The 144,179-nt window shown below is 40.1% G+C and overlaps 7 protein-coding genes across 14 annotated transcripts; 5 read left to right on the top strand and 2 right to left on the bottom strand.

Moving 5' to 3' along the window:
• The first annotated feature begins 27,167 nt into the window (after positions 1-27,167).
• On the top strand, positions 27,168-40,472 carry LOC119477107 (sine oculis-binding protein homolog). Of its 2 annotated transcripts, none has more exons than XM_037750979.1 (7): positions 27,168-27,494; positions 30,247-30,376; positions 30,670-30,864; positions 32,364-32,515; positions 33,941-34,036; positions 34,189-36,066; positions 38,171-40,472. In XM_037750979.1, the coding sequence occupies exons 1-6, from the start codon at positions 27,402-27,404 to the stop codon at positions 36,055-36,057; spliced, it is 2,535 nt and encodes an 844-aa protein (XP_037606907.1). In that variant the 5' UTR covers positions 27,168-27,401; the 3' UTR covers positions 36,058-36,066; positions 38,171-40,472. The 2 variants fall into 2 exon arrangements, with proteins under 2 accessions (XP_037606907.1, XP_037606906.1); XM_037750978.1 differs by having other exon boundaries at positions 34,168-36,066.
• Positions 40,473-42,927: 2,455 nt separating this feature from the next.
• LOC119477000 (rho-associated protein kinase 2-like) lies at positions 42,928-74,877 on the top strand. Of its 5 annotated transcripts, XM_037750748.1 has the most exons (34): positions 42,930-43,375; positions 48,773-48,854; positions 50,118-50,218; positions 50,872-51,009; positions 52,588-52,848; positions 53,479-53,623; positions 53,725-53,863; positions 55,909-56,000; positions 58,383-58,542; positions 60,032-60,116; positions 60,225-60,304; positions 60,796-60,844; positions 60,943-61,078; positions 61,437-61,528; positions 61,736-61,982; positions 62,922-63,028; positions 63,188-63,347; positions 64,088-64,248; positions 64,611-64,795; positions 64,970-65,039; positions 65,213-65,316; positions 66,394-66,580; positions 67,632-67,725; positions 68,018-68,112; positions 68,403-68,591; positions 69,054-69,225; positions 70,309-70,376; positions 70,489-70,577; positions 70,717-70,795; positions 70,939-71,206; positions 71,310-71,583; positions 72,657-72,740; positions 72,932-73,039; positions 74,228-74,877. In XM_037750748.1, the coding sequence occupies exons 1-32, from the start codon at positions 43,280-43,282 to the stop codon at positions 72,688-72,690; spliced, it is 4,239 nt and encodes a 1,412-aa protein (XP_037606676.1). In that variant the 5' UTR covers positions 42,930-43,279; the 3' UTR covers positions 72,691-72,740; positions 72,932-73,039; positions 74,228-74,877. The 5 variants fall into 5 exon arrangements, with proteins under 5 accessions (XP_037606678.1, XP_037606674.1, XP_037606676.1 ...); XM_037750746.1 differs by lacking the exon at positions 72,657-72,740 and having other exon boundaries at positions 42,929-43,375; XM_037750747.1 differs by lacking the exon at positions 72,932-73,039.
• A 1,781-nt stretch (positions 74,878-76,658) lies between these two features.
• LOC119476584 (leucine-rich alpha-2-glycoprotein-like) lies at positions 76,659-79,022 on the top strand. The gene is made up of 2 exons (XM_037749970.1): positions 76,659-76,808; positions 77,887-79,022. Exon 2 carries the CDS (start codon positions 77,889-77,891, stop codon positions 78,885-78,887), a length of 999 nt encoding a protein of 332 aa, XP_037605898.1. The 5' UTR covers positions 76,659-76,808; positions 77,887-77,888; the 3' UTR covers positions 78,888-79,022.
• A 613-nt stretch (positions 79,023-79,635) lies between these two features.
• On the top strand, positions 79,636-81,317 carry LOC119476657 (leucine-rich alpha-2-glycoprotein-like). Its single transcript, XM_037750072.1, has 2 exons — positions 79,636-80,071; positions 80,194-81,317. The coding sequence occupies exon 2, from the start codon at positions 80,204-80,206 to the stop codon at positions 81,194-81,196; it is 993 nt and encodes a 330-aa protein (XP_037606000.1). The 5' UTR covers positions 79,636-80,071; positions 80,194-80,203; the 3' UTR covers positions 81,197-81,317.
• Positions 81,318-102,224: 20,907 nt separating this feature from the next.
• On the bottom strand, positions 102,225-104,722 carry LOC119476529 (potassium voltage-gated channel subfamily F member 1-like). Its single transcript, XM_037749879.1, has one exon. The coding sequence runs from the start codon at positions 104,471-104,473 to the stop codon at positions 102,944-102,946; it is 1,530 nt and encodes a 509-aa protein (XP_037605807.1). The 5' UTR covers positions 104,474-104,722; the 3' UTR covers positions 102,225-102,943.
• A 3,875-nt stretch (positions 104,723-108,597) lies between these two features.
• pdia6 (protein disulfide isomerase family A, member 6) lies at positions 108,598-116,992 on the top strand. Of its 2 annotated transcripts, none has more exons than XM_037750988.1 (13): positions 108,598-108,757; positions 109,045-109,189; positions 110,702-110,759; positions 111,391-111,517; positions 111,707-111,813; positions 111,931-112,064; positions 112,533-112,647; positions 113,840-113,980; positions 114,383-114,467; positions 114,963-115,035; positions 115,120-115,278; positions 115,366-115,462; positions 116,250-116,992. In XM_037750988.1, the coding sequence occupies exons 1-13, from the start codon at positions 108,739-108,741 to the stop codon at positions 116,316-116,318; spliced, it is 1,329 nt and encodes a 442-aa protein (XP_037606916.1). In that variant the 5' UTR covers positions 108,598-108,738; the 3' UTR covers positions 116,319-116,992. The 2 variants fall into 2 exon arrangements, with proteins under 2 accessions (XP_037606916.1, XP_037606915.1); XM_037750987.1 differs by having other exon boundaries at positions 111,928-112,064.
• hpcal1 (hippocalcin-like 1) lies at positions 116,814-131,693 on the bottom strand. 2 transcript variants are annotated; one of them, XM_037750990.1, is made up of 4 exons: positions 131,427-131,693; positions 122,001-122,497; positions 120,228-120,333; positions 116,814-117,634 (listed from the first exon to the last, which is right to left on the bottom strand). In XM_037750990.1, exons 2-4 carry the CDS (start codon positions 122,376-122,378, stop codon positions 117,537-117,539), a joined length of 582 nt encoding a protein of 193 aa, XP_037606918.1. In that variant the 5' UTR covers positions 122,379-122,497; positions 131,427-131,693; the 3' UTR covers positions 116,814-117,536. The 2 variants fall into 2 exon arrangements, with proteins under 2 accessions (XP_037606918.1, XP_037606917.1); XM_037750989.1 differs by lacking the exon at positions 131,427-131,693 and adding an exon at positions 127,260-127,347 and having other exon boundaries at positions 117,497-117,634.
• Between the last annotated feature and the right edge of the window lie 12,486 nt (positions 131,694-144,179).

The following is a 144,179-nucleotide window of genomic DNA, read 5'->3' as shown; positions in this document are numbered from 1 at the left end:
ATTATCATAAAAATGCAAGTGTACATGAAAAAATTATAACCCAATAAGCTTGAGAGGTTCACTCAACAGTAAAGTGACTGCTGAGTGCTCCGCTGGCTGCAGACAAATGGGTGGAATACATGCCAGTGTAGCAAAGACTAATGGACGCAGCACAGATCAGCGAAGAAAACCATAAGCAAATGGGCAGAAATCATTGTATGTTTACGTCTGAGCAATACACAGGGGATGCATTGAGGTTTGTAAATGTTTACATGATGCTTCGCAGTTATGACATGGCATTAGCGTTATCATGTCTTTAAGATTCATTTGGGGAATGTGGTCACAAACAAGAAGCTGGACCACAGACTGACACACATAGCTTTATCTCTGTTGGCCTTTTAATGCTTAAACTGAGAGTTACGTCACTTCAAGCTGGTTAAAAGATACATGACTTCCCATCAGGAGTTCTCATGATGAAGCATGAAAAGTACCCGTATAGAAGCCATATATAAATAAATAAATAAATAAAGCAAATCACACTTGTCTCATGCAAATGACAATCTGCGAGCAGAATTGATGTTCTCTTTTTTTTTTTTCCAGAGACAAGAAGGGAGAGAGGTGATAAAAGAAAGAGAACGGGGGGGCTGTGTGGCTGTGTGATCGTGATTCAGCATGAAACCAAGCAACAAACAGCGCTGTCATTATGTTCACAACTCACAGGGGAAAGAGGGCACACTGGAAATTGGGTGCTTTGTCCATGCTGGCTCATTACAGTGGGTCTGTCTAATGAATTATACCCCTGGCTCTTGCTCCAAAAAACTTCAATTCCATGTTACTGAGAGTGGAGGTTGTCATCTTTCGTGCAGCACCCTGAAAATAAAAAATAACCACTAATTGAAAATGTCTTGATGACCAGCTACCCAGGAAACAAGAATGGGTCAGACTGTGAGAGCAGCATCTGTTTTATGATGGTTTTTTATGAGGGTCATTCTTTCCCAGAAACACCATGTGTATTTTTTTCTAGGCCTCCCTTCCACCGTGGGACCTGTGGCCCAAATCACATGGCTGCTCTAAAAAAAACACAGCTTTGATCTAATTTTATTCAGTGGTCTTGCAGAGAGGGCCGTCAATATCTGACTAAGGAGACTTTAACCCTCCCTCAAGTCACCTATCAGTGATATTTCTTTTGCATTTGCATCTTTCTCACCTGTTGTTCCATGTATTCATTTTTCTTTCATCCCTCTTTAAAGTTCCTCCTAGCGTCAAACAAACCAATTAGCAGACAAATCTCCTGTTGCTTGGCACACCATGCTTTAACAGTGAGCCTGCGGTGAGGTTTGGGCCTGAATGGCCACTCACTGCTTGGATAATGATCACACAAGCCTTGTTTAGTATATACAGCTTCTGCAGAGAGAAAGAGAGGAGGACTGTGTGCCTCTCACTCGCCGGGCTCTGAGATTATATTTTTAGAATGAACGATTGGTTTCTCTCCTTCGTGACTGCCCCATTTTTTCTTGAATAGGTCAGACACAAGTGCAGTGGATACTGGCTGTGGTGTAGAGAAATCTATGGCCTCTTTAGGCGTCTCTATATAAATCATAATAGCTCTTGGTTTTAACTTGATCTAAATGGTGTCAAATTTTGAATCCACAAAAATAATATTAGATTTTTTTTTATGGTCACTATGGAGACCATATGATGTGCAGTGTAATTGGATGTGCTTGTTGGTGTATCCCTCTGAGGCACATCAGTGAACATGCATTCACTGCGGGGGTGAGGACCAACACACCTGCCGGAACAAACAGGCTCATTATCACTGTGTAGGACATGGATGAATATACTTCTGTAAGTTTAAGTATACTCATAGGCCTACATAATTTATCATATTGATTTGTAAGTTTATAGGATTTATTATATCTGCCAGGAGATTATGTATTCGATTATGTGTGTGCATCTCTGTGTCTGTCTGTCTGTCCACAGCTAATCTTGCGTACTGTTGAACCCATCAGCCTAATATTTTTTTGTGGTCATTTATGACTGTATGCTCAAGGACCTCTCATGGTTGCAATGAAAACATATTTCATTGACTGTTTTATACCATCATCGACTGTTGACTGCTCTAAACCGGCCGGTGGAGGCCGCAAGTGATCAACAACTGCTTCAGTTTGGACTCTTGTTTCCGCTATGGATTACCGGTTGTGTCTGTCTTGATTTGCATGCCATATATGCATATGTAACTATCGCTAAATGACAAACTGAACTTAGTGTTGGCTTTGCACGGAGCCGTGCAGACAGCTGCATTAGATTAGATTGAGAGTGTATCTGTTGCGTGCGAGTGAAAAACACATCTTATATTCTTGTTGTCTAGACCGGGGATAATTGTGGTTTGTATTCATTCAATCAAACATTACAGTAGGCTAGCGGTCATTGCAGATGCACTCCACTGAGTGCACTTTTCTAGTTTTATAGAAGGCTATATGACCTTATATTTTAAAATGCACTCTCAGACAAAACTAGTTGTACTCTACTAACGTACATTATTACATTCTAATTGGATCTGTTATGCTTATTTGTACACGATCTTTATGAAAAAAACATATACTAAAACATCCATAATACAAGATTTGAACATGCATAATTTACATATAGCCTACCTACGTAGTACGCTATTGGTGTATTCATAATGTCCCTACCTTTTTATAATGACAGACAAATGATGGTGATGTAAATAAAATGAAAGAATGGAAACAATTAAGGAACGATAAAGACATTTTGATATGTTTCACACTCATCTTACAAAGACAGCACAGCTACAAGATGCATATGGAGTCTTGATTGATGTTCACTAATATGGAACCCTAAAGAGCTGAATATTAAATAAATAAAAGAATATATAAAAGAAACAATATATCGGGAAATATTTAATACATGTTTACACCTTTTATTCATGTGATTACATATTTCATGAACATTTTGGGGATCCATATATTATCAGGTCATAGGCTGCACGGTAAAAAAAATCCTCTGATACAACACATGACTATATCCTGTTGTATTCGTAGAGCAAACACACACACACACACACACACACACACAGACCATGCCCAGTCCACAACAGTGACACAGGAAACCAAATGTGCTCTGCTGTTCATCTCACAGATAGCATCTTATCTACATGCTTCCTCCATACTGCAAGGACAGCAGTGGAAATATAATGCACCGTTCAGTCTCCATTTATCCCGGGGATTAGGAGGAACTATACTGTATATGCTGACGTCAGAGTGATGGCTGTCAGTTTAAAACTTTAGCCCACACGCACACACACACACACAAAAGAAGATAAATAACTTGAAAAAGTTGCAGGAGGAACGTGATCTAAAATAAATATTTGCAGTAAAGATGTTTTAGATTTACTTAGAAACAAGTTCTTTAAATGTGTCAATGCCTTTGGCATAATGTTGACCTTAAACCTTGTTGTGGCTGCAAATACAGTTTAGCATGACTTTAAAGTCAGTTTGTTTTATTCTTGTAGAACACTGGCCAAAAATGCCTTAAAACTGTAGTGTCTGAAAATGTAAATTATATTAAATCTTAGCTCATGCCTGTGTAAAGTCAACAATTAGTAATATGTAACCAGATTAACACAATGCATTGCATTAATGTGAGTGCATGTAAAAATATTCTATCACACACAACAAACTCTACCACCACAAATGTAAGTACAGTTTAAGGTTTTATTTGCACGTGCATGTATGCACACACGACACCCAGACACAGAACACACACATTTGTATGCTATTGTTATGTAAGCCCACAATGACACTGACAGCCAGCCCTAATCTCACCCTATTTGTTGTTTTGAGGCTGAACATCTAAACATTGTTGTTGCTTTTTTACATCTAAAATTTCCTTGAGTCATGTAGATGAGAAAAAGCATCTACAGTAAAACAGTATGTTTTATGCTTTATGGCAAATATCTATAGATATCTATAGAGTCTAAACCTGCTCCTGCTTGCACCATGTTGTACTGTATATGCACCTTTATACACTCTGAATTGTTGAGAAAAAACTTGTACATTTATTCAGTCTGGTTCACAAATTCATTATTTTTCCAATATACATTACACCTGCAGGGATAATCCAAACAGCTCTCTTGCCAGATAACATTGCACTTACACAAATACAACTAAACTTTCTCCCCAGTCCGCGGTGTCTCACTCCTAATTGGGCAGTCGTCTGATAAATGAACCACATTCATTATACAAATGTCAGTGCCTGCTGGTGGAGTGTGGGAAGAAGAGAGGTCTGGGAGGAGGAGCGGCGGGGATGGCAGTCGAGCTGACAGGCTGCTAATGAGATATCATCAAGGAGAAAGGCTCCTCAGTCCATTTAAGAGCCACAATTTCTAACATAGTATCTGGGTGTATGATATAATGAGGCGCACTGTGGAATTATGGGTTGTCATCTTGTAGTGTTTTTGTAACCGTGAGCCATTTCCATCACTGTCGTTACATGTCTTCCCCAGGTTTTCACATGCTCAACCTCTTTTAAAGTCCACAAAAACAAAAAATGTTGTCATTGTCTGACATCCCTTTTGCAATTCAAATTCACTCATCACATTTTGCTGTTTACAGTGCAGCAGTATGTTGATGGAAACAGCAAGTAAGGCCTTATCTGATAAACATTTTAGGCTGAAAAAAGTTTGTTATTGGAAGAAAAGAATAGATCACTGGGGCTAAATGTTTTTCTGCGTAACAGCATTTACCTTTGGCTAAAAAGCTCGGCAGAGAATATCTCTATGTAAATATGACGGGTGACTCAAACATGTAAAGTGAGTGGAAAAACATTTGCTAAAGGCACAACACATTAGCCGCATGTCACACTATGCTTTTGTTTCCTAAGGATAGATAAACAGACTAAATACACCGAAACTGTGCAACAGCAGACGGTAAACACCAAGTTTATCCGCTGTAATCCCTGTGTAGAGGTTCAGACCATGACTCTTCTGAGAAATAGTTTGATATTTTGCAAATATACTTTCTTGCTGAGAGTTAAATTAGAAAGTCGATGCCACTCTCTATCTGTCCGCTTAATAAGACTGCAACCAGCATCCGGCTAGTTTACAGTAGGTTAGGATAAAGACTGTTAACAGGGGGAACAGCTGTCTCTGTCCAAAGGTAACAAAATCCACCTATTGTACCAGCACTTCTAAAGCTCTCTAATTAACATGGTTTGTGTAAAAGCGACAACTTGTGGTTTTGTGAAGGGTTATGTGCGGGACTATTTCTTGTGCCAGCGCGGTGACAACTGTGACAACAAGACTACTAAACACACAAGATATAATGTGCAATATCGAAACCCATCGGCTATCAGTCTGACGACAGAAAAGCCTCCAGCACTTTCTTTTTCCATGAGCTGCTCATTGTTTACAGTCCGATTAGTAACTTGAGATGTGAGACTGGAGTTGAGAGACTGTTTACCTGCATTCACCCAAAGCCTGCTCCAATGTTCGTTTTCCTACGAATGTCCAGCAACAGGTGTCAATTTCCGCTTGTTACATGCATACGGTCTTTTCAAAATAAACTTCCTTGTTCACAGGAAACAACTTATTTAGGTTTATGCAAGAAAGCTACTTAGTTAAGTTTAGTAAAAGATCAACTTGGTTAGGATCAGGCAACAAAACTACTTTGTTAGGTTTAGGCAACGGAAATACTTTGTTAAGTTTAAGAAAAGATTGTGGTTTGGATTAAAATAACTCCGGAAGTGACGTAACTTAAGTACGTAAGTTACATGACAAATACATCACTGTTGACTTCTGGTTTCACACTCAACACGAACGCCGGTCTCCTGGGCAAAAGTCGTATACTTTCAGACCCACCCATCCACCTTGACTTCCTTCCTACATGGCGTTTGACAGTCTTTATGTTTCCTGGTTCACGGTTACGTGAATTACACAAACTGATTTTGTGGGATATACATGTATTACAGTGCATTACTTTCGTAGGTACAGCTACAAACGGTGTATGAGAACAGCCTGCTGAAGTATGCATTCCCGGGTACACCAGACACAGGATGCATCCTGATTTGAGACATGGTTAAAAAAAATGATACGAAAGAGTTCACAGATGTTCAATATCAAATAAACAAGGTTTGTGGGAAGTGAAAATCATCACTCCATCCGACAGCAGCAGAGTCAGCAGCTCTTTTGTCAAAGTTTCCACTTTGCTTTGGAAACTAGTTGTGGAATAGTTTCCTTTTGTTTCCTGTACAAGGAGGGATGTTTCTCATAGCAGCACTGAGTGAAGGTGATGATAACTAATGAAGTTAAAGAAAAAGTAAATAACAGTACTCAGTGGATGTGCATATAGAATATATCAGAAATAACAGAATATCTGTCAGAGGATCTTGTAATTGTCACAAATAAATCATCAGTGGTGACTTTCATAAAATGACTCTGAGCTTTGGTCAAAATGTAATACTACAAGAGATGTTGGAATTGTTTTTTCTCAGCCACACAGCTGAAATTCAAATATATTTTTACAAAATTTGACTAATATTGAACAATCAAACACCTGAATTTCAGTCATTTTTAATGAGATCTCCCTCGGCGACTCCTATCAGGGAAAACCAGTTTTAAGCTTTCAGATTGTCAGATGTTTCTGACAGGCGAGCGCAGCTTGAAGAAAAAAGCATTGATCCTCTGTCGCCTCGCAGACCAGATGGTACTGAGGCTCTCTCTCACGCATCAATGTATTCAACAGGCATTGTGCGCAGGATTAGTGCATGTACGTTGTAGGTTTCTGTCTGGGGCTTCTTTCGACACCGAGTGGGTGGGAGCTATTCCCAGCAAACAGGTGCCATCATGTGGCATCAGGTGTCCTTCTAAAAGGTTAGACGGAGAAGGGAGACTGGTTTGTCCTAGATATGCAGTTAGTTAGATCAGAGCCGCTCTCGGAGGACAGTCTGAGTTTGGTAGCCACCGACAGCAGGGACAGTGTTGGCGCTGTGAATCTGGGATACAGCCTGATTTGCTTATGAAATCAGGTTAAGTCACTCGTGACATGTTAAACAGGTCACACAGGGCTCACAACACGATGAGACTATGCATGACAGCAGAGGGAATGTTTATTTGTGTCATCAGATGAGTGTTGTGACGTGTCTGATCACACGGCGTTGATAAAGCAAATAGAAATACTCTTCTTCTGGGTCTGACTAAGCAAGGACACATTTACCCAGCAGGACAGTTTTCCAGGATTGGTGTCAAACATCTTTCTAATGTTTGGTCTCCATGGCGACCGCAGCCTCTGGGCATGAATCACTGAGACCGCAGACAGGATCAGAGGATCCATTTATGCACCTAATTGACAAGCTACATGTGATTAGTGAAAATGAGAGAAACCAAACAGCTTTATAGAGGTCTGCCTCCATCTATGCTAATTGATCCACTTTAGCTGTCTGTTGATACAGCAAAGAGCCAGTCTGAGAAGCAACAAGCGTCCTAACAGGGCAGAAACAAGCTGACCATCTGGCAGGAAGGACCTTTCAGCTGATTTACAGCCTTTTCCTCTTTCCTTCCTCTATTCAAGTCATTAAGGGCATAATGTTACTGAAATGTTCCTGTAGCCCTTTTTAAGATTCACTTACAATTGATTTCATTTCACATATCAGAGGGAAAAAATGTGTTTTCTGCAGTTTAGTTTTTGACATTTCTATGTTGTGGTTTCCGCTTTAATCAGCTTTAGTCAAACAAATAACCTCCAGGCATCAATCAGTCAACACACAAACAGGGCATGTTATTTCTTTGAAAAATAAATTCTGGAGATGAAAGTGACGACCTTATTTCATTAGAGTTTTATACCGAATCAGTTTTTTCCCTCATGTTTGGCGGCTCGATCAATAAAGACAGAATTGAAGAGCTTGGTAAAAATAACAGCAGAAATCTTCGACAGATGTGCTGAAGAAGGAAGCAGCAGTTTTATGTCGTCCCTGGTCAGAGATGAGTCTGACCAACGCCCTCTTGGTGCCACAATAAATACAATTAAAATCTAATTTATGCCTCAGCACATGCTGTGTGTTTTGCAGTGATGAGATGAGTACTATTCTTCTCTCTTGAGCTATTAAATGCTTGTCTGGTCCATCAACTAGTGTTATACATATCCGTATTGGATTGTTTTTGCTGAATAATGTCTTTATTGTGTAACTTACAGAAGGTTGTTGTTTTTTGTGTCATTGATTGATCACCTCTGTCCTTCTGTATTTCTATCAACTGTATGTGTTTTTCAAGCCTCTCTCAAAATAGATAAAAAAAAATCCTACTATTCAAACATATCGACTATACAGCGAGAAAATCTCATTAAATATGGTTTATTTACTTTATGGTTAGGGACAGCTTAGTCAGCCTAACCTAGACATTTGAACAGGAATAACCCAATAATTAATCAGTAGGGGAGAGCGGGGTCAGTTGGGACACTTTTGTATCGACTCCAAATAACCTCCCATTATTCACAGATTACTTGAACAGTAATGACAGTGATTTGAACCCTGGGGGACGGCTGTAGCTCAGTGGGTAGACAGATCGTCCTTTAACTACAAGGTTGGCCGTTTGATCCCCAGGTCCTACAGCATCTGCATGTCAAAGTGTCCTTGCGCGAGACACTGAAACCCCAAATGCTCTCCGGACGCTTCACAGCAGCTCACTGCTTCTAAGGCTGGGTTATATGCAGAGGTCAAATTTCATGTCTGTTTGTTTTTTTCTTTAAGTTTAAGTTAAGTTTAAGAACAGATACAGGTGTCTGCTAACAATTTATCATGTTTTTTTGGAGCCCAACCCAAACGTGAAAGACACAATTTTGTTAAATGTACAAGGAGTGCATTTTCCCAAAAGTCGGCCTCCCCAGGACGGTTGGGACATATTGTTCTGGGATAAAAAAAAAAAATCACTTGAATGAAAAAAATGCAGTCTAAATTTGAACACCTTGTATTTACAATGTCACTTGTTCACTAAAATATTTGTAAAGTTATGGTATTTTCATTAAAAAAAGGGTCTTTGACTGGCTGCCACTTGAGTAAATATTCACTCAGTGACTTGTGTAACAAGGTAGGAATTATAAACAATACTGTCCTAACCACCCCGGAGTACTTTGGAACCCTAAAGCACTTCATGTCCTCCTTTGGACAAAACTTCAGACAGCTAACACTACCATCAACTGATAGGCCAGAAAATAAGCTTTCCAACAATATGTTTTTGTATGTGGCATAACTAAGTATGGTAGAAGAGAAATAACAAAAGTATGGACATGGTGAATAGTATTGTTTTACAACTTGCTAAAAACTACTACTACCCTACTGTCCCCCTGTCCCAACTGACCCCGTTCTCCCCTACTTGTTTAAACATTTTACTTGTAAGGACAAGAAATCAGAATCATATCATGTCTTTGGTCTCGCCGGCTGTAAATATAGTTCTTGCTGGCTGAAACTGTCTGTAGACAGATGAGGAAAATGTCCTCACGGAAGAGAACAACAACAGCTTGTTGCTGTCGTGAAAGTCAAATGCTGACGGGAACAGATGATTTGCATAAACAGGATAGAAGAGTGATAAACTGAGAGCGGATCAGGATAATCTAATCACCACTAAATATATTACAGCTACAGCCCTGAAAACAACAGAAGCATTTACATTAAAAGCTTTTCATATCGAATGAATGATTGATTGTTGGACAGTATATGTGGGTAGGCATGTTTAATGTCTAATATTTAAGTTAAATGATTTCCAGCTTTCACAGAATACTATTAATAAATGTGTTAGAGTGCCACATAATTTAATAATTATGTTTTAATATGCAGCTTTGTTTTCCATCATCATAACTAGAATGCATTTACTTTTGAAGTGTGCTTTACATAGAAGTGCATAGTAGCTGATGAGGGAAAACGCTTTTAGAATTACCATCTACTTTGAGTTTATTTGACAGCAAAGGTGAACTTTAAGTTATTAAAGTACATGTAAACTTTGCAAATCTGACAGAGAAGGTTTGCAAGAATGTAAATATGTGTAAATCGTTTTGGTCCTCGCGTAAACATCTACAGAAGGTCCTTTCTTGTGCATGCGACTGGTTTGTTGGTTGAAAACAAATTTGGTTCTTCAGCAGCAGGACTCACAGTGATTTGAATGGCTTTGGGTTTTTTGAAAAAACACCTGTAAAGGGCACTTCAGTTCTTCTTGTTGTGTGGATGTTTCCAGCTTGTACGATTCTTCAACACAATTCAATATTGTTTATTCAAATATTTGTTTGGTTGGCTTCAGTGTTAAATACTGTAGGTACCTTTTTCTAAAAGGGTTTGGAAGCAAGTCATGTAACTAATGTTTTTTATTAATTGTTAATAAGTGATTTAAATCCCATTAATAAAAATAACTTTGGGGTTGCCAGGTTGGGGTTCCCTTCTCCATGCACCTTGGAAGTAGATGAAGTTGTGCCAGAACACCCCCTCTGCTTTTAGATGATTCTCCTCAAGTAGGACACTTGTCTTGTCTAGGCCCACTAATGTACCGCTACACCTTCTGGGAAAAACCTGCAGAGAATCTGGACCAAGATCCATTTATTATCAGTGTACTCTGATGTCTCCTGTACAGACGCTATAGCTCCTATTTCAAATTAATATGTCCCCAATAACAGATTGTTTTGACTGCAGCTGCCACCTGTTGATTTATTTTTTTCTGTTCCAAAGCAAATTAAAGTTGTTTTTCTGTGGAAAAACCAGGAGCTGAACAGAACGTACTGAGAGAGCAGCGTGTGAGCAGCTGCTGCTATAGTTTCAGGCGCTGATTTGACTATTTGAGAAGTCAAACAATGTTTTACCTCAGTCATCTCCCGGTGGAGAGTGGAGGGTTTCCGGGCACCAGGCAACAAGCACAGGGGTCGGACAGGTGTGACACCGAGCCTCACGTTTGTCAGAGGTGTGAACTGGATTATTCATGAGCCCAAAACAATTCCTAGATAGAGTGAAAGCTATAAACTCTCCCCACACATCCGACGTTGAGGTACAAAAAGCTTAATAAGTGGATTTTAGAGCACCTAAGTAACAGATTTGTTATCTAAAAAGCTATTCCATTGTTCCTAGGCAACCCTGTAGTGAGTTGTCTTACTACAGACCTGAAACTTGACACAAGTCAGGGGGGCCCTTAGTGACAGAAACATGACTACTGTATCTCATATCAGTCACGTCATTGCCACGCAAACACACCAAAATGTACACTTTTACCAGAGCGATGGGGAATACGTGCACACACCTCTCCGATTTCTCAACACAATGAATAATAACCATGTGATCGCACCACTTGCTTTTATACAAAGAAATGTATGAAAGGCCCTGAAGAGAAGGGTGGGAGTAAAGCATGATATGTGTGTGTGTGTGTGTCATTGTCCCTGCAACACTGGTGGCCATCTGAATAATTCATAAAGCCAATCAATGATTAAAGGTCTGCTAGGTGTCACAGCTCACACCAGAAGAGAGGTCACTGTATGACATTCAGGGTTACGGAGATACTGTATAGTATGGATGTTGACGTAAACTGACAGTCAAGATAGGCTATAGTAGAGGAGAAGGGAGGTAAAACTTACAGGGAAATATGATAAGATTTAACTGAAGGTTTTTCTCTTATAACAAAAATTGATCACAGAATGTGGCAAAAAAATATCCCATTTATTGTTTGGAACACTTGTTCCATTTTAGGACTTTTATTGCCAGTTGGTGAAACATAATACATTGTGAAAGCTTACACGATTGCTGTCTCTAATGGGTCTTTCCAGGAAAAAAAACACACACACACACACACTGGCACACAGGAAGTACTGCTTACTGGAAGCAACAACTCTGGCTTATTCAGAATCACCATGAGGGACTAGACTCAATGGATAAACAGACAACAGGAAAAATACACCAACTCTCTGACTGACGGGAAGTGCTTCACATGAATGTTCCAGCCATCTGTGGTCAAAGCTAATAAACCAAGAATCTTGTGGAGAAAAGTTTTATAAGAGATGTTTTGCTTCATGTGGATCAATTACAGAGAGGAGAGGAGCAGAGATGGTGGAAAACGTGAGACACTTGAGACCCATCTCCATAGAAATGACTCAGCCATGCACTGTAGAGAGATGTGTACAAGTGTTACTGTGAATAATGCTACTAATATGAGCCAAAGTGCTACCCTAGCAAAGTTTTGGAAGAGTATTAAAACTAAAATGTTTATTTTTCCTGCGTATGTAAACAGTCTTCGCTGTTAAATAACAGGTCAAGATTGGAGACTGGTTCTTTCCGTGTGAGCAGATGGTCATGAGTTGAGTCCAAGTGATGATCCAGGAAATAATCTTTAGTAATTCCCCTAATTTCTATATTTAAATTTAGTGAAACATAAAATGCTAATGCTCACATGCAAATAGTCACAACAATGCTTGGTTCTACTTCAGCAGGTGTGTAAATGTGTTGACGGTAAATCCACGGCAGTAAGACTGCTAAGCAATAACTGACTTACATTATTATAATATGAATACAATAAATAAGTAAATTAGTAAATAAATTAGTAAATAAATAAATAAATAAATAAATAAATAAATAAATAAATAAATAAATAAATAAATAAATAAATAAATAAATAAATAATAAAATCAGTTATCTACTGACATAGTTTCTGGCAAATTTCTTATAAACCTGCAGTTTATCTTTAGTGTGTTTCAAGGAACTGTATTAGCTTTAAATTGAACTTTAAATTAAATGTATTGTTTGTTTGTTTGTTTGTTTGGTTTTTTTTGGGGGGGGGGTTACATTTTCTAGCTTTTGTGATGAAAATTAAATATAAAAAATAATAATAATGAAGGAAATTTTATGAACACATGTACAATGTGATCCAACACATTGCAACGATACAATACATAACAACCCCGCACAAATACTACCTTTGTGTTCAAAGTCGTTGTGTTTTTGTTGAGACTGTTGCATCTGTATTCTGTGACGGTGTATTGGATTGTATTACATACTGTAAGGTGTTGGTTGTATTTCGACCTCCTCTCATTTACAGGGAACCATGGACACCTGTGTAGTAGGGGAGAGCGGGGTCGGTTGAGACGGAGCCTTTATAGCTAATTATAAAGCAGCAACTATGCTATTCCTAACTATCACCATGCTCATACTTAGCCACAACCGCTTCACTTTCAACCTCAAAGTGGAGACCTTCTGACTATTACTCACATTTTATGCACAGTTTTTTTTAAATATACAGCTTGTAGGTACATTTTTGGCACTTTTGTTGTTTTTCTTCTACCATACTGTTTTTAGTTATGCCACAAACAAAAACATTTTGTTGGAAAGCTTATCATTATTTGATCAGTTGATGATATTGTGCCTGAAGTTTTGTTGGTAGCTATAGCACAGGAGTCCAAAGCGTGGCTCTCCCTGGGAAGCAGTTATCCGGGGGTGGTTGGGACGGTATTGTTTATAGTTCCTACCTTCAAATCAACAAAAAAGCAGACAAAAACAAGACCAAAGCTTTTCCTAATTGAATAACACCCACTGTGAAGTCACTGAATACATTTTTACTGGCAGTCAGTCAGAAACCCTTTCTTGCCAAATTCCATATCGCAGTAATTTATGAAAAAATTATAATTTTACAAATGTTTTCTTTTTCTCAAAGAAATTTGTGAACAAGAGACATTGTAAATGTAAGGTGTTCAAATGTACACTGCAATTTTTTTTCAAATTAAATGATTTTCTTTTTAGCCCAGAACGAGGTGTCCCAGCTGTCCCGGGTCATTCAGTCATTGTACATTTAACAAAATTGTGCTTTTCACTTTTGAGTTGGACTCTAAAATACTTGATAAAATGTTAGCAGACATATGTGTCTGTTCAGGGATCAAATTATTTGCATTACTGTTCAAGTAGTCTGTGAGTAATGGGAGGTAATTTGGTGTTGATACAAAAGTGTACTAACCGCCCCCGCTCTCCCCTACAAAGCAATCCAATAACAAAGACTGCAGCAGAGTCCAATCAAGAATCCTCTGATACAGCCTGCACGTGTAATATAATGTACAGTTCAGGTGTTACCACCTCCCATATAACTTCAAAGGACTCAGGTTACCTCTCTAAATGTCAGCTCCCAGCAAAAATCTCTGAGCAAACATGCTGTATTTACCCATTAGCAGATCCATTTACATGTAATTAAAGCAATCCTAGTACATTTTGTACACTGCGGGCTGAACAAAGAAGCCTTTCCTTCTGTTTTAGACCGTACCGATGTACCACCTACACACTTAAGCCCCTAGATGTCATGCTGTCTGTTTGGAGAGAATTACCAGAAATGCCTATTGCATTTGTCACTCCATTTGTATTCCAAAGAGTAAGTTTGCTTTCTATTTATGAAATATTAGTATAAAGAAAGGTTTTTTTTTTAGTGAAATAATTCCACAAAGAAAATTTAGTTTCTTTTTTAATAGATTTAAAGTTTACCAGATCTCTCCCAGGACTGGCCGGTGCTCCAGATTCATCCGGCTGGCAGTGATGCAGGAAAGATTGCTTTTAGATTGTGTGCTCTATATACCTATAAAGAGTAAATGGCATCATAAACCGAGGCATTGCCATGGCATAATGGTTGTAATTAGGGTTGTCAAAGTTAACGCAATTTTTTGCGTCACTAATTTCTTTAATGCATTAACGCAACTTGCGATTTTTAGGTTGTCGCGGGCTCAGTTTTAAAGTGAAAATACTGGTATCATAAGAAACTACAAACTATATCATACTAGCTTGTCACAAAGGAGGTTAAATAATGCACCAAACTTACACTAAATTTTGGCAAGGAAAAACTGTCATGGCCATTTTCAAAGGGGTCCCTTGACCTCTGACCTCAAGATATGTGGATGAAAATGGGTTCTATGGGTACCCACGAGTCTCCCCTTTACAGACATGCCCACTTTATGATAATCACATGCAGTTTGGGGCAAGTCATAGTCAAGTCAGCACACTGACACACTGACAGCTGTTGTTGCCTGTTGGGTTTGAGTTTGTCATGATTTGAGCATTTTTGTTATGCTAAATGCAGTACCTGTGAGGGTTTCTGGACAATATTTGTCATTGTTTTGTGTAATAATAATAAATATATATACATTTGCAAAAAAGCAAGCATATTTGCCCACACCCATGTTGATAAGAGTATTAAATCTCAAATCTTTAAACCTTTAAAGTACATTAATTTGCTATTAATCACGATTAACTATGGACAATCATGTTACTAATCGTGATTCAATATTTTCATATTAATATTTTAAGACAGCCCTAGTTGTGAATCATTATTTTGAATCGGTGATTGTAGAAAGTTTTCAGTTATGTAAGTGTTTCTCCTCTTTGTGTTTTTCTCAGACGGCCCTGATCCTCAGCGTGTATTAAAGGTTTTAATTAAACTAGCTAATCAGTAAATTGTTCTCTCACAGTAGAAGTGAAAATATTCCCATTGTAACAACACTCTTTTTTAACAGCATTTAGGAAAAAGAAAACCCTCAGTCATTTTTTGAGAACCCACATCTACAGTATACAGTCCCTGCAGACCAGACTGGCGGAGGACAGTAAATGGATGGATCCGGATGTTAAAAGGGAGGGGAGGTGGAGGGGAGATGGAGGGGAGACGGCGTTGTGTGGGGAGAGGTTAATAGTGCAGAGAGGATTGAGAGACAATAGGCTGGGCTAATGAGTCATGAGGCCGGCTTTACTGGTGCTGAGGCATTTCCGAGCTGCACGCTACTCACTCACTCTGCCATCACAGAGATCACACCAAAACACACGTACAGTACAGTAGTGTTTTGGGTAGTTTTGATAGTTCTGTTGATCAGTTTTAATGCTTTTATTTGACTGCTTGCAGTAAAAAAAACACAAATTAATGTTTTAAATATCCACAATAAGAAAGCAGATAAATGAAGGTTTAAATTGGAGATTTTGTTCCAACATGATACAAAATCCTCTGAATTATGTTCTGTTTGTTTTTTTTCATGCACTTATTTGTTTTTTATTGTGTATTTTGTTAATTATGTTAGCTTAATTTTCTTTTCTTTTGTTTTTCTCCTTATGTTGAGGGGAGTTGTATAAGCCTGTGGCTTCTTGACCTCTCCTGTCACACTTCTTACTATTTTTATATGGATTTTATGAAGTTTTATGTGTGTGCAAATAAATAAACATAAACAATGTACACATCTTAAAATAGCTCCTGGCTTTTTGTATTACATATTGTACTTTTATACTGGCAAATTACTACACGAAACTGTTCCCCAATAGTGCAAATTCCTGAAGATACACTCTTCTCCCATTTTGTATATTTCAAAGACACAATTTAATTTGAAATCCATATGAAACGTAATTGATATGAGTGTTTCTCTACAGCGATATGTTTCTGCAGCTGTTGGAGAATGAAGCACTGGGACATTGACAGGACTTGACAGTGTTGAGTAACAGCGAAAAGCCCAACTTGTTTGAACACCTAATCAAATATGACACTGCCTTCCCTTAGGGGCGCTTTAAAGTCATCTTTATCTCCTCTGGTAATTGGAAGATATAAATAATCATGTTCAAACATCTGACTGAAATAACAGGTTTCTGCATGCTGACAGCTTTTACATGGCTTCTCTGCCTCCTGGTTGGTGGAGGCAAAATGAAGAATCTAAATGTTGTACGTATGCAGGCTTGTTGTACAACACTAGAATACCATAGAGGCTGCATAATATGTTTCATATCCAGTCAGCGCTGCTCTGGCACTAATCCAGAGGAGATCAGTGGGGGCATCAGGGAATGCTGAGTCCATCACTGGCCTGCAGCTCAGCAGTCGCCCGTCTAGACTGCCCGGCAGCGCAGTATAGTGATGAACACAACATCACCACACCCTTTTCACATCAAGAACATCAGGGTGATTTTATGGACGGAGATCCGTGCACATTTGGAGGACGGAAGAACAAGACTATCAAACATTTTTAGCAAACAAAACTGAATCAAAGAAAGCATTAATTTTTCATAATTTATTGTACATTTCTTCCATTATCTTATACCCAAACTAATAAACAGTACAACATTTGCATTTATACAAAATATAAACTATAAGGGGTGGGGGGGGCAATATAAATCTAACATCAACCCTTCCCATATGGTTACACATACAGTCATTTCCTGGGTCTAACCCATGGATGAAGGGGGGGTGGGGGGTGGGAGGAGGTGTCAATCAAACCCTCATTGTAAAAGGCCACAACTCTTTACACGTCACAAGGCAAAAACTGACACAAGTCTCGTGGCAACTTATTCTGCTACATACATCTCTGAATAAAAAGACCCAAGAGCCAAATTATGAAAGAACCCAACTAAAAAAATGCCATCTGGCTCATACTATTTTTTTTAAATCTCCTACTGTATGTGCCAAACTTCACTTTAACAGACAATCTGATATTGATTGCCAGGTGGATTTAAAGCCCACAAAAAGAACCTCTGTACACTCAAGTGGTCCGCATTTCAATCAAGACATGATGTGACATGACAACCGCAGCCCTGAGCATCTCCAAAATGTGATGACGTGACTATGGAAACGCAAGCCAAAAGGGAAGCAGGGCGTGCCTACGCTGTTCCTTTTGATTCCATGCAGGGGGGTTAAAGGGGGTCTTGGTGGTCTCCATGGTGAAGGTTAGACCCCCCCTTTTATTGAAAGAAATGTCTTGAATTATACATATTTTTTTTTATCATTTACTTAAAGAGGACAAAAGAAGGTTTTGGGGTCCGTCCATGTTAGTCTTGTGGTCTCTGTGCAGTGCGGTGAAGAAGGTTGGACTGGGTGGGATGATGGGATTTTGAGGCAGAGAAGAGGAGAGGGGGGTCCAGGGCTTCAACAGTTGCGCTGCTGCAGGAGAGAGGCTGCCATGGCGACGGGGAGCAGGAAGGAGACGGCGCCTGCGTGCAGCGAGACGCCTGCTGAGGCAGGGTTGGTGGTGTTGGCCGAACTACTGTGGGTGTCTGTGGCCATGGTGGTGGCGTTGGGGTTGGAGGTGGAGTTGCCACCCGCTGTGGGGTTTGTCATGTTCTGGGAGACCACCTGTTGGGAGGAGGAAGAGGAGGAGGATGGAGGGATGAGGAGGGTTATCAAACTAGCCAACAAAGCCTCTGTTTCAATGCTAAACTTTCATACGTCTCATGAGGAAATACACTGATAATAAAGATCTGATGCTTTACATATAGACTGCAAACTTCCTGATACCTTCCACAGATAATAAACAAAGGCAATTATTCAAAACACTGGAAATCAATAAAAATATCAATCTTTACCAAATTATTTCCACAGTTATTTCTGACTTCTTACTACTACATCATTCCTAACAACATAGGAAAAGCTTAAAAAAAAAAAAAAAAAAAGACAAGAGGGACCCAAGTTTCTGCGCCTGCGTATCAGGTTTCCAAAAGAAACTTTAGATTCCCTCCCCACCTTTGCACAGGTAGAACATGAATCATTAATTCACTGGAGTAGGACGCTAATCAAGAGGTAAAGGTGAATAAATGTGAAAAATAATAATAGAATGACTGGGAATAATTAAAGACACACTTAGAAATCGACTGACTTGAATATCAGGATCATGTTAATTTCCCAAGAGAGCTCCAATAAGTCTACTAGTAATCCAGACCATCACATTATTAAACCCCCCGTCTAGAAACATTGTTAATAATCAGCACACAGTTAATTCCCATGCGTAATTAATAAAGATAACCCATGCACAATCAGATTCCAACCACTATCTAATGAATAAAATCAATTGCACAGCTTAAAAAACATACCTGTGTTGATAAACATATGGCGAACACAATCACTCCAAGCTGAACGATCGTCATTTTGGCCATTTTCTTTTTTCTTTTCTTTCCTTTTTTTGTTGTTTTTGCAGTAATTTGGCCAGGTGGAGGTGGAGGAGGTGGAGGAGGGCTACCCACAGACGCTGCTTCTCTCTAATGTGGACGCAGCATCAGACGCAGCGTTTTTATACTCAGCTACAGGTCTGTGACGTAGCCTATAGGATCCTGACAGAGACCCGGACATGGAGGAAATAACACAGAGTTACACAGAAATGTAACATAATAATGAAAAAGTGGTTTGACCACAGGGGACTCAAATTGAGGGAAATGATGCCACACTTTATTGCTATTTATAGGCTATTAAAACATTTAATTCAGCTAAAGTGCGCATGCTCCATGGAAGTCTTTTTTAATTCCCACTTTCCTACCATATGTTTTGCTCTATATGGCATGACTCCTTACAATATTAATACACTGAATGTGAATACATTTATCTGTGCAATACATCCTTGATGCAATATACACCTCATGTGCAACTTTGTTTACAATTTATTTATTACACATTTTATTTTACAAGTGCAATTACCTCTGTTTACATTACATATATTTTTATATTCTAGTGTAACACTTCTGTTTATATTTATTTATTACATCTACTGTTTTATTTGCTTTATAACAGTGTGTGTGTTTTTACTTGTTATATGTTTTATCTGCCTCGTTCAGTCTTGTCAAAGTATTTGTTTTAAAGCACTGACCAGAAGTGGCAACAGTGAATCTCGTTGTATTTAATACGATGACAATAAAGCTTTCTATTCTATTCTATTCTATTCTATTGAGAAAAATCCACTTTCATTAGTGACAAAGGAAGTCGAAATTGGGTACCATAATATACACCTGCACACTATCATCATTATCACCTGTTGCCATGGTGATAGTGATTCGCAGGGATGCTCTGTTCAGGCTATACCATTGAGTTTATTGAGATGTCAATAATACCTAATGTCAGCTTCACTTCGACTTGTATTGGCAAGAAAAAGTGACATAAATAGACTGAAAGGTAGAAAATGGCAAACTGAAAAAAGTTAACACAACCTGTTGAGCGAGCTCTCTCATGGTGAAGGCTGTATAAGTGTGGCAACAGCGACACCCAGTGTTCAGCTTTTGCACCAGTTATTCATACATCTTTTTAATTAAGTTTGATAGTTCCTATGTTTTTTATTAAATACTAGCTTTAGTTTCAAACTAGTGGTTTTACTAAAACATTTAAATGAAAACATTAAGTCCCTGAGGGTCATTAAGGACAACACACACCCCAACAACAGCCTGTTCACCCTCCTGCCCTCTGGTAGAAGATACAGGACCTCCAGGACTCTCTCCAGCAGACTGAGGAACAGTTTTTCCCCCAGGCCATCAGACTTTTAAATAGATAATTCATACGAAACCTTCTCACGCAAAAAATACCTCAATCATAGATCTTATACTGTATATACTGTATAAGTTCTTAATGTAGATATTCTTAACATGCCTGTATATATTCTTAACATGCCTTGTACAAAGTATTTCTTATATATGTTCATTCATACTTCCTGATATGTATGTGTTCTTAATATGCCTTGTACAAAGTATTTCCTTTTTCATAATTGTAATATAACTTATTATTTTTAATGGAGCTTCCCAGCAAAAAGCATTTCACATGATTGTACTTGTATAACCGGCGTGACAATAAACATCTTGAATCTTGAATTAAAATATAAGAAATATCTTAGTTGACTGAATTGAAAACAAATTATTATTATTATTATTTTTTTAATTGATTATATTTGTTTTTGTATGTGTATATGCTGCGTGTGTGTATATGTATGTATATGTGTATACAGTATATATATATGTATATATAAATAGATTTTATGTTATTTTTTTTTAAATGAAAACATTTTTTTTTACTTGTGTATATTCTTTTTACTTATTTATCTATTTTTTTGTATATAATATGTAATATGTATATACATATTTAATTTATTATTTATTTAATGAACAAAAAAACAATAAATATAATATTGAAAAAAAGATATATATAATATATATATATTATATATATTATTATTATTATTATTATTATTATATTATATATACATATATATATATTTATTTATATATATATATATATATATATATGTATATAGTTATAAGTGTCTGCATACATGGAGAAATATGTGTGTTCAAGGGTAAGTAGTCTTCATACAGTTTAGAATGACTCTGTAATGGAAATATCCCTTTTTATGCTAATCTAGCTGATGTTTACCCAGAAAGTCAAATGCTATTAGCATTAAGTTTCACGATTTGAGTTAGCCTATGTTGTGTTGTTTTTGTGAAACATAGCTGATTTAAAGATTAAAAATAAATGTTGACCGTATTTCACATTAACGTACCTAGGTTAACACTTCACCCTAAACAATTTAGATATTAGCAAACTAACATTAAAGGGACTGTTTGTAAGAATCAGAAATGCTTGTTAACAGCGACACCTGTGGCCGTTAAGTCAACAAAAGTCAGCGTCGGGCTCGCGCTTGCTCGCTCTAAATAAACATGAACGAGCATCTCTCAAAACAGCGAGGCGACACACGTCAGCTAAAACCACAATATCACTCTATATTTACGAAGGTCTCTCCATGAATCACTGCTGATCCTAGTGTTGGCTTTTCCTGCCTCAGCCTCCCGACCGCGGCAGGAGGGAGCAGGGGAGACACCGGCAACCGGTCGGAGACGATAACGTTTCTCGCTGCGAAGCCCCGTCACTTCACAAGACACGGAAAACCTCTGTTGGTCTGGAGGAGCTGCAGCAGTTATTTCTGCACAAATGTCCACTGTACATTCACTAGATATTCTCAGAGCGTGAAGTCTTCTGCAGTGTGGAGTGTGCGCGCATGAATGTCTAGAGGTGGAGCGAGCTGAGCGAGAACGAGCGCGGTGTGAGAGTGAAGCCAAGCAGGCAGGCAGAGGAGCAGAGGAGCAGAGTAGAGCAGAGTAGAGCAGAGACTCCGGCCCTGGAGACCAAAGCTACGGTCTACACCGCGTCATTTAGTAACAACCAATCTCCACGTATAAGAAGTCGCCTAGTTTGTGTGTTGTTGCTTATCCATTTGTCATAACAGGTTACCCTTTTTTTTATATCTATAGCCTACAGGATTATTAATAAAATAAAAAAAGTTTCATAAATACACTAATAAACTGCTGCAACACAAAATTAGGGAGGGGGGATGCAACTACAGTTCAGTAACATTTAGGCCTAAACATAATTAGTTTCTGTATGTTAGAGTATAGGCCTGCTGTTGAGGAAATGTCAAAGTTGTTAATCAGACGTGAAAACAAATTAGCAGTTAAAATACTTTGATATCCTACAGGTCAGTTTATTTCATAGACTAAGCTACTGGAGTTACCCTGCACTATACTCATTTTGAACAGTCTCCTCTGCATTATATTCACTTTTATTAATAGTCCTGTATCACAGCTGTTACCCTGCACTATATTCAGTTTTAATAGTTTTCTTCATCTCCTTGTATTTTTATATCTGGTATATTTTTTTGTACTTTGCACTACTAACTTTTTTACTGCCTTTTTATTAACATGTTTTGCACTATGGAACTGTGATGCTGGAAACTTGAATTTCCCTCGGGATCAATAAAGATACCATCTATCTATCTATTTGATCCCTGAGCCAGAAACACAAATGTCCTCATCATGACTGTATTTTGCATGTAATTGGATGCAGGGAAAACACCATGGGTGTTGTTTTTGCATGTTCATTGGCACGATTATGCAAAACCAAATGGGTAGACATCACCCCCTAATGGTGAAAATGCATCACAGTAGATCACACTATCAAACTGTACTCTGTGATGATCAGACTTCAACATCAATGATCTTCTAAATTGACAGGATATTTTCACTGTAATCGTGTATCCATGTAAACAAAAGTAATGATACACAAAGTGGCCTCTTTTTTTTTTGTGATTCGGTCCAGATGTTGGGGGATTGTAACTTTAGACCTCTCTATTCCTCTATCATTTGTGTAAGTGGATTTCTGGTGGAGGAATAGTGAGACTGTCTTATCCCCGCCTTCACCCCCCCAGAGGAACCTAAAGGGACAGCGCTCCCTGCAGAGGCACCAGATGTGCGGCTGTTATGGTGAGCCGGAGAGAGGGGCCTTTTGTGAGGCATCAGATAAGCCCTGTTCCCAAAGCCGGCCCGGATCGGGTATCATCAGCGGGTGTACGAGGGGGCGAAACCCAAGCCCTGCGCACTGGATCGGGTTTCTGTTTACACGAGCCGTGGTCCCTGGATTCCTCCAACCAGAGCAGACCGAGGACGGCTGGAGACGAGGAGGAGAGAGGCGCTGAAACAGCCCTCCTGTCTGTCTACCTGTCTGTCTGTCTGTCTCTCTGCATGGGGTTTAGTGACCATAAGTGAAAGTTCTGCAGGAGAGAGACATTTAAGGATGCAGCAGAGCATTCTAAGCCCACATAATTTGGTAATGACATGACCAACTTTATGTCTTAAAGCCATCTGAAATAACAGTTTGTTTAGGTTTGCTGAATGCAACTCAATCCTCTCCATGTGCATGGGGTTTAGTAACCAAATGAAAGTTCTGCAGGAGAGAGAGACATTTAAGGATGCAGCAGAGAATTATAAGCCCACATAATTTGGTAATGACGTGAATTTATTGAAAGGATAGGATAGCCCCTTGAGATCTCATTTTCGAGGGGGTCCTATAGACACAAATACCAAAACAGCATTACATAACAAACTGCAAATACACAGATACAGACAGCTTGCTCACCATCTCCCACCCAGACCCCTTCATCAGCCCTCTGCTGTTATACAAGAAAGATTTGATACAATGACTATATTTAAATCAATTACATCAACATAAAGAACAATTGCAAGAGTCTGTCTTCAGTTTATATGTAGCACAAATAAACTGAGGATCATAAAGTACACACAAATTAAAAAACATGAACAGGTTGTTTTAAGATGAGAAAATAAAGATGTCCTGAAGCAACGGAAAGAGGGAATAGGATCTCAGAAAAAGAGGAAGATTATTCCAGTCTAGATGGAGCTTTGTATTGGAATGACCTGCGTCCAACTTCTTTGAAAATGATTGGGACATCTAGGACAAAAAAGGGATGTTGCATATGTCCGAGTGAATATGAAGATCTACATGGAACCAAAAACTGTTTCAAATAGGAAGGACAATTAAAATAAACATATTTGAAATTGCCTGACATGACCAACTTTATGTCCTTAAAGTCATCTGAAATAACAGTTTTGTTTAGGTTTGCTGAATGCAACTCAATCCTCTCTCCATGTTTTCATCACTAGCTTAGAAACATGATATCGTATCTGGCCTTTACCATCAAGAATAACCATGGCACCAAATGTTTACGCACGCGTAAATCCTGCCCTCAGACATGAGGTACTTTTCCCTAAGGCAAGGGGTGGCTCAGGGGACAAATGTGAACATTTCAGGTGTTTTTTTGTAATGCATTGCACACACAATATGTCACTCACACAGTCACTGATCAAACAGATGCCATTTGAGAAAGCCCCATACATTCTAGCCATGGTATCATTTCACTCATGTCTTTATTTTAAGACAAGAGTATACAGACAGTGTTTGTACTGTGTCCCCCTCAGATAAAACACAGTCTTTGCATTCCTTATGAAATGTATCTGTTGAGATTTGGGAGGGGTGGGCGCCAGGTGTTGGGTTTCATCAAATCACAGGATCCCTCCCTTCTCCTATCCGGAGAGGGCGAGAGGGCAGTGGCAAGTTACACAGAGAGAGCACCAACCAGACAGGAAGATAGACAATTTTGATTTCATAATAAAAGCAGGAAAATGTATCGCTTCAAAAGAGCAGCAAACTTTATTTAGACACAAATAATGGAGCTAAACATCCCCCCTTTTACTTTAGAAGATGTGTAGTGTTTTCTTGTGTAGCTCACATTATGAACTTTTATGAACTCTTGTAGGCAATGAATGAATGAAAGATTTTATTTTGAACATAAAAATAAATAAAAACAGATACAAAATAATAACAAACAAAACAAGAGTAATAGTGTCCGAAAAGGAGTAGGTAGAAGTAAAACTTATATTTCCCTACCCCTTTCTCACTTTTCCTTTAATAACTCATATATCATAGAATGATAATATAATATATATTTAGTTATTTTCTTTTTTTCTTATAAAGTTATGACTTTATTCTCGTAATATAATGACTTTTTTCTCGTAAAGTTATGACTTTATTCTCGTAATATTACGACTTTTTTCTCGTAAAGTTATGACTATTCTGGAAATCTCAGATGTTTTTTCCCTTAATGTGACCATAATACTCCGTAGTACATTTGCACTTTGGCCCTCACTGCATTAGACTTATATACTATATACTTAGACTATAAACTGTTACCTTCATCACAATGCTCAAATGTTTTACGGCTCCAGACAGAATTTTTTTAATTTTTTTTGCCTAAAATGGCTCTTTTAAAGGGACTGTTTGTAACTTTTTACAGGTATAAATCTACCGGGTCGGGATCCCATGCTCGCTCGCATATGCGCGCTCGTGTGTGGCTGGAGTCTCGTCCCCATCTGCCTGCCTGCTTGCCTTCACTCACACACACCGCGCGCGTTCTCGCCGTCTCGCTCCACCTCTACTAGACGTGCATGCGCGCTCACTCCACACTGCAGAAGAGTTAGTTTAGCTCTGTAAATATCTAGTGAATGTACAGTGGACGTTTGTGCAGAAATAAATGCTGCAGCTCCTCCAGACCAACAGAGGTTTTCCGTGTCTTGTGAAGTGACGGGGCTCCGCAGCAAGTAACGTTATCATCTCTGACCGGGTGCCAGTGTCTCTCTGCGGGCGCTGTCGGGAGACGACAACGTTTCTCTTCCTGCTTCAGCCCCGGCACTGACTCGCTTTTGCTGAAGCAGGAAAAGCCAACACTAGGATCAGCAGTGATTCATGGAGAGACCTTCGTCTGGTCAGCTAACATTACTGCCAAGCAGCTGAAATATAGAGTGATATTGTGGTTTTAGCTGACGTGTTTCACCTCACTGTTTTGAGCGATCCTTGTTCATGTCTATTTAGAGCGAGCACAAGCACGAGCCCGACGCTGACTTTCGTTGACTTAACGGCCACAGGTGTCGCTGTTAACAAGCATTTCTGAGAGTTACAAATAGTCCCTTTACAGTTTTTCTCAATTGTTTACACACAAATACTGGTACTTGACACACAATGACCACAACATGTAACTCATGCACCAACCCCCTGAACCAATTCTGCTAAACTACAAGCACAATTCCTGCTTTACACTCAAATTGCAGTTCTAAAACACACTTTTTTCAAAACACTACACACAATTCTCTGCATTTGGCACAATTTTCATGAAGAAAATCTCGTTTTCACAAGGAACACACTGTCATTCAAAATTCTAAAGTCAATTGCCCTACTATGCACACTGACTCATCACATGGGCAAACACCTGTCACACAGTGTTACAATTAGCAATCAGTTGATGCTTTTCATGGCTGGATTTGACATGCTAAGCGATATTTCCCCCGCTGCCTGGCCAGGGAAAACATTGCTTGTGATGTGGATGAGGTGCTGTGGCCAGACCGAAACAGAAGAGAGGATGCAGCATAGTTTTTTTTTTTACAGTAACTGTATACAGTAAATTCTTCTGTTGTTTTGTATGTAGACCACTGTATGTGCAACTTTGTGTTGGTTGGGATGTACACTGTGTACATTGTTTTTGTGGGGAAAATAAAATATATTTGTTACCGTGTATTTGTGTGTCCTGAGTATAAAAACAATATTCTAAAATATTTTACAACACACTTATGTATGTACTGTCTGTAGTAAGTGTAACTGAACAAAAAAAAGGCCTAAGTCATTATGATGAATGGAGAAGAAGTGTTTTCCATTCATCATAGTGTTTTACATTGAGCACATCAGTGTTCAACTGGTTCTTATAAATGTCTATTCATATGATGGTGTGTGTGTGTCATTTGAAAACAAAATACCATTTTGAGAAGAAATAACATTGATTTGAATGTAAAGTTTCATTTTGCAGGAGAATTGAGGGGTTTTGCCCATTGTGTGTGTGTTTTTTGATTTGTGTGTAGAGTTCTGAGAGTATGAGGCATGCTTTCAGAAAATGTGTGTAAACAATCGAGAAAAACTGTAATAGTAAAGGTTGCTGACCCCTGCTTTAGGTTGTAATTTTACTGTGAAAGTCCTAACCGGAAGCCCTGTCTGTGTCACCTGCAGGTACTTGACCGTGTTGGAGAAGAGAGAGAGCGGATTGTTCTGCTGCGGAGCCTCCAGCCCGGAGCGAGACGCATGTTCAGTTCAGCGGACTCGACTGGTGCGAAGCTCCAGATGAGGGATTCAGACGTCCGAGGGAATGACAGCCGCTGTCACCGGGAGTGACAGCTTTCACTCTGAGCTACTCCACTAAAAAAACCTCCTCCAGCTTGACACCCAACACTGATCCGGATCGGATCCAGCCAAGACCAGGACTATGCCAGAGATGGAGAAAGGGAGACCACCGGAAAATAAACGCAGCAGGAAACCTGCGCACCCAGTAAAGAGGGAGATCAACCAGGAGATGAAGGTGAGACTTTGTGTGACACTTTTTTATTTTTTTATTAAGTGAGACATTGTTGTTGACTGAGAGATAAACTTCTGGACGCGCACAACGTCTTATTTCTAGAGAGAGAGAGAAGTGCGCACAGATCAATGCTGGGAATAATCACACACACATAATCTGTTTTCTGTGAATGCTCTCCTTGTGTCTCCTTTTACGCACAAAGTCATGGAGATAGTTGTTTTTTCTTTTGCAGATTTAGAAAAACAAAATCACAGGGATCTTCAAAGTTTGCACCATTTGGAGGAATCATAATAAACATATCTTTATAAATATAAACTCAAAATGTCACACACACAGAGACACAGAGCGTTTTTAATTATAGATGTTGTATGGATAATAAGAGTAGTTTGGTCTTTGCCTGCAGATTTAGAAAAAAAAATCACTGGGATCTTCAAAGTTTGCACCATTTTGGAGGAATCATAATAAACATATCTTATAAATATAAACTCAAAATGTCACACACTTTTAATTATAGATGTTCTTAGTGGATAATAAGAGTATAGTTTGGCCTCTGCCATGTCAGGCCAGCTGTGGCCGGACGCGCACACCAGTAATGTCCAGTGGAGATCCAGATGTGCGTCACTTCTTCCTCGCTCTCTCACACACTTGCTGTACCACAGAGGCTTGCCCTCATGCCTACCAAAAGAGAGAGGGCATTTATATCCTTTAAATAGCCCTACCTCAGCCTTACACTGGGAAAAAAAACACTAAAGTCACACAATTTTTAAAGGATGTAAATATCACCAAAATAAAAGTTCCTATTCAGAGATAATGTTCATTAAGAGAATCTCTCCTCTGTTACTTGCTTTTAAAGGACAGTCACAGTTAAATCACAGTAACAGACATGACTCCCTCCCAGAGCCTATTACTGCATGGAAACTAATCCCCGGATAGTCTGCTTTGTTTGGGTTTGGACGCTGGCTATTTGAGAGTGTTGACTGTGTGCTGGTAAGGGATATCTGAAGCTCCCTTCAAGCAGGAGCTCAGAAAATCTAAAAAGACAAGTTTTTTTCTTCCACGGGGGAGGAGATCCTTCTGGCCTTTTCGTGAGAGAGAGAGAGAGGAAATGTGTTCTTTTTTGTTGTAAGTGGTTTGGATTGTAGCGTTTGATATCCAGGGGAGGTGTAGAGTTACAACTTAACTAATTTTAATCAAAACATGTGAAACGCTATCCCCCCCGCTTGATGCGAGAGCCCTGCCTGGGCTGAATCTCAGGGTCGGCCCCGGTTTGTTGCCTTTGGCTGCAACCCTCTCTGCGGTTTGGGATATGGCTTGTCACTCTCACAAAGCAGATGTTTGTCTGAACTGCCAAAAAGAAACAAAAACAACATTGTGGGAAGTGGAGGGGTTGGGTGAAAAAAAAAGAGAAAAATTGCCCCGTCTTTCATTAGCAAGAAAACAGAAAGAGGAAATGACACTGAGCTGCATATGGGAGAGGATATCCAACTTTATGGGAAACATAAAATCAAAGAGATGTGCACCTTTAAAATGAGTCAAAAAGGGGCAAAGGAGAGGGTGAGAGAAAAAAAAAGACAGACAGGAAGGCAGGCAAACTGATTTCCAGCTCAGCTGAGGTCCAGCCTGTAGTGTTGTCTCTGTAATACATCTGTTTCAACACCACATTCGGACCTACTCCCTCCACGTCAGACCCGAGCGCAGCACCAGACACCGGATACTTGACTTTAATCATCGTTAGGCATATTTAGCTGGATATGATACCACTGCTTGCACTCAACCCACACACTCTCTCCCAGACACACACACACAGCAGAAAAGTGAGCAAGCGAAGGGAGAGATCCATTTCTCTGAGGCCCTAGAGCAGAGCAGAGGTCGGAGTGAGGAAAGCAAGGGGAAAGAATGTGCAGTCAGTACTACAGCACTACAACACCACCACAGCAGACTGAGGCTGTGCTGGAAAAGGGTGAAACCTGAGAGGCAGGGCTGTGTCGGGTGTCAGGGCTGGAAGGTGCAGGGGCGGAGGGGAGGATGGTGAAGATGGGAGAGAGAAAGAGAGGCGAGGGGAGGGACAGGGCAGGCTGGGGAAAAGAGAGAGAGAGAGAGTGTGGTGGACACTGGAGAGAGAAGAAGGGAGAGAGGAGTGGGGCATTTCCGAGAACCGTGGGACCTCGCTGTGGTGTAGGGTGTCCCGCTCTGATTTCTGCCCGTTCCGGATCAGGTTTCTCCTCCAATCCGGTTCTCCCAAAAGCCACAGAGAGAGGTGGGTGGATAAAGAGAGAGACCTTTGTGTTTTTTATTTTTTTTTTTCATCTGGTCGTAATAAAAAAAAAGTGGGACCACACATCCCATCTGTGGGGAACAGTTTTCTTTTCTCCCTCTTTTTTTCCAATTAAAAGAGATAAACAAAAGGGATGATTCATAGATTTCACACTGGTGTTAGGTTTTAAACCTTTCCGTCTCCGATTTAGCAAGAGTAAACAACTCGAATACATCATGGAAAAAAGCGTCATACTGTACTCCACTGTGCCCGTATTCGTTTCCCCCAAACTGGGCCGGGGCTGAGAAAGAATCCCTCGCATTGATTCAGAGTAGGAAGGTCTGATTATGTTTAACGTAGGATAAAAAGTTCCACTAACAACCTTAAGATGTACTCTCACAATTTCCCCATTCGCAGGCTGGGCCATGGCTCAGTTACCCTATCCCTTTACATGGAGCGTTAATCAGTGATTTTCTTCTGCTCTTGTTTTTTCTCATGCAGACGTTTGCAGAAAGCACCATGAACGAGCTGCTGGGGTGGTACGGCTACGACAAGGTTGACCTCAGAGACTCGGAGGCCAACGAGATCAGGAACTACAGAGAGAGGCGTCAGCATGTGTCTGTGCTAAAAGGTGAGGGCAGGTGTTCGAAAGTTCACTCCTAGAACAGTCTTCTTGGATTTACACTAACAGGTTGGGCAGGTTTTCAGTGCAGACATTGAGTCACTGTTCAAATTTGCTCGACATAATCTCCTGTAGTTATCGAGTTTCATTCATTCAGATACATCTATTGTACGACTGTGCTGAGAATCAGTGTAGGGCATTGTTATGGGCGCTAAAGTTATTACAGTATCATGTCAGCCACACACTGTGGGTTTACGCTATTGTATTACATGAAATGATATTATATTATGTCTGTCTTTCAGAGAATTCATTGCCAAAACTCAAGAGCCTGGACACCAAAGTCGGCCAGTCGGTCCTCGCCATGAAGAGCGGAGAGAGAGAGTCCTCCAGTGTCCCCTCCTCTTCACCCTCCTCTTCCTCAACCTGTTCGTCCCTGACCACCTCCAAGGAGCACAAGAGTGCCCCCGTCATTGTACCCCTTATAAAGCCATCAGCAGGTAGTGGGCTACCGCACTACACTATCAAGTGATGTCATTTTATCTTATAGTGTCGCTTCCCCCAGATTCACACATAATACATGACTAGTATTATGTTTATATGTGAAAAGTCAGGGTGCAGGATCAGCAGTGTGGATAGGGCAAAATTTGCTCATGGCTCCTGAACATCCATAGAAGCCCTGTAAACGGTTCAAATGATAGTTTTTGTTTTATTTATTGCCCTTGTAGAGATCAAAACTGTTACATATAGTAGTAATATACTAAATAATAGCAAAATATTGTATATAAAAGGGATAGAAACGATGTTGCTGTCACATCACAAGCCAGCTCAAGAGGACTCGGCTCAGTTAATCTGAACAATTTGATGTTGATACTCTATAGCAGTAACACATTTTCAGTTGTTTTGACTGTGTGCTCCAGCATATTGGGTCTAAAATGAAACTGATTAAAATAGACATGTCCTTATTTTGAGTATTATCAGGGTGAGCAGTGTAGGAATTGTAAACCTGGCATTGTCCTGTACAGTATAAAAAGGGCTACAGTTCTTACACTAAACGCTCAGTGTTGATGAAAAAAAAAAATTCCAAACATAAAATGAAAGTCAGCTCTTCATTGTTTCTTTTCAATGTGCCGGAATAGAGAGTCAAAACCATTCAAACTGTGTCACTGTCCATGTACCTACGGACCGCACAAAGCAGTGGTTCACATCATAAGACATAACAGGGGTGCAGCAGGTTCCTCTGGCCTCCCTGAAAGATGATGCCCCCATGACTTCTTAGATTAATTGACAGTTTTGGAAGCCATCCAGCTGTAGGCCAAGATCCTCTAACATACTGACATTATTCAAACATGTACTTGATCAGATAAGTGGCTAAAAGGTCAGTTCCTGGTAAAAAAAAAAGAGCACAGCTGACTCATGTCTCTTGGTGAGATTAAATAATGACACAGTACTTAGCTTTTGCTGTTCACAGATATTGAGAAGTAAAGACTTCTAATATGGCTGTTGAAATACTCAACACCAGTCTCACCCTTCAAAGATCTTCTACTAAATAGAGCTGCAACGATTAATCCATTAGTTGTCGACTCTTAATCGCCAACTATTTTTATAATCGATTAATCGGTTTGAGAAAAAAAAAGTCAAAATTCTCTGGTTCCAGCTTCTTAAATGTGAATATGTTCTGGTTTCTTTACTCCCCTATGACAGTAAACTGAATATCTTGGAGGTGTGGACAAAACAAGACATTTGAGGACGTCATCTTGGACTTTGGGAAACACTGATTGACCATTTTCTGACATTTTATAAACCAAACAACTCAACGATTAATCAAGAAAACAATCAACAAATTAATCAACAGTGAAAATAACAGTTCGTTGTAGCCCTACTTCTAAACCCAACAGCCACACACACACCTCTGTTTTAGCAAAGCTGGGTAGTAAAACATTTGCAAACTGCACTCATTAACTGACTTCAAATGTTTGTTTCTGCTTTTCCCCTGCAGTGGAAGATGTGCAGAATGTGCAGATAGTGTGCGTTTGGTGCCAGAAGGAAGGGGTGAAACGCTACTCTCTATGTATGGGCTCGGAGCTCAAGAGCTTCTGCAGTGAGAAGTGTTTCGCCGCCTGCAGACGAGCCTACTTCAAACGCAATAAGGTTAGTGGTAAACGGAAAATGTATGCAGTACATATCAAGATTCAAGATGTTTATTGTCATGCCGGATATACAAGTACAATCGTGTGAAAAGTTATATTACAATAATAAAAGGAAATACTGTACTGTGCTTGTACAAAGGCATATTAAGAACATATATATACAGTATAAGAGGCAGTGAGATAAATATCAGCATCACTGTTGGTGGTCATGAACATTTAGGTAGGGCTTGTTGGTGAGATGCTGAAAACCCCGATATCTATCTGGTGATGAATGATCTGTAGATTTGAGTTCAGTAGATTCTCCCACACAAATGCACATATATGTTATATGGACAGAGTTCGCGCCACTCTCCATACACAGGAGACCCAGTGCATCATCTGGCAGGTAAACAGACCTTCAGAAACAGATACTCCTGATCCTGTGAGGTCATACCTGATGGATTCATTTATAGGGTTCGTAAAAAGGGAGGATTTCTGAGAACACACTTTCTAGTTATTGTGGAGGACCCAGTTTAGGAATGGAAGGAGGGAGGTCAAAGTTTGTAGAGGACACTTAGTATCAGTTTCGCATTAATGGAGGAGGGGCCGGCCATTAAGTGGCTCTGGTCCGGAGGACAGGAAAGCTACAGCTATGGAGAACCGCTCTGGTGCACATTGCCGTGATTTTTCACCTTCCATTACGATACGGATATACCCTCTTTAGAGGTGCGGTGTGACAAGCAGCTGTATCGCCTTTCGCCCTCACTGTTGTTTATACTGTGGAGGGTTCATTCACACGACAACAGAGACAAAAAGGAGGGCCGGACAGCATCTGCGTGCTACAATCCTTCTAGTTTTTCGGAGGCGTGGAGGGAAAGCGTTGCCGTTGGCTTGTTGCTGCTTGTCTGAGAGGAAGGCCAGGAGGCCTGGGGCGAGGTGTCCACTTTCAGTGCATACCTTACCTTCAGCTGCCTCATGTTTCGTAACTCAACACGACTCAGTGGGTTACAGAGATGGGGGAGCACTCAGATCGGCAGCAGATCAGCTTACATGAATCAAGAGGTCTTTCCTATATTAATACGGGCAAGGCCATTAATAATATGACAATACATCACCTGCATTATCTCCTTACTCGGTTGTAGAATCGTATCTGTTTCACGACACAGTGATTCCCCCTTTGTTGTACTGACCTTTAGGGTTTGGTGCCATGTATGAAGTTCAAACTGCCTCTAACCTCGATGACAAGGCGATTCATTCGGAGCTATTTTCTGCACTTGTTATGTAAGAAGCTCAAATTCGATTTAATGACCACAGAATGATTCCAGTGTAGCGACCGCAGCTACGTCACCATGAGTTAGAGAGTGAATCCATCAAAAGTAGGTTGAGCTCAGGTCTGACAAACTGCTTCACAGTGGTTCATGTCACACTGTGGTTTTTCCCCTGTCAGGCCAGAGATGAAGACCTCCATGGTGAGAGATCCCCTCAGCACCCCCATACGGAGGACTCGCCCAGACTGGTGTTAAAGATAAACAGCAACGTCAGAGTAAGAGGACACTATCGATGTAGCTTTTGTTTCCCATGTAAAGTATTATTATGATATAAAATTACAAGAAAAAACTGCATATTTGTACAAGTGTCCAGCTCGGATCATGTCACTTCAATGACCCTCCACAGTCTCTCTCCCCTGTGCCACAGGTGTGCGACTGGTGCAAGCATGTCCGTCACACTAAAGAATACCTGGACTTCGGCTCTGGCGAGGAGCGACTCCAGTTCTGCAGCACCAAGTGTCTGAATCAGTACAAGATGGACGTTTTCTACCGAGAGGCCCGCGCGGCTCTCACCAGCTCCAGCCCGAGCAGAACCAGCCAGGAGGGGAGGGCGGACGCCATCGTGGCCGGGCAAAAGCTACTCACTCCTGAGTCTTGGAGCGGCAGTAGCGGCGCCGGAGAAGCCCGTCATAGAAACCTTTCCCCCAGAGGACCTACGCCAATCCACGGATCGGCAGAATCCACCTCCATGTCCCCCTCAGAGGCATCCTCTTCTAATTCCAAGATCCCCGTCTCTGGGCTGAGGACAATGGAGAGACCCATCCAGCCTCCTCCCCCTGCTGTGGAGGTATCACCCCACCCTGCTCCCCTTCATCCTCAACATCACCCTCGCCCCCATTTGGAACATCAGCACATACCTCAAATGCACATGCCCTTTATCAGACCTCCTCTTCATGCTCAGGGCTTAAAAAGCCCCCACGCCAACCCTCCTAGACACCCGGGCCCCCCTTCAAGCCCTATCCACAGACCGCCTCACTCTCCTCACCTGCAGCACCCGACCTCTTCCATGAACCCCCCTGGGATGATGCATCCCTTCCCGGGAGCCTACTTCCCTGGCTTGCACTCCCCTCCTCTGAACATGATGCAAAGAGGTCCTGTCCCAATGCACCACATGATGAACTATGGTATTCCTTCCTTTAGCCCTCTTCTGCCCCACCCTACTATCTTGGTGCCTTATCCCATCATTGTTCCCCTACCGGTTCCCATACCCATTCCTATCCCCATTCCAATCCCTGCTAAGGCACCCGTAGAAACTCCAAGTCACAGTGGTGTTATCCAGCCGGTGCCAGATGGGGTAGACCGGGGTAGGTCCAGGGCTACTAAGCCGCCATCTCCAGGGATCTCTGATGGGGACTGCAGATTGGGAGCTAACAAATTGGTTGGATCTCAAGGTCTCCCTTCACCAAACACAGATTGGGTTAAATCGGAGAGGCCATTCCCGTCCCCAACATCCACACCCCACAGTGGAGCGTCCTCTCCCAGAACGCAGTACAACGAATCCCCCCGCCCAGCCTCAGGGTCAGAGGGGCTGATAGACTATAAGCCGCAGCAACAGCAGCAGCAGTCAGAGCGACAAGTCATCCAAAGGGTTCTTCAAAGGACCCAAGTGAAGCCCAGTGCCAATGGAGTGGTGGACCTATCAGGGCTGGGAGAGTCAGGAACTGGGCAGGGTACCAGATCAGGGCTCCACAACATCATCAGACCCACCCCTCCTCTACCACAGTCCCCTTCACATGACACTGTCTACCACCTCCAGGACTCCCACACTCCTCCGCCTTCACACAGCCCCGCAGGGAGCAGCCATCCGTACGACGCCACATCCTCCGCCCCGAGTCCAAACGAGATGTCCTCCTCGTCCACACCCGCCAGTCCGGACTCCCCCCTATCCCAGAGAGTACAAGCGCCGCCCCCCGACCCGGCGCTCAGCGAGCTGGAGGCCATCAAAGAGAACAAGTGCTCTGTCGTTGGCCCGGCACTGGTCGAGGGCCCAGTCAGTCAGTCAGAAGAGCCCTTAGCGGTAATCGGGGAGGTGGGAGAGGACCCCCATGTTCCTGATGAGGACCATGCCTATGCTCTGCCCACAGCGCCAAAGACAGGTGGGACCACCGCCCCGCTGCTCTTGCCCAAACTCAGGGACAAGGGTAGCCTGCGGAGCCCTGCTAACATGCCCAGTACTGGAGACATGGAGCCACCGCTGAAGAGGCGATGCCTACGAATCCGTGATCAGAATAAGTAGAGGATGGAGGTGAGAGATTCTGTTACAAGGAAAGTATAGATAGCATTGCTTTCACTAGCAGTTCCACCTGATATTACTGAGTAATGTCAAGTAGCCCATGGGTGGGATTTTACTGCATGTCAGAGATCGTCAGGTACATTTAAGAGTATACCAAGTTAAGCTTTCTAAATCCCACTGCATTGTTCTGTGTGTCAAACCCCCACCCACGTGGCATTCTGCATTGGTTAAATTAAAAACCGGCAATTATTTTTAAACACCGTTCGACCAGGGATTGGAAAATGCGCGCGTACATACACACATTTGCACACACAGCGGGCGAGCTTAATCACAGGTCTCGCAGTATGCTCATGGTCACTAAACAGCATGGCGCCAAAGAGAGAGAATCCCAGTAACCTGGCACTCCTCTGGGCTCTAAGGTTACAACAGAGGAAGGAGGTGGAGGGCACAGACAGCGAGAGTCACTTTGAAAGGCGATCGCTTCACCACAACCTGACAGTCACAATGCTTTGTTTGCATGGCAGCCTCAGTTTTGTAGGCTCCATTTTGCCAAGAGAGTGTCTCCTTAAGAGGGATGGATAGATTTCTACATTTAAGCTGATGCTTTTATCCAGGGGGAGTTTGACGAGAAGGTGGTAGGTGAAGGACACATGGCTGCTGCTTAAATCAAAAACCGTGACCTTGAGGTTCTGGGATGGTCCGTCCAACCTGGCACCCAGACAGACAGACAGACAGACGCATCGAGTGAAGTGTGACCCCAAAGTTTGCTTCTTGCAGTGCGAATGGTGAGGCGTGTTTCTGAGGTCGCCGTAGAGACAGAGGTGATTGTCAGGCAGACTATAAGGCGCTGCGAATATGAGAGCCAGCCCTCAGCTGCGATAGAGCTCTGGGGCTTCACGAGAAAACACAGGGGCAGAACCGGAGCGTTTTCGATTACGCATGTCATAATGACACCCTGTTCTGGCTTCGTCTCACTCTCCCGAGTTTAGCACTCTCCTCCAATCCTTTTCCTCCCTTTCACTCACCACCGCTGTCCCCTGCCAACCAGATGTTGATGTTAGCAGAAAATCCTCCTTACTTTGGACCAATCAAAGGACCTCTTGATTTGCCTGACTGGTAGTCCAAATGGCTGTAACACCACCCGTCGTCCTCGCCATAACCAGATCATGTTACCGTTTTACTGTATGTCCTGAGATTAAATCTGCTGATATTACAGAGCTGGTTTTAGATTTCACCTGGCCTGCTTTTCCCTCCATTTTCCTCTCCACGGGTCAGCGCAGAATTAATAGAGAAAGCCCAACATCAACCTTTTATCTTACACCCCAGATGTGTCCAAGTTACAAGGTTCCCTTTCACCAAATGAGTTCCCACCTTTACTCTTTGTCGTTTGTTGTGGTTCCATGCGTCCCCTTAGTAACCAATACATATGAAATCACAGCGTGCTGCCTGTGTCGTGCAGACGGATTTATGGCCCTGCGTTGTGTGTAATGGGAGCTGGCTGCCGCATGCGAACGACTTTAGCTCGCCACCTCTGTGCTCTGAGCCCAACATTGCTGTCCTGTTCTATTGTCTCCACTGCTAAAAGTCTTTTTAAAATAATATCCCACTCTGACAGGATCAGCAGCCAAGTGAAGGATTTCACCTCAGGAAACAGCCCGTTTTTTTTTTCGTCTCAGTTTTCCCCCTGTCTTTATTTGGGATATTTTATAGCCCCGTGTAATCCGATCCCACCACATGGGTATTCGCTGAGCGTTTGAAACTAAAACGCAATGGGACAGAGGGAGTACAGAACCCTGGTTTGGCCCTTACATGAGAGTGTGTGCGCGTCTGTTTACGTTTATAATATGTGTGTGTTTGAATGAATGTCTGTGTAAGAGTGTGAGAGAGAAAGAGGCCAGATGTTCTTGGTTTGATAGTGCCCCGTGCGACAGCGTTGACACGACTAAAAGCCTCGGCGTTCATGTAGAATAGGTGGATTAAAGGAATGAGTGTCCGGAGCGGGAGGGGTTGATATAAGATATCCTAGAAATGGCTATTAGAATCAGCCCGGAATCTATAACATCTCACCACTCCTTCTTTTTCTGTTTTTTTTTCACTCTCTCCACCTAATGAACAGACTCCCTGTTTAACACTGTATGGCGGTGCCAGATTCAGTGCCACGCCCTCTTGTGGACGACGCCAGCGCTAACACCCTCCAGCCTGTCCCTCAGCCCACCAGAGTGTTGCTCTGCCTGTAGACCAGCAGGGTGCCAACCCGGGAAGACGTCCAGATGGCCATATTATCACAAGTCAACGTCGGGGGGGAGAACACAACACAATCACACATTTTGTCTTGGACCAAAGAGTATTGCTGGTGTTATGTTGTGTTCAGGGAGCGTTTGATACGGAGCATCTCAGATCTTCCCCCCCCTTGTCTGCCCTAAAGTGTCTCTGTGTGTGTGTTTGTGTGGCTGCCCAGATGCGCCTCCTCCTCCTCCTCCTCCTCCTCCTCTTCCTCCTCCTCCTCGCTCCACACAGCAGACAGGGCTCTGATCAGCCTTGTGTGGTCTTCTCAGATGGAGCCTGAACATGATCTCTTTCCAGGGGAAACGGTTTGTTTTCCCTGCCCGGCTCGCACAAAGAGCCACATTGTTCCTCTCCCCATATCCCACGCTGACTCCCCACTCCAGGTTTTGGGTTACCTGGCCGACGGGGGCTCAGACTTCAGGAGCTTTTTTTTTTTTTTTTATATATTTTTTTGACCGACAGCCAGGAATATAGTATGCCCTTCTCCCCTCCGCCTCGCCGCCCAATCTAAATACGGTACACGGTAACACACTCGTTCTGAGGCTCGATTTCCTCACAACTGATTGCTTGTGATTCCCCACTCTGCTCACATCCTTCAAAGGGAGGAGAGGAGATTAAGACTTTATCATCGGGCAGTTTATACACTGTGTGGAGAGACGACTCTCCACAATCTCTGAGGAGAAAGGATGCTCCCTCAGCCTCCTCTAAAACAAAGTAATAAAACTACATATGAGTGGACACCTACTGATATACAGTAGCTGAGATGGTCTGTGAACACTTAAGATGACGCTGGCCCCTCACCTTTCACCCGATCTGCCAATTCGAATCACTTTTAGCACCAAGTGCCATGCTTGTTTGCTTTAGCGCCCTCAACATTCATGGCACATGACAGTTTTGTTTTTTGTTTTTTATGTCACTGGCTCTGATCAGAAGATTCTAAAAAAAATCAGGCTGGTAATATTACCAAATGTGGTATTATACTCAACCATCAAATGCTGTAGTGTGCAGCGATCAGTATTACAGTTCCCTCTATAGGGGATACCTGATGAGATTTGATCCACATAGATCACTTTGTCAACACTTGTCCCATTGTAAAAGTTCAGTTTTTCTTGTTACACAGATACTATTTGATGTTATATTAACTTATGGATGATGCATCTGTAGATTTTCACAAAAAAATATGCTTTATTTCATTTGTTTTTTCTTTGATGATTGTATTTTGTGAGTGCCGAAGCTCTTATTAAATCCCCCCCTCGTCTTTATGTTTGTATACTGTATCCCCACTAGAGAGCAGTGTTTGACTGTGTAACTTTGCACCTGCCCTTAGTTGACAAGAAAGCACCAGGAGGCCCATAGGCAGCCTGCTGAGACCCATATGAGTACACAGAACATAACACCGCACTCAGTGCCAGCTGACTGATATCCGATGCCAAGTGGATAGCTTTTTCTCCACATCTCGCTGCCATTATTTTCTCTTTACGTCCTAATTATTGTTCACCATTACAGCAGTGTCAAGAAGACCCAGGGTCTTCTTGATGAAGAGTTCAACAGTCCCCTGGGATGAGTAGTCATCATGGCTTACTCCTAGAATAACTCCAAATGTGACCCACCCCTGCCATCATTCCAAAACTACATGAGTTTGTATGTGTGTGTGTGTGTGTCCCCACTCATTCCAGTCTACATCTTCACCACAGGTCATGCCATTACGTTAGAGTCATCCTCAGCTGGCCAGGGGGACTTTGGTCAGTGATGACATCACTCCACGCAAATAGCCGTGGTGTCAACAAGTGGTCCTCTGCTCTGACGCCAGAGGCCAAAAAAAGACGTTGTTTTAAAGAGACTGCCATTATTGGTTTTTATTGCACATTTTATTAATCATTGCCATTTACTGACCTGATACAGTATATGTGTGTTAATCCAATGTTTGGACAAAAAAAAAAAAAAATACTTGTGTGTCAGAAATGTTGTTGCCTGAAATTCATTGGTACTTTCTGACCTCCCCAGTCACAACATTTAGCCCATTTTGTCTGAATAGATTATTCACAGATTGTTTGTATTTGAATATAGATTCAGTAACCGAGAGCTTTGGCGGAGACTTCTTTGTAAAGTAAAATAAATAAAAGTTATTCTAAGAGCAAGAAAATGTGGTGTTTTTCACAGTTTTTTTTTTACCATTTTTATTATTTATTTATTTTATTTTAGTACTTGAATTTTGTTTTATTTAATTCTTATTATATATCATTCTTATTCCTAATTATCCAGGTTTTTGAGGTGTAGTTCTGCTACCACACTGTGAACCCTGTAAACTTCTATTTTTAGTGCCAGCGTGTCTGTGAAGCAGTGCATCAGCATTCCTAAAATACTGGAAGTTGGTCGAGGCCCTGAGCTGTGACGGTAAACTGATCAATGAGATAAGAGAGCAGGAATTCCTGCTTGGTGAGGGGCTGGATGGGAGCAGTGATTGGATGGAGTCAGGAGGCCAGTGGTGACCCGGCCTGGGGCCACTTTCCTGGGTAAGATAGAAACCTACTGCTGCTGGACAGAGTCCCCAGTTCACTATCAACAGGAAAAGGGAACAGATATTGGACTCATGGTTGTCAAGTCACCTGGGCTACATCTAGGCAGCATAGAACCGGATGTAAGGTTCTGCCTTCAAAATAAAAGCATGAATCAATCTTACTGTACCAATGAGATCATGCTGTATTGTGGCAGCATTGTGTTTTGTTATTATTTTATTATTTCTGTGGGATTTTTTCAATTTTTCTTTTTCAATTTCAGATCACATTAACAAAATGAGTCTAATTTCAAAAAGTTTTAAAGTTGTATTTATATAACACATTTCTTACAGAATGGGGCAGATCTACAATGTGCTTCACAATTGATGTAAAATACACATAAAACAAAAATAGGAAAATGGGGGGAAAAAAAAGCAGAAAAATATTTTTTTGAAAGAAAGTATATAAATAAACTTAAAAGAATAATAGAAATAATAAAAGAATGAAAGAAATAATACACAAATAAAAGAAATAATACAAAAATAAATGAAATAATGAAAGAAATAGTAAAAAATAAAAGAAAATAATAAAATAATGAAAGAAATAATAACAAATAAAAGAATGAAAAGAAATACAAAATAAAAGAAATAATAAAGGTATGAAAGAAATAATGAAAAAATAAATAATAAATAAACTACATAATTAATTTGTGTTTGAACGTTTACTTTCAACCCAAGGTCCAAAAAGCTAGGACGCCTAAATGGACTTTTTTTTTTTTAGATAAATATGTATAACCTATACTCAATATTTGTAATCCCATTTCTATTATTTATAATTCTGATATAATATCCTTACTATGTTCTGTATTAGTTAACATTATTAGCTTGTTTTTTAGGTGTAGCTTTAGTCTGATATACCTTGTAGCCTAGGTCTATATATAAGTATGTATATATGTATATGTAAATGTGTTACAAATATTTTTACTATTTACATTTTTGTAGTATCGATATTTTTATTTATTTACAAAATGTACAAATTTTAAATGAGAAGGCTATTTTTAATTATAGATAAATATGTAATAATAACCTATATCATACTCAATATTTGTAATTTATAATTCTGACTATCCTTAAAGCTAGGGGGCCTAAATGGACTTTTTTAAAATGATGTTAATCATTATTTTGTAATTACATAATAACAGATGTAGCCTAGGTTTATATGTAAGTATATATATACTGTATATATATATATATATATATATATATATATATATGTAAATGTGTTTAAAATATTTTCACTATTTACATTTTTGTAGTTTAGATATTTTTATTTATTTACAAAATGTGCAAATTTTAAACGAGAAGGCTATTTTACTTCATTATAGATAAATATATATAACCTATATCATACCATACTCAATATTTGTAATTCATAATTCTGACTATCCTTAAAGCTAGGAGGCCTAAATGGACTTTTTTTTAATTATGTTAATCATTATTTTGTAATTAAATAATAACACATGTAGCCTAGGTCTCTCTGTAAGTATGTATATATGTATATGTAAATTTGTTTTAAAAAATTACTATTTACATTTTTGTATTTTAGATATTATATTTATTTACAAAATGTACACATTTTAAATTAGAAGGCTGTTTCTTCATTATAGATAAATATGTATAGCTTATCATACTCAATATGTCTAAGCCTATTTCTATTATTTATAATTCTGATATATTATCCTTACTATGTTCTCTATTAGTTAACATTATTAGCTTGTTTTTGAGGTGTAGCTTTAGTTGGATAGTTGTAGCCTAGGTCTATATATAAGTATGTATATGTAAATGTGTTTAAAATATTTTCATTATTTACATTTTTGTAGTTTAGATATAATATTTATTTTACAAAAAGTACAAATATTAAATAAGAAGGCTATTTCTTCATTATAGATAAATATATATAACCTATATCATACTTTGTAATTTATAATTCTGATATAATATCCTTACTACATTCTCTATTAGTCAACATTTTAGCTTGTTTTTGAGGTGTAGTTTTAGTTTGATAGTTGCAGCAGGAAGTGGTGCTGTCCAGCTTGACTCCTGTCTGTCCTCCAGGTTGTTGTACACGTTGTGGTCGGATCAGATTTGCTTGTTTGTACCTGGCAGGCAGCAGACTGGGCGCACACCTGGAAGTGAAGCTTCACCTTCAACTCGGCCCTCAAAAAAGCCTCCTCTCGGTCTCCACTGGAGATATTAAAGGAAAGAAAAGGACTTTGGCTGCGGATAAATAATTAACCTGACTAACTGAAGCGGTGGTTTACAGTCCAGAGCTGACATGAGGAGCTGAGCTGAGCTGAGCTGCCTCTGTGTCCAGAGAAGACAGACTGGCCTACAGGTGTTCCTGTATTTTCTTTATTCTAATATTGAGCTGGAGACACTGTAATCATGCTTGGTGCAGAGAGCAGACTGGAGAGCCGGTTGAACAAGCTGGAGTCTCTCATGAGGAACCCACAGTCGGCTCTAAACTTGGAAACCCTGCTGGTGAGTTTTTCATTTCTCCTCCTCTTGGGTCTAATACAGGTAGAGTATAGGAGAGATAATAACACACACATAGCTGCTGTGCTCTGAGTTGTTATTCTGTCATGATCACCTGAAGAGACATGCCTGTATCTCAGACAAAACCAGTTAGACAAATCTAAAAGAAAAGAAAAAAGAAAACATGCTAATTACTGTAATTGTGTGAGTGAGTGATTGAACAATAGGGCATTCTTTATAAAGATAACTACCTGTGACACAGCTCACTCAGGAGCCATTTGTTTGTCAGTACTTTTAATCAGTGATGCAGCAGAAGGGGAAACCCCACCTAAACTCATGTGTTGCCACCTTTTTCCTGTTGATTAATCCTTATTTTTGTACAGTTATTATGGAAATATAAAATGGGACATTGAGTTTGTAGTAATCAAACATGATATACTTTAAAAAAAGGGACATTGAAGTGGACAAAAGAACCAATCAGTGCCCTCCCTATAGTTGATCCATTCATCTTTTCTTGCCACTTTGTCTGTTTGTGATTAGCCTCTAATCGAGGTGTCCCCTCTCTGACCTGTCCTGAGAATGTACTCGAGCCAACTTTGATAAAACTGCTGCAGCTGCTAAGCTTCTCTGACAACAAATACACTTTTTTTTTTTGAGCTGATATGGAGTATAGCTTTTGTTCTGCACCTCTGTCTTGACAGGATCTCCCTCCAGGCCACAGCCTAGAACTCGCCTTTTACTTTGCAGGTTTGCACAATGCACAACTATTTTTTTCAGCACTTTGCTTGCGGTAAAAAAAAAGTAGGTTAAGAACTTTCAGACAATCCAGAGATACCTGAGGAAATGGCAAGACTGGATTAACGTGCTTTTCTACACGCTCGCAGTTTCCAAAAGGAAATAATCTGATGGGGAACAATGTTCAGAAAACTCCCTTTTACTTTTTTAAGTTATTCAGCTGCTCATTATCATTATTGGGGGTCAATATGTCAACCTGATGAATAGAGGAGACGGTTAAAGGAGATTTGATGTTGTATGTACAGGTTAACAACCCTTCCATCTGCAGTATTTCCTGCTGGAGGAAACGACGTCTATTCCCAGTGTTGATGAGTCACAAAAATCCAGCGCAAAGCCGGAGAAAACCGTGTCATGACAATGACATGATCAGACGACGATGTGGAATAAATCCGTTTTAGCCCACTGGCCCATCCAAACCACTCCAGTCATCATTCGTCTGGTTCCAAGCAGCTTTGTAGTGGACACAACTATGGCCACCGTGCTGCCTAATGCACAGGAAGCTGAAGTCACTTCCTGGCATTGAGATGGAGTTAACCTGCAGTGGCCTCACATCACTATTTCCTGTTTATCCACAATCATTTTTGTTGTGTTTCGCAACAAAGATGTTTTTTTGATCTGTAGAAGAAAGGGTTTGAAGATCTGTATTTCTTTCCTTTTGGATCGGTGGGGACTTCTTCTTGGTCTGTAGGCAGGATACAGTTCACATTTTGATTGTGAGAAGCTCTCCATTGTTGCTGACTGTGCTCAGGCAGTAGCAGCTCACGGTAGTAGCCATCAGTAGGTGGGAGGTGTTGTCTGAGGCGAGGTTAGGACACACACCCAAGCTTAAACTACAAGATCGTGTTCAGATTTGTCCAGATTCCAGAAGTGAAAATTAAACCAGTCTGAGCTCATTTTCTTCAGCTCTGGCTGGTTTGAGGCTTAGAGGGAGATTTGAATCCTGAACCCTTCCAACGCGTTCTCATCTCAACTCGTCAGTCACAATCTGACGCTTTGTCAAACCCCTGTGTCACTTTTTCTGTTGCACTAAACACGTGCCGAACGACCCCTTGGCGTCACTTTTGGGTCGCAGTAAACATTTTAAGTTTAGGTAACAAAACCACTTAATTAGGTTTAGGAAAAAAACATCATGGTTGGGCTTAAAATTACTACGTTTGTATGATGAAAATGTGACTTGACGTTGTGAACATGGGATACGAACGAACAGCTGATTGTAAAGTGAAAGTGAAATGTTACGAACGGGACACAAACAGCGGCCACCTGGATGAAAGCCTCGTGTTTGTTTGATCAACCGACCACCTCTTCCTCCCACCCAGTTTGTCTCTTTCGCTCTTTAAACTACGTCACCACAGCACTTTCTCTGAGCGTTTGCTGTTGCCGCGGATGGGTTTACATTGTAGTTAACGGAAAGCCCGGTGTGTCACATACCGACGCGAAAGATTGCATTGTTCAGCAGTATCGATGGTCGGTATTTGCCGCCCTGGGAATGAGAACGGGCTGACCCTTCACACTACAAGATAACGTGTGCTGACTGTACATCATAAATAGTGGAGGGAATCATAAGATAACTCACAAACTATCACAACTAGAGACCATCTTGCGATGGGATCACACCAGCTGCAACGCCAAATTGGGCCAGGGGGCATAAAGGGTGGGGGCCAATGGCCCCTTCCCCACTTCCTCCTTACATTGGTAAAGAGACGTCTGTAACTCAGCGGATCATTTTTTTGAGGTAACTTAACTTCCCAGGACGAACACTCATTATTATTTTCCTTCCTCCGTTCATGTGACTGAGACCCAGACCGAGGCTGGAGCGAGGGCTGGGAGGCAGGCTTAAAGGAAACGCCACTGCGCCTGCTCTATGGGCCCAATGGATGCAAACTTTATCACTCGGATGTCGAGCCATTTTGGCTTCATGCGCCACCGAGCAACTCTCATAGGAACGAACGGCAGCTCGCTTCCAGCGCTGTATTCAGCTCTCTTTATACATCCATGCTTCCTACCGCCATACTTCCGGCGCCGTTGCTCGGACCACCACACCCATCTTTGAACTCGGCCTTCATTTTGATCTCAACTAAATTCTGTGACAGCATCTTACACAGTTGCAATTTGCTATCGCGTTCCAATCTGTCCAGACAGACAGACAGACAGACAGACAGACAGACAGACAGACAGACCGATAAACATCTGGCAAAGTACTCAAAACCTGCTCTGTGGTAGTTCCCGGTACAGTAGGTGTTTCCAGGTGCACATTTTGCCATGATGACACACACACAGACTCACAAGGTGAAAACAATACCAGCATCGCTGTTGCGACTGCTAACAATCACGTTAGAATTATGACTATATCATGATAAAAAATAAAGGCCTCTTCTTTGTCTTTGTAATGCAAGTTCTCATTGACGTTAACCCCTTCTTACTTAAAACATGATACATACTTAATTAGTCTTTCTGGTGTCAAGCTGCACCAACAAACTCTCCACCTGCCACCAACTTTTGATCAGCTCAATAGCGTGAAACCGGTCTTGTGTTTGCCAGCATGCTTGTATGTGTGTGTGTGTGTGTGTGTACAACAGTACGTCCTTGTGACCCACTTATAAGATATTGCTCTATAGCGCTACTAGTGGTAAAAAATCAAGTAAAAACTCCTCAGGGTACCTTTTAAGTATCTGGCAAAACTTGAGTTTTAGATATGACATTATTGTTTTCACAACCTTTGTACCAGAAATTGACGACAGACAGATTTGACAAGGGAGTTGAACGGTTTTGAATTCAATAAGCAGATTTAATACTGGATATACACTCACCGGCCACTTTATTAGGTACAAAGTGTACCTAATAAAGTGTCCGGTGCTAGTATCGGGTGGTCTTCTGCTGCTGTAGCCCATCTGCTTCAAGGTTGGACGTGTTGTGCGTTCAGAGATGGTATTCTGCATACCTTGGTTGTAACGAGTGGTTATTTGAGTTACTGTTTCCTTTCTATCATCTCGAACCACTCTGCCCATTCTCCTCTGACCTCTGACATCAACAAGGCATTTCCGTCCACACAATTGCCGCTCACTGGATATGTTCTCTTTTTCGGACCATTCTCTGTAAACCCTAGAGATGGTTATGCGTGAAAATCCCAGTAGATCAGCAGTTTTTGAAATACTCAGACCAGCCCGTATGGCACCAACAACCATGCCACGTTCAAAGTCACTTAAATCCCCTTTCTTCCCGATTCTGATGCTCGGTTTGAACTTCAGCAAGTCGTCTTCACCACCGCTAGATGCCTAAATGCATTGAGTTGCTGCTATGTGATTGGCTGATTAGCTATTCAACCTTTATGTTTAAAAAAAAAAAAAAAAAACTGGTTTCAGATACAAGGATGTGAGACAGGATGCAGCAAAAACGTCATGATTTTAGTCCCGCATTCCCACAGACACACACACACACACACACACTCCAAATGCTTCATTTGAATCAGCTAAAATTAGATTATATTTGCATATGTACATAGAGTTTCTCACAGACTGTTGAGTTCCTTCCCTACTGCAGTAACCATGGACATTAAAACACACACACACACACACACACACACACACACACACACAGACTGAGTGTAAAATGATCACAGATCCGGGAGCGCTCCGCCTGAATCCAGACCCATAAGCTGTTTGTCCCACAATAGCTCCTGAGCCTTTAGGTCTATTTCCACCCGTCTGCGGTGGGGGGAGATCTCTCTGCACCGCTGCTATTTAAAGGTGCAGAATTGTTCCACATGCCCCCTGCCCACCCACCCACTCACACATACCCCCGAACAAACAGTCGGATAGACACCGCTGTGGCTCAACCAACCAACCCCACCCACACACACACACTGGGTGACTCCAATTGACCCTTGTTTCTGGGGAACATAGGGTCATGCTACACCCCTACCCACCTGCCCAACCTCCCTGCCAGCCTCATGCGTTTGGGAGACATTTTGGTTCTACGTGAAACTCAACACCGCTGATTTAAGCGCTGATGACACTACTGAGGCCCCTGTGTGTGTTAAGCCATAGGGAGGGCTTTTGTGTTTTTGTGGATGGAGCGGGTGTTGGTGGGGCTGTGTTTGGGCAGGGGGCTCTAACGCCATCATGTGACTAGTCATTGTTGTTATGTCTTTACATCCTCCATTGTCCTCTCGTCATTGTTTTGTTACGCTGCCCGTGTTGCGTTCAGGAGCACACCACGAACAAGAATGTAATTCTTTCCTTCCTTCCTTCCTTCCTTCCTCAGTTCATTTGGTTTTATCTTCTATCAGCCGGCAGAAGGTCAGAGTTGTCTTACAAGACTCATCCTGTCAGATCGTATAAAAAGATTTCCTCCTTCCTTCCCAACATAAATGAAATCAGCTTTAAATCATGACGATATTTTCATGTTTCTCTATTTGTTAGTGAAACATTCAGCTATACCCAAGTAATAATAATCCCAATTTATAGTGGTTAATTTAGAAGGCAAAATGTTTCCAATTCACCAGGGGGAAACCTGTATTTTGATATTTTTGAAAATCCATACTTTTGTTGCTGTTCGTTTGTTTGTTTTCAAAAGGTTGATTGAATATTTTGTCTTTTCTGTCTCTTTCAGGATTCCATGAGCGCGCTGGCTCACGATTTGAACTATCCTGCCCTGCGGAAAAACAAAAACATCGAGTCCTTTCTGAGCCGATGTAAGAGCTACAATGTGTTTGTTTGGTGAAGGTCAAGGTTCTCCTGCTTAGCTCGAAAAATACCTGTAAAGTTGTTAAAAGGGACCTGTTAGGCTTCTTTGCTTTTTCCCTTTCCATTAGTGTGTTATATAGCTGTGTTGTGCATGTAAAAGGTCTGCACAGTTACAAAGCCCAAAGTCCACACCAAAGGGAGTTACTCTCCCCCACAGAAACACTGCTCCTGAACTCCCTGAAACGACTTTTCTTCCGTAACATGGTGATGTCACCAAGTAACATATTTGCATAACGGTTAATTTGGTACGCGCTCAAACTTAGCTAGTTAGAGCGGAGCTGGAGCGGAGTCCAAAGAGTTCCGTTTGGTTGACCAATAACAACAGAGTGGGCCAGCTGACCAATCAGAGCAGACTAGGCTTTTTCGGGAGGGGCAGGGCATGAGCTCAAACAGAGCGTTTCAGACAGAGGGTGAAAAGAGGTGCTGCAGCACAGGCGGTATGAGAAAGATAAAGCGTTTTTTTAAACATTAAAGCATGTAAACATGTTCTAGTAGAAACCCAAAATGTAAGAATGCAAGAGAAAATAAGCATAACAGGTCCTCTTTAATACACACCAGAGTACTCTAGTGATGATTAATTATGTTACTTGTTTATCATTGCACACAACCTATATGAACAGTAGAACTTTTACAACTTGTAAGAAAATCCTTTTTTCTGCAGGCTACATTCTGGAGAGTGTATACAGTAGTTGTTGTTTCTGCTAAAGGTCATAAAAGAGATAAGAAATATATGAGTAAACGCCTCTGTAGTCTGATTTTGGTGTTCAAATCAAATTGCTATTTGGCCTTGACAGATTTTACAGCCAAAATATCAGTAAAAGTTAGATATGTGTCCCTTTTGTACAGACTGTTTTGCTTTTTCTAATCAATATTTTTGTGAAATCGTTTGCTCTTTATCTGTGTTTAGACTTGAGGCCGTGCACAAACATTGACATTAACAGCATGGGCCAACCTCTGGTTAAATGTGTGTCTTATGTAAAAGAATATACATGCAGCAGCACGTCCTCCTCCCACTGTGCCACTAATCTGTCTCCTTTCTAAACCACTCGATGGCCAATTGATGAAAATGTCTGGCCCTGCACAACATGTTTCCTCTCACTGACCTCTCTCACATGCAGACGTTAACTACTGACCCGTTGCTTTGAACCTAAATGGTTGAAGCTTGACCCTGTGTATGTGTCACCATGGTAACATATTTGTGCATCCCGCAGATGAAAAGGCGGCGAGTCAGCTGCGAGAGCTGCAGGTAAAGCTTGAAGACTTCGACAAAGTGAAGCTGATCGGGAGAGGAGCCTACGGTGAAGTGCAGCTGGTGAGATGTTTATGTCAATTAAGAGTTAACCAATAAAGTGTGTTATTTCTTTTAAATTATGCTGTAGCAGTGCAGTTTGATATAAAGGGAGATGGAGCAGCAGAGTTCCTGAATTCACTCATTTTGGCACCAAAATACCAGAAATGTGAACCACTAGAGGGAGCAACAATCTGTGAATCCACCAAAACATAAAATGTGCAACAGCTGCAGCTTGTTTTTGGTGTTTCAAATATAATTGGCACCTTTCTCCTCATCATGGCCAAATTTAAGTTTAAAAATCGTAATTAGGGCACACAGCAGTTCCTTCCAAACTCCTGTTTTTTCCAGATGCCTGTGTCTTGTGCTGGTGGAAGCTTGAATCTGGTCGCTACTGTGGTAGAAACAAGTCTGGACAGGCTCAGTGTGTGTGGGAGAGGAGTGTGAAGTCTGTTGTGGGGGTGTGGAGGGGTTGCTCACTGTGTTTGGGCTTGAAATCTTGTGTAAGCATGTCTTTCTATGGGTGTGTGCCTGCAATTATGGGTTCCCCTCTCTCTCTCTGTTTCTCGTGTTATCTCGGTCATTGTGACACTGTCACTATCTTGTTCTTATTGTCCTCGCTCAGTTATCGCTGTTTACACGCCAACGTCTCCTCTCCTGTCCTCCCCCTGCCGCAGGTCCGCCACAAGGCCTCCCGGAAGGTCTACGCCATGAAGCAGCTCAACAAGTTTGAGATGATCAAGCGGTCGGACTCGGCCTTCTTCTGGGAGGAGAGGCACATCATGGCCTTTTCCAACAGTCCCTGGGTCGTCCAGGTGTGCACATATACAGGTTTTATTCTATTGAAAAGACACAATATGTAACGTAGTGGAAGGGTTGAACATTTTTCCTTCCACTACAGAGACTGAACAGGTTTTTGCTAGATGTGTGGCCCTTTTGAACACACACCAAAAATACCATTTTTATCATGTTAAGTATACCAAAATAGTATTAGAACCATTCAAATAGGAGGTCTGCTCTACCTATCTGCTTGAATTATTTTCTTTTTTTTTAAATAAACCAAATCAAATAGTAATTGTAGCCATCAAGACATCAATTTCCTGTATTTTTTTTTACTCTTTTTCTCATTTAATATATATATAACACAACAGTTAGATAAGAATTTTTAAGCTTTTACACAGTTGAATTGTGGATTGTACAAAGATCAAAATCAAGAAGATGTCTGGAATTCTATATTATATTTCACTCATTCAGGTTAATGTACTACATGTGTAGGGGTGGACAATATGGATGAAATCTTCTATCATGTAATATGTCATTTTATGTTACAACAGCAACATGTTGTACATCATAAATTTAGAAACCGTTTATAGATAAAATGAAGATATGGGAATTAGATAAACTCAAATACTACTGATGTTTTTAATCTCAGTATCAGTGTGAAACAATATGATGTGGGGATCGCTATTTGTACTTTATATTAAATTAGATTCAATGTTATTGTCTTTGCACACAATAAATACCAGTAAAAACAAAATGCCATCTAGCATCAGACAGTACAATCGGTAGCAAAGTGCATAAAGATATCTATAAAGATAAAGTAATGTGCAGAGTGAACATTAAAGGGGACATATCATGCTCATTTTCAGGTTCATACTTGTATTTTGTAGTTTCTACTAGAACATGTTTACATCACATTATCTTTCTCATACTGTCTGTCTGAATATACCTGTATTCAAACAGTCTGAAATGCTCCGTTTTAGCACCTGTCTCTTTAAGACCCCCTCCTGAAAAAGCCCAGTCTGATCTGATTGACTTCAGAGAACAATAAATATGCCGCACCTTTGTAAAGGTAGTTCTCTAGCTGTGGGCGATAACGAGCCTGCACATAACATACAGTAGGAAGGAGAGCCAAATCTGAATAGCTTGTTGAATCACATGTTTTCTGATCTAGGCAGCCAACAAAAACTGACTGGGTTGTCTTATTTCACAGTTTGTGGGGTGGTAGGAACTCCAGATACCCAAATGTATGTACCCAAGCACTGAAAAAGGAAGTGTTCATGATATGTTCCCTTTTAAATTATGTGGTAGTGATGGTAACAACGGATGTAACTGATATATACAAGATAAACAAAAAAACACTACACAAAATGCAGCTACGATATGTAAATAGTGTAACTATGATTATGTCATAATATACTGTATTATGTGCGTTGGAGTAATAACCTGGCGTCATGATGTTGGCATAGATAATAATCTATGACTGTTTTTTCTATGACATCATCCATAGATAACAGCCACACCTTATAGTCAAATCCATACCACAGTAGTGACTCTACCTCCCATGTTGGGCTTTCAGTGACATTAAACGATTCAAGTTTGTTGTGTTCCAGCTGTGCTGTGCTTTCCAAGATGACCGCCACCTCTACATGGTGATGGAGTTCATGCCCGGAGGCGACCTGGTCACGCTCACCATGAACTACGACATGCCGGAGAAATGGGCTCGCTTCTACACAGCCGAGGTAGTGCTGGCGCTGAACGCCATCCACGCCATGGGCTTCATCCATCGGGACGTCAAACCCGACAACATGCTGCTGGACCAACACGGACACCTCAAACTGGCAGATTTCGGCACGTGCATGAAGATGGACTCGGTGGGTTGGTTTTATAGTCGTATCGTTGTTGTTTTCAAGTGCGTCAGATCTGGATAGAGAATCAAGTGTACGGACCTTTTACATTAGACGATTTTAGTCCTTTAATTTTGAAGAAATTGAATTGCCTTTTCTGACTCAACATTAGTGGCCTTTTTTTCATGCCCTAGTGCACCACCAAGTGTTCAGGTTGCAAAGTGATTCTAAATGCAGGTTATTGAAAAGGCCCCAGAGGTTATTGTGCTAAACAGCCAATCTAGAGCAGAGCAGAGGTCCCGCCTCTGGTGCGAGTCAGGAAGTTGTTTTCCACCTTTTTGTTTTCACCACAGCAATTTCTAAATAGCTGGTTCAGCAAGTGGCTCCACACATTAAATGAGCTCTCTGGAAGTCTACCAGCAGACAGAAAGAGTGTCATATAAACTTTTGTCTCAGAATATCTGGAGTATTGTTAAAAGTTCAGAGGTATTTTATACAAGAAAAGTTTTTTGTGGGGGTCATGAAAAATAGAAATTGACTTTGCAGCCAATGTGGAAATACAGTATGTCTTATTTATTCTGCTTTCAAGTCTCACTGTTGTTTCATTCTTGCTTCCTCTCTCCAGTAAATCTTTTTGTTTTTGTTGTGTTGTTGCAGACAGGCATGGTGCACTGTGACACAGCCGTAGGCACACCAGACTACATCTCCCCTGAGGTGCTCCAGTCTCAGGGTGGTGACGGTTACTACGGTCGGGAGTGCGACTGGTGGTCTGTGGGAGTCTTTATCTATGAGTTGTTTGTTGGTAAGTACATCATGTTCATTCATTCATTTTGGGCAGTTATAATCCTAAACATCTCCATCCTAAAAATCAATCATTTTTTTAAAACTACCATTTTTTCGCAGGTGAAACTCCCTTCTATGCTGAATCCCTGGTGGGAACTTATGGGAAGATCATGAACCACAACAACACACTCATCTTCCCAGATGATATACAGATGTCTCAGGATGCCAGAAACCTCATCTGTGCCTTTCTTACTGACAGGTTTGCACAAACTCTAAATCATATAAACTAACACTCGTGCTTTAACAAAAATATTTCACTATTTCAGCCCTGTCATGTGCATAAATACTTACATTTTCTTTCTCTACCCCACTATTTATGTAACTGATAAAGGCAAGGTAGCCAAAAATGTTTAGTGAATAAAGCATGGTGTTGTAGGGCGAAAATCACTTCCAGTTCAGCCGATTAAAGGGGACTTATTATGCTTATTTTCAGTTGTATACTTGTATTTTGGGTTTTTCCTAGAACATGTTTACATGCTTTAATATTCAAAAAAACGCTTTACTTTTCTCATACCGGCTGTGCTGCAGCACCTCTTTTCACCCTCTGTCTGAAACGCTCTGATTGAGCTCCCGCCCCGCCCTTCTAAATAGCCCAGTGTGCTCTGATTGGTCAGCTGGCCCACTATGTTGTGATTGGTCCGCTCCAGCTCTGCTTTAACTAGCTTTGTTTTAGGGAGTGCCAAACTAGCCGCTAGGCAGGTATTATGCAAATTAGTTACTTGGTGACATCACCACGTTACGTAAGAAAAGGCGGGACTTCAAGCAAGGCGTTTCAGGCAGTTCAGGTACAGTGTTTCTGTGGGGGAGAGTAACTCCCTTTGGCGTGGACTTTGTAACTTTGCAGACCTTTTACATTCACAAAAAACTATACAACACACTAAAGGAAAGGGAAAAAGCGCAAAAGCATCAGTGCCCCATGACCAATTCATTGTTCGTTTGGGTCTTTTCATGGGATTTGTTGACAAAAATAAAAATATAGAATATCACCAAACATATTTGTTGATAAAAACTAATATTCTGTCTTATTATTTTGCTAAAAAGTTTGCTGACTCAGTAACTCAAACCTGAGTGTACAGTATAGTGCTGATCCCAGCTACCATCGTAATACAAATAGTTCCATTCTTATATATACAATAACATCAAATATTAGTATTAAAGGTAAAAAAGTGACATGAATGTGTGGGTGTGGGTCATGCACTCGGTTAGTGGCCCATCCCCCTGGAAGAAACCACTTCCTGTTTACATTAGTAGCCCCGCCCCCCATGGGGGCTCAAACACAGGCCCTTTCTGCTTCAATACAGAGCAACCTTTAATTTTTCCTCACTCAGTTTATTTACCTTCTCACTCACTATTCTCTCACCACAGACAGAATCTCACATGTGCACGGCTGCCCAGCCACACACACACACACACACACACACACACACATATCTCAAACACATTCATTCACCACTTAACCAAAATGCTCTGTCACTGTCGCGTCGGCTTGCTGAATCATTCCTGTAAGCACCACCAACCATTCATCCTCCTTCCCCTCATTTTCCATATGTTTTTCATCACTCCCCCATTTCTACCTTTTCTCAGTGCCACTTTCCATTTCTCCATCCTCATCATTTGCTTGCGGAACTTTCTCCTTTGCACTCCTGCAGTTTTCTGGGCAGTGAGACACGGTCCGTTGTAAAGCCAGTACTTGGTTGCATGTCAGATTTTTTTATTTTTTTTGCGGGGTTTTAAAAACTCTCCCTTTCTTCCTCCCCCCCCCTGCCCTCTCTTCCTCTTGGCTGAGTCTGGAATGTCCCACACGTGGCAAGCCCAAACTGCCGCACCCCTCCAGCCCTGTACCCAGCGGTGGAGGAGGGAGGAAAGGGGGGGATGAGAAGGAGTGTGTAGAGTTTTAGAGAGAGAGAGGAGGAGGAGAAGGAGGGAAGGCAGCGGCAACTCTAGCAGTTGTGTTTGAGTCAGTCAGAGTTGTTGATGTTGGCTCCCGCACTCTGATCCTGCTGTCTTTCTCCACTTGGATCTACATTATCTGTCTGGTTAGAGGAGGTTCCAGTGTCCACCAGTGGTCATGCGGCACTCCATGCTGGTCAGTGTGGTCAGAGCGTAGTGGTCACTCTGCTGGGCTGTGTGTTTGGAATGAGATGTTGGTGGTGATGGTGGAGGTGGAGGTGGATGGGGGCGAGTGGGGTGTGTGTTGTGTTCAGGCTCTGCTCACAGTCTCCGTCCTGTTGCTGTTGTGTGCAGGAAGGTTCGTCTGGGCCGCACCGGAGTGGATGAGATCAAAGTCCACCCTTTCTTCAAGAACGACCAGTGGACCTTCGACAACATCCGAGAGAGTAAGCGTGTGCATGTGTTTGAATATTGTGTATTGTTTTTTTAAATCTCCACAATGCAGGTGCACATTTTTGCCTTTCCCATCTCTGGTAATGTCTTGTTCTTTTTCTTGCCTCTCGTGATCGTTCCTACGCCTACTTCTTATCATCTCCGGCCCATTCCTCTGCAGATCTGCTTCTTCTCAGCCTTAGTTCAGAGTTTATTTCCATCTCCTGAGCCATTAAGCCTGCATTTATGGTGCACATGTTCTCCATATGCCCTTATCTTTTATCATTATAGGACTGGATGCTGTGCAGAGCACATGATGCACGAAACCTGCAGGATAACCAGCTGCATATGGCTGCCACTCAGAGAGCAGATTAGAGAAAATTGAGAAAATATCAAACACTGCAGATTTTATACTAGATAGTACCAGTACTAGCTATACACACACACACTCTGATGAGACTGAAAGGCTGTTTTAATAAAAGGCTCCACCAATAGGAGCATGTTGTGATAAAGGGAGTGTAGCAGCAAAACCGTGCTGAGTCCAAGATGTCCTAATAACTGCTATAACATATTTAAATTATTACATTAACTGGCCTTTGCGATGTACAATCAATAAGCATTATTGGCTAAATACATAACTTAAAGAATAAGTCATAGGTGGAGTTGTTCCATTACATTATCACATTATCACGCTGTAAATCAGCAAATTAAATGGAAATAATAACTTCTATTTAATGTAAGAATGTGATGATGTTATATTATCCAAGAACAAGAACACTTTATTGTATTTTCTTTATGGTTTTATTTCCATTTGTAATTCGAAACAACAGAGAAAAAGACGAAAACGTCAACTCATCAATGCAAAATCAATAATTATATCCAGCCATGTTAAACAGTTATCTTGGGTTTAAAAAAAAGAGTTCATACAGTACAGTATAGATCCCTTTTGAATGAATTTGTTATAGATGTATTGAAAAAGAAAGATAAAAGGGACATAAAATCACATGAACTGATCTGGTCAATCAAATAAAAATATAAAACCTTAAAAGGAGAAAAAGATTCTAATCTTTTTATATATAGCTGCAACGGTTATAATATCATGTTATTGAGCTCAAACCTTAAGGGAATAAGGAAAGGGATATTTGAGGAATATGAACAGGACCTCTGTGTGTCTCTGTATAATCAAATGCAGACTCTTTCTCCGTCTCTCTGCTTCACCTGGCTCTGATTAAGAACAACAGACAAAACTTCTGACTGAACTTCAGACTGCCTGGCAGTCTGCAACACAAAACCACTACTGTGCCACTGCTGTGCTGCGCAGCTCTCTTCATGTTTGCACATGCATGTCCAGTAACACACACTCAAAACATCCTGCAGGGCTGCATGTAGTGTTTAAGGAGGACTTTACTCCCTGCTGAGTGGCTGTGGTGACTTAGGAGGGTTATTTTACCATGTTTGGACTCTCTGAAGATCCTCCCAGTTGTCTTCATGTTTATCAAGCTTATCAAGTATTTGGATGGTGATGAAAAGGAGCCAGCACTACGGATGGATGGCCCAATGGATGGATGGATGGATGGATGGATGGGCCTGGAAGCAGCACCCCCCGTAGCGGCGGGCGGGGCCGGCTGTGCGGCCGGCTCTAATGAGAGGGGCGCCCCAGTTCGGAGGGTTGCTCCCGCTCTCTCACTCTCACTATGGCCACGGCTGCCTGTCATTAACCGCCCGCTATCAGAGAGCATTCTGGGAAGTCGTGCCACAAGGGCCTCCATGGAGCGGCCTGTGTCTCTTTCTGTCTGACCACATTTTGGCTTTTTTTTCTGCCTCTTCTCTTTTTTTTATTTCCCCTCATTTGTTTCATTCCTGCGTTTGGGTCTCTCCCTGTATTTTCTCCTCCATCCTTGAGTCACGTTTGTCACGCTGAGGGTTGCGACTCAACCTAACAGTAATGAGCTCTTTGCTCGGAGCCAGAATTGCACTGGTCGGTCTGAAGGAACTCGATCCATAATGGGCTGCTTTTTTTCTCTCAATTAGGAACTATTTATAGGTTAAAGGAGTAGCTTAGTTTTATCTGATTGGCCCTTTGACACATTCTTGTCAGCCTGTTGTGTTGTGCAGACGTTTTAAAGCCCGCCCGCCCGCTCTCTTCTCACAGGAGCAGGCGTTTAGGACTCAATTTGTGAAAGGCGCCGTGTGTGGGGCACAAAGCGAGCACTGTACGGGAAAAGGAGTGGTGTCAGCCTCACGCCAACCTGCAGAGAGAGAGAGCTTACTCAGACTGCAAGCAGTGCCAAAGTTGGCATAGAATTGACTCAGAAACACACCTGAGAAAATGTTTGTTGAAGATGTACTTTAAATTTAAAGCACTGGGTTTTAATCTTTCTGTTTCTGTCGTCCAGCTGTGGCTCCAGTTGTGCCCGAGCTGAGCGGTGACATCGACACCAGTAACTTTGACGACATAGAGGAAGATAAAGGAGATGCGGAGACCTTCCCTCCACCCAAAGCCTTCGTGGGCAATCAGCTACCATTCATCGGCTTCACTTACTTCAAGGAGGACCAGTAAGTGTTATATTCTGACTTACTTTACTTCTGCTCTGCTGTTGTGCATAGAAAGTTTGTCTGGATACTGGGATTAGAATCAAATGTAGCTCTCATGTGTGGGAACTTTCACAACTTTTAGGGCCTCTATAGACTCAGGAAGCAGGTTTAAGGACAGCACTGTGGTTGAAAAAGACAGCTTCGCACCCATACAGCGTCACACCGGTCAGACACTGTATGCCTGTTCGAGCTCCACACTGCCGCCTTGTTCCGACAGCCCCTTTAAATGCCCTCTTTGCTCATGATGGAGTCTCGGTTTTAAAGCCCTGGTCTCGATCGGTAGGAGAAGTAGTAAAAAACGTGTTGGATTTATGAGTTTATAGTGCTTTAATCATTAAACATCAAGGGATGTTTTTACTTTTTTGACTCATGAAGCTGAAGGTTCAACTAATTGTGTCTAAGCAGTTTCTCTTTTACGTTAATCTGGCAAAACAATGTAATTTAAGTCAGTAAATTACTATCAATCCAGTGCACAAGAGTGTACAGGTATGGCTTTAGATCAGCCTTCCTTGGATTTCAGACAAACTGCATCTCTAACTGTGCATTTTAGGATTTAACTTTTCTGAAATAATCTTAATTTTTTAGCAGAATATATTAGAGCTGGGCAATATATCGATACTATATCGATATCGTGATATGAGACTAGATATCGTCTTAGATTTTGCATATCGTAATATGGCATTAGTGTTGTTTTTTTCGTGGTTTTAAAGGCTGTATTTCAGTAAAGTGATGTAATTTTCTGAACTATTTTGTCTATTATTTGCCTTTACCCACTCATTATATCCACATTACTGATGATTATTAAGCAAAAATCTAATTGTTTAAATATTTTGTGAAAGCACCAATGGTCACCCTACAATATCATTGCAATATATTTAGTAAAAATATGGTGATATTTGTTTTTGTCCATATCGCCCAGCCCTAGTATGTATGCGTGCATTTCCATTTTTAAAAATTATGAACACCGTGCGAGAAGAGTTTAAGCTTAAGGGCCCAATTTGTCTTAAAATGGTCGTAAAATTGCTTCAGATTTCTTGGTCATTACTGTATGCAGCCATATGGCAGAGTCCTGTAATGATTCCCAGAGATAGTTGCCCGCCATTACGTTAAGTCCACCACCATGTTGGCGACACACAGTGTGGGTTGGAGGCATCCGTTGGGTTTCTCCAAAGGTAAACCCATCCAGATGTTAGAAGAAGCTTGAAAGATCTTCAGCTTTTTCTTTTCCACAGCACCACAGCTCTGTGCTCCATGCATGAGGTTAGTATGGGTCTTCTTAAGTAGAAGATATTTCTGAATGGCTTTGGTGAACATTCAGCTTCCCCTTGACCACCCAGTTGGCCTTATGGATCTGGTTAGGATGAAATACGTCACGTAGAAATGTGGACGTAGTGTTGGATGATGTCAGGTAAACTCAGTGACAGACATTCATGGCTCTCTTCTCTGCCAGGTTGCTGAACGGACAAAACAACCGCTCTGTGGAGGATTCAGAGGACAGTAAGGAAAACTCTGAGGACAAGGACAGTAAGAACGAGGTGGGTGTTTTCGTGCATGTGTGGTCTTAATATTATGCTAACAGAGGAGAGATAACAGATGGAAATGAGCATTAGATAATAGCATTGTTTTCTTTTCTGTCTGAGCAGCTGCAGAAAAAGCTCCATCAGCTGGAGGAGCAGGTCGACCATGAGATGCAGGCCAAAGATGAGCTGGAGCACAAGTGCAAGTAAGACCGGACAAATAACACAAACAGCTGATTTTTTTTGATGGGTTATGACATCACAAATACGTTACTATTTGCAAACTTTTCTCTCATGATAAAGCATCCCATTCAGCGAATAAATCTCCAAAACTTGGGGATAAATAGTTGAAATGAATAGATAACCATTCAATTTGTATCCAGCATTTTAAAGGGTGTGCATGTGGCATGTTTATATTGATTATTATCTGATTCATTTTGAGACATTGGTGTAATTATTAGATCTGAAGTCATGTTGTGTGCTTTCCATTGTAGAAGGCTGGAAATGTGTTTGATTGCTTTACACAACAGGAAGTGATGTCCCGTCCTACAAAGCTGAAGTTTTCAGAGTTTCTGATAATGGTAGATGGTAAAAAGAAAGGAAAAGAAAATCGTTTGATAATCTTTTGTCTGCTGCATATGAACTTAGTGATTCGTGGGAATAAAATCCGTAATAAAACTGTTCCTTTTTTCCCCAGAAATGCCACCAACCGTTTAGACAAGCTGGTCAAAGAATTAGACAAGGAGGTGAGGATGGATGCCACTTCAACCATATGTCTGATAAAGTCATAAAGCAGATTTTCATTCCACTCACACTCTCTTTGTGATTACCTCTCTCGGACTAGATGAATAGCAGGCAGAAAGTGGAGGCTTCGCTGAGGCAGCTGGAGAGAGAGCGAGCTCTGCTGCAGCACCAGAGCGCCGAGAACCTGCGCAAGACGGAGATTGAAAGTGACAGAAAACGCAGCCTGGAGAACGAACGTGAGCACCTGGAGAATATTATCTAAACATTAGGCTTAGAAACGCCTGAATAAGATTACAAAAATGTCTTTAAAAGTCATGTGATTTCATCGTGCGCAGAGAACTCTGTATATTTATGTAGGTCTCCACTCATTTTCATATATTTTACTTGCAAAATTGTTCTTACATATCAGACTGTTAACTCATTAAAACATTGTAATAAACCACGACGATATGTGGGAGCTCTGCGTCCTACTGTTTATATCACAGTATATATTCTATATGGTTGTTTATGCTGGCTATCAGTGGGTGGATCGTGGTATTTCACTGAATGTGTTTCATCACATATATTAACTCTTTTATTTGTCTGTATGTTTAGTGAACAATCTGAGGGACCAGCTAGAGGATCTTAGGAAGAGGAACCAGAATTCCCAGATCTCCAATGAGAAGAACATCCAGCTGCAGAGACAAGTGAGGGGGAGCTCTTTAACTTCACTTAACTTGATGACTTTTTATAATGTAGTATTCATACTAACATGCTAATTTAATAATCCATATTCAAGCGAGCAAGTGTGATTGTGCTTTTCCCTCATTAAATCCCTTTAATGTTGCTGCTGCGCTGACCCAGTTCAGCCTGCAGGGAAAAAGTTTCATCCTGTCTTGTTTCCCGTCTTGCAGCTCGAGGAGGCCAACGGCGTGCTGCAGGCCGAGCAGGAGGCGGCGGCGCGGCTGAAGAAGAGTCAGGCAGAGGTGCAGAAGCAGTGTCAGAGCTTTGAGGTCAGCCTCAGAGAGATGCAGGAGAAGTGCGGCCAGCTCGAGAGCAGCAAGATGGAGCTGGAGAAGCAGCTGATGGGGATGCAGGCCGAGCTGGAGGAGGAGAGGAGAGACCGCAGCCTCGGGACAGAAACTATTACTGACCTGCAGGGTGAGGAGCGGCTGTCTATTACACTTAGAATAAAATAAGTAGTTCCACGTAGGTTAAAAGCAAGACTATGTAACTTTTGAGGAGAATAAATGTTATTTTTCATCTTTAGAAATGAAAAGTTGACTTTAAAACATTATAACATAACTATCAGTTGTAGCTACAGTGACTGCTGTTACATAGTCTCCCTTTAATAGTCACACGGTGGTTGGAAATGAATAATAAGCAGAAGAAAAATACTGTTAAGATGTGCTTGTTTTCTTCAATAATCACCACCTTAGCAACCAGCCAGTTATTATTTACAAGCCTTTTATATTTCAAATGTGTCTATTAAAATGTTATAAGGTTAGAATGTACCAGTCAAATGGGTACAGTCATAACTGCAGGTATTCAAACTGCGATCTTCGAGGGCTCATTCAGTAAACATCTCCTCAGTAGCAGGAAAAAAGGCATTACACAACTCTGAGCTTAGGGGCTGGACACGGCTATTAGATGTGAATCGTTGTTTTGGACCGGGCCTTGGGAAATATCCGATCATAGGTGGAAACATCTGTTCAAAAGGGCTCTGAGAGTAAAGCGAGCCAAAGCCGGACCGGAGCCAGCAGCTCTTGTGAGACGCTGTTTGGAAACTTGCTCAGTCCGCGCAGAGAGGCCGGTCGCTGAGGTCAGAGGGGACGCGGCAAAACAAAAGTGTTGCCTGTTTAGCTGCGATGCCTCATGCTTTTCCAAACTCTCCATGTGGGTGGAGTTAGTTAAAGGGAAAATAAACATGAAGTGTGATGTTTTTTTGCACATTGGAGGTGTACAAGAACATTATGTCATGTCTCACCTAGGATCTGTTTGAAGCTGAACAGCTCAGGAACATTTTCTTGTAGTTTTTGCTGCTATATTCCTTCTGTAATTTCTTTATTATTTCCTTTTCCCATCACTCCTCCTCCTCAGGACGCATCTCTGGCCTGGAAGAAGAGGTGAAAGAGGTGAAGTCTTCCCTCTCCGAGGTCCGGACTGAGAAGAAGCAGCTACACGAGAAGCTCAACGACCTCGAGAAGGTTGGCTGTCATTTATAATCACTTGTTTTCAATTTGAGAATTGTGTTGACATGACTTGAAAATGTACTTTTTGGTCGTTCCCATGCCATAAATTCTATTCAAAACATCCCTTTACATGATAGCCATTAGAAAACCTAACATCCTCCTTTGATTTTACAGGAGAAGGGCAACCAAGAGATCGACCTGACGTTTAAGCTGAAGTCGCTCCATCAGAGTCTGGAGCAGGAGGAGGCCGAGCACAAGACCACCAAAGCCAAGCTGGCAGATAAAAACCACATCTACCAGTCCATCGAGGAGGCAAAGTCCGAGGCCTTAAAAGGTGAGAGCAAGTGGGAGGACAAAAGTATGAAAGATGATTGCAGGATGGATAAAATGCATCAGCTTATGGTCAGTAGTTTAAATTGTGATTAACTTAGCTCACTTAAAGCATAGTTTTTTTCATGCACTGGTAAATTTTAGGCTATTTTGCTTCCATGACTTCTGTCTTCTTTCAGACTAGTGGAAAGAAAACATCTTAAATATACATTTAGGTGTTGATTTTATGACACTTTGTCGATTTGCGTCTGTAGATTTCTCCTAAATTCATCAAAGTTAGCATTAGATAATGCCTCATTTGCATATTTAAACATAAAAATTTCAGAAAACTTGTAATACAAAAAATAATTATCTTAATGTAAGATATCACCTGGGGAAGTTTCATGGTGATATCTATTAGTTATTTGTTTTACCCTATTTACCTGTAGTGTCGCCCCTTAACACAAATATTGATATAAAAAGACAAAACGTGGAAAAGTGGCTTCATTTAATCAGGAAGGCTGGAGAAGCAATGAAACATCACTTTAAGAATATGATTGGTGTATTAGACCTTGCACAATCTACATTTCTTGACTAAAAATAACTCTAACAGGCCTTCAAATAACAATACTTGGCTCTCTGATTGTCCATTTATCTGCTGCTCCAAACACATTCACCCCAAAGGCAGAAATTGTGTTGTCGATACTGTGATATTGAGCGCAGCCGGGTAGATTAACCTCCTGATGGTCGTTTTGTTTGGTCCAGAGATGGAGAGCACCCTGCAGGACGAGCGCAGCTTGAAGCTGCAGGTGGAGGGAAAGCTGCTGCAGCAAGAGAAGGACCTATCCATGCTGGACTGCGACTACAAGCAGGCGCAGCACAAACTGGGCGAGCTGCAGGCACAGAAGGAGAAACTCTCTGAAGAGGTGCGTCTCGCTCTTAATCTATTTATCTCTTGATGGAAAATTAGCACAATTTTTATACTCTATTTAATAGTCTTATTTAATTCTTATGAAATAAAAATGTTTTTTTTTTCCTCCACTGTGGATATTTGCAGCTTTTCCTCCTGTCAAAACCAGAGTCCATTCAAGTTTTAACTGATTTTCAGACATAATAAGCACTGGGAAAACACCTTGGCTTTATTTTGAGACTTTTAATAAACTATTTCATAGAGTAATTCAATATGAAAATAATCATTACTTGCCGCCCTAATTCTGTGTTCTGCAGCTTGAGTTGTTCCCCATAACCGCCACCACTGAAAAATGCATGTGTGTGTCTGTTGGTGCAGGTAAAGAGCCTGAACTCGCGTCTGGACCAGGAGATCCACAAGCGGAGCATGAGCCAGAGCGACCTGAAGATGCAGACCCAGCAGGTGTCGGTGCTGCGCTCCTCAGAGAAACAGCTCAAACAGGAACTGAACCACCTCCTGGACATGAAGCAGGTCCTGGAGAAACAGATCCAGGAGCTACGCAGGTCAGCACACACACATAATGAGCATAATGCAACATAAACACACAACGCAGCTGAGTTTGCTGTAACGCTGTTTGGTAAATTGTTGTGGAGAATCTGATTCATGGTGTCTGGTTTGAGGCTCTGGTTGTTAGTCGGCCAGCAGCAGTGACTGACAGACTGTTGGTCCTGTTCCAGGGAGAAGCAGGAGGCCGGCGGCCAGCTGAAGGATCTGAAGGACCAACTGGAGGCTGAGCAGTATTTCACAGTAATTCTAACCATCAATCTTCCTTCTTTTGTGCACCTTGTCTAGCAGACTAGCAAAAAAAAAAGTCTAAATCGATCTACAATATGGGGCTTGAAAGATATGAGCTTTTTATTTTCCACCCCCGTCCTGAATCTGTGATACTGAACTGAATCCGAAACTGTTTTCCTCCCAAGACCCTTTACAAGACGCAGGTCCGTGAGCTGAAGGAGGAGTGTGATGAGAGGAATAAGCTGTACAAAGAGGCGCAGCTACGACTGGCAGAATATCAGGAGGAGAGGTAACCAGTCTAAAGCAGTCTAGCACTAAAATGACCTTTCTATTCCTGTTTTAAACAACATACAGACACATAAAGTCCAAATATCAACAAAATGAGAGCAAAAAAAATGAAACCAAACCAAAAAGATTTAATTCAACATAAAACAAAAAATGTTAAATGATATAAAATAAAACAAAGTATAAAGCATGTAACACAAACAAGGTGTTATGCATAGAATTGAAGCATGACAAACAGAACAGAGGGTGTATTTGCACCCAGGTGAGAATAGTCACATGGCAGCTATTCGGCTATTTACACCCGGTTAAGAGTAGTAGTAATATAAAAGAGCAACAAGGAGTAGGTTGTGGTGGATGAATGGGTCAAACTCAGGATTTCCACCCCATATACTGGGCTTTGAGTCCTGTGGGAAACCTATTTTTCACTTGGTTGACTTATTATTTTTTATTTAAATAATTATTATTTAATTATTATTTTTTTATAAAAAATATTTATATAATAATATATATTTTATATTATTATTATTATTATTATTATTATTATTATTATTATTATTATTATTATTATTTTCAGTTTGGTAAGGTTTAGGCACCAAAAACTACTCGGTTAGGTTTGGAAAAATATACTAATACTAGTCTAGTATTGTTGGCTACTGACACCTAAAAATAAATACTAAAAACTCATATGTTGATGTCCTATGAAATGTCAGTGGTAGTGAAGCATCCTCAGGATAACACCAGAAAGATGACATTTATCTGTTTTTTAGAGAATGGAACAGACTTTCCAGATTAGTGTTATTTCTCCTCTGTGAATTCATCTCACAGCCAAAGTGGAGGACTTGACCTTTAACTGAGTGAGTGGACCAGATTAGCAGCGTCCCCAGATGCACTGCAGACAAAGATTACTGTGGACAACTGTGATCCAGTGTAACTCTCGCTTGGAAACTGGTGCATTGACAATGACTGTTTGTCCCCGCTAAAGGCAGTCTGGCATAATAACAGCAAGGATTTTTTTGTATGCAGTTCTAGCGATTTCATATGGTAATAACCGTTCCTTTCCCTCCTCCTCCTCCCTCCACAGGGGTTCCATGACAGCCCAGCTGGAAGCCAGTCTGACCAAGGCGGACTCTGAGCAGCTGGCTCGCTCCATCGCCGAGGAGCAGTACTCGGATCTGGAGAAGGAGAAGATCATGAAGGAGCTGGAGATCAAAGACATGATGGCGAGACACAAGCAGGAGCTCGGCGACAAGGAGGCCACCATCAGCTCGGTGAGATCACAGTGGGGTTCAAGAGCATTTTTAGTTTATTATGAAGTATATGTTAAATTCAAATATAGGATGTCTTCAGCCATAATGAAGAACTTTTTCGGGTTGTTCTGAAATTCAAAATTTTTGTTCTTTCCTTTACCAGAAGTATTTCATAAAGAAGTTCACAACATAGACTGTATAATAGAAGTGGACGTAGTCACGGTGACGTCACCTATTGGTTTGTGTACTGCAGTTTTGAGGCCTCGAGTTTGGCATTTTGTCCGTTGCCAACTTGTTTTTTTGCAACCGGAGGTGACACGAGAGGGTGGAGCTAAGTGCAACCGAACGCTGAATAAGACATTTTAGGCGACCAAAAAGGTTATTATTAACTTTCATGAACTGAAAACACACTGTGAAAGGGTTAAATTTGTAAGATGAAAACACAGACAACGTTGTGGTAGCGACTTGTCAATCAAAAGGTAGCCCCGCCCTAAAGCATCCCCTGCTTTATGGTCTATTTGACTCTAAATGGGACCATAATTTACTAAATCAACATCATGCTGTATTGAAGAAGACTTGAAACTAGCAAATGAGACTATAAACTCATGTTTACAATGTTTACTGAGGTAATAAATCAAGTGAGAAGTAGGCTCATTTTGTCATAGACTTCTATACAATCAGACTTCTTTTTGCAACCAGAGGAGTCGCCCTCTGCTGGCTATTAGAAAGAATGCAAGTTTAAGACACTTCTGCATTGGCTTCACTTTTCAGACCCGGAGGTTACTGCCTGGTTTACATCCATGTTTACTGGCTTGCGTTCTTCTTTCATGCCTTTTGTCGGCACTTTGCTGCCTTTCTTGGCGCACTACTGCCACCAATTGTTGATCAGGGGAACAGCCTGAAATTGGCGGCAGGAAAGGAAAAAGATGCAAATGGCCGCGGACCCGCTCACAAAAACATTGGTGCCTTTAATTGGACGATTTACAGTATAAAAAATGTGAATAGTACTGATTTATTGTTTTGAAATGTGCTAAATAAATTAAGGTATCTTGCTTGATTGCCACCCCTACAGCTGGAAGAGTCCAATCGCACCCTGACGGTGGATGTGGCCAACCTGGCCAGCGAGAAAGAGGAGCTCAACAACCAGCTGAAGGAAATGCACCAACGTGAGTGTCATTTGGAGTTAATGAGCACATTTCTACAAGAATGACATTTCCCCGAGTCCTGGGAAATGTGTTAAAAAGCCGTCTTACACATCCAGATGATTTATGGGGAGAGGTTCTATTAAAATGTCACTAAAAGTGGCCGTTAATCTCTTCATCGGGGAACCAAGTGTCTGTAGAACGGCAGAATATTGGTCTTCAAACTTGCGCTTTAATTTATGGATTGCTTCTCTAAAACTTAAGTAAGTAAAGTATGTGAGTGCTGAATTTATATTCTTCCCTGCTATTTATACAGAGCTCCAGAAAGCCATGGAGGGGGAGAAGCAGATGAGCTCGGTCAAACTGTCCTTTGAAAAGCTGGTGCAGAATGAAAGGACGCTAAAAATTCAGGTGTGTGTCTGGGCGCCTACACAGGTCTGGCAAGACTGCAGTGTTTTCTATACTTTACTTTTTACCGTCTGACTTTTTACGACTGTTATGTCACATCATTTGTTGTTGAGAATAATATTCAGCTGCAGGCTTGTGTTGAACTCTGGGCAAAATCACTGAGATCTGAAACTAGTCTCAGTGCAGCAGCATTGATATTCCTGCAGGCTTCCCTGTGTGTGGACTGAATTCACATTAATCACAAAGAAATCTCTGACAAGGCACATTGCTGTGTTTTTTTTTGTTGCTCCCAGGCTGTCAACAAGCTGGCCGAGGTGATGAACAGGAGGGAGACGGTGCGAGGAGGCCACCGGAGCATCGGCAACGAGGTGCACAGGAAGGAGAAGGAGAACAGGAAGCTGCAACTGGAGCTGAGGACGGAGAAGGAGAAGCTCAACAGCACCATCATCAAGTACCAGAGAGAGCTGACGGATATGCAGGCGGTCAGTATGCAGACAAATGGCATAAATATATATATATACTAGGGCTGTCAATCGATTCAAATATTTAATAGCGATTAATCGCACATTTTGTATCTGTTCAAAACGTACCTTAAAGGGAGATTTGTCAAGTATTTAATACTCTTATTAACATGGGAGTGGGAAAATATTCTTGCTTTATGCAAATGTATGTATATATTTATTATTTGAAATCAATTAACAACTCAAAACAATGACAAATATTGTCCAGAAACTCTAGTATGACATGAAAACCACATGTTTCATTAATGTGTTAAAGAAATTAGTGGCGTTAAAACAAAGTTGCGTTAACGCGTTATTATGGCGTTAACTTTGACAGCCCTAATATTTACACACTAAGTTGTGTGCAGATATTACAATTATAACTGCAAACAATAGAAAATATGTTGAACTGCAATTAAAAGCCTGCTCGTGTGTGTTATTCAGCTGATAGCAGAAGAGAACCAGGTTCGTCTGGAGCTTCAGTTGGCGTTGGACAGCAAAGACAGCGACATCGAGCAGCTCCGTTGCCAGATCACTTCCCTCAGCGTTCACTCTCTGGACTCCACCAGCATCAGCAGCGGCAACGACCTGGACGCGGGTGGTGACGGATACCCAGGTAGACAAAGTAGACTCACACTCACCATCCTTTTAATTTGGCAACCAACATGTACGTTCAAATGCTGAAAGCCAGTCAGCAAATACACTTCTGCATGCACTTCCTGCATTCCACTTCCTGCAGTCTCTCTTGCTGTTTCCTTTGTTTTCACTTTGAGCCTCTTCCAGGCTGATTGTTTTTGACCTTTTCCTCTTTCCTTTTCCTTTTCCTCCTCATTTCACCTCAAATTCTCCCTTCATGGTCCGGCGCAGTGCGCATTACTCACTCTCGCACTTCAGAATCAATGTCCTTCACCTACCAGCGCACACACAAATCTGTCTGCATCGACACCCGGCCCAACCTTCACTCTGCTCACACCCTCTTCGACTCTGACTCCGAGGATGACGACGAGTACGACGGGGCGGTGGAGCAGGGCCGCCGCCCCCCCCCTGGCCCTCACCTACGAACAGCCCTCTGAGGCTGAACCTGCAGGTGACCCTGCATGGCGGTTCAAACCTGAGATGGGGATGCTAGTGAAAACTCCTAACAGTTGTTTCTAACATGCATCCATCTAAAGATTCAGTGTTTTTTCCTGAATTGAGAAAGTTTCAGCTAATCCCTCTACTCTGTTGACTCTCTGCTGTGCTTTAATCCTTTTTAATGTTCACTGGACACGTGAATACTCACAGCTTGATGCTGGCCTGCTTTCCTCAAATTTATTCCACTGCAAAAGATGTGGAGATTTTTCCAAGAGTGAAGTTGGTGTGTGAGTTTTTCCTGAGATAAAAAAATAAAAAAGCTTTCCATTTTAGTTTTCCTCACCAGACATCTGCCATGTTTTGTTCCTAATAATCCCTCTAGCTCCCACTGAACACTGTAGTCTGTTGTTGAAAACCAAGTAGCAAAGCTTCGTGCCACTTGCCCTTTTGGTTTTAGCGAGGAATCATTACCTCTCCAAGTGATGAGGCTTCTGTTTAAAGAAAATGCCACCAAATGCCGCCATTTCAAAATGTCAAGGTGTTCTTTTTAAGTGGTTCACATGATTAAAGGCACTTCTCTTTCTTTGTGTTAACATCTTCCTGTTTTTTTTCTCTGCACCCTTAGACTCCAGGCTGGAGGGCTGGATTTCACTTCCTGCCAAGAACACAAAGCGGTTCGGCTGGGACAGAAAAGTAAAAAAAAGTCCACCGCTATATCTCATGTGTACAGATTTGTTTTCTTAGTAATCACCATGAGGTTATTTTCCCCCCCTTCTAATCCCTCGTTTCCCTTTCCCTTTAAAAGTATATAGTTGTGAGCAGTAAGAAGATCCTGTTCTACAACAGCGAGCTGGACCGAGAGCAGGCCAACCCTTTCATGACCCTGGACATCGAGTGAGTCATTTAAAGCTGGGTTTGAACATGCAATACCAGAAATTAATAGTCAAATTTATGAATAGAGCACTTTTTAAACAGTAGTTATTTGAGTTGTTATCACAGACTGTATCACTGACCATCTCTCTCCCTCCTACAGTAAGCTGTTTCATGTCCGACCAGTCACTCATACTGATGTGTACCGTGCAGATGCCAAAGAAATTCCAAGGATATTCCAGGTAATGAGCGAGGACACTTCCTGTTGCCATCTCTCTCTTTCCCCTCTCCCTCCGTTCAGACTGTCAGAATAAATCCGGTTCTCAATTCAACTGTCTGCCGCAATAAATCCTCAAATAAAAATCCCTATCTTTTCTTTCCCCAGATCCTGTACGCCAACGAAGGCGAGATTAAACGTGATCAGGAGTCTGCGGTGGAGCCCGCGACGTACGCCGATCGTCCCTCCTACATCAGCCACAAGGGCCACGAGTTCATCCTCACTATGTACCACTTCCCATCCAGCTGCGAGGCGTGCACTCGGCCCCTGTGGAACGTTTTCAAGCCCCCGCCGGCCCTCGAGTGCCGCCGCTGCCACACCAAGTGCCACAAAGATCACCTGGACAGGAAGGAGGAAGTTATCTCGCCCTGCAAGGGTCAGTACGCTCAGGCGGCCCCCTGTGTGATGATGATAAGTGGCTGATGTTAAAACCACAGAACTCCTGTTTATAATCGTTTTAAAATCCCTTTCTTTTCCAGTGAACTATGACATATCCACCGCCAAAGACTTGCTTCTGCTGACTAACTCCCAGGAGGAGCAGCAGCGCTGGGTCAGCCACCTCCTCAAACGCATCCCGAGGAAACACCCGACCATGAGTCCTCCCTCCGCAGCACAAAACATCCCTCCTGAGAAGACATCGCGCTCCTCTCCGCGGCCCTCCCCGCGACATTCACCCAGGGGTTCGCCTCTTATGACGAGCCATCGCGGAGCCATCAAGATCCAGCCCAGCAGACAGTCATCAGGGAAAACCAGGTGAGGACTGGGGAAGGTTTTACTGCATACAGAAAATAATATTTTGATTTTTTCACCCATATTAAAGCTCAGTTTGTTTCTGTGGTATTTTTTATGTGACTGTAATGACTTAAATATGACTATCTTGTTCTCAAGTTATTATTATGTTCTTTCAGTGTTTTATTTAAACCACAAAATAGTGTATTGGCGTCCCAATATTTTATCAGGTATGTTGGAAAAAAGGCAAAAGCAATATCAAGAAAAAAGCCACCTGCACACTGAGAAGATGTTCCCAAGTAAAGGTTTAATGAGTACAGCTGCTGTGTGACGTTTCAACACCTGATGAAGACGTAATGTCAACATGTCATAGCTGTACTTTTTGGGAACATCTATTTAGTGTTCTGGCACCTTTTTTCTTGATTTTTTTTTCAATTTCATATATTAAAACTCCAGAAATGTATCCGTCTTTGTTAAGAAACGCGACAAAAAAAATCTACAATGCAGAATTTTTTTGTTAAAATTCTCATATTGTTATTTAAAAAGATACCATTCAACCCGCAAATGGTCATTTTAAAACTGTTTAATTTTGGACGCTGGTGCTAATCTGTAACTCATTTGTGTTTTGCCCCATTTTTTCTCGCCATTTCCCGTCAGTGTCACAAGAGAACTCAATTCACTGTAAACTGTAGTGATGAGTGTCGTTTCGCAGTAGGAAACATGACTTTTGGGTGAATGGGACAGAGAAATCAGGGTGAAAATGAGCAAATCTTACAAAAGAATCTATGTATTTTTTAGTAAATTGTTGTTTAAGAAAACTGAATCGTAACCAAAACAACTAGCTTTACTTTGTTGTCTGTGTTGTGTGGATGTCTTGCTATAAACCAGACTCTTGAATCATTTTCATAACGCTTTCTGAAGCATTAAAGCTCCAACACGCCTTCTCACACAGCGTTAATAGTCGCCACCTAACTGAGTAGGAAGCCATTACGGGAGTCACTAACTGTAACTGTCTTGTTTTCTGTGATTGATTAAGACACCACATACTCAAAGTTTGCTCTCTCTCAGTCACAACCTAACTGGCTCTCATTCCTCAGCGCTGGCCCCATGCTCCGTATCATCCTCCACTGACCTTTGACCTCTGACCCCCACCATTCTAACATCTCTCATGCTGGGAGACTGTAAGTAGCAGAGCTTGTCGCGCCCGCCCCGCCCCGCCGTAAACGCTGTGCTGTCATGTCCATTAACACTCCCCTCGTCATAACCAGCTCAGTTAACTACTCACAGCTCCACGCCGCCCCCTGCTGAACCTGGCATGTATTGCCCCAGCAGTTCATGAAGCACTCCACGATGAACCTCGTTACCGTTTCAGATTGCTTGAGTTTGGCCTGAAAGACTGGAATTGGCAGTTGGATGATGCCGATAATGATGATGATGATGATCTGTTCTTCTGAAGGAAGTGACAGAGGGGGGACGGAGGGTAACTGGACCGCTGCATGTGTGGTGGTTGCAGTCAGTACGAGGCCTTAATGTGGCCAGAGGCATGTTTTGGTTTTTGTGTGATTTCTAAATTTACATTTGAGTGGAGAACTTCATTGTTGCTACAAGAATAGGTTGACAGTTGGTTGACCACTCACATCTGTACATTAAATATGGAGCAGCAGCCAGTTAGCTTAGCCTGGCTCCGTCCAAAGCAGCGCTCGAAATTAAGGACGTCCCGTCGTCCCGGGGACATTACAAAATGAAATTATTTTATGCGTCATGGTTGTTTTTTACCAACATTAGCGAGTTAAGCCACGCTATTATTTAAACTGACTTTACAAACGCAAACAATTTAGAATAAAATGGAAAAATTATTGATGCTATTTTTAATTTTCTGTGAGATATGTTCAGTGTGTGTGTGTACATTTCCATCGCTGTGTACTGATCACAAACAGGTTTGCTTTTTTGCACTGCAGTTTGCAGTGATGCATTTATCGATCAAACCGTTAGAAATAAACAAGAAACTGTAAATGAACCAATGACTAAAAGAATAATGAAAACTGATTGTGGCCAAACACCTATAGGGGGATTTAAAGTTTTTATTTAGATATAAGTGCAGGACCAGAGTGAGTCAGTGAAGTGATGTGATTTAACTGGCATAGTTTGTCATAAATAGTTTATAATAAAACTATATATTATGTAGAATGAAGAAAAAGAACTCTGGTCCGAAGGTAACAAAATCCATCTACCAGCTCCTCTGTAGCTCACCCAAACAAAGCGTTCTAAAATATAATAATAATAATATCCAGAATACCTTTGACCAGAGCCAGGCTAGCTGTTTCCCCCCGTTTCCAGTCTTTATGCTAAGCTAACCACCTGCTGGCTGTAGCTTTATATATACTGTATAGACATGAGTGGTGTGAATCTTCTCTCCTCAAACTCTCTGCAATAAAAGCAAATAATGTGCTGAAATATTTCACATCTTGCAAACATGCAGACTAAGATTATTCCCATATATCTGTCTGCTTTTTATGCATTTTTCCTCATGCATTGTGTGGCTGCTGGACAGCGTCCTCGTTTAATATGTGTGGATTTTGTGTGGGCGTGCCTTTGAAGTGCAGCCATTCTGTTGGTAGCATCCCAGGTTCTCACATCATTCTCTCTCTGTCTCTCTCTCTCTTCACAGTTAACCCTGGCTCAAAGATGTGTATTTTCATCTTTGTGGATTAATGACCGCCGTCTGGACACAGTGCCTACGTGTGTTATTTTTTCAGGGAAGTAGACTGGAAAAAAAAAAAAAAACACTAATCATGGACAGAAAGTGGCCGTCGCCATGAGAACCGGAGCTGCCTTTTGTCATTTTAACAAGAAGAAAAATGAGCATTCATATTAGAGTGAGACTTCATCTAAAGAAAAGTACCAAAAAATAACTCACTCTGTGATTAAAACTGCCTTATTATTATTATTATTATTAATAATATAACCATCCTGACAAAAACATGGACATTTTATTCTGTCAGATGCGGCGACTCACGTGGATTTGTGTTTGTGAGGTGTTAGGCATGTGTGCGTGAACATTTTGTAAATAGGATCAAGAGGTCTGTTTGTGTATTGTGTAACACAGAAAGTGTAGCTCATAGTATGATTTATTTTTATGGATATAAGTCAGCAGCACATTATACAGTATATGCTTGTCTCTGTAAATGAATGCAGTTTTCATTACACAAAGTAGATCCATCACAACATGAGACACAATAATGTGAATTGAACAGAAACGATGTGTTTTCTTCTCGCCGTTCATGACAAATTCAAATAAATTACCCTGGAAACAAATAATTCATGTTTCATTCATTGTTTAAAGTTAAACATGTGGGATTTGTCTCGATATAAAAAAAGCATGACAATGATTTATTTTGTGTCTTGGTGTCTTATTTGTAACCTTTTAGTCTGAATTTCACACCTCCAGTTTAATGTAGATGCTGCATGAAGCAGTAGATGAACTAAATGTTTACAGATATGATCAAGTTGAATGAGTTTGTCTGTTTTTTGGGGGGAAACTGGGGTTTGAATTTGGTTTCTCCACCCACATGTTCCCATGATGCACTGCACCTGAATTATTATTATTATTAGTGTGGTATCAGTGAACGAGGTGTTTGAATTTAATCATTGTGAAAAGAATTGGTCGACAGGTTTGGAAATACATTTATTTGCTTTCTTGGTGAGAGTTAGGTGAGAAAATTGATGCAGAACGTCTGCCTACCAGCGCCTCTAAAGCTCACTAATAAACATGTTATATATCATGTTTGTTTAATTTGTTGCCTTAATTATTAGTGTGGTATGATATACTCATTAAATCATAGCAAATTAAATGTAGTGTAAATTGTATAATAATACTAAAGTGATGTAACAACATTAGGGCTGCAACTAAAGATTATTTTCATTGTCGATTAATCTGCCGATTATTTTCTTGATTAGTTGTTTGGCCTATAAAATGTCAGAAAATGGTAAAAAAAATGTCGATCAGTGTTCCCCAAAGCATAAGATGATGTCCTCAAATGTCTTGTTTTGTCCACAACTCAAAGATAATTCAGTTTACTGTCATAGAGGAGTAAAGAAACCAGAATATATTCACCTTTAAGAAGCTGCAATCAGAGAATTTAGACTCAAACCGATTAATCGCTAATGTAGAGCCCTTGACATCATAAACACAGAAGTGTTATAGGAATATTGTAGTGATCCTTCTAGAGGTGTTACATCTGACTACAGTGTATTTCAGGAGACTATTTGAACTATACCAGAATAGGTCTGTCTCTCTATCTCGCAAGTGCATGTGGAGTGAGTGGGCTTGACTGAAATAAATCTTTCAGAACAGCCTAAAGCCAACTGGCACTCATCATACATAATGTAATGGTTCATCATGTTGCCCATCTGCTAAAACCGTATTTCATAACGCAGGTCTAATCCATTCTGTCTATCAGCTGTGTGACTGTATGTTCCGGTTAAATGACCATGAAAACCTGCTGCAGCGACCGCCGCGACCTCAGGTGGCACGCAGCCTTCTCCGCCTGTTTCTTTCTCCTCGTCGTGAATCAACATTCGTTCTTTATCTCTAGTCTTTCATTTACATTTCTATAAAAGGACGTCTTTTTGCAGTTGTGTTAAGTATATTTTCTCAAGTACTTAAAGGAACATTTTGCATGTGTAGGAATAAGTTGTAAACATTCTGTGGCAACTATATTTAGCTTTTCTGAAGATTAATTCAATTTTCAGCAAATCAAATCCACTTCTTTTTATATTGATGATCGTGCATTTCTATATCTCCCTTACATAATCTCTCCCTCCTCCTACTTCCCCATATCTAAAAAATCCAAAGTACAAAATAATGTAAACATCTAACTTAGTTTTTCACCCAGTGGCAAACAGATCAGAATGGTAAACTTCATAATATGCTCACATGAACCCATAGACTTCCACATCATATTTCAGAATCAGCAGTTTTTTAGTAGAACTATAAAACTTTATTCAATAAACCCGACATAAACTAAGTTTCCAGATTTTGTACTTTCCCCGCAGGTTGGAGTCATCGAGTTTGTTGCAACTGCCTGTCCTTGACAGATGACTGTGCAGTGAGTGGGTCCTTGTTTACTCAATAAGTAATGATTAGATCGGGGATTCTGCTCCACAAATGAGTCAGTAATTTTTGACCACTGTTGAATCTGATAAAAAAAGAGCGGTCCGGTTGCTCCTCACCCAACTTGAAGACAACAGTAAGTTTTATTTTGTTACTCATGCTACTAAACATCATGTGCATGACCATACGTTTTATTTTGTTGCTCATGGTACTGAACATCATGTGAATGTACTTACATTTTATTTTGTTACTCGTTCTACTAAACATCATGTGCATACATTTTATTTTGTTACTCGTTCTACTAAACATCATGTGCATGAACATACATTTTATTTTGTTACTCGTTCTACTAAACATCATGTGCATGAACATACATTTTATTTTGTTACTCGTGCTACTAAACATCATGTGCATGAACATACATTTTATTTTGTTACTCGTGCTACTAAACATCATGTGCATGAACATACATTTTATTTTGTTACTCGTGGTAATGAACATCATGTGCATGAACGTATGTTTTATTTTGTTACTCGTGTTCCTGAACATCATATGCATTTTATTTTGTTATTCATGGTACTGAACATTATGTGCATTTTATTTTGTTACTCGTGGTACTGAACATTATGTGAATTTTATTCTGTTACTCGTGGTACTGAAAATTGTATGCATGACGTATGTTTTATTTTGTTACACGTGGTAATGAACATCATGTGCATGAACAAATGTTTATTTTGTTACTCGTGTTCCTGAACATTATGTGCATTTTATTTTGTTATTCATGGTACTGAACATTATGTGCATTTTATTTTGTTATTCATGGTACTGAACATTATGTGCATTTTATTTTGTTATTCATGGTACTGAACATTATGTGCATTTTATTTTGTTACTCGTGGCACTGAACATCATGTGCATGAACGTATGTTTTATTTTGTTACTCGTGTTCCTGAACATCATGTGCATTTTATTTTGTTACTCGTGGTACTGAAAATGTTATGCATGACGTATGTTTTATTTTGTTACACGTGGTAATGAACATCATGTGCATGAACAAATGTTTATTTTGTTACTCATGGTACTGAACATCATGTGCATGAACTGGATATGATGTGTGATATTTTGCAACTGTTGAATTACTTCAGTGGGGTATTTAAGTCCTTTCTGTTGTCTTTTCCTCCTCATCTGTAACTCTCTGTCTCCTGTTCTTCTAGTAATGAAGTCCTGGTGCACCCTTGCTTTCCTCTGGTTGGCATATTTCAGCCATGGAACTCTGTCCTGCCCGCCACTTTGCAAATGCTACCACAGAAGAGCTGAGCTGGTCTGCAATGAGGTTCCCCTGACAGAGTACCCCTCCGAGGGTCTCCCGAAGAACACCACCATGCTGACCATCCAGTTCACGAACATCACCTCCATCTCGGAGCAGGACCTGAACGCCACGCCCCTGCTGAAGGGACTCCACCTGTACAGCAACCATCTGAAGAACCTCTCCTCTCATCTCCTCAGAGGCGTCCCTCACCTCGACACTTTGGATCTCACGGGAAACAAGCTGTCCGACCTGCCAGCGGATGTCTTCAGCCACGCCCCGCTCCGCAACTTGGTGCTGAAGAATAATCAGATTGAAAAAGCGGATGCCGAGTGGCTCCCTGGTAACAGCAGCATCACCTGGTTGGACTTATCTGGGAACAGATTGACGAAGATCCCGACCGCTCTGCTTCAGAAGCTGCCCCACCTGGACAACCTGGACCTTACCAACAACCGTCTGGAGACGATCTCTGCAAATTCTCTGGACCCGCTGACCAAACTTGAGAGGCTGAACCTGCAAAACAACAAGCTGGACACCCTGGATGCGTCCATACTCCAGAGCAACCGTAACCTCACCTATCTGTTCCTCTCTCGGAATAAGCTCAACAAACTCCCCCAAAACCTTTTCCAGGGGCTCGCTCAGCTCAAACTCCTGACTCTGGATGACAACCAGCTGAGCCACATCCCTGCAGGTCTGCTGGACCCTCTGAGCTCCCTGGACGAGGAGGGGCTGGACCTGACCGCCAACCCGTGGCTGTGTGATGGGGAGGTGGAGTACCTCTGGAGGTGGCTGCAGAAGAACAAGAAGAAGGTCTTCCTGCCTGAGACCGTCACGTGTACCGGACCGCAGGCTCTGGTGGGGCGCTCAGTCATGTCACTGACAGAAAGTGAACTAAACCTCCAGTCTTAACATTTTACATCCTCATGGTTATAATCTGATATGGTGATGTAGCCAGTTGTCTTACTCTTCAATCACTGAAACATTCTCTTTTGTTAATGTGAATGTATAATTAAATATGATACGAGTAAAGAGATCGCTCAAGAATTTCTCTTTGTTCTGTCTTTTTTCTTTCTGTGCTTGTAGGCAGATTTTTGGACAAGAAAGCGAATAAGCATATTTCCAAAAATGTTGAACTATTACTTCAACAGATCTTTATGTTCTTTAAAATGACAACACATTAACACAATCAATCTTTGGGGGGTTGTAGTGTAGCCCAGTTTTAGTGAAGATACTGGCATCATACTGTCATACTAGCTTGTCACGGAGGAGGTTAAATATCGCTCCACACTTTTGGCGAGGAAAAACTGTCATGGTCATTTTCAAAGGGGTCCCTTGACCTCTGACCTCAAGATATGTGAATGAAAATGGGTTCTATGGGTACCCACGAGTCTCCCCTTTACAGACATGCCCACTTTATGATAATCACATGCAGTTTGGGGCAAGTCATAGTCAAGTCAGCACACTGACACACTGACAGCTGTTGTTGCCTGTTGGGCTGCAGTTGGCCGTGTTATGATTTTAGCATATTTTTTACGCTAAATGCAGTACCTGTGAGGGTTTATGGACAATATCTGTCATTGTTTTGTGTTGATAATTGATTCCCAATAATGAATATGTACATATATTTGCATAAAACAGCATATTTGCCCACTCCCGTGTTGATAAGAGTATTAAATACTTGACAAACCTCCCTTTAAGGTACATTTTGATCAGATACAAAATGTGTGATTAATCGCAATTAATCATGGGCGATTAAATATTTTAATCGATTGACATCCCTATCAAGAAGATGATTATGAAAATGGATTAAAATAAATTAGCTCATTCATTCAGTTTTATAACGTATTATGCATTTGCATAAAAATGTTCTTGCAGGAATGAATAAAAACTAAATATTGATTTGTGTGTGGTAACATCTTTACTTTTGGAAAGAACCACTCAGTGGTTGATGAGCTGGTTTGTTTGCTTGGTTTTGTTTGCCTCTCTTGCAACATTTTGTCCTGACTGACTCATTGCTGGGAACAAATACACTCAACGTTATACAAAATCAAGTCGGTGATCAAAAACAGAAGGAGCTCTGCGGTGCCTGTCAGGTAGGATTGTGCATTTATGAGCAGATTTTCACAATGCAGTGAGATTACTTGTAAATAGTTGTGTTTAGATTATTACATTTTCTTGATATCTGTCTCATACTGTGTGTGTTTCCTTTGTGCAGTGCTTTAAAGATGAACTTGTGGACGCTCCTGACTCTCATTGCTCTGGCTGAGTGCGCCCACTCTTGTCCAGATCTGTGCTCCTGTTCCTTTACACCAGAGGTGGTGTGCAGCACAAGCTCCCTGACACATTTCCCTGTGGACGGTTTACCCTCCAACACCAATCGACTATCCATCCAATCCACCAACCTCAGCAGTATCACAGCCAGCCATTTGAGTGTCGTGCCCCTTTTAACCAACCTCCAGCTGTATCACAGCAACCTGAGGAGCCTTCCTTCAGATCTGCTGAAGGACGTTCCTCACTTGAACACGTTGGATCTGACAGGAAATCAGCTGGTTCGTCTTCCTCCAAATATCTTCAGCAACGTCTCACTTCGTAGTCTCGTGCTGAAGAATAATCTGATTGAAAAAGCTGATGCTGAGTGGTTTCCCGGCAACAGTAGCGTCACCTGGTTGGACTTGGCTAATAACCGTTTAACAGTTGTACCCGTCGCTCTGCTTCAGAGGCTGCCCAATCTGGAGGATCTAGACTTGAGTGACAACAATCTGCAAGAGCTCCAACCTGACGCCCTGAAGAACCTGCACCACCTGGAGAGGCTGAATCTCGCCGGTAACAAATTAAGCTCCCTGAAGCCAACAACCTTCACCCACACCCTGAAACTATCTCATCTATATTTGCAGGAGAATCAGCTCCAAGAGCTGCCAGCGACCCTCCTCCAGGGTCTCCTAAATCTTGAAGTTCTGATGCTGAATCAGAATCAGCTGCAGCATTCCCCCTCAGGGCTGCTGGACGACAAGAATTCCTCTTTCCGGGTGATCTTAATAGGAAACCCCTGGATGTGCGATGAGAGGATGGAGTATCTGTGGAAGTGGCTCACTGTGCATCCTCAAAATGTTATCTTTTTGGAGGAGGTGACGTGTGCAGGGCCTGAAGCCCTTAAACACAGACAAGTGGTCTCTTTGACTGACAGTGAGCTCGGACTTCACAAGACTCAAAATGAGTGATGGGGAGGTGGTCAAAAAAAATGTTTTTGGTCTCTAAATTCCACTAAAATCATATGTCAAATGATAAGTTATTGATTGTGTCAAAGGCTGAAATAAAACTATGATTCATTCTTTTATCCTGCCCTACTTGTTTTAATGATCTCTCCATTGTTTGGATATTGTCCAGCCCACTGGGTGGCATAAGACACTCAATACATTTTCAAAGCAATGAGCTGAACAGACTCAGCTAAAAATCTATCAAAGCAAATCATAATGGGATGCTAATATATATTGATTTTGTACTGCGAGGCAGAAGGTAAATGAGTATAATTCAAAGTATGGACAAACTAATCATACTCTGATTAGCATGGACATCAGGCGGTGTCGCAGAATCGCAAGAAATCCAAGCGCTCGTCCCTCCTTCCTTCATGTATTTTTTAGATTTTCTTCCGTTGAATCTTTACTCCAACAGATCTGTCGCACTTGGTGTTGGTTGCATCACAGATTGCAGCATTGTTTCAGTCGTGCCCTTTTGTTTTTAATGATGTTGAGCATGTGGGAGTGTGTGGGCAGCGCATTGGCTCAGTCTTCAAGCTGACCTCTTCTGGGTGTGTTTAAATATCTCTCTTTCTTTGGGTTTCTCTCTCTCATAGTGTGTGTTTATATCTTCTGTACAGTTATGCCCACACATACACACACACACCCGTGTCCTCAAGCCTTGATCGCAGTAAGTGCACCCCCTAATTTATTACACTTATAAAATATAACACATTGCCTCCTCTAGAGGCGGTTACTTATGAAAATTAAACCTCGTTTTTTTTAAATACTCCACAAAGAGCGGAGGGAAAACTTCAGGGGTTTTGATGTATGTGTTTCATTCTCCCTCTCTGAATTGTATCCCGGAAGGTTAAAGGTTGAGGAAGTGCTGGTATACGATAATTCCCTCTGGATGGGAACATCTGTTTAGTGGGAAAGTGAACAAAAGGCAGTCTCCTCTACCTTTAAGAAGTATTGCTGCTCTGTAGGGCGAGACAGTTAATCTCCACCTGCTCCTGTGAATCCCCCAGGCTCTGATAGTGTGTGATGGCAGGCAGGTCGTTCCCTGGATAAATGAGGATGAGGCTTCCCTCTCCTGATCAGTAGGGAGGAATGGAGCCCGCTCTCTGGCTCGCTGCCGTACGGTCGGCTAATGATGACGGACTGACAATGAAATCCAAAAGGTCACAGGCCCAGCCTTGAAAATGACTGTAGCCTTTCTGAATTAGTGTTGTAATAACGGAGGTATGATTGTCTTTGAGTGCTGCTCGTTAACCAGAATAGGGCACTAATTACTTGACATTTTTCCAATAATCAGCTGAATCTCTGAATATATATTTTCAGGTGATAAACTCAGTATAGCCTTTGCTTTTTACAATTTGTTTGTCATATTCATTGAATTATGTTCCTTTTATTTCTTGCTTTAGCTCTGCACCAATAAGAATTTAGAAAATATTTTCTCATACACTCAGCAATAAACTGTTAAATGGCTTATTCATAACTCACATTTCAATGCAAAATTGAAGCAGTGGTGGGAAGTCAAGAAGTAACATTTTTACATTTTATGCACAAGTTATGTTAGTGACACGTTTTCCTCTATGTTACGTTGTTTACATACATATTTTACCTAGTTAACAATCTTATTTTAATCTTATGTTATGCATTCTATGTATTATATTTCATTTTATTTTTATTTTCATCTTATTATATCTTTTATAATGTGTTTCTCGATGCTTTCAATATTTTATATAAAGCGCTTTGAATTGCCTTGCTGCAGAAATGTCCTATATAAATAAGCTTGCCTTTCCTTTTGTTAGATAGATAAAATACCATCCACACCATTGCTAAACAGACATCAAAAGATGGAGCACAACCCTAAATCTATTTACTTGCTAGAGTATGCTTTGTGTGATTTGTCCCTTCGTGGTCGCCAATTATGTGGCGGTACGGATTCCCCAGATCTCAGCCGAGAACCAGCTCCCAACCACATAATACAGAAATTTACTTGGAGAAACAAATCTCTCAAGTGCCTTCACAATGAAAACTGCCTCTTCAATTTTAATAAAATGCCTCTTCAATAATAAAACAAAAAGTGTATAAAGGGGGTTTCAAAGAGCACCTACGGGAGCTAAGTTATCACTAGGCAAGCACAAACTCTTGCATAAATAGCACTAAAGTCTGCACTCATGCAGGTAACCGAGTGGAAAGGTGTTCTTCAGTATTCACTCAAACTAAGTTTCAGAATGCTCAAAATCACCCTCAATCAGAAAAGTTAAAACAGCCGAAGAAGTCTCAAAAGGGCCTAAACACCAGAGTTTCTGGCTTATATCTGCTGAAATGAGGTTTGCATTACGTCAAGGACGGATTAGAGTGTCGTGAGTGTGCCATCTAAAGGGCGTCGTCTCACTCTGTTGGGGGAAATGCACCAAGCTGCTCTCAATTCTTAATTAGGAGTCATTCCCCACACCCTGAGCAACAGGTGATCTGAATAACCTCCAATCAACTCTGGGGAATGGTGACATTCAGCCAAACAGATTGGGGAAAAAAGGGAAATGACATAAAGTACCAGAGAATATAATAAACACCACATCATAGGTGTTTTACATATTTCCTTCACACAGCAGTTTAATTCTAACACAATTTCCCAAAAAAAGAAAAACAAATCATCATTCTCATTAGTGTTTCAATTCACATTATTTTATGCCTTTTTGAAGTATTGCATTAGAAAATGTTGTATGGAAACAGCTAAATCTGATAAAACTTCCAAAATTGCGCAATTTTTATGCTTGCTTGAGGTGTTTTGCCTTTGTCGAAAAAGAGTTGATGCGCTAAATGAGATAGGGAAACGCCTTGCCGAATAAATTCTGACGTAGCAAACATTTAACTCAATTAACTGATCAGCTGTTTCCGCTGTCGCCATCTTCTCGGATATATATTTATATTGTCTTTGTCTCCAGACAGCAAGACACATGGCTGATATTAGCTGATATGAAATAACAATTAAAACTTGCCCAAATGAAGCAAAGTCCTGAAGACAACAAAACTACTTGGTTGGTTTAGTAAAAAAAAAAAACTTCATGGTCATGGTCTTAAAATTACTTTGAAATTAAAACAAAACAACTTGGTTGGTTTAGTTAAAAAATTAAATTGTATCAACAGTCAGACTACCTGGCGTACACATGACACACCATAAGCAACAAATGTGTTGTTATTGCAAGCGAAATGACTTACAAATTACTGTCATTCATACGTCATTTGGTAAGACCGGCAATGAGAGCATGCAGTGCATTTGACGAGACAGAGATGTACAACTGTGTATCATCAGCATAAAAATGGTAGTTGACATGGTGATGGGTTAATAATGTTTCCAAGAGGGAGCATTTGTTGCATTTTCATTTCGTCTTGTTTCAGTTAACAGCGTTAATCATGTGCTTAAAACTGTTTACAACTGTGACCGTAATCATGGAGAAAACACGTTTCCCTCAAAACGTATTTTGGTTACACAGTTTAGTTGTATGGGATTTTGTGGGAGACAGAGTTGTTATCTCAAACTAGGTTTCAGACTGCTCAAAACCCCCAATCAGAAAAGGTAAGACAGCAAAGAAGTCTCAGTCAGCATTTCTGGATGAATATGCTAAAATGAGGTCTGCATGATGTTGCGTAAGGATCAGAGTGCCCTGAGTGTTTGTTTCTCCACCTCTCTTAAGCCCTAAAGAAAGGGCGTCGTCTCACCCTGATTGGCCAAGAGGGGAAATACACCAAGCTGCTCTCAATTCTTAATTATAGGAGTCAGTCCTCACACCCTGAGCAACAGGTGATCTGAATAACCTCCAATCAACTGAGGAGAACTGGGACATTCAGCCAAACAAATTAGGGAAAAATGACAGCACGCCAGAAAGAGAATAACAAATGACATCCCAAAATGTCAAACTTAAAATTTAAACCTCAGTAAGCAGAATATTTTTGGCATCATTGGGCAAAAACATTCATAATAACCTTTCAGCATATTGTAATTCAAGTGTTCTGAGAGAGACGTCTGCACCTCCTCATGGCTCTGTTTTCAGGCTTTAAAAACTCTAGCCCGTGACGGGAGACTTTGGCCAATCACAGGTCATTTCGTAGAGAGAGAGCCTTCCTATTGGCTGTTCATTCAAGGAGGCAGCTGTCAATCAATTACGAACTCCGATCAAACGGTCAAACTAGGCAGCGCTGATCAAACATGAATCAATATTCTGTTACTGTGACTCAAATGTTTTCAGAAACATCTTGTAGTGTACTGTTTCGCTGTAAAATGAGAAAGTTTGCTCCAGCTGGTGGGCGGTGCTTGGTATTTCCTCAACTGATCTCAACATGGCTGCAGAGTCAAAAACGTTCTCATTTTACAGCTAAACAGTACACTACAAGATGTTTCTGAAAACATTTGAGGCGTGAAATAGGCATTACAGTAACAGAATATTGATTCATATTTGATCAGCTCTGCCTAATTTGACCGTTTGGTCGGAGTTTGCGAGTGATTGACAGCTGCTCAGAGACGGCAGACTCCAGCTCGGCTCTGATTGGTTGTTTTCCTCCGGTCTGTGAAATCTTGCAGATGTTATTCAGAAACGGAGGACACAGAGGAACATGATTTTTTCCAGATTACCTGTCTCATACACTACTGTCACGATATAGTGATCGTTTTTTTAATCACTTTGCTCCAACTTGCCTACTTCAGCTTTAAATGTAAAACTTGTAATAGTGTTTGTATATTGTTGTGTTGCTACTTTGGCTTAAGGATCTGAATATATCTTCCACTACTGAAAATGAGTCATCCATCCTACATAACTGCCTCCGTTTTTGAATAAGTGTCACTAAAGGTTGAAGCAAAGATTGTGAGCTGAAGTAAAATTAATCACGAAGAAAGAAATGCCCAAGACAAAGTTTCTACTCTACACATCCATTAATGGACACATCTGTTCACAGCAAGCGGTGCACCTTCAACTTTGATATTTCACAAGTCACCTACTACGTTATGCGTGTTTGAGCTCAGGCTGGAATAAGAAAAGAGGTTGGTAGACTCATTAAAAGCATACCTGAAGCTGGGTGAGAAGAGTCACACCATTACCAAGAGTCAGGCCATTACCATGCAAGCACTTAACAACAGTAAAACACTCCCACTGAGCCCTTTTATCTACCTCCCCACGCTTTTCACTCCGGATTGACAGTAGTTTGTTTATGCCTCAAAACCTGTGCATGTTCAGGACCAGCATGCATTGCGGCTCACAGCGCGCTTAATCAATTTCCCCACAAGTGGCTGAAGGTGGCGAGTGCACGATCTCGCGCATTAACCTCCGCATCTTCGTTTATCATAATCCTGCGTTCATTTTATTCATCCTGTTCTGCTCATAAATCATCGCTCTCCCTGACAACATGAACATGGGGGGAAAAAATGTGCTGTTGCTTTCGTGCATTAACTCATTATTTGCGACGAGAGCTGAGGCCACTTTCCCGACTGTATGATTGGTCGTTGTAAATGGCCACGCTCTCCAGGGAAATGGGGCTATTAGGAGGCTCTTCCTAGATGGACGCCGTGTTTAACACCCTGCCACAAATCGAGCGTGCTTTATAGTGGGAATAAAGGTTTGATGGAGGCTCCCTCAATATTCCCACACATGCAGACAGCAACACATTAACCTTCGAAGAAATATAACAGCTGTTTATCCACCCAAATCAGATGAAAACGCAGGCAGAGGTGGGAGAAAGTGTGAAGTATCAACCAAAAATATCAAGATGACAACAACACAATGTTAACAAAACAGCAGTGATGACGCATGTTAGGAGAGATGAAGCATCAGTTTTTGGATGTTGCTCTGTTTTTCTCAGCCAGATGCAACTTGTTTTTTTGCTTAAGGCTGGAAAAAAACCTGATAAAACTGTTGATGAGAGCATGAGTAACCACAAAAAAGGAGGACGCACAAGTCTCTGTTTAAAAGGTCCTTTCACTCAAATTACAAAATATATATTTTGTCACTTACTGTATCTCTAGCAGTATCATACAGCAATTTGTCTCTCCAAAATAAAGTCGTCACTACGTGAGGATGTGCTAATAAATTGCACTTAAAGGAGCTTCAGTCAGGGCCGCCTTAAGGTGTAGGCCGTATAGGCGGTCGCCTCTAAAATAGATAAATAGATAGATAGATAGATAGATAGATAGATAGATAGATAGATAGAGAGAGAGAGAGAGAAAGAAAGAGTGGACACAGCCTGGCCATAGAAACAGGCCGTCACAGGCAGAACAGACTACCGAGGGAGACCAGGCTGTGTTCACGTTGTTATACAAGAGAGGTGGAGACAGAATCTCACTTCTTACTGTGCTGTGAAAAATAGAAGGATGTGAGAGATGTTGTCTTTGAAAAAATAAATAACATTTATCCTGAGTTCATCCATCTCCCCGATCCTCAGAAAGTACCGTACTTATGTGGGGAGAAAAATCAATGTGTAATATTAGCTGCAAAATATGTTGGATGTTGCCATACATTACAATAAGAGGTGCTACAAGCTCCGAACATGTTTCTGATTAACTACATCAGTAAAAGAATGTATATTTAAAATGTATTTGGTATATTGTGATTGTGATTATTTTGTAATTATTCCTTAATATGTAATTTCGCTTTGGCAATAATGTAACCTGAACATTCATCCCAATAAAGCTTATTTTAATTTGAATTTAAATTTGAGAAAGAAAGAAAGAAAGAAAGAGACAGCCCTGGCTACAGTGTGCAGACCTTTTTTTTTTTACATTTTCAAAATAAAGGCTGGGGCAATGGTGAAAGAAATGGAAAAAAGTACATTTACTCAAGTACTGTATTAAAGTACAATTTTGAGGTACTGGTACTTTACTTGAGTATTTCCACTTTCTGCTATACTTCCACTCCACATTTCAGTGGGAAATATTGTACTTTTTACTCCACTACATTTTTTTTCTTCACTAGCTACTTTGCAGATACAGATTAATAATACAAAATATTATCAATAAATAAATTATGATGCAGGCTATTATTAGAGGTTAAGATAAGACTTTATTAATTACCGGGGGGGGGGAGAATTCACAAGCCACCAGTATGTAAAGTAATTTAAATAAGTCACACATTTACCAGCTGCAACATTAAAGTGATGTACATATTAATACATCAATAATTATAATCCAGTAATATAATATATATGATTCTGAAATGGACCATTCTGCATAATGAGCAGTTTTACTTTTGGTATTCTGAGTATACTATTTTGATGTTAATACTTTTGTACATTTAGTGCAGTAAAATGTTGAATACAGGACTTTTACATGTAACAGTATTTCTACAGCAAGTATAAAAGAGTCATGTAAAGTCAGTGAACTGATCTTTATGATACAATATCTAAAGTTTGCTAACGTTAGTTACTATAAGCCACTGGTCATACCAGCTTAGGCTGTAGGAGCAGTGCTGAGTGTGTTGACTTGAACAAGACGGTATAATACAAACGATTCTTTTCTCACACACTATGAACATTTTTTAATGTTAATATGATCATTCGTATAGCTGGATGTATGTTTGATTCTGAAAGCATTATTTCCTCTCTATAGGCAGAAGATCTTGTGATATTCAATCTCTCTGTGCTCCAGAAGGATTCCCTGCTAAAATATAAATTTTATAATTTTTATGACAAATAAAAGCAACAAATATTCACATTTGACAAGCTGGACCGAGGGTTTGTTTTGCATATTTGCTTTAAAAAAAGAAAGAAAATGATTGATGATCAACTTTATTTATTACATCTACTTTACCTATTTTATTTACTTTATAACTATGTGTGTTTTACCTGTTATATGTTTTATCTGCCTCGTCTTGTCAAGTATTTGTTTTTAAAGCACTGACCAGAAGTGGCAACTGTGAATCTCGTTGTATTTAATACAACGACAATAAAGCTTTCTATTTCTATTTTATTGTTCTTGACCTTTTCATTTGTAAGAGGAAGACTGTGATTATTTCTTGAAGTTCTGGACCCCCATCTGTGTCATTAGCCCGCCCTCAGGAAACACAACATCTCTGATCTCCCATTGACATGCTCCTTAAAAAGAACTACTGACATATCTTCTACTCCTCCCCCCATTCTCATCCGACTGTACACCTCCACTCTCCTTAATTACTATGTAAATATTCCACTGCAGCGATCCACTGTGTGCGACGCCTGCAGCTTTGATCTGATACTGCTGGGAGAGGAGAAAAAATCTTTCTATTCCTTTTGTGACTCATTCTGTAATTTTTCTTTCCAGGGATGGCAGATTGATCTCCACGCTGCCGGCCATCTGTAATCACCCACGGTGACCCACGCTGTGGACAAACGGGGGCCGAGGGAGTTTAATTACCTTGGAGCACAAAAAGACAAGGACGAGATATTTCATCACCGGTTGACGTCTAAATCTCCTCGATGATATCCTTTTGCAATAAGTTGTCATGTCGGCTCACTGACGTCCTTTCACACTGAGCTCAGACGGATTATCGTGTGGCTCCGTGTGTCCTGAGGGGCTCTGTGCAGTGTGCCTATAACAGACCTTTCACCTGTTGTCGGAGTGGTCGCCCGCAGCCATTGAAGCTTGTTCACAGCATGTGAAAACAAGGTCACGACTACCGAGTGAGATCAAGTGTCACTGGTGAGGACAGAGAGGGGGGGTCAGGCCAACTGTTAGTGAGGGCCGGCCGAGATGAAGGTATTCATTTAATAACTTATTGATTCATGCAAAGGTCTCTGTTTTAGTAATCAATTATTCAGGAATATCTATGCGTTAATTACGTAGCTGGAGCCAGGAGCCAATTAGCCTAGCTTAGCATAAAGATTATAAACAGTGTTTATGCTCAAAATAGCATGAGGCATAGGCAATATAATGATTCAGGGAGTTTTTTAAGAAATTTCAAATAAGTTATTTTACTAATTATTATCTATTTATCAGCAGACATAGAAATAAAAGATATCAATTAACTTTGTATTCTTTTCCTGGAAATGTATTAAATAGATTACCAGCTATTGGGAATCGCGGAATATAATTATCTACTTCATGCCAATAAAGCCATTTGAATTTAATTGAATTAATTATCAAACAATGTTCATAATAAATTAATTTTTGATAAATCTTGAGGTAAATATTGGAGTAATTTGGCAGTAATTCCAAAGACATTTCAAATAAGTTACTTGCTAATTATCACATAATTACCATGAAAATGCCGGACCTGTAAAATGAAGTGTTACCAAACATTTTTATGTATAGGTAACAGTTGTTTCCGGTCATCAAATGTTTTTACAAGGAATGTTATAGAGCCACAATATTGATTGATAAGTCAAATGTTACATCTGCCCCCTCGTGCAGGGGCGATTGTAACATCATATGGGGGCAATTGAAACAACACACGCAATACTTTTATATAAATACCAAGGACCACAATAAAGTACCAAGAATATGATAATACTGTTTTGAAAGCAAAAGCCTCGATATAGTGCTGATGACTCAAAAGAGAGTTTTACTTTCAAGCCAGCAATCAATCTTCTGGGTTTGGCTGTTGCATGTTTCATAAGATTGATGCTGCATTTTTGACTGAAACCTCACTTTGGGAGTGTCACGTTCGCCAGAGGCAGAGACCCGAGGCCGCATTACCATAATGGAAAGCTGTCACAATCTGACGTATGGAAAAATGCATGTTAGAGTCATCCTGTGACAGAGATAAATCTCCCGTCCCAGAGGAGCTATAAAGTAAGTCTGATGGCACCCTCGCTAAATATCATTTTCATGACCCGCAGACCTAAATGAATTGTAATCATCGTAGCAAAAGCCATACGGGACCAGGATGTTCCACTCCATAAAACATCATTGTCTCTGGATGAGATAATCAGCAGTGGCAAGTGTATCGGCAAGCAGGTCAGATCAATCTCTACGGCTTTGGTCTCTCCAGGCCAATTTCCTTAATTAGATGTCCATACATCTATCACAGGACGCGACACAGGGCCACTATAACATGGCTGATGCAGTGAAATTTGCCCTTTGTAAGCCGTTTTTGAAGTGGGGGCCATCAGCGAAGGGCACGAACTAAGTGACTGAGACGAAAGAAATAACAACTTGCAGCAGACATTAAAGCAGGCCCAGTTGTAGCTCGTTATTATTATGCAGGCAGTGGTGCACAGGAGAGCCGTTTATTTATTTTTTATGTCCTGTTATTTATAACCTTCTAATTAAATTCATTTGCTAAAAAAAACATGCAAACGAATGGATTGATTTTTAAATAAATTGAGGCGGCTTTAACGAGCTCTGGCTGTGAGCAAGTTTATTTGAAGCCGTCAGTGGACGCAGCGCTCAAAGCCCAAGTTCATGTGGAGATTGAGCTTGGCAGACCTGTGAAGAGTGTTATATCAGACAGGCAAGGCCAGATCAAAGCAGTCAGCACAGAAAGTAAATTATGAAGCAGCGCAACACAAAACAATTCAGACAACACAACGTGATACATTACAGGGTAACAACATGAATAAATACATCAGGATTCTGACTTTTAATTTACATATTCATGTTTACCAAATGAGTCTTCACTTTACACTGGGGGGACTGAGAGACTAACAGGAATGTAAAGAAGGGATTTCACATTGTTTTTCCTGCCTTGAGTGAAGTTGGTTCAAACAAAAGCCTGAGGGAAATACTAGTGACTTTCACCACCAGCTGAATCAATAGTTTTTGAATTTAACTTTCAATTTCAAAGGAATATTTAAAAAAGTTTGAGTTAAATCGGAAGATCAATAAAACTCTAGGGTCTTTATATCAAGTACAAAGCTGGATTAAGGAGGGGATTAGCTTAGTTTAGCAGCCTAGCCACGTTTTTATTTTTACATTTTAATGTTTTCTGTGTATGAGATTAACAAATACAGTGTATACCATACAGACATACAGAGAGTGATACATCTTCTCATCGAACTCTTGACAAGAAAGTGTATTTTTCAAAATGTCAAACATTACTTTAATGCTTCAATGGCAACTGACTTTTTTGGCAGTGAGAGGTGACTACTTGTGAGATTTTCACTTCAATACTGCAGCCCGGTAGCACAAAAAGGTGTATGAATGATACGATAATGCGCACGACAAAAGCATGCAATAAGAACGTTGATCTTGCTGTTGGCGTGTCATTTGTTCACCATGTAGTCTGTACTGACTGCAATGTAAATGCATCTGCGTAAGTATGCGACGTTCAGAGCTACAGGACTTTCAACCAGGAGACCGGTGTTTTGTGTTTTCTAAGTTACGTTTGTGATGTGTTTTCCGTACTGATGTGATGTTGTTTCCATGCGTATTGTACTTAGTTTACGTACTTATTTTGAGGCCAACCATGACGTTTTTCCTAAACCTAACGAAGTGGTTTTGTTGTCTAAACCTAAGTGGGTAGTTTTGTTGCCCCCTGCTGGTACTGCACCTTCATGACACGCTATCCTCCTGCGTTGGACAGTCGGGTTTATTACACGCTTTGGCATGATAACGGGTTGGTATATGAAATGATAGCTGCACAGGTCATGCTTACGATCTGTGATTACTTATACCACAACTGTATTCTGCTATTAAGTCTTAACCACCAACTACTGAGTTTGAATTTTAGTCAGTTCCTGTTAGTGAAGGACTGACGATATATGACACCATAATTGAATTAGGTAAGTTAAGTCAAAGTTAAGTTATAAGCATGAACATTATAACATTTAATCTATTTATTTAACTTATTGCAGGTCAATTGTAGTTTTAGCTGTGTGTACCTAGTAAATTGTCAACTGAGTATAAATACATCAGTATCTGGAAGATCCAACTTGTGTTGAGTCGGCAAAATCTCCACCATGAAGACAAAAGAACACTGTTTTCACGTTAAAGAGTCTTTTTCTGTTGATCACTGTCGTAACAGCCACATTAAATCCCCTTTAATTCAGTGTAAGATAACAGACCCACTGTGCAGGGCAGAATAATCAATACCTAATGCCTCCATATTAGACTCCTGAAACAATAACTAACAAAACCAATTAAATATAATGAGAGCATAGATTAAACCAATATAATGAGTTAATACACAGTTTTGTTGCTCTCCTTGGTTTTATACTGTATAACACATAAATATAGTCAGACAGGTATTTTCCAGAAGAGAGGATCTGATGTGGGCTAACTTTCCCCCGAGCCTTTACACACAGATACATCTTGACTTGGAGCAGCAGAGGGCTGGTAGAGGGCAGGAAGGGAATTAAGCAGGAGCCACCACAGATGTTTTAGTGAGTTAAGGCCGCATCACCTCCTTGAGGCTCGGCATAAAAACTGCGATGGCCCGGAGCCACCCGGTTATGTTTCACATAAAAGACCCCGTAAAAAAAACTCCCTCAGATAACAACCTGAAAAATGAGGCTATAACTTACCTGCTGAATCTGGAGATGCTGAGCTCACACTGAGACTAAAGGCAGCGTTGAACTTTCTGTTTCTTCTGTAATCTTCTCAGCTGAAGGTTTTTCTGCAAGCGGATATATTATGGAGGATTATTATGTCTACTGAGACCGTACCTTGGGAACATCTATCACAAATTTTGCACATACTACTTTGTTTTAATCCAAAGAAAAGATAAAAGGAAATAAACTGTAATCCATTAGTAGTGGATTCACACACACACACACACACACACAGTATCAGCACACCAATAACTATCTCAGTATTCTCCTGCAGCTGTCTTGGTGTTTGCAAACCCTCGTCTGACTCTCTGCAAGAGCAAAAGCTTTGCATCAGACCACGTCTCTATTAGAAACCAGCTCAACAGTGAGAACTCTTTTTACAGACAAATCACTTTCCTCTTTTTGCATTTGCAGTTACATTTTCCTTTCCTTTCTTTATGAGTCCAGGCAGGATAATGTACCAGCAAACAGCAGCACAAGGCTGCACTCCATCCTCACTGCTAGAGGTCAGTGTTTAGGTTGACTTTTCAAATGAAATGTATTACATTCTGCATGAATTTGAGAGTGCAGATGTGAAGATTTTGCAAGTGAACACTGCAAGATAAAAAAGAAGTGATAAGGTTTGTAGAAAAAGAAGATATGGAAATGATTCTTTCAGACGGGTTGAGTGCAGTGCACCATCCTTTTCTGCTATTTTGTGAAGGTTATATTTAATCTATGTAATTATTGTCCTGCAATTTCATGCTGCTCTCTGGCTGAATCAAAAGTGCTCCATAGTGCACCTACGCAGCGATTTACACATCACTGTTTTTTTTAAAAATGAAACTCATTTGCTCCCGAAACGTGTTTCTCCTGTTCTACCGAATCTGACATCAGGGAAATTACCTTTTCCTTCTCCTGCAGCTGGAAATACCTCTCAGACAGAGATAGTGCTCGGAGGGGAGGGCTGTTAAGCTATAACATTATGCACACACATTCTTATTCAAATGAATGTGTTTGACCATCTTCTGCGAGGTATAAATCCATTAAAATATCCCATTTGTACCATTTGAGGGGAGACATTATCTGCTTTTAGTGTAGTCTTGAGAGCAATATCTTATTCGTGATGTGTTTGAACGCCTCAGGTATGCATTTTAGTTTCTTCTCTTTCTTTTCTTTTCTCTTATTTGTAACATACTTGGAGTCTGATGTCTTAACCTTTGACATTTCCACTATGTCTGATATGTCGTCTACAACTTTGCTCGATACTAATACCAAATTCTGTGACCGAAATGCATCTCTTTTACTATTACAGCCACCTTTTAACACATTCATTAAACAACAGAGACATGCACGCACAACATGATTAGCTTGAGTTTGTATTGAACTTCCATTTGTCCGTGCCATTTGTTACAGCACCTAAAAGGATTTCTCTATTTTTAGACGTGAGTAGAAGAAGATCCCCGTCCGAAAGGTCGATGGAGAGGCGAGCAGGGTCTCTGTGTGTTCGTGCTGTCGTCAACAAATGGTTGGGTGTAATTTAACACCAATATGATAGTATACGTCACCGGGAAACAATCGGAGTCAGCTGGGTGGGACACTGGAGTTTCAGGATTTACTTTGATTAACCTAAAACACTTCTGATGGCACCCATATTTCTGAGTACATCTACTGGTATATTGTACAAAGTGTCTGAGGGCTCAGGCAGAATGTCATACCGTGTTTATTTACAGCATCCTACAAGCACGATCCAAGACACTAGATTTAATGAAATATTAAAGTGTGATATTGAAACAAACATAGACTTTGACTTGTTAATTATTCTTCTCCACCTTCACTGCATCTTGGCAGTGGAATAAAAGCAAGATAATGTAAACATCATTAAAATAAATAAAATAGAGAATTGAAGAACTTTCCTCAAACACACACCTCCACAGATTGTGATCCTTTTAGTCTGTTTAGAGCAGAGGTTCTCAATCCTTATTCAATCATGGTCCCCTATAAGAATATACTGAATATATCCCCTCATATATGTCACTTGGAACAATTTGATGTAGCCTATTTTTTACACTTCTATAGTCTTAGTTATGTGAAAGGACAATACAAGAGAAATGTATTAGAAAGATATTCTAAAATGTATTAAACATATTTGCAGAGTAGAATGTACAGTAATATATGAACTATTATACTGTAAACTTAAAAACAAATATAGTATTTGTTGGCATAAGAAGCCTTTTGTAATATGTATTATTATTATTATAAAAACTATATGATGATAATTTAAATGAATGTATCTGAAACTTTCCACGGACCCCACTTTGAGATTCACCGCCTTGCAATAATTTGACGTATAGCCCGTTTTTTACACTTTTATTCTTCTTTATGTGATAGAACAATACAAGAGAAATGTATTAGAAAGATATTAGAAATGTATTAAAAATATTTGCAGATTCTAAGGGTTATGGATTTGTTAGATTATAACATAATCTATAAACTATAATAGGTTTAAAAATGAAAATGTTATTCGTTGGACCATGAAGCCTTTTAAAAATAAATAGTAAAAATAAATAGTAAAAAATAAATAGTAAAAAATAAATAGTAAAAAATAAAATAGTACAAAAATAATTATATCATGATAATTCAGCCCTGTCGCATAGCAGTACTTGAAATGGTCACGAAATTTAATGTATTGATTTCTGTACATAGACGTGATGATCAGCACAAAATCAATCTGTAACCTGGATGTATAAAGACTGGCGAACGCCATGTAATGAAGAGGTTGAGGTGGATGGGTGGGTCAAAAAATGTAGGACATTTGCCCAGGAGACCGGTGTTTGTGTCCCGTGTGAAACCAGAATTCAAAGTTGATTTATTTGTCACGTAACCTCCTTACTTAAGTTATGGCACTTACAAAATTATTTGAACCCAAATCACAATCTTTTCCTAAACCTAACTAAGTATTTTTATTTTGAAAAGACTGGAACAGAAATTGACACGTGCGTCACGTGTTGCTGGACATTCGTAGGAAAAAGCAAAGCAAGGAAAAATACATTGCTGAAAGTCGTGCTGAGCGTCATAAAAAAAGGGAAATTCATGTCTATGTACACGAATCAGATAGATTAAATTGTGTGACTATTTCAGGAACTGCCTTGAGACTGTGTTGGATAATTTAAATTAATGAATCTGAAAACTTTTCACGGACCCCCTGGCAGAGTGCTATGGACCCCACTTTGAAAATCACTGTGTAGCAACTACACGTGTATCAGACATCTTTTTATTTAAAGGCATTGTTCAAAAAAGTATATACATTTCCACTCAAAAACCCTGTCTCAGGATATAACGACTATGAGCAACCAACCACAATTCTCACAATAATTGTGACTATTTTTTACAAAGGGATAATGAGCACAATTTTGCGTAAATGCTCAGAATACATCTCATCTTAAACCCCCACTGAATGCCACAGATGACCAACATGTGGGTGTACAAATTGGTGATTAGCCAGCAGATCACAGCAGGTCACTGCAGAGTAGATCTCATATGGCTGCGGGTATATATGGGTGATGTGTGTGCAATTATTTTTGTGGACTTTGTGGGTAGGCGTTGGAGAGAAGGGAGGGATGTTTGTATACGCCAGTGTGTGCTTGTAAATCTAAATTTGAACCTGAAGTCACATGTGTATTTGCATGTGCATCTGCTGGAGGAACATTGTTCCGTTACACAATGCACGCCTTTGACATTCCAGCCCCACCTGTCAGCGCATACAAAAGCCTTTCTCCCGGGCTTTGACATGCGCGAATCTGCTGCTGGCCGGCAGAGATAGCAGAGTCCTGTATAGGACATGTGTGGGTGGACAGCCTGCAGAGTCCTGCCTGACCTCCTCCGTGATCTTTCTCTCACGCTGCGTAACTCAGACTGGAGCTCAGTGGAAAACAACACTGAGCAGGTATCTAATACTGAATCAGTGCCCTCTCACTAATAAAACAAACTGACATCTTGTTCCAGTGATTGATGACTCTGTCAGTGTGGCAGTAAGATGTATCGCTCATCTTCATCCCATTAAAATGTGACTGCTGATGCAGGTAATCACAGTACTTCAAATTTTACTTTGACTTTCAAAATTAATCAGGTCAAACAGTGACGTTTTTTTTTAACATCCAGAACCTAAACCAACATAAAATCTGCATTTTCAAGCACAACATAGAATATTGTGAAGATTAACGGTGCTAACAGTGAAAACAATATCAACATTGCTGACAGAGCTAACAGTGTTAACCTGGGGGGGAACCGGAGGGTGGGTGCTACACTTCTGCAACGGCGCCGTCAGTCGGGATGGTGTTATCAGCTGTAACCGCCGTATGAGAGCAGTGCAGAGCGGCGGCCGTGAGCTAGCCAGTGGGGCACGCTCACATGCACTAAAAAGGCACGTGCAGTCGGCCCGGCAATATCAACAAAGCACGGAGAAGCTCAGATTACAACACACACAGAGGGAGAGTGACTTCACTCTCTGCTCAGGTAGACATTACTCCTCTATATCTTTACATAGACAATAGTTGTTTGCTGCTATATTAAATCTCTGGATATAGAGAACATTTAAGTTTAGACAACTTTTACTCTTCACGGTGATTCGCAAACAGGGGTACTTCTACCCCTGAGGGTAGCCTAGTTTTACAGTTGCATATCAGCGATTCCGAGTGCATGAAAACTAGGTAGCAAGCAAGAAGTCTCAACAGTTTTAGCTTAAAACTGTTTGAAATTGCTTCGCTAAAAGTATTACTTTTAAAGGAACATCGTGTAACAGTTAGGGGGATCAGCAGAAATGGAATATAGCATTAATAAGTATGTTTTCTTTAGTTCTTTTCTTTAATCACCTTTTCTTTAATCACCTGAAAATAAGAATTGCCCAGAATGCACAAACCCAACACAGGCTCTAGATAGAGCCATTTTCACATTTGCACTTTTTCACATAGACTACTAAAGTTCTCCTACACGATTGGCACATGGGAGAAGTTTCCTTCGATTGCACTCTGCACCCTCACCACTAGATGTCACCGGATCCTACACACTATTTCAGCCGTTTATAAACCACTCCAAGTGGTAGTAGCATGCAAACTTGACCAAACCAACCAAAACAGAAACCCCCAAAAAATAGTCTACTTTTATAAAATTACACAATACAAATTCAATTAGCAACCTCTATTCTTTTATGGTAAGGTGTTGAATTAGGCTCACACAACTTATGTCAAATTACACACATTAAAACACTTACTAATCCTACATGTACAATGAAGGCACAGAATATAAAGCATACTTACATATTGATTGACGCACATAACCTCCTGTACAACCAGCAAGACAACCTTTATCCCAGAACATGTGCATCGAACTCACTGCAGTGAACCAGCAGATCAAACTAAACTAAACGAGCCAATAAACCACTTAACCAGTCCAAGCAGCTGATTGGCTACCGACATGCTTGTACACATGCTGTCCAATGAAATCGAAGGGGGGCTGCTGAGCCTGAACTTGAGGGGAAGTTGAGTTGGGCTGTGGAGGATAATCAGATTTTAAAAAAGGTTGGTAACCATTGCTGTTTGGTTTGGCTACGGTGAGGGAAAAGATTAAGGAACACTTTGGTTAAATCTGAATATGTAGCCTGCATTTATTATTACATACAGCATACATCAACCACCCAACCCTCCAGGCTACCTGCTGCTATCAATACCCTCATCTTCTTCTTCTTCATATGCCCCATTTTGGGTGGGTGAACCACATGCACGTGACATTATGCTCATTTCATAAAATATCACAAAATAAGACTGAGCACAGAAACACAATCTTGACATAAATCATCCCTCCAGGCACTGACATGTGAGACATTTGAATTAAATAAGTCCAATTTTAATTACAGCTCTCCTACTGTGCCAACTATTGTATTTCTAAAGATTGTTCTATTTGTGCAGCCGGCTTCATGTCACTCAGACTAATGGTGTAGGAGTTGAGACCTTTCAAACTGTGAAACTTTAACCTTTAAATAAAGTAGTGCCCATTATGCCAATTCAGAGTGCACTTTTAAAACATAGGACACAGTGTGAAAACACATCGTCCTTTCATCAAAATAAGAGCGGTAAATGTATTAAGACACATTTTACAGGCAGACACTGCCTATTGATATTCAATAACCTGCTGCCCTGATAACACAGGATGAATTAATGAAAAGAAAGTCCCCATTATTGATATTTTTTATTTATATTCCCATCAGAAATCCTTCTTTCCCACTCAGACTTTCAGGTTAGCTGGCCTGCACTGTGAATTTTGAAGTTTAATAATTCAACCACTGGCAGTGTTGCTCCTTTCCCCTTCGCCCACAATTTGGTGGTCAAGTTATTCAGCTGGACCTCCGGGGAGGAGCAGAGTGGTGACGGCTGCTGCAACATTTAAGCCCACTTTAAAAGGAGCGTGTCCTGCAGCCAAGGAAGCTTCTGAAGTCCCCGGTGTTGATTACACGATCCTATCTGGAGCTGCTGCCTCGCTGCCTTTACCATTCCTGCACAGGAGATGGGTTTTATATCTGATATATGACCACACAATCATACAGAAATTACACCGAAGGTCACCAGCAGAAAGAGAAATAAACTGCCCTGATGTGCAATATGTTGCTTTTATATTCTCTACCATACCCATCACTTATAGTCTCTAGTGTATCTTTAATGTCTTTAAAGTCACCTCATTGAAATGTATGGCATTATAAGTCTCCATCACTATTAAACACCAGCAGTTTTCCTTCAGTTTTCATACCCGTACACCCTTGACTATATTTCTCTTATCTCCTGGCGGAGCTACCAATCTTTATTGTAAAAAAAAAACAAACACATTCATTGTGATATATATCTGTACAGAGGAGGAATAAGCTACAGTGCAGTCTACAGTATGAGTGTGAGGATTGGGGATGGGGGTCGTTATATAAGGAGCCTACTGGCTGTTCAAACAGAAGCCCTACAGGGAGTCACTGCGCCAAAAGGCACAGCTCATCAAGTCAATATCTCACACACATTGTGTCCCTTTAATAGGCGCGATTCCTCCAATGCATTAACGGTCCTTGGAGAGCATTACTGAACACCGTCCCTTTGGCTATTTACAATCTCCAGTCATTAACCCTGAATGGTTAAAGGGACTGTTTGTAACTTTTTACACGTATAAATCTACCGGGTCGGGATCCCATGCTCGCATATGCGCGCTCGCATATGCGCGCTCGCATATGCGCGCTCGCGTGTGGCCGGAGTCTCTGCTCCTCTGCCTGCTTGCCTTCACTCACACACCGCGCTCGTTCTCGCTCCACCTCTACACGTGCATGCGCGCACACTACACACTGCAGAAGAGTTAGTTTAGCTCTGAGAATATCTAGTGAATGTACAGTGGGATGTTTGTGCAGAAATAACTGCTGCAGCTCCTCCAGACCAACAGAGGTTTCCCGTGTCTTGTGAAGTGACGAGGCTCTGCAGCGAGAAACGTAATCGTCTCCGACCGGGTGTCGGTGTCTTCCCTGCGGGCGCTGTCGGGAGATGATAACGTTTCTTTTCCTGCTTCAGCCTCCGGAGGCTGAAGCAGGAAAAGCTAACACTAGTATCAGCATTGATTCATGGAGAGACCTTCGTCTGGTCAGCTAACATTACTGCCAAGCAGGTGAAATATAGAGTGATATTGTGGTTTTAGCTGACGTGTGTCGCCTCACTGTTTTGAGCGATGTTCGTTCATGTCTATGCAGAGCGAGCACAAGCGCAAACTCAACGCTAACTTTAGTTGACTTAACGGCCACAGGTGTCGCTGTTAACAAGCATTTCTGAAAGTTACAAATAGTCCCTTTAAGTTTGAATAAGTCAACAATGAATTTGATGTTTTTGTTGTTTTATCTTTTCAGATGTCTTCAGTGTTTTTATGAGATGAAATACTCAGTGGCCTCTGCTGTGCTCTCAAAGCTCGTGTCCATGCTGGGAGTCTGGATCTCTGCAGAAGCTCCTCTGTAATCCTTCAGTAAAGGCATGTATACTGTGTCGCTGTGACAGGAGCTCATGGCGTTGTCACAGACCCCAGCTGCGCTACAAACATGTTTTTTATGCGCGCCGGATGCAGCCTCCTCCAGCTCTCCATCATCTCCGGAGCGCAGCGTCATCAGTTCAATCTCATGCTTGGCAGCGGTCTCCAACACCTGTTGCTTGTTGTAGAACAAAACTAAATTGTTGATGATGGGGTGTATGGGCAGCGCAATGGCGATAATGTTTCTCTTCCTGCTTCAGCCCCGGAGGCTGAGGCAGGAAAAGCCAACACTAGTATTAGCAGTGATTCACGGAGAGACCTTCGTCAGGTCAGCCAAACTTTACTGCCAAGCAGTGGGAAATATATAGTGATATAGTGGTTTTAGCTGACGTGTGTCGCCTCACTGTTTTGAGCGATGCTCGTTCATGTCTATTTAGAGCGAGCAAGCGCGAGCCCAACGCTGACTTTAGTTGACTTAACGGCCACAGGTGTCGCTGTTAACAAGCATTTCTGAAAGTTACAAATAGTCCCTTTAAGTTTGAATAAGTCAACAATTAATTTGATGTTTTTGTTGTTTTATCTTTCCAGATGCCTCCAGTGTTTTCTGAGATGAAATACTCAGTGGCCTCTGCTGTGCTCTCAAAGCTCGTGTCCATGCTGGGAGTCTGGATCTCTGCAGAAGCTCCTCTGTAATCCTTCAGTAAAGGCATGTATACTGTGTCGCTGTGACAGGAGCTCATGGCGTTGTTACAGACCCCAGCTGCGCTACAAACATGTTTTTTATGCGCGCCGGATGCAGCCTCCTCCAGCTCTCCATCATCTCCGGAGCGCAGCGTCATCAGTTCAATCTCATGCTTGGCAGCGGTCTCCAACACCTGTTGCTTGTTGTAGAACAAAACTAAATTGTTGATGATGGGGTGTATGGGCAGCGCAATGGCGATAATGTTTCTCTTCCTGCTTCAGCCCCGGAGGCTGAGGCAGGAAAAGCCAACACTAGTATTAGCAGTGATTCATGGAGAGACCTTCGTCTGGTCAGCCAAACTTTACTGCCAAGCAGTGGGAAATATAGAGTGATATAGTGGTTTTAGCTGACGTGTGTCGCCTCACTGTTTTGAGCGATGCTCGTTCATGTCTATTTAGAGCGAGCACGCGCGAGCCCAATGCTGACTTTAGTTGACTTAACGGCCACAGGTGTCGCTGTTAACAAGCATTTCTGAAAGTTACAAATAGTCCCTTTAAGTTTGAATAAGTCAACAATTAATTTGATGTTTTTGTTGTTTTATCTTTCCAGATGCCTTCAGTGTTTTCTGAGATGAAATATTCAGTGGCCTCTGCTGTGCTCTCAAAGCTCGTGTCCATGCTGGGAGTCTGGATCCCTACAGCAGCTCCTCTGGGATCCTTCAGTAAAGGGATGTGTGTGTCGCTGTGACAGGAGCGCATGTAGCAAACATGTTTATGCGCACCAGGTGCAGCCTCCTCCTCCTCCTCCACCTCTCCATCTCGCAGCGCCATCAGCTCGATCTCATGCTTGGCAGCGGTCTCCAACACCTGTTGCTTGTTGTAGAACAAAACAAAATTGTTGATGATGGGGTGTATGGGCAGAGCGATGGCGATCACTCCGCACAGAAAGCTGAGGGCCGCATTACACCGACCTAAAGTGGTCTTTGGATACACATCTCCATAGCCCACCGTGGTCATGGTGATCACAGCCCACCAGAAGGACTGTGGGATGCTGGTGAACAAAGTCTCCGGGTGACTCTGCTCCATAGTGTAGCCCAGTGCGGAAAACAAAAACACCCCCACGCCCATGTACATGAGGAGCAAGCCGAGCTCTTTGAAGCTGCTCTTCAGTGCAGATGTGAGCGTCTGGAGTCCGGCGGAATGACGCGCCAGCTTGAAAATGCGCGCAATGCGCATTATGCGTAAAGCCTGCACCGCCTGCTGCACATTAGCCAGCTCCATCACACCTGTGCCAAATTGTGTCAGAATGAGCACCACGAAGAAAGGCATGATGGCCATGAAGTCGATTATGTTCATGAACGCGAGGAGGAATTTGACTTTATTTGGAGAGGAGATGAAACGCAGGATGTATTCAATAGTGAACCATCCGATGCAGATTGTGTCGATGACCTCTAAAGTTGGGTTTTCTGTGAGATTACCTTCCGAGTCCTCCACCTGCAGGTCTGGTAGTGTCCCCACGCACATCACCACGGAAGACACGAGGATGAAGATGAAAGAAGCTATAGCGATGACACGCGCAGGCAGCGAGGACTCCGGCTTCTCCATCAGCCTCCAGATGTACATCTGGATGCGCTGCCATCCAGATGCGGACGGGTCTCCTCCTTCTCGGTCCACCAGGATGGTTTTCACTTTCTCTGCAATCTCAGCCAGTTCATCCTCCACTTCCTTCAGGTGGTATTTGCAACAGTCGTCTAGGAAATCAGAGTCGATTTTCCAGAAGTCCATCTCCTTCATGAAACAGATTGGACAGATGCCTCGTTTCATGTGGATCTCTCCATAATAATACAGCTCGATTATGCATTTAAATGCTTCTGGGTCTCTGTCGAAGTAAAATTCTCCTGTGTCAGGGTCGTAGTCGTCACATAATGAGGATATTTCCTCAGGAGACTTGAGGGAACAGTCCACCAGTTGTGCCAAAAGAGTGTCCGGGTATCTGTTCAACACGTCTCCATATAACACCTGTTTCACTCCTCCGATGTTCACAACTATCTCCGTGTCTTCACTGGTTTCAGAGCCGCTGCAGTCCGCGTACCGAGTCCTCCACATTATGATGTTGTCAACAAGTCCAACACAAGAAAACAATTCTGTTAAAGTGAAACACAAGTCACAAAGAAAGCCCTGGCTGCTGTGCGTAAAAACATCCAAAAATCCTCAAAATGTTGTGTTTTAGTTATAAAAAATGCATGTGTTTGCTCAGTGTTCTCAGCTCAACACAGAAGACGTGTTTGGAGCAGTGAACAGTGAACAGTAAATACGCCTGTGCGCTCCTCACAAAGTTGGTATTGAAGTGCGCGTAATGTCAAGTTAGACACAAACCACAAGACTTCCGGTGATAACTTTCAAATAAAATCCTTTACTGACCAGTTTTTTTGTTGCTACACCACCAAACACATTATTATTATCATTATCATTATTATTATTATTATTATTATTATTATTATTATTATTATTATTATATTATTATTATTATCATCATTATTATTATCATCATTATTATTATTATCATTATTATTATTATTATTATTATTATTATTATTATTATTATTATTATATTATTATTATTGTTATTATTATTATTATTATTATCATTATTATTATCATCATTATTATTATTATTATTATTATTATTATATTATTATTATTATTATTATTATCATTATCATTATTATTATTATTATTATTATTGTTATTATTATTATTATTATTATCATTATCATTATTATTATTATTATTATTATTATTATTATATTATTATTATTATTATTGTTATTATTATTATTATTATTATTATTATCATCATCATTATTATTATTATTATTATTATAAATGTAGGCTTTATGTGTAATAATACTTTATTATTATTATATATATAATTACACATATATATATATATATATATAATATATATCTCAATATAATATAATATATCTCAATTATAATTATTATAAATGTAGGCTATATGTGTAATAATATAATTACACATATAGCCTACATTTATAATAATAATAATAATAATAATAATATATAATATATATATATATATATATATATAAAAGCAATAGGCATATGTATCACTCAAATGACTCAAATAATGATTTAATATCATAATAAATTAATGTCAATGAAATAAATTATATCTAGGCTCATTCAGTCATATTGGCAAAAAAATATTAAAATACTGCCCAAGTATCAAGATGTATCACTCAAAGTAACTAAAAGGAGTTAAACAATAAGATTAAACAAATGTAGCAAAATCAAATGAAACATATTATATATAAGCCCTGTAAATCAGATGTTTTCATTAACAATAATATTAATGTAGCCCAGCCCCATGCTTTTATTTTTGAGGCCATCTCCATGTGTTCCTGTCTCTCTCTGGCTCTGTGTGGTTCTCTTTACGCAGCGCAGTGCAGCTCAGCAGCACATCATAAATCTCCACTGCATGTCATGAATTGTGAAGTAGCAAATAGGGAAATCAGGAACACGAGCTCCTGCTGGCTTTTCATGGCAGAGGAACAACAAGTAGTTAAAAGGTAATCGATCAACAGGCAGCACACTAGAAAAACCTAAATCATCATTTTTTTTTTACAACAATAGCCTAGAATAATCTTGTTTGCATGCCCCTAGACGCATTATCCATCATCCATTTTGAATGCATTATCACCAAATAACCCAGAGGAGAAGACTTAGACTAAGTAATTAACACTTAATTTGGGAGATAATATAGGCTCTATAGATGTTAAACCTACATTATATGGCTCTTTAGTGATGCCAAGTGCTAGTGATGCTCCTATTTTGTGCCATCAGTTTGGAGCATTACTGGAATTTATTGTGTTTTCTGAGGTTTTACTTTCAAATATAAATCTGCAGAATCAGATTTAACTGATCAGTTCTGCAGCAGCTCCACTAAATGATTGATTGACAGACAGACAGCATCTCTACAGTACTTTGCCTTGTTGTTTGTCTCCACCTAGTGACACAATCTTCACACTACAGCAGCAGCATTTTTTTTTTATATATATATATATATTTTTTTTTTTTTTCTGCTTGCAACAATGGTGCAAACCATTGAGGATAGGAATCCATTAATAAGTAATTTCATAAAAATCAATGTACTGTACAATAAAGTCCAGTGTTATGATAAGTAAAACCTGCAATGCAGTCTTGGAGTCAAGTCAAACTTTTGGTCAAGTGCCATTATACAGTAGTGTTTTCATGTTCTTACAATATTATAATGGAAGAACATCATGTAGGCTTTCATTATTGGATTTAAATACATCATTTTGTATTACAAGGACTTTATTTACTTGAGAAATTAAATTTTTGTTCACATTATCTAAGGACATGTATTGTACATTTTGCTGTATCTATAAAAGTTATCAGTGGCAGCTTGATATTAAATACATTTTCATGTAAAAGTACAAGTTTGAGGTACTTTACATGAGTGTTTCCATTGTATGGGCTACCAGTTTCTACTCTACTACATTTCAGAGGTTAATAAAATGCATTTTACTCCACTGCAGTTATTCGACTGCTGGTTACTTTGCAGACTAAGATGAGTTTATAAACTACAGTGATGGAATGTAACATTTGCTCAAGGACTGTACTTAAGTACAATTTTGACATACTTGTACTTTACTTTAGCAGTTCCATTGCTACTGCTATACTCTCTCCTTCTACTTCACTACATCTGAGATGTAAATGTTGTACTTTTTACTGCACTACATTTTACTTGACACTTACAGTTACTAGTTACTTATTAAATGATCAGATTATAGGATATGATGCTGTACTATACTACTAATCTACCCAGTAGTAAACAAAGTATAAAAAAATTGGCTCAACATTGATGAATCACCACTGACTGATCACTGACCACTGATTAATAAGAAGGCTTAGTCCTCTCGTCACCACAAACTGTCTCCTTACTCTTTATTATAGTCTAATTTATCCCTATCTTTCATATTGTAATATAGTTTGGGCGAGTACTTTTCCTACAAACCTTCATAACACACATCTTCTCTGCTCCTCTATTTCAGAAACTCCAGATTCTTACTATTTATGATATCAATATTTCTCAAATATGTGTTTTTATTTATAAGATACTTTCTGGTGGGAATATTCCTGAGCAGTTCAAGACCTATTTTAAAACAAATTCTTACTCAACCCGTCAATCTCTAGATCTTCATCCTCCTAAATTCCTCACTAGTAGAGGTCAATTTTCGATAAGATTTAGAGAAACCAAATTATGGAGTAGCTTTTCAAATCTATCAATAAAGTGTTCATCTGTCAAATATTTCAAAAGTCGCTTAAAGGGTCATTTAATTGCTGTCTTGTAATTGCTTTTCCCCATGTTGTCCATGTTTCTGTTTTTAATTTATTTTTTATTTTTTCCCACTCACAATGTTGTTTGGTTACGATTGCCCAGAAGTCTTTATAGATATTTAAATCAATATCCTCCTCACAAACACTAACCATACACTTCCACGCAACACACACACACACTTGTCTTTTTTGATATATTTACTGTATTGTTATTGTTGTTATTATATATATCTTGTCCTAATTTGTTGTTATCACTATTATGTAGTCATATTATTTCTTTATATTAATCTTGTGTCTATAGGTGGAGGCTTCAGATAAGCCCAGTGGGTTTTTTGCCTCTTCCTGCACTATATATTATTAATTTTGTTATGTTGTGTAGTCTTAAATTGTGCAAAATAAATAAACAATAAACAATGATGCATTATTAAAGATTAAACTACCCAACCGCCTATAAAGCTAGCTCATCTTCAACTGGCTACAACAATAAAATACACATTACATTACACATTATTGCATCAGTAATAATAATAATAATTCAGTGCACACTTGACAAAGGACAATTCTCCTGTGTATAACTACTACTTTCTACTTCTAATACTTTCAATACATTTTTACTGATAATACTTCCTGCCTGCTTTTCTGTCTGTATTTCCTACTTTTTTTAGTCCTTATATATTATCATGTTTATTTATTGCATCTCCTCTATGATGACATGTTGCCTCCCATCTCCTCTATGATGACATGTTGCCTCCCATCTCCTCTATGATGACATGTTGCCTCCCAGCTCCTCCACTTGTCTTCACTGTATCGGTCTAAACTTACACGGCGCACGCTGATTGGCTGAAGCGTAGCGTCACCGCCTCGTGGACCAATCAGCGCGGGCCACGGTGAGCTCGTTCCTATCTACTTCTTCCTGCAGCAGCAGTCTGTGCAGAGTGTGTGTTGCTAAAACACAGAAGGAGACCGATCACAGAGCATCTAACACCATGGGATCGCTTTTACTTGGTGAGTGACAAAAGCTACAGCTTTTCTACATTTATAAAAACATATATTTTGTGTGCATGTGTTAATGATAGGTGTATTTATACAGCCTTAACACTAGTTAGCTTGGATAGCTCAGTTAAGGAGCCAGGCCTCTATTGAATCAATGCATTCATAAACCTCACTTTCACTTGCTTGTAAGCTGTATTTACATATTCTTATGATGTCATTTCACTGCTTACTTTAGCTGCTTTTTAGAGCATACATTTGATGCATGTTGAGAGTAAACCTTTTGTGTTTTTCTTCTTCAGGAGTGCTGGGCTGCTCCCTGCTGCTGCCTGCTGTCCAAGCCTTTTACTCAGCTAGTGATGATGTTGTGGTGCTCACCCCATCCAACTTCAACAAGGAGGTGATCCAGAGTGACAGTCTGTGGCTGATTGAGTTTTATGCTCCCTGGTGAGTCCCACATACACTTTTTTTGGTGAAACATTATTCATTCAGTGTGCAACAAGTGTCCTCAGATCAACCCCAAGTAGTGACTACAGGTGAACAGTTTCCATAACAAAGCATCTCACACATGTGTTTGAGTCATGTGTTTTGTAAAATGCTCCTCAAGGAGGAACACATGCACATTCTCAAAATTGTTTGTGGTGCTGGCAGTAGATCCCCTCCAATATGTACTTTTAAAAAAGAAATTACTTGCTCTCGCACACACTTTTCTCTGCTTTATTAGTCAGATGAAGGTCTTTTGTTGAGCGAAACGTTGACTAAAGTAAAAAAATGACTTTATTAGTCAACGTTTTGGTCAACAAGGACAAAAAGCTAAAAAAAAAAAGCAAAAAAAGGACCTTAATCAGGAGGTCAGAAGGTCCTTGTTGACGAAACGTTGACTAATAAAGCAGAGAAAAGTGTGTGCGAGAGCAAGTCATTTTATTTGGATATGTAAATGCTCCTCCTCACAGAAACATTAACCTTTATGATCTGAGATCTGAAAAAGGAGGACTGTGGTGACTTGCATGCAAAGCTGGTAGTTTCTCCTACCACTTTTGTAGAGCGCAATCACATGTAAAAGTAATTCAAAGTGCAGGATAAAAAACAATTTTACATATAGACACACACTTAACACAACAAATAGCTAGTTAAACAGAAAATGACATGAGTTTCTTTTAATAAAGTGACTAGATTTTGATTGAACAGACCTTAATCTCAGCAGACACGTTGAACTTGTCATAGCAGGAAAAGCACAGGTGTATTTAATACACTAATGATGACTACATACATTCCACTTAAGGGAGGTGCTGGTGCGTAAATGATGGCTCACTTTCATAGCTTGCAGGGAACTGTGCCAACGTTAATTATCTCAATTTCACCTGCCTACTATGAAGTGTCAAAATATGTCTGAATAATAAATAACGCTGTGGGATTATTCCTTATTTCATGGGCTATTTGGGGATTTATACATTATTATATTCTTAAAAAATGAAAAACGAAGCATTCAAATACTGATCTAGAGGTCAAATACCATGGCAACGGTCGAAGCTTTTCGAAGCATTCGGGTCAGCCCTACTTGAAGCATGTCAGATAGAGGTTATATACAGAGGCCAGACCAGTAAGTGCTTTATATACCAGGAGCAAAGTCAATTCCTTTAGTGAACAAGTAGCCAGGAGATGTACATAATGTCTTAGTCTGAGCCTAAAGACAGTAAATGAAAGGTGTTAAATATTCACAGGATGTGTTAATATTTGGAGTTTGGACTATCTACTGATGATAAATTAAAATGTTTCTGGACTAGATTACTGTTTGTCTACAGATTTCTAACTCCCGAATTGTGTCTTATTTAATAACTAGATTACTAGCAATTAAACACTTACATCTTTTGTTACTACCCGTCTATTTAATCTATTATTCACCTCCCTCCCTTTTATTCACCTTCCTCCTCTTCTTCTTCTTCTTCTTCGTCACCACAGGTGTGGCCACTGTCAAAGTCTAACGGCTGATTGGAAGAAGGCAGCCACTGCCCTCAAGGTAAACGACACGCCTCTGGTCATCTTGCCAGTTGAGCTGCAGACTGACATTTATTATTCCTATCAGGGCAATGAAGACAAAAATCAAACACCACATATTTGTAGTGAATACTACGATTGGGAATATGACAATCAGATTATGATGATGTGCTTTCACTAGGTATTTGCAATCATAAGAAACAGCAGGTACACTAGAGGCATTCATTGTTCATTTCACTCATGGAAAAAACAAAACAAATAAAAGACAAAACACTGAAGCTCTGTCACGATTACGAAGCTCACAGCTTTGTTCCACCTACAAGTGTTTCAGAAGTTTGTAACTCGGAGGCGAGAATAACAGCAAACAGAGGCGTGAGCCGTGGGCAGAAATGGGACTGTAGTCAAACATTAGTGAGTCTTGTTTTGATCTGGAACAAAGTTAATACTATTCATTGTTTATTTCATGGAATGTGCTTTTCCGCACATAGTTATCACCTCTAATATTAGTTATCTAAACAATATTGTGTGTGTGGGCAAACCCTGCATACATACATAAGTAATCGTTGCACACAAATGTTGCGTGAAGAAAATGAATAATTAAAAGTTGAGACTGCACACTCTAACTTTTTTTTTTCTTTTCTGAAATCCTTCAGGGTATCGTCAAGATCGGTGCCGTAGATGCAGACGAGCACAAGTCACTGGGTGGCCAGTATGGCGTCAGAGGTTTCCCCACCATCAAGGTCTTCGGAGCCAATAAGAACAAGCCAGAGGATTACCAAGGTACAGCGACCGCACCAAACAAATAACTTCTTTTGCTGAGAATACGCAGCTTTGTGAATTTTAAATCTTCCTCTACATTGACCTTATCGAGCTGAATAGCTGTTCTGAAAATATACTTTCAAGACTTTCAGGTTCTATAATAAGTTTTTGGCTGCAACGACTAACCTCTGTATCCCCTTCTCCCTTCAGGTGGGCGCAATAGCCAAGCCATCGTGGACGGAGCCATGACCGCTTTGCGCAGTCTGGTGAAAGACAGGCTGAGCGGCAAGTCTGGCGGCTCCGGCTACAGCAAACAGGTAGATCCATCAGGGAACCCGTGCAGTCGATTTTTGTTTTTTGTTGTTGCAGTTATTTGAAATTGGAAATATCACACTTAAGTGAACATTAAGTGACAATCACCTGCCTTCCAGCAGAGTGGTGGTGGCGGCGGCGGCAGTAAGGAGGATGTGGTCGAGCTCACTGATGACAACTTTGACAAGATGGTGCTGGAGGGTGATGCGGTGTGGCTGGTGGAGTTCTTCGCCCCCTGGTGTGGACACTGCAAAAGGTGAGTTTGGTACCTGACACAGTCCATCCAAACCCCCACCCTCCCACTAGAACAAGAGAGGCGAGATATCCGTCTCCAATTCAACAGAGGTAGTTTGAATGTTGTTTGTGGTGCTCAAAGCACTGAAAAGCGTCGTTTGAAAGTAAACAACAGTGTTTCTTTCTGGATGTAATGTCCCAGTAAATCTGGATAATCCACACACCAGACTGAAAACAAACTTTTATTCACAGTAATCCTTATTAAAACTGTTTAGTGAGATCTGAGCTGTTTATTTTCCTCAACCATGTGAATCCAGTTTAAAACATTTTCTACATTTCAATTAGTATTTCAGAAACAGAGATTTGTTTTGGGGGGGAAAAAATCACACATCTAATTATGTATTTAGAATTATCTTCTGTGGAATTAGTTCATTAAGTCTATCATAGTGTGTTTATTTTAACCATCGCTTTCTTGTGTTGTCGTCTACAGCCTGGAGCCTGAGTGGGCAGCTGCAGCCTCAGCGGTCAAGGAGCAGACCAAGGGCAAAGTTCGCCTCGGAGCTATGGACGCTACCGTGCACCAGGCTGTGTCCGGCCGCTACGGGGTGAGTGAGAATCGATAAGTTAATGTGGTGCACAGTTCTGATACAAACTGCTGTACTAGTAAACGCAAAACGAAAGTGAAACCTCCACTGTTCACTGCACAAGAGAATATACTGTAGGGAATTTGGCCACAGCTGCTAAGCTCGTCTGTCGTCTCTTACCAAGTTTAACTAAATTTAAATAGCCAAATTAGTCGGGGAACATGACGATTCACTAAGCTGTGAAACCAAAAGTTAGATCTGCTTTGCATATTATGTAGCTTTGACCTTGTGAACATGCCTGCATGTACAATTTGAAATTACAAGTGTCAAATATTTAAAGTCTTGTTTATGCTGACATGCTCATCTTACTGGTATTGCACATTAAATGAAAGTCTCTGCAGCCTTTTAGTAGAATAGGTCTGTTACTGTCCAAACAAAGCTATGAAACTATGTTTAGGTTATAATAGTTTTGAATTAGTTTATATTTTATTTCGTTTTAACTTTTCAATTTCAGTTTAGTTTCAGTTTTCAGAGTGCATTTGGTAGTTTTAGTTTAGTTTCAGTTTTTCAGAAAGGTTTAATTTTTATGTATTTAGTTTGTTTTTGTTAGGGCCAGGTATAATGTCTCGGAAATGACGGAAATTCATGCCAACTCCATTTTTCAGTAGTGATATATTATACACTAAAAAAATTAAAACTGAAATTAATTTATGTTCATTTTTATTTAATTTGTATTAGTTGTTAATCAGGAAATAAAGTGTTAGTTTAATGGATTTAATTTTGATTTAGTTTCAGTTTTAATGAAATATTTTTCCCTGCTTATTTTGGTTTTAGTTGACTATAATAACCCCGGTATGGAGTAAGTCAGAGCATACTAATTAAACCAGGCCTGAGGAAATCTAACTTCAAAGTCAAAATGTAAAATCTGAATTTATCTCGTTTCTTCTAATGTGTATTTCTTGCTCTATGACACGCTGCTACAGCTACTGATAACATCTCAGTTTAAGCAGGCATTGCAACATCAACTAACAATTTAACAGTTGTCTTGCTGCTGAATGTCACTCAGACGTATTATCTTATTATATAGAATAACTAAAAGATATTATACTGAATCCCTGATTTAAATATCAATATGCAGCTGAATGTAATGCAACTGTTTGCAGAACTGGAACAATATGTGTGTTGTTGTGTGTGTGTGTGTGTGTGTGTGTAGATCCGTGGATTTCCCACCATCAAGATTTTCCGCAAAGGCGAGGAGCCCGAAGACTACCAAGGAGGCCGCACCCGCGGCGACATCATCGAGAAGGCTCTGGATCTGTTCTCTGACAACTCTGCTCCTCCTGAGCTGGCGGAGGTCGGTACACTTTCTGTATTTACATCATACATTCATAGATGGAAGTTTATAGTTGTGTAATCATAAAGTCATAAACCACAACATTATCGCCTTTATATATTTTGCTACTGTGGTGCTGAACACAATAGCGATTCAACTTGTAATCAGATTACTAACACTGTAGCATGAGCAGAGACAGCGACCCTGACAGACGAGACAAATTCAGACTATATCAACACAGAATGTGCTCTCTGAAGTGCTGCACAACAAACATACTTGTTACCAAAATTAGACCCAAAAGGGGAAACAAAAAATCTCATGGATCACAGTTAGACGTTGTTGAGCCTTCATATTTGTCTATGTATTATGTGAATTCACATTAAAACATTAAACGTGTGTGTAATGTAAATGTTTGTCTCTCAGATCCTCAATGAAGGCATCTTGAAGAAGACCTGTGAGGACAGTCAGTTGTGTGTAATTGGTGTCCTGCCACACATCCTGGACACAGGTGAGACACACCGACACACCTCTGACTCTCAACATGTTCAACAGTTCAGAAATATCCCTATTTTTCATTTTTTACCAAATACCTCTATTGATTTTACGACGATATTGTAGGGCTGACCAAATATTTATGAGAATTTTGATAAATAATCATCAGTAATGTGGATATAATGAGTAAAGGCAAATAATAGAACAGTCTGGTTAGTTAATGCAGCCTTTAAAACCAGAAAAAGACAATATGACGATATCCAAAATCTAAGACGATATCTCATATCACAATATAATATTGATATATTGCCCAGCCCTATCTGATATTTTTTAACATCATTACAGTTCACTGGAAGTTTTGAGATGCTCAAACTATTTGAATTGATATACTGTATTATTCAATAGCTAATCAAATGCAGCAGAACGACTGAAAACCAGAAAAGATTGCTGCATTAAAAGATCCTTTTATTTCTCGAATCACTCACCATCCACTCTCCTCGCTTCTCAACAGGCGCAGCAGGTAGAAACGGCTACTTGGAGGTGATGATGAAGATGGCTGAGAAGTACAAGAAGAAGATGTGGGGGTAAGGATGAGAGGCCACTCGCAGATTATTATATAAATGACTAATTACGCCTGTGACTAACAGCCTGCTGTCTCCCTCTGTCAGCTGGCTGTGGATTGAAGCTGGAGCTCAGATGGAGCTGGAGGCCGCTCTGGGTATCGGTGGATTTGGCTACCCCGCCATGGCCGCCATCAACGCACGCAAGATGAAATTTGCTCTGCTCAGGGGCTCCTTCAGCGAGAACGGAATTCACGAGTTCCTCAGGTAGGGCTTTCTCACCATTATAGGAATCAAAGTAAAAACACGCTTCAGAGTGAATGATGGCGCTCACGTTGTTTATCTCCTCCTCAGGGAGCTTTCTGTGGGACGTGGATCAACTTCCACGTTGGGAAGTGGGACCATGCCCAAGATCCACACTGTTGAAGCCTGGGATGGCAAAGACGGACAGGTGAGTGGGAGCATCACGGTGGTCTCATGGTCAGACATCTTACTTCTATATGTACAGATGATAACTACTCTACCTTTCTGCACGGGCAAAACCCAGCTTGCATTGTATGGATCACTTGACCAGGTCTTGAGAACTCCACTTATGTTCGTTCAAACAAGACGACCTAATCCTCAACAATGTTGACAAAAAGAAAGAGTCAGCATTTTGTAAAATTGCACAATGAACTGGAAAGCAAGAAGGCAAAAAGCAAAATATGGATCTGCAGATGGCTGGGAAGATTCAGACTATATAGTCTGTCCGTTCCAAAATATCTGACATGCCAGAAATCCAACTGATAGTTGATCGTTCGGGCAATTAATCAGGCGTCTTGACCCTCAAACTGAACATGCAACGATGACACATCTGGCAGAAATTTGGCCAGATTGTAAAATGAGTTAGGGGGCGACCAATTTGGGGTTAAAATGGGGTTTAATGCATCTGCCTGGTGCAATACAATAAACCTCTACCTTTTTCTTGCTGCCTCTGTTCTGCAATCACACACACAGAAGAATATATTAAGAAACACTGTTATGTAATGTGGCAGTTTGAGTGCTCCCAAAATAAATCCAGATGTTTCTTGTCTCACAGAGTGAAAAGTCCATCTATAATTATTTGTCTCAATTTAAGGAGAGTGCAGAATTATCTCTTTTCCTGTAATCTATAAATGATTTGGAGTGAAAGTTGTGACGCTCATCTCCGTTCTTTACTAACAGTTTCTCTTTTATTTTATACTCCTTGTCAACCGCAGCTTCCTGTGGAGGAGGACTACGACCTCAGTGACGTAGACCTGGATGACTTGGATAAAGATGAGTTATGAGCCCAAACGGGGGCGGGATCCGATCCAGACCGGCTCGGTTGGATCTGGTCTGGTCTGGTCCTGTGCGACCAACCTCCCTTCTCCTGTGGACGAATTGGAGGCCCGGTCGCCCAGTTACTGAAATATTCCAGAAAAGACACATGAGAGACGCCTGCAGTTTCTCACATCATCTTTGTCAGTCACACAGGGACGGAGGGAGGGAAGGAGGGAAGAAGGGAGGGATAGGGAGGGAGGGAGGGAGGGAGTGTGTGGTGTCCCTGGAGTGAACTCTGCCTCACATACCTGCTGAACATTAGAAGCTGCATATTTATACGGCCGCCGCCAGCTGCGACGGCGAGGGAGGAGGTTCTGAATGCGGCAATTCATTCACGTCCTTTTTCAAACATTGTTCTCCTCTTTCAGCCACCCTCAAGCACCTATTTTAACATTTTGACTTGTCAGAAATAACACATCAATGTCCAACTTAAATGTGACTCTATATATATTTTTTTTTTTTCTCTCTTTTTAAACCAGTAAAGTGAGAATCTTGGTGGGGTTTGCTTCATGTCTGTCCAGGACAAGGGGGATACTGTGGGACTTCTTGTGTAGATTTTTCTTACACGACTTTATTTCAATTGTGTGAAAACAAAAAAAAAAAAAAATTTTGTTACAAAAATAAAAAGGAATAAAAACAATCACGGCTTCCTTATTCACGTAAACTGTTACAATATCAGAAAAACTCATATCACCGAGCGCATGCAATACCAAAAGGCATATAGAAGTTGTTCAGAAGAGCAACTTGTCAAAGCTACAGTTGATATCCTGAACAACAATAAGCCACTTGTCAACACAGTTAAGTTGAATCAAATTATAAGAAGTGATGTAATTAGTTTCCTCTTAAGTGTAACATAATGGGATTCATAATACTTGCGAGCATATAATCCAGTCAGTATAAATATATGATATGGCACTTCACTTATGGAGAACAGGTAAAAACGGTTTCAAGGCAAGAGAGCTTTGGAAAAAAGCATATTATACACAAAATACCTCAACTGAAAGCACGTCATAGTCCACAGAGAAGGAGCCACATTGACAAAAGAGAAGTATCCATTAATGTAAACAATAAGACGAGGAGTGCTTTTTAAAATGAAAGGGTTGTGATGATGATGACCGAGCGATGCATGTTGGTTTGTGATTGTGTTTTAGAGAGAGAGCGTGTGTCTGTTATTGTCTCTGTCCTCAGAACTGACGAGAGGCTCCCTGATCCGACTGCAGCAGTCTGACAATGGACGGGTCGCTCTTGGCACCTTTAATGAACTCCTCCAAAGACAATCTACCTGTGAAGCAGAGAGACCAAAAACAGATTCACAGTCACCAGCAGTTGAGCATGTGACGGAGCGGTGAATCATGCAGCAGCAGAACACCCTCTGAAAACAGAAAACAGAAACGCTTCTGATGTTTCCTTTTGAGCTGACAATATAATCACTGCTGCCCCAGATAACACAGTGCAGGCAAAGTTAAATAAATTACCCTGAACTTGCATTAACATTTCATGACTGAATGATTGACAAATCAACCAGCAGTTGTGCTGCTTTCATGTAATAAATGAAAGTGCACTTATTAGCAGCAATGATTTGACAGAAAGTAGGAATGAATAACACTACAATTTTTGTATTGTATTTTATGTATCAATATTGCTGATGCCAACACAGTGCATTGTTGTAAGATTATGAAAATAATAGTACATTTAGTGAGTAATTTCTAAGTAATTAATTCTTTTTTTTTTAAATCATTATTGTTAATTGGTACTGGCCACATTATAAATATTAAAGAAATTGCATTAAAAAGAATCCAACAAAATAAAACATGAATAATTATATTATAACAATTATTATAATATTAAAATCAAATTATTATTTGTAAACATTTCTGTTATGTGGGTTTCTTGGATCTAAACGTGGGACAACTGCATACTGTATTTTTTAGCAGCAACATTTAAATGTGGAATTATATGATTATTTTATTTTATATGTGAAAACCCTGCAAAAGTATTTCAAATGATGAAATGTTTTAATAGCTATTAAAACCAAAGGAGCTGCACTTGAGTAATGACATGTTACAGTAATTACACTGATACTATTTAGCCATCTCTAACAGAATGCATCCTTGCACTATTTGAATATTTTAAATTTTACTTGAGATGTTGTGTCTTACCAACCAATAGTAAGCATTGCAAAATAAAACACAGCAATGAGAACATTTATTTAGGTTTTGTCTAATCTACCAGAAATGCAACAGTACACCATAATTTGTTTAAAATAGTTACCACTTCCTATCACACAGCATGTGTATAAATTGCATTAGAAAGGAGGGTTAAGAGCAGCTGTAGCTGTAGGCCTGGTCTGTGGTGCCACATGATGTTATAAAACTAAATACACACAGTTTGACCTCCAGACTTTCTGAACCGTCTGCTTCAAAACAAACTGAGCTGCCCACTGTCGTCTTACTGAGATGTGACATGTCGAGAACAGTCCGAACAGAAAGACTTGGGAAATGCTCAAGTAGGCCTACATATCACATGGCTTGTAGCATCACCTTTTCACGCTAAATGTCAAACCATTGACGTCGAGGTGGCTCAGCAGGAAGAGATGCAAAAGGCTGTTAATGTTCTAGTGAGTCATGTTCATGTTATGTCATGTTGTTATACGACATCCTATTTCCTGTTACTCTCCAAACTGCTCTGTGGTGGTAACTGTTTAATGTCAAGGACTAAGAAATAACTAACCTTTCATGATATGTCTATATTTGGTAACGCTTTTTACTTTAAAGGGAAAATTCGCCCAATTTTTTATGTGGATGTCCAATCAGTGCTGATGGTAAAGATAGTCCACTGAAGAAATAAATTCCCTTAGTGGGTGCTATATTGACCAAGAAAGCTAATTTCTCCTGCTGCGGAGCCGTGCGGTGTTGTGATTAGGGATGTCACGAGAACCGATACTTCGGTACCAAGACGATGCTAAAATTTTAAAAAAGTAACGGTACTCTTTTTCTACAGTACCGACGGTACCGTACGATGCCTGTAACGGTCATTGGTAGGGATGTGACAGTGAGAAAAATGTTCCTGCCGGTTAATAAACTTGTGACAACACCGGTGTTACCGATTACACCGGACATTTTACAAGAAAGATGACGGTCAATATGTGCAGAGCGCTGATTGTGATCTTTGCTGTCGGGTGGCGGTGTGTCTGGCCTCTCCGGTAGAGCTTTTGCTGCGGGGGTCTACCTGGCGCCGCTGCTCCGTGCACACCGGCTGTGACGGCTCCATCCACCTCGCGACGATTACTTCATTAACGTTATGGTTCCCTTATAGCGTTGAGATTAAACGTGAAATATTGCCAAATAGGTGCGTTTGCTTTTCACTTCGACAATAAATCCTCTGCCTCCTGCTCCTACTACTCTGAGCTGACGGACCAGATGCGTTCACGGTCAGTATGTAGTGTCCGTCGTCTGACTATCGATTGATAACATGCTGCTGATACGCCAAAATTAACAAAAAGGGTCAGTTCTTTTTATTTATTACTTAAAGGCTACATGCCTCTGTTGTTTGTGATGTTCAAATGTTTTTAATAAAAGAGTGCGTGTCGAATTACATGGGATTTATTGTTGTTGTTTTGTTTTGGTATCGAGAATCGTGGAAATTCACTGGTATTGGTATCGACTACTACATTTCTGGTATCATGACATCCATAGTTGTGACGAATACCGTTTACCGTCGATATGTGTTTCCCCCTACCTTAACCCTAACTACCGAGGGGGGTGCTGTCATTTTAACAGTTGGGAAACACTATTCGACGGGGACGGGGGAACACCGGCTGTGCCTACATGAACCAGGAAAAACATAAGCACGTAAAAATAAAACACCAGTCTTACCATCATTGTCAATGTCCATCTGTCTGAAGATCTTGTCTGTCCTTTTCTCTGGTGTCGATTCGTCCTCAGGCATCTTCATCACTGATGATACCATCTTGTAAATTGCCTACAAAGGAGGGCGAGAACGATTGCTGCTGTGCGCATATTAATTTTGTTGGTCGTCTGCGTGAAGCTTTTTAGGGAGCAAAGATAAAAACAAAATAACTGTTCCCACCTGGCACATTTGTCACATCTCTTGTCTGAATGCTTTGACCTGTTTTCTGTTGCTACCTTGTAGTGATGGTGCTCTGGCAAATGAAGCTCATCCTGCTGTTACACTCTCAGTAAGGCACTCTGAACTTGTTTCTAGATGTGTCTATTTTCCACAACTACACACATCTCAGATAAAGGTCTGCGGTGAGAGAAAGAGGTTTTGCTGAAAAATAGAAAGCATTCACTAATAACAAAAGCACTGATGCTTTTGCGTGTTTTTTTTTTCTTTCACATTCATTTGTATCCACAAACACAACGGACTGAGCCAATATTGATATGGCCCTGCAGGCTGCTCAGCTCACCATATTGGAAGAGTAAATATAGCCACGGTGATAAGCAAAAACAGAAAGGGCAGCCTGCATCAATGATGTGAGGGGAAAATATTGTATGAATTCAGAATACTGAGCCGAAAAACAGCCACAGAGAGAAAGCTAAAGGGCTGAAACAATTAGTGGTTTAATCAACTATAACTATATTGATATTGTTTCAGCAATTTATCAAACAAGAGTATCATACAGTCCTCAAGTCCAGCTGCTGAGATGTGAGGATTTGCTGCTTTTTTTGGGTCTTATTTCATAGTAAACTGAATATCTTTAGGTTTGTTGGACAAAACAAGACACTTAAAAGACGTCACTTTGGGATTAAGGAAATTGTGACGGCTTTTTTCACAATTTTCTGACATTTTATAGATCACACAATTAATCAGTTAATCTAGACAATAAACCTCAGATTCATAGATGAGAGTAATCGTTAGTTGCAGCCCTATTTGGAATTATAATCTGTAGAACAAGTAATCATTTAAGAGCTGATTAATCGATTAGATGGCAACTATTAAATTAATCACCAATTATTTGATAATGGATTAATCGGTTTTGAGTTTGAGTCATTTTTTAAGAAAAAAAAAAAGTCAAAATGATCTGATTCCAGCTTCTTAAATGTGAATATTTTCTGGTTTCTTTACTCCTCTATGACAGTTAACTGAATGTCTTTGAGTTGTGGACAAAACAAGACATTTGAGGACATCATGGGGACATTGGGAAACACTGATCTATATTTTTCATCTGACATTTTATAGACCAAACAACTAATCGATTAATCTAGAAAGTAATCGACAGATTAATTGACAATGAAAATAATCGTTAGTTGTAGCCCTAAATAATTTAGTTTTGTCTTTAGTTATGAATAAATTGCATTTGTTATTTTGTTATGGATATAAATTTTGCTTAAAATGTGCTAACCCCAAAAGAATCAGATTAGATATATTCATTTTATCTTCCTTTTCTGAGTTCAGATTTTTACTCCATCAGAAGTAAAATTCTGATGAAGCAAAACTAGTATAAAGTTTTAAATTTACACTAATTATTGTATGATATCAGCTACCTTTTGAGGTCTGTATGAAAGACAGATGCACTGCTAGAACTACCCAGGTCACATTTATATCTCAAGGGATGCAGAATAAGTGTGGTCCTGACCAAAACTAGCCAAGAGACTGATACATCCATTCCTACAGTGTGTCCTCACCTGAACTATCTCCAGCATCTCTGCCCGGCTGATGTACCCGTTCCCGTCCAGGTCGTACATGCTGAAGGCCCAGCGCAGCTTCTGCTCCAAACCGCCGCGAGACGTCACGCTCAGGGCGATGATGAACTCCCTGAAGTCGATGGTGGCGTCGCCGTTGGTGTCAAACGTGCGGAAGACGTGCTCGGCGAACTTTGAGGCGTCTCCGTAGGGGAAAAAGTTGGCGTAGATCTTCTTGAACTCCTCCACGGTCAGGTGGCCGGTGGGACAGTCCTTGAGGAAGCCGCGATACCACTCCTGGAGCTCGTGGTCGGTGAACTCTGTGTTTTCTCTCAGGTCGTTCAGGACCTCGGGCCGCAGCTTGCTGTTCTGTTTCCCCATGACGCAGCACTCTCAGGCGGGCAGATAGCTGGGGGCTGGTGTTTACCTTCTGCTTACACTTCTCCGCTCGCCCTGTGCTTTCACTCTCCACGTCGCCGTCTGCTCGGCTTCCTCTGCTCCTGCAGGAGACCAACAATGCTCATTAATATCCTTGTGTGAATATCATAAATGATTCATTGGTTCAATAATTCCTCTCAGCTTGCAGCAGTGTTTTTATCATAAAAACATGTGCTGGGGATAACTTCTCAGGCAAGCCAAGCTGAGGGATAAATCTGGACAGTTGAGGCCATACACAGGAGATAAAATCAGATGTCATGAGGTTACAATATGTGTGTCTATGTGTGGAGGAGGCGTGGCCGTGTCTCTGTGCATACACTATTAATCCTCTGGCCTGGTGATAATGTATTGACCCTTAACTGCATGGTGGAGGGAGTGTCCTGGGGCATTGTAATTCTCAATAAAGCCACTTTCTAAAAGGTCAGGCTGATACTGACTGTTGTTACCGAGAAGGCCAGACATTCACATCAACAACTTCACCTTTATGTGAAAATGAATATTCTAATTGATTATTAAGCAGTTGGAGTTCATACAGTGATTAAAGAGAGAAACACAAATGATGGATTAAAAACATATCAACGCAAACAAGGACGCTGAAGCATTCGACCACCTGGGCCTATTCACCTCTGTGGTTTGTCTAAATTCGGTTTCCATGGTTATGTTCTGCTTTATATCTGTTTATTCATGTATTCAGGGGTATTCATGATTGAGAATATGAGGATGCATAAAAACAACACATCCGGGATAAACCATAACAGGATAATAAGTATTAGATGGGACACTCTGTGCATGCAACCCAGCGATGAAGCTGAGGCAAACAAGGGTGTGTTGGTAAGCAAGAAGGTTACGACACTTGCATATTTTTTTCTCAAATTAAGGAGAAAATATCTGTTTCGTATGTTTTGTGAGCAGGGGAAAGGCGGTATGAAACCACGAATGTATTGTCGATTTACATGAGGAAATAAAATCCATCTGCTTGTTTTCACTTTCGGTATCAACCATCTAAAATGTGTATTTCATAAGAGGTTTGAGAGCAGCCCCTGTATGAAAGAAAGAAACCGAAAGAAAATTTCAACATGGTTAGAATGTAAAGAAAAAATTATAATAATTTAAAAGAGTAACAATTAATAACACGTGCCAGCTTTTCCTTTTTTTGGAAATCAAAAGAAGAAATTTGCCAAAAACCTGAGCAAATCTTTTACAACACGAATCTGGTAAAGTGTGTGTGGGAGGGACAGAAAAAAGAGATGTGCGAGGGCAGGGAGGAAGAAAGAATGGAAAAAAAGTATGACACATAGAAAGAAAAACTATTTCTAGCTAATACCAGCGGTTCAATTACATAATAATCCTTCTGAATAACACCTCCACTCCTCTGTTACGTATAGGCCTAATGAATTTACTGGAGATAGAGAGATGTATTATCCCCATGTTCGCTCTCTTCCAAAGATTGAAATCCCTTTTGCTCCCGTGTTATTGGCACCAGAACGATTTTATCTGGCGTAGAACAAATGAGAGCAGCGTGAGTTTGGATGAGGTCTTTTCTACACGCCCTCATTTCTCATAATTGTAACACGGGTGTAATTTCCTGCAATTTTATGAATAAAAGTCACAGAGTAACATGAGAGGCAGGCAGGTTTGAGGAACAGCCAGTGACGTCAACTTTTAACAATGTCACTCGGGCTTAGGGATGGAAAAGAGATCAATGAAACCAGATGCACGACACACTAATACAGTATCTCTTACTCCAGTTTTCTTATTCTAGGACATTACATTCTACAAATCAGCAATAGCAGAGGCAGAATATTTGTTAAAGGTGTGTCAAAATCTAATTTTAAATGAAATATTGTCGTGCTGCAGAGATGTCCTGTCCTACACATCATATTCTACAGACTTAAAGGGGACATATCATACTCATTTTCAGGTTCATACTTGCATTTTGGGTTTCTACTATAACATGTTTACATGTTCAAAAACACATTATTTTTCTTATACTTTGTCTGAAATCCTCTGTCTTAGCGCCAGTCTCTTTAAGCCCCCGAGAAAAATATGGTGCACCTTTGCAAAGCTGGTTCTCATAGGTAGTAAATATTATCATTCCCTCTAATATTGTAAATCATATCTCAATTGCAATATCAGTCTAAATAATCGCAATTCGATATTTCTGCAAAATCGTTCAGCCCTAATCAGCAATTCTGCAAAGGGCACAGCAATAAAAGGTTCCATAAAGTTGGAATGAATGATGCTAAACATGTTTTCAGCCAGTGTGGTGGATACGATTTTGAAAATGCCAATGCAATAATATTTAATTCCACATTATTTAATGTTTTGTTGGAAGTGTTTTAAGATTTAAGAGTCTTACATTTAAGAGACTTTAAGAGGTGGTGCTTTAAGCTAAATGGTAGCATGTTTGCAAAACAAAGTCTGTACAAAATTCTACTCAATCGAGTAGAAATTGAAATATTGCACTTCATAAGTGAAAAACTTTGACATGCTGGAGGTGCTAAGGGAAAAGTGATATAAATGATATTGTCGTAAAACAGAGCAAAAGCCTTCTATTGCATTTTGAAATAGTAACTACACATTATCATATCATAGGGTTTTGTGGTGCCTTGTGAACGCTACGGTGCAGAAATGACCAACTAGAATAAAAGTGATGCTCATTTTGAGAATACATGTCTGCTGACTGTGTTTTAACAGGGCTATGGTATAAATTACACACCGCCCTGCAGGCTGGACCGTCGTCCTTCCCCTCTAACACACAACAGGATGAGGAAGCAGCAGCATCTCCTCAGCTCTGGGTCACATGGACTTTTCCAGGACAGCTCAGCCGGAGAGCAGCCTGAGCAGGAGCAGACACAAATATGGGCGTTGCTATTTATTCCCTCAAAAACCACATGAAACCCAGAAGATTCCAGGCTGGGAGACTGAAAAGTGCTGCCATGATGTCTCAAGAACGTCTGCTGCTAAATTAAGACTTTGCTTCCAAGAGGAGATAGCTGTAATTTGTGTGTACTCTTGTCAAAAGAATGTGTAGTTAAAATAAACACACTCGCAAAACATTTTTTTACGGATTCTCCTGGCCTCTGAAATGCTCATTAAAGTTAAACTATGTTCCCACAAATAAAATATGGGTTGCAACTGTGAGGCTTATTTCATATTCTTTTACTACTTAGAATAAAAAAGAGGAGAAAGTAGGACAATGTCTGCAGCAGGGACCGTTGCTCGCCTCAATACGACGGGCAATTAGCTGTATTGTTGTTCCATTGGCGCTTATAAAATGCAAGCAATGCATACAGGCCTGAACTTGAGACGTCACAGGATGTTTTAGATGTTTTCACAGCTGGGAACTGGGCAAGTCGCTTTTTTTAAAGTATCTACTTGGTGCAGTGGAAAATGTTTTAGAAATGTGGTCAGAAATAACTGCTAGATATTGCCCTGACATCTACATGACCTCCTTTGCAGAGAGACTCACGCTCTCGCTGCCTCAACTTGCCTGGAGATGCAGAATAAGTTTCTGAAACGCCGAACGCTGTCTGTCTGCGAGCGTCGTTTGATACACAACAGATTGCCATTCCAGATTCAGCGTTTGCAATTCCCCTCAATTACACAGCAACAGTCTCTCTTCTTGTCCCCAACCCCCATAGCCATTCCTGCTCTGTATGGTCCACTTTTTCCAGTGGGTTCCCGGCCTAATGAGACTGGTTCACACACAGGCTATCCCCCTCCCCAAGGCTATATAGGAGATCTTGTAAACCTCTCTATTTTCACTGCTTGTTAGTTATTACGTTAGGCCCACTTTATTTCCTGGATAATGGCTTGTCACAACAAAGAAAGCCTCCATTTCTTTTCCCAGATGCTCATTACTTCTTGTATCAGCAAAGAAATCTCAAAGACGGTAAGGACAGGAGAGATGAATGGCATGTGCTTAGACGCATAGTCTATCGATCCATAACGCATGACACATAGCTGATGGAGGTCATTATGCTTCTGACAGTACATCAGGTGGTGGAGTATACAAAACAAAATCAACCGGTGTCAATGTTTACATCCGAACGTTAAGAATGAAAAGAGATAGTCAATGGATAGAATTAGTTGGTAACTATTTTTGATAAATCATTTTCTAAGTCATTTTTAAAAGGAGAAAGCTCCCCTCTGGTTCCAGCTTCTAAATAGGGCTGCACAATTGATTAAAATTTTATCAAAATCACAATATGTTATACTGCAATTTTCAAATTGCAGGACGAGGAGGAAATCGCAATATTTGTTAAAGGTGAAATGTGTGTCAAACTACCATTTTAAATCAAATATTGACATGCTGCAGAGATGTCCTGCCCTACACACATCATATTCTACAGACTAAAAGAAAACATCTTTGTTTGGTGCAGATCCCTGCAAAAATCACACCATAATCATTTTAATGTTTTCAATGAAAATGAGAGTAACAATGTAAAAAATGATAATTCCCTGTAATATCGCAAATCATATCACAATTGCAATTTCAGTCAAAATTGTGTAGCCCTATCTATCTATCTATCCATCTATCTAATCTTATCTTATCTACCTACCTACCTATCTGGGGTTTGGACTGTTGGTCGGACAAAACAAGACTTTTGAAGATGTCACCTTGTACCCTGGGAAATTGTTATTGATGGACATGTTTCAGTATTCTCTGGCATTTGATAGACTAAACGATTAATAGATTAATCCATAATAAAAAAATAAGCGTTAGCCTAAAACAGACATTAATCGTCTGATGTCTGTGTTGTGTTTGTATCATCAAACAAACATGATGTGGCTCGGTGCACAGAAAGAAAGCAGAGTTACCATTTTAGTGATGAGTGAAGCCTGCTGGGCCTTGGATGAGCCGAGCAGCACTGCGGCCTGAAGTTCTGTGTACTACTGGTAACTAAGACTGTATCAGGTGGGTGAGGAGTTAGTCCAGTGTGAGAGGAAGAAAAAGAGAAGTTATTCTCGCTTTCAGCGCTGCTTCGCGGCAGTCTCTCTGAACTAGAGTCGGAGAAAATCATGCGGCGGATCAGGATGAAGTCCCCTGACACACCAGTAGTCAAGGCAACAGGATAGTAGTGCTGAGGCTTATGAGAGGGAGGCGGTGTAACTATCAATCTGGGCCAAACACAGGGCAGGAGATATATATCCAGACTCAAGAGAAACAAGAACATATTTTGTGGGTTTGCATTTCAAATTTCAAAGGTTTGCTGTTGGTTTCAAAAACAGTTTCATCTAATACACCATTTGTCTTCATCTGTTTAAGGTCCTTCACAATGATTTCTGCATCAGATTCATTGCTCAAAAGTTCACTACTGCAAAAATCATTATGTTTATTTCTATGTCAGCAGCGAGGTTGTAAGAATGTATTTCAACTGGTGAGTGGACTTATTTAATTTTGGATACACTCTTCACATGCTGGCTTTGGGTCTTGTTATTAACAAGTGTTAACAGCAACAATAGTGTGGAATAGTAGCTGAAATTAGCATTGTGGCAAGCATAATTATGGCAAGACACAAAGTTTTAAGAGATGGATATTCCCTAAAAGGAGCTTGACACATCTTTGTTCATCAATACTGCGTCATTACACCATATATTTATATTTTCTAACGGCTGGGCAATAACTCAATATTATCATTTATAGACTTTCAGCAGAATCATATTAGGGATCTTCCGAATACCATTTTTTGGGCTTCGAAGTTTGGTGAGAAATATTCGAAGGTATTCGAAGCTTCATGGCGCAGAGCAGCGCGGCGCAGCAGGCTGACTTGTTCTTCTGTCTGTCTGTCTCCATCTCCCCTGTTTCAGTTCCCGGGACAGTGCCGCTGATATCCGTCTGAGAATAACTAATGATAATTAATGTTGAATTTAATGAAAAATGTTGTGGGATTATTTCATGGGCTATTTGGGGATTTATACTTTATTATTAGATTTTAATATATATAAAAAAAGAAGCATTCAAATACTGATTCGGTACTGATACTGATACAAATATTTGTTTTCCAAATCATTTTTTTCAAGCAAGCTGTGATTAAAAAATTACAAAAATTAGTTAGTTAAATCTCATTGAGATCAACATCTCTTTTGTGAGAAAGAGAGACCTGAGAACAAATTACATATACACATCACAAGACATATATATTAACAAAAAAGAATCATCACACACACAGCTAAACAATTAGTTAATCATCATATTAATAAGTTATTGAAGTGTGTGTTTTACAGATATGAAAGTTTGCTTCAACAGTGGACCACAGATCACTGCTCCGAATAGTTGTATTTATTTATTTTTACGTACATTTGCCATATTGTGATATGATATAGGAAAATGCCCTTATAAATATTGTGATAATAATTTCAAACCCATTTGACAAGCCCTACTTTGTCTTCAACTTAAAGGGTTCATTTGTAACTTCCTACACGTATAAATCATTGCGGGTCGGTGTCCCATGCGGTCTCCCTGTTCAGACAAGACTCCAAAACAAACTAAACGGAACACCAAAACCGCAAAGTTATATCTAGTGAAGCCGTCTGTTAAACAGTGTTGGCTGCGGTCGGAAGACGCGGGGGAGACTGTAGCTTTGGTCTCCAGGGCCGGAGTCTCTGCTGTACTCTGCTTCTCTGCCTGCCTGCTTACCTTCACTCAGCTCGCTCCACCTCACATGAATGCGCGCACACTACACACTGCAGAAGACTTCGTAGCTCTGAGAATATCTAGTAAATGTACAGTGGACGTTTGTGCAGAAATAACTGCTGCAGCTCCTCCAGACCAACAGAAGTTTCCCGTGTCTTGTGAAGTGACGGGGTTCGCAGCAAGAAACGTTATCGTCTCCGACCAAAACTCCGGTGTCTCCCCTGCTCCCTCCGACCGCGGTCGGGAGTCTGAGGCAGGAAAAGCCAGCACTAGGATCAGCATTGATTCATGGAGAGACCTTCGTCTGGTCAGCTGACATTACTGCAAAGCAGCTGAAATATAGAGTGATATTGTGGTTTTAGCTGACGTGTGTCGCCTCACTGTTTTGAGTGATCCTTGTTCATGTCTATTTAGAGCGAGCACAAGCACGAGCCCGAACAGGTGTCGCTGTTAACAAGCACTTCTGAAAGTTACAAACAGTCCCTTTAATATAAGGAATCTGCCATCGTGGCAGGTGGCCTGAACTTTTCACCTGCCACAGCCAACATTTACTGTGTTATTTGGCAGGTGGCTGGTACTAATCTCATTCCCTGGATATGACATAGGAAAATGCCCTTAAATAAATATTGTGATAATAATTGCAAACACATTGCTAAGCCCTACTTTGTCTTCAACTTTAATATATACATGAATAATTGTAATTTGTTTACAGTGTGTTTCAAAGCTACTTGCAAACAAAAAAAAAGATTTATTTTTGAGTGTGCCAACAGCCGGATAAAACTTTAAATCAGTTTTATTCTCGTCGTTTAGCAACTTATAATAATATTTCTCAAATTCATTCACATAACACTAGACAGGTTAATCATCTTCACCTGCCTTTTTACAAAACAAAACATGGCCAGTACTCTCTTAGATATCGTGGTGTACAAATATGGAACACCAAAAATACACGTTATCAAGAGCTCGTTATCCTTAGAACATTAAACATTCATGATGTCTAATTATCTTTTGATATGTTTAGATATATTTTCTTTTCTTCTGTACTGTTTCTTTTGTATGTATTTCATTGTTTTTATTGGATTGTTTTCCACTGTTTGGTTAGGGTTTTTCTGCACGTTTTGTGTACTTCTTGTTGTTGTTTAACTTTTGTTGTATTTTTAAAATCATGTTAGTTTAGATCTTTATTCCTTTTTTGTTATTGTTGTTTTTTCTCCTGCGGTTGGGAGGCGGTCCTTTGACCTCTCCTGACACATTTCTTTTTTTTTTTTCATTGACTGGATTTTATGCAGTTTTATACATGTGCAAATAAATAAATACAAAAATAAATAAAATAAAATTCTGAAGTGTAGGTGCTCCACAATGATTTCTGCATCATATTCATTGCTCAAAAGTTCAACACTGCAAAAATCATTATGTTTATTTGTATTTTAGCAGCGAGGTTGTAAGAATGTTTTTCGTCTGGTGAGTGGGCTTACTTAATTTTGGACACACTCTTCACATGCTGGCTTTGGGTCTTGTTATTAAAAAGTGTCAGTAAAATAAAAACAGCAACACTCGTATGGAATAGTAGCTGAAATTAGTGGTGTGGGTGGCAAGTATAATTATGGCAAGACACAAAGTTTTAAGAGATAGATATTCCCTAAAAGGAGCTTGACGCATCTTTGTTTAACTTTTGTTGTATTTTTAAAATTATGTTAGTTTAGATCTTTCTTCCTTTTTTGTTATTGTTGTTTTTTCTCCTTGGGTTAGGGGGAGGTCCTTTGACCTCTCCTGACACATTTCTTGTTTTGTTTTTTTCATTGACTGGATTTTGTGCAGTTTTATATATGTGCAAATAAATAAATAAAATAAAAAATAAAATAAAATTGTGAAGTGTAGGTGAGAGGCTCTTCTGTGGGTGTAGCCCACAACACCCTCCTCTGTGTTGGGGAAACAGCAGACCCAGTATAAACTACTAGACTATAAGCACTGGAGCAGACAGATATCATATAGGGAAAAAGCCCTTAAATAAATATTGTAATAATAATTTCAAACACATTGCCAAGCCCTACTTGTCTTCAACTTAATATATACATGAATAACAATTCAGTATTTGTTTACAGTGTGTTTCAAAGCTACTTGCAAACAAAAAAATATATTAAAAATGTATTTTTGAGTGTGCCAACAGCTGGATAAAACTTTAAATCAGTTTTATTGTGAAGTGTAGGTGAGATGTAGGCTCATCTATGTGGGTGTAGCCCACAACACAGCAGACCCAGTATACATTACTAAGACTATAAGCACTGGAGCAGATGGGACATTATAGTATAGCTTTAACCAGTATTTGTTTAATAAAAGTCATGTGTACTTACCTATTTTAGGAGTTGTTTATGAGGTTGAAAAGCCCACTAACCAAAGTTACAGCAGCCTATCCTTAACACCTCCTCCTCCTTACTGATAATAAACTCCAATTTAAGATGCTCAGGGTGAGTTTTAACAACAGTCCTATACTCTCAAAGGAAAAAACAAGAGATGAAGTTTGACCTTAATAGCCTAAATGTTGTTGTTTTCTTTAATCTAGCTTCTTATTCTAGTCGTTCCTACCTCCAGTTTCACGGTGCGTGTGTTGGTTTTATCATCTAGTGGAAGATGTGGCACAGAGCTCGGTTTTCATCCTACTTGCTCCATTTTACAACTAAAGGGGTTTTCTTTTTTTGAATGCGATTAAAAACATACTTCATGTGGATGCTGGAGAAAGTGAGCACAGTTTTGTAATTATATATAATGAGAATAAGTGTCAACAGTAAATGTAGTCGCTATTTAAAAAGGTATTTTATAATTTTGTCGACTTGTTGTATTTAAAATCCCCCCTCTCCACGCACACTGAATGGATCCGTCCACACTCACTGCTTTCCATGATAGAAACAGTCACAGCAGCAGCAGCAGCGTCCTGTGGAAAATTATCACTGGAGACTATTATTAGCACTATATCTAAAATAAACGGTCACATTTGAGGGAAAATGTTGATACTAGGAGAAGTACTCTGCAACTACACCAGATATGCATATTCCCATGCAGAACCACATTAAAGTAAGCATATTTAGAGAAACTATTTGAGGATAAAGTACAGTATTTGACATCCTAGATAGATAGATAGATAGATAGATAGTAACTTTATTGATTAATTTATGGAAATTCAAGTTTCCAGTATCACAGTTCCATAATGCAAAACATGTTAGTAAAAAGGCAGTAAAAAAAGTTAGTAGTACAAAGTACAAAGTACAAAAAAATATATACCAGATATAGAAATACAAGGAGATGAAGAACACTGTTAAAACTGAATATAGTGCAGGGTAACAGCTGTGATACACGACTATTAAAAAAGTGAATATAGTGCAGAAGAGACTGTTAAAAATGAGTATATTGCAGGGTAACTCCAGTAGTTTAGTTAATGAAAGTGCACTAGTGATGCAATAATGTGTAATTTTTTATTTATTTATTAGTTTATTTGACAGGGACAATACATAGGCATTGTTACACTTAATTCAAGTGCAACTGATGCAAGGTATATAGGCCTTATATAGCCATAGCTAATTTACAGACCGTGTCCCTGGTTAGGCTTTTATGAAGAAGAAAATAAATAAAAAAAATAAAAAATAAAGATAGATAGATAGATAAATAGATAGATAGATAGATAGATAGATAGATAGTAACTTTATTAATCCCGAGGGAAAACTTTCCAGCATCACAGTTCCATAGTGCAAAACATGTTAGTAAAAAGGCAGTAAAAAAGTTAGTAGTGCAAAGTACAAAAAAATATACCAGATATAAAAATACAAGGAGATGAAGAACACTGTTAAAAGTGAATATAGTGCAGGGTAACAGCTGTGATACACGACTATTAAAGAAAAAAGTGAATATAGTGCAGAAGAGACTGTTAAAAATGAGTATAGTGCAGGGTAACTCCAGTAGCTTAGTCTATGAAAGTGCACTGTATGCATTATTATCTGTTCTGCAGACCTATTGTATTTGTATTGTGGCATACTCCTATTTTTTAAGAAGTAACTCCCCAGAGAAATATACAGAAAGTGTGCTGATATCTCCTTGGTGGGCAATCTTTTTTAATTACAATCTACAAACACCAGCATCATTATGTGCTCTGATATATTTAATCCATCACAGATCCCTCTAATGTTGTGGTACGAGCTGCACTATAGAAAGTATTGCATAATGTATATATTATTACATAATAATAATAAAGTTATAACCTAATTTTTCCCCCAGTATAACTTCTCTCTCAGCTTCTCTGAAGATGTGCACTGGTCCATCATGACAGTATAACCTCTCTCTTGTGTAGGCTAAAGTGACACTGCATGCGGAGCGGTGTGTATGTCAGCATTTCAGTTAAGTGGATAAATAATTAACTGTGTCTGTGTGTGTATGTGTGTGTGCGTGTGTGTCTTCCTGAAGCCCGACACCTGTTTCTATAAGCACATGGAGTGTTTATCTCTACCTAAGGGTGAGTACAATACAGACTAGGTGGGGGGTTTGAGGCACTGATAAAGTAGTCTGAGGTTGCTTTTGCTGCTGTTGCCAGTTTGGAACGTAATACTGTCACAGGCCTGTCGTTGCTGGAGTAATGATGAAAAACATTGTTGTGACTTCATTAAAAAGTAATACATTTTGAGGGACAATTTACCATATATAAAACAATTTAAAAAAAATAGCTTATCATATAGCCACTACAGATCCAACCATGTAAAATGTTCTAAAACACCATGTTAAGGCCAATATAAGGTAAAGTTTAAACTGTATATGGATGTTGTTATTGGGTATCACAAGCAAAACCTTAACCAAATCAAATAAACACAACAGAGCCTTCATTTTGAGATTGGAAACATTAGTTTGACCAAAAAAACTTCACTCAAGATCCGTGCAATTTATATAGCTTGACCATGAGATACAGTTGAAATGTCTGGGGAAAAAAAGCTAATAAGTGGATCTTGATGATCTAAGTCTTGAATGCTGACCATTATCATACATGCATTTAACATGTTAGGTTAAATATTGAATTCTTGTAGTAATGAAATTGGTTATATTTTAAGATATTAAATATTGACACAACACCGTCTCCATGGCAACTGAACAAACTGCTGATGAAGACAGTGAGATGTTGCTGTAAACTAATAAGGAAACCTTGAGTTAAGATTTTTTTTATCAAAAACAAAAAGTTTTTTTTTTTCCTTGTTGTAAAATCTATTTATTCTTTTCCTAAATTAAAAGCATACTGTAGAAGTTTCCGTCTTTCAGAGGTTGCAGCGGGCTCAGTTTCCATTTCATTATAATGAGACAATTTTTTGACATTTGACCTCCCTGTATAAAATGACCTGTGGTGACCTCTAGGATAATCACAGCCTCATGAGACTTTACAGCCACAAACTAGAGACCTAGGGCATTTAGAGGATGGATGGCTTTACCAGCTAGAATGACAATAAGGAGGTTTCTGAGCAGTTTACACAACAGAAGTGCTCGCCATCCAAAAAAAATGCAATTCTTGCAGAAATCTCCAAATGTCAAACGTTTTTGATACCAAATCACAGCATGGCTTTTTCTACGGTGTTCCTCAAGGTCTTGGTGTCTTAATGTGTTTGTTTTTTTTCTGAGGGTTTTATGATTTTTTTTGTCAATTCTTGAGTGGTAAAAATGGTTAAATATAGCACCAAAGCTTTGTAACAAATGGTATCAACCCAAAAATTGTTGCAACAACTTATGAGACATAATAGAGCATGGGAATGGCCATCACATACTTCTATCATAATGTTTTAAACCCTAATACACTTACACTATACACTAAATTTATTTTAAATAATGGCTAGAATAACTTGACACACAGTGCTGAGCAGCATCTACAATTAATCTTCAGGTTCTCAGCTTTCAGATGATGTACACCACTTCTATGTGACATCTACTGTTGACCTGCTATCACCCCCCCTGTAAAGACCCCTTGTACTCCCACCTCTACCCCTCAAGGACACTACAACAGGACATAATGACTGCTGCTGGGATTGAACATGAGACACTGTAGTTATGTAGGAATACTGGGGTAATTTCGATGTTGTTCTGCAGAAACATTATGATCCACTAGAGGTCACACTCTACTCTGCTGCTACTCTAGTGTTGTTGGTTGGTAGGTCGGTCCTAAAGCAGGGGTCTTCAACGTTTTTCAGGCCAAGGACCCCTTGGGAGATAAAAAAAAGAATTGTCTAATCTACCAAAAATGTATATAAAAACATCATAATAAATAATAATAATTAAAAAAAATAATAAGAAGAAAATTTCTCGACCCCCCCTGCAGTACCTCTGTGGACCCCCTAGGGGTCGCGGACCCCCTGTTGAAGACCTCTGTCCTAAAGCTTGAGCTCAGCTGATGGGTGGGCTTCATTGGACCAGACAGGTCTGTTACTTTGTCATAGGGGTGTTTACAAGCACAGTCTCCTTCTAGCCAATTACTAAAGAGTATTCTGTATTTGGATGTAGTGGTGCCATGTTGTCATTTCTCCACACTGTATGTTCTGATAGGACACTGACAGCTGTTGTTGCCTGTTGGGCTGCAGTTTGCCATGTTATGATTTGATCATATTTTTTATGCTAAATGCAGTACCTGTGAGAGTTTCTGGACAATATTTGTCATTGTTTTGTGTTGTTAATTGATTTCCAGTAATGAATATATACATACATTTTCATAAAGCAAGCATATTTATCCACTCCCTTGTTGATAAGAGTATTAAATACTTGACAAATCTCCCTTTAAGGTACATTTTGAACAGATACAAAATGTGCGATTAATTGTGTTTAACTATGGACAATCATGTGATCAATCGCGATAAAATATTTTAATAAATTGATAGTCCTAAATTTTACATATTAATATAATATATTTTTTTAAAAATACATTAAAATGTACCCCTTTTCATGAGCACATGAATCCTATATTTAACCCAGGATTTGTTTTAATGTGTGAAAACACTTCAAAACAACATTTAGATCATCATGGGACACTGCAAGCCGAAGCAATGTCTTACTTTTAGGTGAATTAGCAGGTCTATCTGCACAGTTTCCGCAAGAAAATTACTATAATTTCAGAGACAATTCTTACTTCATATACTATTTTCTGGTTACTTGACTACATACAGTAACACCTTACTGTGTTGTAATGGATGAACCAGTAGGGTCTCATACTGTCCTGATGTGAAAAAGATTAGATAAACTGAAGTTCAAGTCTACATGTGTTGCAAAATAGTGTTAAATGTCCTCATAAATAAACTTGTTGACCCTCTGTCCTTTCTACCATGGCACACATGTACATTTCAACTTTCACATGATTGTTGACCTGCCATCACTGCAAGCTGCACCAGTCCTCAAATATAGATTTGCCTGTCTTTACATTAAACAGAGTGAGGGGCAATGCTCCCCTCTATGGTCTTCTGTCAATATTTAAGGAACATGTGGCACTGAAATCAAAGTTTAACTTGATTGAGGCATGATAACAAGTCAATTTTACAACAAGTATTGCAGGTTTAAAGGAACAGTGTGTAACATCTAGTGGATCTATTGGCAGAACTGGAATATAATATTAATAAGTATGTTTTCTTTAGTGTATAATCACCTGAAAATAATAACTAGTGTGTTTTCGTTACCTTAGAATGAGCCGTTTATATCTACATACTCCTTGCTCGTCACTTGCTTCGGAGTTAACCCCCGTCACTCCACTCAGCTGCCGGGAAACAAGAAACCTCTGTTGGTCTTGAGGAGCTGCAGCATTTATTTCTGCACGAACTGCTACTTCCACTGTACATTCACTTGATATTCTCAAAGCTAAACTGCTCCACTGCACACGTTTGCCACCGCTTTCTCTTTCTCTTGCTTCACCACTCACTTCCCAAATACACACATACATTCAACGCACCGGCTCTGCTATTCTCCACATGACCTACGTTACTCTTACAACAACTGGTTTGAGAGATGGTCATTCGCGTTTTCACGTCGGCCACCGCAGTTCTATTGCAATCTGCAACCTCACCACTAGATGCAGCCAGCTGTTACACACTGTACCTTTAAAGCTGAGGACACACCTAGCAGACATCAAAGAACTAGCGGCGACGAAGGCCCCCAGTTGCGTCGCCTCACGTCACCTTTCTCTTGGCCAAAAAGTTGCCCTCGAACACACCGACACATCAGTGCCTTAAGCAAAAAATCATTACTGGTGATCAAGAAAGGCATCTTATAAAGTAACTCCACCTTGTCCAATGTGAACACTGTAGTGACAACTTTAATAAACTCAAAGTTGACAACACTGTTGCACGTATAAATAATAACAGTTTAACAGTGATGGTCTTATGTTAACGGCCATGACCATGTATATTTTAAGCTGTGACCAACAGTCTGGAAAAATGGATCAAATTTAGCTTTGATTCTGATTATTGTCATTAACAGGTTTTGTATAATCAAAGCGACTCTGTTTTCAACTTCTTCTTCATATGTTGACTATGTAAGCTCTGTTTTTGGAGAAATTGTGCCATTTTTCCTTTTTGTAGGAAGGCTATCCAGCCTTTTCCCCACAGAGTCAGTCCCTTCTGTGCATTGTATACGTTTCAGTTAGAAACTGCTAGATAGATGCTATCAGTCACTTTTGGTAATAATCTACAGCAATATCTCAAAATCTTTGATTTGAAACTTCTGTACGTAAGCATTTTTTTTTGTGTATGTTTCAATAGAAAGAACATGATAAAGCTGCAAACAGTATGATCATGTGGACATGCTGATGTACTGATAAGCTACATGTGCTGTAAAACTACTACTTCACTTTTTATTGAGCGGTGTTGATAGTGGCAATGTTGAGTAGACCTTCCTAGAAGTTTCTAGGTGTAGATTGTAAGTGAATGACATTGCAATGGGATTACATTTGGGTTTTAAAATGTTAAAATTCTCATGATCATATGAATCATATACTGTATATACAAATACACTTAAAAAAAAAAAGCATTATAAGGCCAAATTGTGCCAATGCCTTTTTTTAAATTTGTAAAACATGCACAGTAGATGTCTGTGTCCTAACGGCAGACTTGCTTCATGTTTGCAGTCTCATGTTGAGAGTCTACTGGTCAGCTCGATCACTGCCCTGGTTCCCCACTTGTTATCTCAAGCTCTCTTGCACTCTTGGCCCTTATGAAAGTCCGAACACACCGCTGCTGATTATATCTGCAGTGATTGTAATATTTTAAGAATCCTGTGTTTGTCTAACCTTATTCAGGCTCTTCTCTTGTAACCTCAAAATACACAAATCTGACACAAGTATAGTAAATGTAATATAATATATACCGTATTAATTATCACTACTGGTATTACTCTAAATATTAAAATATTATCTAATATCAAAGTATTAAATATTACTATACACATTAAAAATGTTATTGAAAATGCATTGCCAATACAATGCACTTGTTTCCAAATACTTCATATTTTTAAGAACTGAAGGCAAAAAAAAATCAAAAACATCAAAACATCTGCACTTCAGTTCGTCTTCACTTATCATTGATGATTGTGGCAATACTATGTAGACGTTCCTAGAAGTTGCTAAGATGAAACAAGTTATTTGAACCTGGGGCATAATAACCTTTCAACATATTGTAAATCAAGCGTTCTGAGAGAAAACTAGATGTCTGCACCTCCTCATGGCTCCTCTGTTTTCAGGCTTTCAAAAAATCTAGCCCGTGACGGGAGACTTTGACCAATCACAGGTCATTTCAGAGAGAGAGAGCGTTCCTATTGGCTGTTCATTCAACGGAGGCAGCTGTCAATCACTCGCAAACTCCGATCGAACGGTCAACTGGGGAGCGTTGATCAAATATGAATTAATTTTCTGTTACTGTAATGCCTATTTCTCACCTCAAATGTTTTCAGAAACATCTTGTAGTGTACTGTTTAGCTGTAAAATGAGAAATTTGCTCCAACTGGTAAGCGGTGCTTGGTAGAACAAAGGTCAAATCCAACACAATTTTGCCAATCAAAGTCCAATGACAATGTGTGTGTGTGCGTGTGCGTGTGTGTGTGTGTGTGTGTGTGTGTGTGTGTGTGTGTGTATGTGTGCAAATACATGCATATGTCTATTGGAAGGAAGCCAAATGTTCAGTGTATATGATGTACAGTACAGGCTGATACGGTACAAGTGGAGTGATGTTTGTGAGTGTCCTGCGGTCGATAGGAAAGGGTCTTTCAACTAGGAGGTTGGCTAAAATAGATTGTGTGTGTATACTGTATGTTCACATACATGTAGGTAAGTTCTGTGATTGCAAGAAACCTTTCAAAACTTCTAAACTCTTCTGAAATGTAATTCAATGAAAAATATAATTCAATCACTTAACTCCCCTTTTTAAAATGTCAAGTTTATCTTTGTATGCTATAAACAATTCAGTCAGTAATGATATTGATACAGGATTTTTAATGTATTGACCCTTTGGTAATTTGGACATAATGCTCACCATTATTATCTCATCCATGAATGAATCTGCTTGTTTGTTTGACCATAACACCAAACTTTATATTAAAAAAAAATCTCCTCACCTATGACTCATTGACAAAATTAGCTGTGCAAATTCATGCACAGTGTGTCCTATATTCAGTGCTTTCTTCTGTGATTTCTTTCCTTACAATACTTTGGGTACACGGTGTGAAAACTGACATAAATACCTGCGCAGAATAAGGTACTCTAATGCACTAACTCTCCAAATAATGCTACCCCTGTGTCAAGAATAACAAAAGCGTTACATTTCGCAATAATTTTAACAAAAATGTTGGAACCTGGTAGGTTGAATGTCAGTTAAATATAGCATAATTTCTCTGACTTGTGGGCCCTGAGACTCTCTTAATATTTGAACATAGGGATTTTTATGCTAATGATGCAAAGATTTAAGGATTCCTGCATGTGTTCACTATGCTACGTGGTACATGATCAATGAAGTTTTATTAGGTTTGGTTTAAAGTGCTATCTGTAAGTCAGTTCCAGATAAAGCTGAAGCACAATATCACTTTGAGGAACACGGGGGGGTTATGACACAGCGATACCCTGTGCATGACTTCATTGTGTCTGGACTTTCAGCCAATGTTTGCTCAACCGCATTGACTAATACTGTAGGTCAGTAAACTGCAGGATGATATATTAAAAAACTGTATTATGCAGTTAACAGTGTTGCAGGTTTTTTGTGCTAAAATATACAGATTGTATTTTCTGAATATAAAATACAGGACTGCATGTTAACCAATGCATATTCAATATACAATAATACGACACATACTGGTCGACAATAATGTTGATATTTGGAGAATACATTTTATATTTATATTTAAATCATTTATGGGTTATATATTATGGTTTTCTCCAACAACAAGTTGTGCAAAATTTCAAGTGAGACAGACTCATGAGGAACACTGAGTTACAGCCATCTAATCTATCATGTTGTTGCAGCTCCACCAAAAAGCGAAATGCCATCAAATGTAGCAGAATAGCTCGGAATCGATTTGTGCATTTGTCTCCTAAATGTTGTTGCAATAGCATAATGCACTCAAGACTTCTGTCAGTTTATGCAAGCAAATGGCAACCTTTTTAAAGGGCATGCATACAAACATGTTCTCTAACAAACTTGGTGATGTTCGGAGGAAATTATGAAATGTGAAAGAGGAGTGGTGAGAAAATTGTTTTTGTTCAATCTTTTTTGGCAAAACTTTGTTACAATAACAAAATTGACGTAAAACAATCTGCAATTTACTTATCATGAGAATAGATTTAAATTTTTCAACAGATGATGGAAGATGGAATTAGCATAGAATTTAACTTCATGAAATAATTTCTGTCAAAGGTGGTAGAATCAAGAATTACAGATATGCAAGGACAGAGACCCAAGGACAGGAGTTAGAGCAAAGACAGAGTCTGAGACTTCTGTCATGCTCTTGTTAAATTGCTAAAAAAAATGCCACCCAGCATGTAAAATCCTCAGGCAACACGGAGAGGCAACACTCGGTTTCAAAGAAGGTACAGTAGTGTATCATCTGCGTAACATGCTCCATTTTAGCTAGAATAAATATAGAGCCTAATTTTAGTTGAGTATTCAAATAGAATAATAGGTCCTAAAATAGAGCCTTTTGGTAATCCACAGGAGATTCTCTCAGAGGATATTTGCTTCATTTATGCTACCAAATGACAATGATGATGATGATGAATGATAAAGTTTTACAAAGATATTAGTAGTTTTGCTCTTTAAAGGTTTATCATAATTCTTTTTGGCATTTCACCTTTTATTGATAGGGATAGTAGAGACAGATATGGGGAGAGAAAGGAGGATGACATGTCCTGGCTGCTGTGCTATGCTGTTTTTTTTTTTTTGCATTTGAACATCTTTTTCAAGGCACAAAGTGCAAATTACTCTCAGGGGCACAACGTGCCAGGGACATGGGCTATGGCTGGATGCACGTGGCAAACTTGGAAACAGGGTGGTGCTAGAGGGTCCAGATTATATGTCGATAGCGACCATAGCCAATCGCATGAGCTCCTCTCATCTCTTTTAAAAGCATTGCCCTGCCCACCATGACATGTTGATAGCATGTTTTTAGCACCAAAATGTACAGCAATCCAAACAACATCCTGAGGTCCAACAAATATTGCACCAAAAGCAAATCTTTTTTTTAAAGTTGAATTGCTTTTTCTGATAGTATTGAAAGCCTGTTCTCATGTTTTCTATGTATAATTCTTAAGTTGTATCTAATAAAAAATTATGCACAGAATTACCTCACATCTTTTGAGGTTATTGTATACAGTGCTGGGCAGTAACACGTTACTCATTAATGCATTACTGTAACATAATTACTTTCCCCAATAACGAGTAGTGTAAGGGATTACAATTACCAAAGCAGTAATTATATTACAGTTATTAATCCAAGTAATGCTGCGTTACTTCTTAACCAGAATGCGATTTGTTTTTTGTGCCAGGTAGGCTTGTGTTACGATGACGTGAACGCACAGCAGGCCAGTATGCATCTTGGTATCGGGTCGAGTTGAACTTTAGTGAACTTTCAGGTGAATATCGCTTTGAGCGCATGTGTGCACTACTTCACTTTTTATTGAGCGGTGTTGATAGTGGCAATGCTGAGTAGACCTTCCTAGAAGTTTCTAGGTGTAGATTGCTGGGGGAGAAGAAGAGACAGGCCCAGCTCTACAAGGGTGCAAAAGCATGCATTGCTCCCTCAGTTTAATATTTTGCACCCTCAGTTGAAATTTGAATAATAAATGCCAAGGTGGTAGATCTTTTAGGTGCACAGACTGTGTGGGTGTCTCCATGCGCACCTTCGATTTTGGTTCATGTATGTGCAGCAGCGCAATGTGCACAATTGCTGGGTGAAGGTGAATATAGATCAGTTGGGGTGGTGATTATTACTCTCAGCCATCTCATCACTGTCATAGTTGCAACACTGATTGTATGTTATTGTGTGGTCTTGATTAAAAAATATAATAAATAAAATGTCTATTCTAATTTTGATTTGAAGGGCTACAGAATTTTTAGGTTTGCAAAAACAAGCAGTCAATGCGTGACCTTTTTACCCGATTGAATAATTTTGACAATCTTGTTTAAAGTAGTAGCACTCAAACCTTTTGTGATGACAAAGCTGGTGTTTGCTGATTTGGCGTACTACTCAGCACCACAATCTATACTGAGGGGTTGGGAAATGTGATTAAGAAGACTACAGATAACCACTGATTACACATCTCTTTCAACTTGACATGTGTTATAGTTGTCGGACAGCTTGAACATGCACCGTCAGGAAGCTTTATGTACTTTTCAGACTACTTAATGGGAAATAAATAAATAATAAATTTGAATGGTACTTAGAAAATACAATCAGTGTTCAAACAGTTGACCTTTATTCCCAACAATTGATTAGGCAAGAGTGCCTACAGCTGCCCTGCTGGGGGATTGCACATGTTTGTCTCCTGTGATGTGGGTCGCAGAGTTTATAATCACCCTCATGGGCCTCATCAGGTGGAGAGCAGGATTATGCGCCATTTTTTCACTTCTTTTAACTGGAAATAACAAGGCCAAAATTGATGTGATCAGCTGTGGCCTGGTGTATTTCTTCACCATCTTCTACAACATAAAATGCATAAATAAATACTCCACTCATGAATTTTGGAGCTGTTATGTGTCTTGTTGTTTATACTCACGTTCATGCGACCATGGTGAAGTTCGTCTATAGCCTACCGTTAGCTTTTTACTTCTTGCGATTGCATTTACACTTCAAAAATCATAGCTGATCGTAATGCTTAAAAAAATTCCTGTATCCGGATCATGATCAGGATAGCCACCAAAATCTAATGGATTGTTCATTGTGCCACACCCCACCCCTCCAAAAAATGTCATTCAAATCCAACGCAGACTTTTGGAGTTATCCTCCAAATGGACAAACCAACAAACCAACAAACCAACGCCGGTGAAAACATAACCTCCTTCGTAGGCCTTCAGCCTTGGTTGAGGTAAAAATGATCACCACAGCTGCTACTACTCCATCCTCTGGGAAACACTGTACATTTATATAAATATATTAAAATCTGACATGTTGTATTACAGGAATAATGTGTAATATTTAGGGGGATCTATTGGTAGAAATGGAATATATTACCAATAAGTATGTTTTCTTTATTGTATAATCACCTGAAAAAAAGAATCGTTGTGTTTTCGTTACCTTAGAACGAGCCGTTTATATATACATAGGGAGCGGGTCCTCTTCATGGAGCCAGCCACCATGTTTCTAGCCCAGAACGGACAAACCAAACTAATAACAATAACATTACTCACTCCAGAATTAACCCCCGCTGTCACTCTACTTAGCCGCCGGGAAACAAGACACGTTATTTCTGCACAAACTGCAACTTCCACTGTACATTCACTTGATATTCTCAAAGCTAAACTAACTCTGTCTTCTGCTCCATTCGCTCACTTTTTCGATCACACACATTCGCCGCTGCTCTCTCTCTCTCTCTCTCTCTCTCGCTTCACCACTCACTTTCCATGTACACACAC

This window comes from Sebastes umbrosus, chromosome 18, assembly GCF_015220745.1.
Source record: "Sebastes umbrosus isolate fSebUmb1 chromosome 18, fSebUmb1.pri, whole genome shotgun sequence".
Classification (NCBI taxonomy): Eukaryota; Metazoa; Chordata; class Actinopteri; order Perciformes; family Sebastidae; genus Sebastes; species Sebastes umbrosus.
Note: the sequence above shows the minus strand (reverse complement) of the source record. Positions and strands in the feature narration are given on the sequence as shown.

Bases quoted from the DNA above. Each gene is read 5' to 3' on its own strand.
- pdia6 (XM_037750987.1), top strand. The intron at 115,279-115,365 runs GTAGGGCTTTCT...TCTCCTCCTCAG, and splicing joins GGAATTCACGAGTTCCTCAG to GGAGCTTTCTGTGGGACGTG. The intron at 115,463-116,249 runs GTGAGTGGGAGC...TGTCAACCGCAG, and splicing joins GGGATGGCAAAGACGGACAG to CTTCCTGTGGAGGAGGACTA.
- LOC119477107 (XM_037750978.1), top strand. From the start codon at position 27,402: ATGCCAGAGATGGAGAAAGGGAGACCACCGGAAAATAAACGCAGCAGG. The intron at 30,865-32,363 runs GTAGTGGGCTAC...TTTCCCCTGCAG, and splicing joins CCTTATAAAGCCATCAGCAG to TGGAAGATGTGCAGAATGTG. The intron at 32,516-33,940 runs GTTAGTGGTAAA...TTCCCCTGTCAG, and splicing joins CCTACTTCAAACGCAATAAG to GCCAGAGATGAAGACCTCCA.
- LOC119476584 (XM_037749970.1), top strand. From the start codon at position 77,889: ATGAAGTCCTGGTGCACCCTTGCTTTCCTCTGGTTGGCATATTTCAGC.
- hpcal1 (XM_037750990.1), bottom strand. From the start codon at position 122,378: ATGGGGAAACAGAACAGCAAGCTGCGGCCCGAGGTCCTGAACGACCTG. The intron at 120,334-122,000 runs GTGAGGACACAC...CCTCCTTTGTAG, and splicing joins AGATGCTGGAGATAGTTCAG to GCAATTTACAAGATGGTATC. The intron at 117,635-120,227 runs GTAAGACTGGTG...TCTGCTTCACAG, and splicing joins GATGGACATTGACAATGATG to GTAGATTGTCTTTGGAGGAG.
- LOC119476657 (XM_037750072.1), top strand. From the start codon at position 80,204: ATGAACTTGTGGACGCTCCTGACTCTCATTGCTCTGGCTGAGTGCGCC.
- LOC119477000 (XM_037750746.1), top strand. From the start codon at position 43,280: ATGCTTGGTGCAGAGAGCAGACTGGAGAGCCGGTTGAACAAGCTGGAG. The intron at 56,001-58,382 runs GTAAGCGTGTGC...TCTGTCGTCCAG, and splicing joins CTTCGACAACATCCGAGAGA to CTGTGGCTCCAGTTGTGCCC. The intron at 60,845-60,942 runs GTGAGGATGGAT...CTCTCGGACTAG, and splicing joins TCAAAGAATTAGACAAGGAG to ATGAATAGCAGGCAGAAAGT.
- LOC119476529 (XM_037749879.1), bottom strand. From the start codon at position 104,473: ATGTGGAGGACTCGGTACGCGGACTGCAGCGGCTCTGAAACCAGTGAA.